The sequence below is a fragment of the Saccopteryx bilineata genome, chromosome 1, assembly GCF_036850765.1.
Source record: "Saccopteryx bilineata isolate mSacBil1 chromosome 1, mSacBil1_pri_phased_curated, whole genome shotgun sequence".
Classification (NCBI taxonomy): domain Eukaryota; kingdom Metazoa; phylum Chordata; class Mammalia; order Chiroptera; family Emballonuridae; genus Saccopteryx; species Saccopteryx bilineata.
This window is the reverse complement of record NC_089490.1, coordinates 306,528,357-306,672,535: the sequence shown is the minus strand read 5'-3', so window position 1 is coordinate 306,672,535 and position 144,179 is coordinate 306,528,357. Positions and strand designations below refer to the sequence as shown.

Here is a 144,179-nt window from a genome sequence, read left to right as displayed (position 1 = left end):
GTTTGATCAATGGATGATTAAACACGTGCATGAAAACTGAATCAACAGCCTCTGGAGTCTAAAATCTTACTTCCAGTTAAGCAAGATGTTCTGGAAACTAAATGAACATAAGCTGTTGCTCCTCCTGATGTTCTGCCTCAGGCAGATAAATTCTTGTCCTCTGGGTAGTGATCTGCTTTTGGTCCTCCAAGGCCCCATCAGGGTGCTAAGGGTTCACCATTGAGGCAGAATTAGGAGAGAGGCCTGGCTTAGCCAGGAGGGCAATCACCCTTTGCTTGATGACTCAGAAACGTTGCCTTTGCCAGGTCTGGAGTGGGGAGGAGAAAGTCACCATACACTGAATCCTATAAACCTGCCCAGTGTGTAGAAAATGGACATTACCCTAGGCTTTATGGCTGTGGGATTTATTGTATTGGATATCGATCTGGGAGGCTGAGTTCTGGTCAGCTGCAAAGAGAGGACTCCTTGGGCTGAGTGGTGAGGAAAGAGTCACTGGGGAGGTGCCTGGGGAGAGGAAAGAAGGAGCCCCAAATTCGCCTCAGTAACTTTCCACGCACCCAATTTCTCCTGTGAGGCGAGCAGTTTGACACACATCAGAGAAGTTCTCAGAACAGCGGCACAAAGCTGAGGGCTCCGTCTGTACTTTGAGGCCAGAGCACCGTGACGAGGCATGTGTGGGTGTGCCCTTGAGAGGAGCTGGCTTGGCTGCTGCCCAGAGGTCACTGAGCTGGAGGAATTTTTGGTGGAAGCAGCGTTGGGAAGCCACAGTCTCTGTAGTCTCTTTCCCTCCAGGTAGGAGGGGGGATCTATGTGAAACCTGTTTTCAAAGGGCCCATCTATTCTCCTCCCCATGCTGGGGTCCCTGATGGGAGTTTCTCACATCCCTGCTGAGAGCAGAGAAAGGGGAAGAGGGTGTTCTTTCACCGCCACAAAACCCAGGACTTTGGGGTATGTCACCTGGAGCCATTTCCTCAGGGAGTGGTGGAGCTCTCTGTCCCCATCTCTCTCCAGCCTCAACATCTGAGTTTAAGAGAAGCAACTGGACCCTGGGCAGGAAAAGAGTTTTGTTGCTTTGGGGAGTCTTTAGTTTACAGAACATACTTTGTTTTCTTTAAGAATTTTTTTTTCTTAAGTGAGAAGTGGGGAGGCAAAGTGACAGACTTCTGCATCTGCCTCGACCAGGATCCACCCCAGCAAGCTCCCTATGGGGCGATGCTCTGCCCATCTGCGACTCTTGTTCCGTTGCTCAGCAACTGAGATATTTTAGCGCCTGAGGCAAGGCCATGGAGCCATCCTCAGTGCCTGGGGCCAACTTGCTGGAACCATTGGGGCCATGGGTGGAGGGGAAGAGAGAGAGAGAGTGAGAGAGAAAGAGAAGGGGAGGCAGAAGGGTGGAGAAGGAGATGGTCAATTCTGTTTGCTCTGACCTGGAACCAAGCTGAGGACATCCACATGCCAGGCCAACACTCTACCATTGAGCCAACTGACCAGGGCCAATAATTTTTAAAAAAAGATTTTATTTATTGATTTTACAGAGAGAAGAAGAGTGTGTGTGTGTGTGGGGGGGGGGGACAGGAAGTAGCTGCTTCACTATAGCTATTCATTGGTTGTTTGTCTTATGTGCCTTGACCAGGCGCTAAAATATCTCTTGATAAAATATGCCTTGACCTTAGCATTCTAGGTCAGCGCTCTATCCACTGTGCCACCACAGGCCACACTAAGGATTTTAAAGTGTTTTTCCTAGCCTTTTTAAAAAAAAGTCTATTTTTAGAATGTAAAAACTCATTATTATTATTATTTGTGTGTGTGACAGAGACAGAGAGGGAGACAGAAAGAGGGTCAGATAGAGACAGACAGGAAGAAGATGAGAAGTATCAGTTCTTTGTTGCGGCATCTTAGTTGTTCATTGATTGCTTTCTCATATGCCTTGACCAGGGGACTACAGCAGAATGAATGATCCCTTGCTCAAGCCAGCGACCTTGAGCTCAGGCCAGTGACCTTGGGCTTAAGCCAGCGACCAAGGGGTCATGTGTATAATCCCACACTCAAGCCAGCAACCCCGCGCTCAAGCTGGTGAGCTCTTTCTCAAGCTGGATGAGCCCGTGCTCAAGCTGGTGACCTCGGGGTTTTGAACCTGGGTCCTCTGAGTCCAGTTCGACACTCTAACCACTGCACCACCACCTGGTCAGGCAAAACTTATTATTTTTGTAAATGATTTAATCATTACCAAAAAACTCTTTAGTCAATACCAATAACATGTTTCTCCCCAGGAATAAACACAGCGGCAAGTCCAATCCCAGATCTCTCCATGCACCATAATAAAAATATGGTATTGTTTTGCTTTTTTTTAAAAAATTTTTTATTTATTTTGTGACAAAGACAGAGAGAGACCTATAGAGACAGACAGACAGGAAGGGAGAGAGATGAGAAGCATCAATTCTTCGTTGCAGCACCTTAGTTGTTGGTTGATTGCTTCCTCATATGTGCCTTGACCCGGGGGCAGGGGCTACAGCAGACCAAGTGACCCATTACTCAAGCCTGAGACCTTGGTCTCAAGCTGGTGAACTTTGCTCAAACCAGATGAGCCGGCACTCAAGCTGGCGACCTCCGGGTTTCAAACCTGGGACCTCCACATCCCAGTCCAAAGCTCTATCCACTGTGCCACTGCCTGGTGAGGAGTTTTGCTTTGTTTTTATATAAAAGATGTCATGTTGTTCATATTTCAAGGAATTAAAATTTTATTTTATTTTATTTATATATTTTTAGACCAGGATCCACTTGCCAACCCCTGTCTGGGGCCGATGCTCAAGTACTCAGCTATTTTTAGCAACTGAGACTAATGCACTCCAACCGAGCTATCCTGAGAGGCCAGGGCCAAGCTTGAAAAACTGAGCAACTGGCTGCAGGAGGGGAAGAGGGAGAGAAAGGGAAGAGGAAGAAGGGGAGAAGTAGATGGTCAGACGGGAATTAAACCCTGGCGTCCATGCGCCAGGCTGAAGCTCTATTCACTGAACAACCGACCAGAGCCTGATTGATTGCTTTTAGAGAGAGAGGAAGAGAGCAGGCGAGACACAGAAACATTGATCTTTTCCTTTATGTGTTCTGACTGGGGATCGAACCAGCAACTTCTGTGCTTTGGGATGATTTTCTAACCAACTGAGCTATTTGGCCAAGGCTAATTTTATTTTTGAATTGGATTTATTGGGTGACATTGGTTAATAAAATCACATAGGTTTCAAGTGTACAATTCTATAACATATCATCTGTACGTCGCACTGTGCTCACCACCCCAGGTCAAGTCTCCTTCCATCCCCATTTATCACCCCTTTACCCTCTCTTAACTCTCTTTACTCTCTTTCCTATTTTATTTTAGAATCAGCATTAAATAGAATTGGAAAATAGCAGGAAAAATTAGTCATAATGTAATGATGAAAAATAATATAAATTTGTGCACCATCTTTTTTTTAATGCACATCTTGCAAATTTGTAATCAAAGTACATGTGTGATTTTGTGGCATGCCTTTTCATATAGCATGATCTCATAAACATTGGGGTTTTTAAAATGAAATGTCAATAACTACAGTTGCTCTTTTTCTGACTCTTACTACTTACAAAATGCAAAAAGAATAATTAGAGTTGATAGATATCCATTAAATTTATTCAGCAATTATTATCAGGAAATCACGATGTGCCAGGTTTTGTTCTAGGCTCTGCGGATATAGCAATGAGCAAAATAGACAAAGACTACTGTCCTCAAGTTTTCATGGAACTTACTTACTAAAGGGGATAAACAGATAATAACCAAAATTAATAATTAAATAGTATATTAGATAAATAGTATATGAAAAGGTTATATGTGCTATTAAAGAAGGTGAAACAAGAAAGGAGGGCTTTAGCTCTCAGGAAAGACCTAACTTTTAGAAAGGGATTTTGGGGTGAAGATGTGAACATGTTAAAAGAGTGAGCCATGAGAATAACTTGGGGTTAAAATGTTCCAGGCAGAGCAGCTAGCAAATAACAGATATTTGGAGGGATGGGAATGTGCAGGAAGGCCAGTCGGACTGGAGTAAAGGAGGGAAAGGATAAAGATGACAACAATGAGATGGTGGGACCAGCTTGTATAAGGTCTCTGGTCAGGCCATTGGCTTTTATTTTAAAACAGGACAGTTTGGGGCAGAGCAGTGTCATAATGTGACCTTTATTTAAATAGGCTCACTCTGGATGCTGCACTAAGAATAGCCTATTGGATAAAGTAAGTGCAAGCACAGAAACCAAGAATCCATTTCCTTAGTAAGAGACGATGGTGACTGGACCATGTGGTTATAGTGGAGGTGATGAGAAGTAATCAGAGTCTAGGTATATTTTAAAAGTAGAGCCAACATAATTTGTTAGTGGATGAATGACTCCAAAGACTTTGGCCTGAGCATCCAGAAGAGGCGTGAACAACAGTTTTGCCCCTGGGCCAGATTAGAAAGAAAACCTTTTTCACGGGCAGGACAAAATATTAAAATTAAAAAATGTTAAATACAAAAACGATTCATTTAAGTAAACAAAATTTTATTATATAATTTGTTTATGAATAAGTGTGAGTGAAAAAATTTAATATACAATATTATTTTAATAAAAATATATTTTAGCCCTGGCCGGTTGGCTCAGCGGTAGAGCGTCGGCCTAGCGTGCGGAGGACCCGGGTTCGATTCCCGGCCAGGGCACACAGGAGAAGCGCCCATTTGCTTCTCCACCCCTCCACTGCGCTTTCCTCTCTGTCTCTCTCTTCCCCTCCCGCAGCCAAGGCTCCATTGGAGCAAAGATGGCCCGGGCGCTGGGGATGGCTCTGTGGCCTCTGCCTCAGGTGCTAGAGTGGCTCTGGTCGCAACATGGGGACGCCCAGGATGGGCAGAGCATCGCCCCCTGGTGGGCAGAGCGTCACCCCTGGTGAGCATGCCGGGTGGATCCCGGTAGGGCGCATGCGGGAGTCGGTCTGACTGTCTCTCCCTGTTTCCAGCTTCAGAAAAATGAAAAAAAAAAAAATATATATATATATTTAATAAAAATATAATTACATACCATATAAATATCCAAACTGTACAGCAATCAATCAAAACAATATTTAATTAATAGAATGAGTTTAAAATAAAACATTTATTTATTTTTATTTTTTTACAGAGACAGAGAGAGAGAGTCAGAGAGAGGGATAGATAGACAGGGACAGACAGACAGGAATGAAGAGATGAGAAGCATCAATCATTAGTTTTTCGTTGCAACACCTGAGTTGTTCATTGATTGCTTTCTCATATGTGCCTTGACCGCGGGCCTTCAGCAGACCGAGTAACCCCTTGCTTGAGCCAGCAACCTTGGACTCAAGCTGGTGAGCTTTTGCTCAAACCAGATGAGCCCGCGCTTAAGCTGGCGACCTCAGGATCTTGAACCTGAGTCTTCCGCATCCCAGTTCGATGCTCTATCCACTGCACCAGCGCCTGGTCAGGCAAAAAACAATTATTTTATTTTACAAACAGCCTGGACACGTTTTTAGTTATCAACTGCAGCTATTGTCTATGCTACAATGCCACTTGATTCAGCACACTTGACCACAAAAATAACAAATTGTTTGACCTTGGGTGCACATTGGCAAACTCCGCCTAAAAGAATGTGGGTTTCCCCTGGCCGGTTGGCTCAGCGGTAGAGCGTCGGCCTAGCGTGCGGAGGACCCGGGTTCGATTCCCGGCCAGGGCACATAGGAGAAGCGCCCATTTGCTTCTCCACCCCTCCGCCGCGCCTTCCTCTCTGTCTCTCTCTTCCCCTCCCGCAGCCAAGGCTCCATTGGAGCAAAGATGGCCTGGGCGCTGGGGATGGCTCTGTGGCCTCTGCCCCAGGCGCTAGAGTGGCTCTGGTCGCAACATGGCGATGCCCAGGAGGGTCGCAACATGGCGACGCCCAGGATGGGCAGAGCATCGCCCCCTGGTGGGCGTGCCGGGTGGATCCCGGTCGGGCGCATGCGGGAGTCTGTCTGACTGTCTCTCCCTGTTTCCAGCTTCAGAAAAAAAATGCAAAAAAAAAAAAAAAAAAAAGAATGTGGGTTTCACATCGCTGCTAAACGTCAAACAGTTCATATTGAGTACAGACGAGTACAAAAGTTGTAAATCTTTATAACAGATTTCTTTTTCCACAGACAGAGAGAGATAGACAGAAATGGAGAGAGATGAGAAGCATTAGTCATCAGTTTTTTGTTGCAACACCTTAGTTGTTCATTGATTGCTTTCTCATATGTGCCTTGACCGTAACCTTCAGCAAACTGAGTAACCCCTTGCTCAAGCCAGTGACCTTGGGTCCAAGCTGGTGAGCTTTGCTCAAACCAGATGAGACCGTGCTCAAGCTGGCAACCTCAGGGTCTCGAACCTGGGTCCTCTGCATCCCAGTCCAAATCTCTATTCACTGCGCCACAGCCTGGTCAGGCTATAATGGAATTTTTTTTTTAAATAAAGAAGTATCGTGAATTCATTCAACCAATTACTGGAAGTTAACCCTAGATTAGTCACACGCAGAATTCTTTTCCGCGTATCACTATCTTCTTTTATTTTTTTAAAATTATTTGTTTATTTATTTATTTTTTACACAGACAGTGAGTCAGAGAGAGGGATAGACAGGGACAGACAGACAGGAACAGAGAGAGATAAGAAGCATCAATCATCTGTTTTTTTCCTTGTGCATTGCAACTCCTTAGTTGTTCATTGACTGCTTTCTCATATGTGCCTTGACCGCGGGCCTTCAGCAGATCGAATAACCCCTTGCTGGAGCCAGTGACCTTGGGTTCAAGCTGGTGGGCTTTTGCTCAAACCAGATGAGCTTGTGCTCAAGCTGGCGACCTCGTGGTCTCGAACCTGGGTCCTCGGCATCCCAATCTGACGCTTTATCCACTGTGCCACCGCCTGGTCAGGCACTATCTTCTTAAATATCTCGATTTCCAATAAAATCAAAGACGCTTCCGCTTCTGAGTAGCTGAGATTTTAAAGTAGTGGAGAATATTAAAAATGTAATCGCGAGCCACATAAACTTATTATGTGGGCCGTATCTGGCCCGAGGGCTGTATGTTGGCCATGCCTGGTCTAGATGGATGAAGTCACCATTAACAGAGATAGGAAAACTGGAAAGAACAGGTTTAGGGATGGAGATGAAGAGTTTTGTTTTGGGTGTGTTAGGCTTCAAATATCTATTAGATGTCTGAGAGGAGTTGTCTGTCAGACACTTGGATATTCAGATATAGCCCTCAGAGTAGAGGTAGGAGCCCAGGATATAAATTTGGAACTAGCTAGATAGTATTTATTTTATTTTATTTTTTATATATATAAATTTTTATTAATGTTAATGGGATGACATTAATAATTCAGGGTACATATATTCAAAGAAAACATGTCTAGGTTATCTTGTCATTGAATTATGTTGCATACCCCTCACCCAGAGTCAGATTGTCCTCCGTCACCCTCTGTCTAGTTTTCTCTGTGCTCTTCCCCCTCCCCCTAACTCTCTCCCTCCCTCCCTCCTGCGTCCTCCCTCCCCCCACCCCTGGTAACCACCACACTCTTGTCCATGTCTCTTAGTCTCGTTTTTATATTCCACCAATGTATGGAATCATGTAGTTCTTGTTTTTTTCTGATTTACTTATTTCACTCCGTATGATGTTATCAAGATCCCACCATTTTGCTGTAAATGATCTGATGTCATCATTTTTTATGGCTGAGTAGTATTCCATAGTGTATATGTGCCACATCTTCTTTATCCAGTCTTCTATTGAAGGGCTTTTTGGTCGTTTCCATGTCTTGGCCACTGTGAACAGTGCTGCAATGAACATGGGGCTACATGTGTTTTTATGTATCAATGATTCTGAGGTTTTGGGGTATATACCCAGTAGAGGGATTGCTGGGTCATAAGGTAGTTCTATTTGTAGTTCTATTTTTTTTTTTTTTAATTTTTTTTTTTTAATTATTTATTCATTTTAGAGAGGAGAGAGAGGGAGTCAGAGAGAGAGAGAGAGAGAGAGAGAGAGACAGGGGGGAGGAGCTGGAAGCATCAACTCCCATATGTGCCTTGACCAGGCAAGCCCAGGGTTTCGAACCGGCGACCTCAGGATTTCCAGGTCGACGCTTTATCCACTGCGCCACCACAGGTCAGGCTGTAGTTCTATTTTTGAGGAACCACCATACTTTCCTCCATAATGGTTGTACTACTTTACATTCCCACCAACAGTGGATGAGGGTTCCTTTTTCTCCACAGCCTTTCCAACATTTGCTATTACCCGTCTTGTTGATAATAGCTAATCTAACAGGGGTGAGGTGGTATCTCATTGTAGTTTTGATTTGCATTTCTCTAATAACTAATGAAGCTGAGCAGCTAGATAGTATTTAAAGCTGAAGAAGTATCGGCAGAAAAGAGATGAAGGACTGTGGCCTAAGGCACACCAAGGTTCAGAAGTTAGGGAAATGTATTCATTGAAGTCTCTCAATAACTCTCTGAGGAAATTACTAGTGTTGTCATCATTTTACAAGCAATGAAACTGAGACATAATAAGATTAAGTAATTTGCCAAAAGTCCCATCACCAATAAGCAGTAGGAGTAGAATTTGAACCAACCAGTCTGGCTCCAAGTATCACATGCTTAGCCTCTGGGTTATATGACTGGGTTTTGTTAATGCCTACATTTTATAGGTGGGGAAATTGAGTTTTAGGTTAAGTAATTTGTTAATGCTGGTGGCAGAGCTTGGATGTGAACTCTCACTGATTTTGAAAGATCTCTCTGCTTTTTAATCACTCTTAGATTTCGAATTATGGGAGTAAGTAGGTAAAATTTTGAAAAGGAAGTTTGAACAAGGGTGAAAGGTTTCTGTTCCTCTTCTCACAACATGACAGAAAGTAAAAGAGGAATCTCAGCCTAATCAATCTGAACTGCCAGTTACAGCAACAATGAAATTTGAGGAGGCCTATAAGGAGAGCAAAACACCTCTTCCTCCTCCCTTGCCTCCTGAGGAGCCTTCGGATCTCCGCTATCCTCTTCCACCCCTTCCGCCCACCCCCGGACCTGGGAAAAGTCATACTCCTTCCTTACTGGAAAATTGTCTCTGAGAAAGATTAATGTAGGAGACCAAGATAATATTAAAGCTAAGCTTTCCCTGTTATTGCACAATCCTGAATTTTTCTGATTTTCTCTAATGTTTTAGCTACAATCCTCTGAACTATCATTTTGTTTCTTCCTTATTCTTTGCCTGGAAATTAGTCCCAGGCTAGGGGACCCTAGATCAGGGGTTGGGAAACTTTTTGGCTGAGAGAGCCGTGAACGCCACATATTTTAAAATGTAATTCCGTGAAGCTATACAACGACCCGTGTACATTATGCATTATCCAATAAAAGTTTGGTGTTGTCCCAGAGGACAGCTGTGATTGGCTCCAGCCATCTGCAACCATGAATGGATTGTAATACTTGAGAATGTTTTATATTTTTAATGTTTTTTTTTTTTATTATTAAAGATTTGTCTGGAAGCCAGATGCAGCCATCAAAAGAGCCACATCTGGCCTGCAAGCCATAGGCTCCCAACCCCTGCCCTAGAGGATCTGACTACAGTACTTCCCAAGCAGCTGACTAGTGTGTATTTACTCGGGGAGGTTTTGCTAGTTCCATCCTCCAGTGCCCCATCATAAAACGCCCTGACTGAGATCGGGCAGGCATCTTTCTGGTTTGGTTGTGCACTGCAATCCCGGGTTTCTCTCTGGTTTGTCTAATTCTGGTTTCTGTTCAGTTTTTGTCAGGTATTGTAACAGGATGGGTAAACCCTGTCCATTCCTAAGGATAGTCCTCCTAGGGTGAATTCTGACTAACTGGTCGATCTATGCTTATAAAATAATATTAACTGAAAGTAGCCAAAATGTGACTCTTTCGAGGCCTGAATTAATTCTTGCATGCAAAAATTGGAAATGTCAGCTCTAATATTGAACTAAATTAAATAGTTTTATTCCTGCATTGTTGCTTTAAAATTGAAATATGTAAGATGTGGTCATTTAAATTTAAATAGACAGGCATTTTGGATCCTAAGCTTGTTTCTTTAGTTTGTCCTCTGTAAGGTCTTGCTATGCTGATTGCTGTTCTTTGTGTTCATTATCTTCAGAGTTGGGGTTTAAGTAGCAACTCCGATATTAGGATTAACCAGATTTATTTATGTGTCATGCTCGTGTCTCTGTACTGTAATTGTTTTGTTTGTGTGTAAAACTACTCAGGTCTGTGAAACAGGGATAAATAATGGATGGCTCGTTTTTAATTTTGGCCTTTTTCAATTGGAACTACTTAACTGTGAGTCTGAATAAAGGAAACCTTTGCTGGATAAATAAGAGCCTGAACTTCTTCAGCTCCAAAGATAAGGAGCACTTCCTCCCTCCAAGCCCAAATCTCGGGTATTCCTAGGTGACTAAGGATCTCTGTGGAAGTGTCAAGAGGGCATCCCTCATTATGTGTAGGTCACCTGATAGAGACTTCCAAATTCAACTGTAATTTAAAAATTGACTCATCTGGGGATGCGCATATAAAGGCTGATTACCTCATGCTCTGAGTCCTTGCGGCTGTATTATGCAACTAGGGAGAGAAACTGAGACATGTTAAAGATGAGTTGGGAGGTAAAATTCCCCTTGGAGTTCAGCCCACAAGCAGCACACTTGAACCCACTACACAATATCCCTAGAAATTTGTTCAGACTTCGAAGATATACAAAGAATACTAAAATTAACATGAGAAATCATACCTTTAAGGCTGACGAGCCCCGAGGACATCAGCCCCCCATTAATAATCCTGCAGGTTAACTTGCAAGTATCTACTGAGGTAGAAAAATTTCATCTTGAAGAGGCCAAAAGTGGGGACTTTGTGATTCCTCCTAAGTGATTTTTTTCTGTGCACTTAATTAGAAAATGCCAGCTCTAAAGTTTATATTAAATGAGCAGAAGGCAGATGCTGATTGGAAATAGAAGCTTCTGGGAGAAGCACAGAAATTCTTTGGGAAAAAAAATTGTTTTTAGAGACTGTCTCTGAACTAATGAAGGCCTTTGGAATTAATGAATGCTACCCCCCCATTCCTCCCCTTCTACAGCTTCTCCACTATCTGCTATCTAAGCTTCCTTCTCCGGACTCCCTCTCCCCCTCTCTTCTTCCTTTTTCTTCTTTGTCTCCTCTACTACCACACCCTACAGACCTAGGAGAAAATAAGAATAGGAATTCAAACAAGAATAATCCAGGAATTCTAGCAGCTCCCTTTTAAGAAAATCTGGTTTCAGATAGAGAGGAACCACAATTGTGTATGTTTCTTAGAGTAGAATAGAATTAACCTAAATGAAAGATTTTCCTGACTTTATCTGGGACCCTGATTGGTTCACAAAGAAAATTAAAATGTAAATGTTGGAACATTTTATCCTGGCTATTCTGACCTATTCCAAATAATATATTTACTGGTTTCTAGGAGCCAAACAACAGAATTTACTTAGTTCAAACTTTAGGAGCCATGATGACCGGGTCATATTGTTTTAACTGTGGGAAGCCTGGACATATGGCTAAGGATTGTAAAGCACCCAAGTAGGAGTCTTTTTATTGTAAAAAGCCAATTCACCTTAAAAAATTATAGGAAGCTGAAATGGGATTTAAAAAAATATATATGTATTGCCTGACCAGGCGGTGGCACCATAGGTAGAGTGTCAGACTGGGACGCAGAGGACCCAGGTTCGAAACGCCAAGGTCGCTGGCCTGAGCATGGGCTCATTTGGCTTAAGTGTAGGTTCACCAGCTTGAGTGCGGGGTTGCTGGCTTGAGCATGGGATCATAGACGTGACCCCATGGTCGCTGGCTTGAGCCCAAGGTCGCTGGCTTGAGCAAGGAGTCACTTACTCTGCTGTAGCCCCCTAGTCAAGGAACACATGAGAAAGCAATCAATGAACAACTAAGAAGACTAATGGGCCAAACGAAGAATTGATGCTTCTCATCTCTCTCCCTTGCTGTCTGTCGGTCCCTATCTGTCTGTCTCTCTCTCTAATATATATTAAGCTTATAGTTGTGCCAAAGACTATGAGAGGGTATTTCCCTTTCTCCTTATGAACAATTTAGGAGAAATTAAAATTACAATTACAAAGGAAATTGCTAAGGCCCTTGTAAAATACTGGGGGCTACTTTATCTGTTCTTAACCCTACCCAACTAAGTTGCATCCTACTTCAGAGTAAAGCATATACACAAATGGTAGGAATATGTAATCAACCAATGATTTTTGTTAAACAAAACCTGTCCCTTTCCAATCAGGGAATAATAAGGGATGAAATATATTTTATTAATCAAGTTTGTCCCAGTTAACCTAACAGGGTAAACTTTTCTTAAAACTAATGATTGGTCACATATCTTCCAGAGGGTAAAATGTATTTAAAAGTAAATCAAATGCTGCGCCAATTGGGAAAATAATAATTTTAAAGAAATTTCCATGAAAGGAAAATAATCTTGAGACTGAAAGTTTGTTGCAGGACATTCCAATACAACTTTGAGCCTTTCTCAGTACAGATATTGGCAAGATTCACCAATATCCTTTAAGATCTGATGCACTGCCCTGACCGGTTGGCTCAGTGGTAGAGCATTGGCCTGGCGTGCAGAAGTCCCGGGTTCGATTCTGTAAAGCCAGGAGCCAGGGCCGGGGCCACCATCACAGCAGCCTGGCCCATGCAGGTTTGCATTGGATTCGGACAGTCGGTAAAGAAACAACGGAGCCACAAACTGGTGGGCCATAGTCTTTAATTCTAGCTTGCACCCGGCGGGCAAGTAAAAACACATACTGGGCTCCAAAACCCACTCACATTCAGTGCTCACAAAGCCACTGACTTATCCGGGTTTCCTAGAATCAAAGGTTTCTAGCTCACCAGACTTATTCTCCTCAGTTCCCCATCTCCTTCCTTATCCCAGATACAAACACTACACAAACTGGCATCTCACTCAGCACTCCGCCATCTTGGCTGCTTCTCCTGGCCACATGGCCTCTTTCTTCTCTCTGCTCTGCTCCCTCTGCTCTCTCATGCTAATCATCCCAGGAACCAAGAGCGCCAACTCTCGTTCTGCCCCCATTTTATATTGTAGCTTCACAACCTCTAATCCAATATACAAAACAGGGAAGTCTCTAATACAAAGTCACTTCTCTGAGGCATGATTGGATTGTACCACCCCACATCAAAAAGGGTGGGAAAGGCTTAATCCCAAAACCAAGCCCCAGGCTACAAGGATTCTCAACACACATTAATATCACCTGGGTCACGGCCTCATGTGGGCAGCGCTATTTTTAACAAAGTGAGCATAATATATTTTATCTGCCCAACAATCCACCCCTATGCTCACTTTACTACCCACAATCTATACCACCGGCATCCCTGTGCAAGGAAATTAGGACATTACACAAATTACAACAGCAAAAATCATACAGTTTCAACAATTACAAAGGTACACTTCACCAGTCTCTGAACACTTTGCCCAAAGCGCAAGATGTCCTCGGCCTATGGGAAAGGCTTCCCGGGGCAGGGGAGTGCTTCCAGCAAAGCCATCCCCCACCCCCATCAGGGTATTTCACATTGTCCAAGATCCGTAATCCGTAAGTCCATCCAACAAAGGAGCCAATGCCCACTCCGGTTGTAGTCCAGGAAATCAGTCCACACACATGGGGCATCAGTCCACACACATGGGGCGTCAGCCACTCCCCTCATTTCTGCTGTCCTGGCAGGTCTTACACTGTCCCAAAGAGGGGCACATGGCAATGGCAGTCAGCATTTCCATCTCGGTTCTGGAGAGCATGATAGCGTCCATCCTATGTCCCCAAAATCGCAGACCTACCAGGGCTGTAGTAGGTGCTCCTTCCAGCTGGGCTTCCATCTTCTGGAGACTGCAGATCACAACTCCAGTCCGATTCTCCTCATCCTCCAAAGAGGAACTGAAAACACCAGCTCCCGCTGCCAGGCTTAAGCCCCAGGCTGCCACCACCTTCTGCTCCGCAGACGTTGCAACTCCGGACCCAGCCTCATCCTCAGCCCCGGCCTCCTGCCGCTGCTGGCTTTCCGCAACATCCGCTTCTGCTCCGCAAGCTGCACTCATGAACCTCTGAATCCTCCGCCGTTTGCTGCCAGTTTCCAGCAAATCTTGAAACTACCTGGTTGGTGCTCCTTCTCCAGCATTTCCTCCAGCTCCAGGTTCGCATCGGTTTCTCCTGCGTTTGCTCCACTCCTTCCGCTGCTCGGTTGTTTTCAGAGTCCCAGGCATCCTCTTCCACAGAGCTCATCGGTTTCCTCATGCATGGTCTGTAAAAAGTCAGACCAGGACCGAACGATCCCCTAGAGGACAGCCATGGGGAGCCCTAACCCTAGCCAGTCCTCTACTCCACTGCTCAAAGGCTCCTTGCCAATCTGTATCGAATCCTGCCACAGACTACACCAAATGTAAAGCCAGTATCCACGGCCAGGGCCACTATCACAGCAGCCTGGCCCATGCAGGTTCGCATTGGATTCGGACAGTCGGTAAAGAAACAACGGAGCCACAAACTGGTGGGCCATAGTCTTTAATTCTAGCTTGCACCCGGCGGGCAAGTAAAAACACATACTGGGCTCCAAAACCCACTCACATTCAGTGCTCACAAAGCCACTGACTTATCCGGGTTTCCTAGAATCAAAGGTTTCTAGCTCACCAGACTTATTCTCCTCAGTTCCCCATCTCCTTCCTTATCCCAGATACAAACACTACACAAACTGGCATCTCACTCAGCACTCCGCCATCTTGGCTGCTTCTCCTGGCCACATGGCCTCTTTCTTCTCTCTGCTCTGCTCCCTCTGCTCTCTCATGCTAATCATCCCAGGAACCAAGAGCGCCAACTCTCGTTCTGCCCCCATTTTATATTGTAGCTTCACAACCTCTAATCCAATATACAAAACAGGGAAGTCTCTAATACAAAGTCACTTCTCTGAGGCATGATTGGATTGTACCACCCCACATCAAAAAGGGTGGGAAAGGCTTAATCTCAAAACCAAGCCCCAGGCTACAAGGATTCTCAACACACATTAATATCACCTGGGCCACGACCTCACGTGGGCAGCGCTATTTTTTTTTTTTATTTTTTTATTTTTTTTATTTTTTATTTTTCTGAAGCTGGAAACAGGGAGAGACAGTCAGACAGACTCCCGCATGCGCCCAACCGGGATCCACCCGGCACGCCCACCGTGGGGCGACGCTCTGCCCACCAGGGGGCGATGCTCTGCCCATCCTGGGCGTCGCCATGTTGCGACCAGAGCCACTCTAGCGCCTGGGGCAGAGGCCAAGGAGCCATCCCCAGCGCCCGGGCCATCTTTGCTCCAATGGAGCCTCAGCTGCGGGAGGGGAAGAGAGAGACAGAGAGGAAAGCGCGGCGGAGGGGTGGAGAAGCAAATGGGCGCTTCTCCTGTGTGCCCTGGCCGGGAATCGAACCCGGGTCCTCCGCACGCTAGGCCGACGCTCTACCGCTGAGCCAACCGGCCAGGGCCGGCAGCGCTATTTTTAACAAAGTGAGCATAATATATTTTATCTGCCCAACAGATTCCAGGCCAGGGCACACAGGAGAAGCGCCCATTTGCTTCTCCACCCCTCCCCCTCTCCTTCCTCTCTGTCTCTCTCTTCCCCTCCCGCAGCCGAGGCTCCATTGGAACAAAGATGGCCCGGGTGCTGGGGATGGCTCCTTGGCCTATGCCCCAGGCGCTAGAGGGGCTCTGGTCGCAACAGAGCGATGCCCCAGAGGGGCAGAGCATCGCCCCCTGGTGGGCAGAGCATTGCCCCTGGTGGGCGTGCTGGGTGGATCCCGGTCGGGCGCATGCGGGAGTCTGTCTGACTCTCTCTCCCCGTTTCCAGCTTCAGAACAATACAAAAAAAAAAAAAAAAAAAAAAAGATCTGATGCACTTTTAGCTGAAATTAAGACCATTATACTAGATTACTTAAAAAGGCATCTATAATTCTATGTACAAGCCCTTGTAATTCTAGCTTTCCATTAAAATAGATTTATACAAAATCTCACAGCTATAAATAAGATAGTTATTCCCAGACATCCTGTGGTTCCAAATCCACATAATCTATCACCAGCTATTCCTGTGGATTGACTATTTTCCAATGATAATAAAGTCATGTAATGCCTGTTTGAACGTATCTAAAATAAAAGGACAAGAATACTTCTTTGCTTTCACCTTGGAAGGTTACCAGTTTAGTTACACACCAATGCCCCAGGGATATACAGAGAGTCCCATCTATTGTCTTAGATCAGGGGTCGGGAAACTTTTTGGCTGAGAGAGCCATGAACACCACATATTTTAAAATGTAATTCTGTGAGAGCCATAGAACAACCCGTGTACGTTACACATTATCCAATAAAAATTTGGTGTTGTCCTGGAGGACAGCTGTGATTGGCTCCAGCCACCTGCAACCATGAACATGAGCGGTAGGAAATGAATGGATTATAATACATGAGAATGTTTTATATATTTAATGTTATTTTTTTTATTAAAGATTTGTCTGCCATCAAAAGAACCTCATCTGGCTCACGAGCCATAGGTTCCCGACCCCTGTCTTAGATACTAAAAGCTAATTTGAATAGTGATGAATTTTTCAGAGATTTCACTCTTCCAATTTATAGATAAAGTACTTGATGCTCAATCTCTGATTCTCTACCTATAGTGAAATACTTGAGATATTTCACAATTAAAAATTGGCTACTAATTAACCCTGAAAACTAAGAGAAATCTCATCTTTCAAAAACAAAGCAGCTTAAAGGATTTCTGGTTTTGATTGGATATTATCTCAGTTAGGTTCCAAGTTTTTATTACTAAAATCAAGTCTATATAAAGAATATGGAGATCATCAGAGACCTATAAAATGTTACGGTCAGCAACTTGATTTCAGTAGCAAAAGGGCTCCCTCCTTGGATAAGGGCTATCTCTACCACAGCCATGTAATGTAAACAAGCAGAAGAAATAGTTATGGACTCTTCTTTATTGTATAGAGTCCCATTCAGGCACGATTTACGCTACTCCTGCTACCGGGGAAGCAGTATGTCATGCTATTTCTCACCTCTTAGAGTCCATCTCCATTCCTGTATTCCCTGAAGTAATTAAAACAGATAATGGCTGTTGGGCAGATAAAATATATTATGCTCACTTTGTTAAAGATGGCACTGCCCACATGGAAGCCTGGAAGCCCGTTGCCCAGGTGATAATATTAGTATGTTAATGTGTGGAGGCGGGCTGTGGGCAGGCAGGATCCTTGTAGCCTTGGGCTTGGTTTTAGGACTAAGCCTTTCCCACCCTTTTTGATGTGGGGTGGTACAATCCCATTATGTCTCAGATAAGTGACTTTGTATTAGAGACTTCTCTATTTTGTATATTGAATTAAAGGTTTTGATTTCTGCACTATAAAGTGGGGCAGAGTGGGAGTTTGTTCTCTCTCAGTTCCTGAGACTAGCATTAGAGGAGAGAGCAGAAAAGGAGAGCAGAGAAAGGCCACGTGGAGGAGGCCAGGAGAAGCAACCAAGATGGTGGAGTGTTATAGGAGACTAGAAAGCCCGGCGGTCATACGAAATGACTACTGTTCTAGATATTATAAATTGTAATTAAAATGATTTGTGCAAAGGTGTCTGCTAATTAAAACTGAACTACCCAGGGCAGGCGGCGAGGATGCCCCTTTGCTTACTGCCCCACGGGGTTTCCCCCTTCTACTTGCTTAATTGCTTAGAGTACAATGAAGGAAACCACTGGTGGTACATTTCTTAAGAGCCACCGCTAGCTCAATAAATAAAGGTGATTTAAATAATAAAATGTTAATTCACATGTCAAAGATCTCTTTGTACACATTTCTTGTGTAGATCTTTCCATCATTTTTAAGCTCGCCTTGCAGAGGACCATCAATTATTTTTAATTTTACGTCCGTTCTTTCACGAACTCTTGAACAGGCAACATAAAGTTGACCGTGTCCAAATGCAGGCTCAGGTAAAAAACGCTTAAGCGTTTGGCCCTGAGACTTATTGATGGTCATAGCAAAGGCAAGTTTTACAGGAAATTGTCTACGTCTCAATTGAAACAGCAACCCTGTTTGAGATGGAGCCAAATCAATTCTTGGAATGACATGTATTTCACCTTTAGAGGAGCCAAAGACTTAGCTATTATGACATTATTTTTCAATTGGAGAACCTCTAGTCTTGTACCATTTGTAAAGCCAGAAGCTACGGCCAGGGCCACCATCAGAGCAGCCTAGTCCATGCAGGTTCGCATTGGATTCGGACGGTCGGCAAAGAAACAACAGAGCCAAAAGCTGATGGGCCATAGTCTTTAATACTAGCTTGCACTCGGCGGGCAAGTAAAAATACACACTGGGCTCCAAAACCCATTCACAATCAGTGCTCACAAAGCTACTGACTTATCCGAGTTTCCTAGAATCAAAGGTTTCTAGCTCACCAGCCTTATTCTCCTCAGTTCTCCATCTCCTTCCTTATCCCAGATACAAACTCTACACAAACTGGCATCTCACTCAGCACTCCGCCATCTTGGCTGCTTCTCCTGGCCTACTCCACGTGGCCTCCTTCTGCTGCTGGCTCTACTTTCTCTGCTCTCTCATGCTAATCTCAGGAACCAAGAGAGGGCAAGCCCCCGTTCTGCCCCTATTTTATAGTGTAGCTTCACAACCTCCAATCCAATATACAAAATAGGGAAGTCTCCAATACAAAGTCACTTCTCTGAGGCATGATTGGATTGTACCACCCCACATCAAAAAGGGTGGGAAAGGCTTAATCCCAAAACCAAGCCCCAGGCTACAAGGATTCTCAACACACATTAATATCACCTAGGTGACGGCCTCCTCGTGGGCAATGTAATCTTTAACAAAGTGAGCATAATACATTTTATCTGCCCAACACCATTGCAAAGACCCCTTCTGGTGTTAAGATTTCTTAACAGCATAATAATTGCTCCAATCTTTAACCTCAATTTGTGAGGTGGCATGCCAGAAGGCGGGACTATTTGAATGCCGTGGCAACTTCACCCCATTGGCTAGTACAGTTACGCAAGCAACCAATAAGCTACCAGCGACAAACAGACACTTAAGCCTCATATAATAAAGAAGCCAGTTTGTGCAGAGTTTGTGCAGGGAGAAGGAAGGAGATGGGGAACAGAGGTGAATAAGTCTGGTGAGCTAGAAACCTTTGATTCTAGAAAAACTCGGATAAGTCAGTAGCTTTGTGAGCACTGAATGAGTGGATTTTGGAGCCCAGTGTGTGTTTTTACTTGCCCACCGGGTGCAAGCTAGGATTAAAGATGATGGCCCACCAGTTTTTGGCTCCGTTGTTTCATTACCGACTATCCGAATCCAATGCGAACCTACATGGGCCAGGCAGCTGTGATGGTAGCCGCAGCCACTGGCTTTACAATGGCCCTTATTATATTTCTAAGACATTCCAAATAGCTTTACAAAACTGCTATATTAAAAATGTTACAGGTATCCTTTCTAATCCAACAGAACAGTCCTATATTGAACATGCTCACCGCACCTTAAAAACCTACTTTAACAAACAAAAAAGGGAAAGTCAGAAGGAAGAGACTCACCTCACAAGAACAATTGTATAAGGTTTATTTTACTCTTAATTTTTTGAACATTACCTCCTCTGGTCTTACTGCAGCCGAGAGGCATTTATACCAGCCGAGCAATGGCTTAAGCCTCTCATCTTGTACCAGGATATTAGCTGGCCGTGAGTACCAGAATCCAATCAAATTATTAATGTGGGGGCGAGTGTATGTTCCAATTTTGTCATCAACAGGTACTCTTGAATACCAGCAAGGAAAGAGAAACGTGAAGCTTTATCATTGTTGGGCAGATAAAATGTATTATGCTCACTTTGTAAAAGATAACGTTGCCCACGTGGAGGCCGGAGGCCGTTGCCCAGGTGATATTAATGTGTGTTGGGGGCAGGCAAGATTGTTGTAGCCTGGGGCTTGGTTTTGGGATTAAGCCTTTCCTACCCTTTTTGATGTGGGGTGGTACAATCCAATCATGCCTCAGAGAAGTGACTCTACTAGAGACTTCCCTATTTTGTATATTGGATTAGAGCTTGTGAAGCTACAATATGAAACGGGGACGAAGCGGGAGCTTGCGCTTGGTTCCTGAGATTATCATTAGAAGAGAGAGCAGAGGAGAGCAGAGAAAGACCACGTGAAGGAGGCCAGGAGCAGCAGCCAAGATGGTGGAGTGCTGAGTGAGATGCCAGTTTGTGTAGAGTTTGTATCTGGGATAAGGAAGGAGATGGGGAACAGAGGTGAATAAGTCTGGTGAGCTAGAAATCTTTGATTCTAGGAAACTCGGATAAGTCAGTGGCTTTGTGAGCGCTGAATGTGACTGGGTTTTGGAGCCCAGTGTGTATTTTTACTTGCCCGCTGGGTGCAAGCTAGAATTAAAGATGACAGCCCATCAGTTTTTGGCTCCGTTGTTTCTTTACCGACTGTCCGAATCCAATGCGAACCTGCATGGGCTGGAGGGCTGCTGTGATGGTGGCCCTGGCCTTGGCTTCTGGCTTTACAATTATGAATTGGCATCAGCTCCTAGAAAGCAACCCGGTTCCAAAGATCCAGAAGCTGATAATGAATCCATCTCTGAAAATGAACCCAGAAAGGAAGAACACCTAACTCACTCCCAAGCATTCAGGGAGTGCCTGACATCACCTGGGACACTTTGAAACTGTTGGAATCCATGGGAGTCCGAAAGACCAGAGTAACAGGCTTTATTGAAAGGAAGAAAGGAACCCTGCTGGGCACTTCTCCTGGGGGTGAAGAGCACCAGTTACAGACTAGGGGCGAGTTATATAGTGTTTGGGAGAGCCTGAGGGGATACTGAGGCAAAAGTCCTGGTATGTCCGGAATGCTCCTCCTTGGGGGGCTTCGAGCATGTGGGTGTTGAATCAAAAGTCCTGGTGTGTCCGGAGCCCCTCCTTGGGGCGGGTTGTCAACTTTTTGGAATTCCTTTGTCTCAGGGGCGATAGTCCATTAAGGGTGAGGTCTGACAGATAAGCGGAACAGCAAGAGGGCAGTTTGGAATTCACACATCTATCATTTCTCGACTCTGTGGTTACATATAAAAGAAAGGCAGTTTTAATTTTATAATATATGGTGAGGGGTGATGAGGAGAAAGAGGAGAAACAATTGGAAAATTATTTCTTCTTCTGGAGAGAACTCAAGAAGGGAATCTTGCCAAGCCAAGTCCCTCATCCAGTTAAGGAGGTCATCAATTTCCATGCTGTGAGGTTTGAACCAGGTGATGTCTCTGAAAACCTGAGTAAGGAAGTAAAAAAATTTTGCGGGGTAATAATTGTCCATTGCTTGCTGCGAGTGCCAAGTGGACAGAGTGACATGGTGATGCATGGTCTCCTGGATGAGCCTCATGAGACGTGCTGGACTGGTTCCTCTCAAATGAGAGGACATGTGGAGATTTTAAGAGACAGGAAACTTGTTGGTGTAAGTTTTTTAGAAGGATTGAATATGTGTGGTTAAAAAGGAAGAGGGTTTGGAGAACATTCAGGAGGGAACTTCTCGGGCTGAGGGGCGGCTTCTTCCTGCTGTCATCCCTACCTATTTGATATTTCCCTCGTGAAGTTCTCCTTGGGGTACTGGGGAATAGGAGTGTAGGAGCATTTGATTGTAGGTAATCCTAGAGATTTCTCTCATCCTGGCCTGTATGAATTTAATAAAGAAAGAGGCAGGTATTTGGAGATTAGCAATGCAGAGATAAGGAGGGTTGTATAGGGGTGTGTGTGTGAAAGTTCTTCCACGTAAAGTTAGAGATATTTTCTCCTGGCAGACCTGAAGAGAGCAGTTAGCTTGAGTTAAAAGAAATGTTTTATGTCCGTTTGTAGGCTCCAAGAAGACCCAGCGATCTTGTCCTTTTACTATGTGAAGGTAAAAAGACTGAAACGCATTAAGAAGTGAATGCTATTCATTCTCCTAGTTCTTCAGGGATACGGGAGAGCTTTAGGGTTTGGGGACCTGTAGAGGTTGAAAGATAGAATATAGGAGGTTTGCTGATACAGGGTTTCAGATTTTTCTGTTTCATGAGGGCAGGTTTCAGGGTTGATGTGTAGGGTTAGGTAGATTTTTCCAGTTGTCTGATTGGCGAAGGTCTGCATGCAGTTCTGTAAGAAACTAGTGAACAAATGTAAGAGGCAGGGTCTAAAAGTTAGAAAAATAAATAGGAGAGTGAGTGGAGCAATGAAAGGTCATAGTCAAGACGCCCAGTTTGTGTGAAACCACTGATTCCATGTTTACGAATTCACTGGGCTTCAGAGAGAGAGAGAGAGAGAGCGCAAATATAAATAAGACAGGGAAATGTGGCTAGTCCCCTGTCCCTAGATCTACTTTTGTAGAGATTTCTAAAGCAATAAGAAGAGAAATTACCTGTATAGCTTGTTTGGTCCTTACATTGATGGATAGTATATTAGGAACTGGAAGAGGCTCATGGGGTGGGATTAGGTTGATATTTAGGGTGAGATAGATTAGGATACAGGTTTTTGTCTAATTAGTATGGAGACACAGATAGGTGTTGGTCCCACACAAGTAGAAAGTTCCTGATTTGGTGAGGTAGGCTGAGAGGTGAATAGAGAATAGAAGGACAAGAGGTTGGTTTTGTTTCTGTTTCTGAGCTCCAGATGGTCAGGGTGGAGGAAAGAGTCGTCCTAATAAATGGGGAGGGTAGAGGATTGTTAGCTAGGGTGACTGATTAAACATTCTTTGAAAACCAGTTTTCTGACTATACAAACTCTTTTTTTCTCGGTATAAATCTCCTACAACCTGCACAAACCTTCTACAACTTACATAAACCTTTAACTTTCATATCCAGAAATAACTGGCCTTCATAACAACTTGCTTTTCCTTTTTCTTTCAAAAGTATTTCCATACCTTATACCTTCTATTATCAAAAACATACAATTCCTTTCTAGTCAGAACTCTTGATTTAAAAAATTTTAACCTCTAGTGACAATCAAGTTGACTTTCTTTTTATCCTAGTTTCCCGTTTCCCAAAGCCTGATTAAAAGAGTCCTTAGTTTTTTCATATATTTGCCATACGTAAATCAACCAGCTTCAGGTTTGTGATTGGAGTAAGGCATTCCGTTTTTCTATTTTAGCAGCAGTGGGAGTTGTCAGGATCACGGTGTGCGGACCTGTCCATGTGAAAGTCAGTCCTTGGGTGATGTAATGCTGGAAGTGCCTCTTGGACAGTGTTTGAACAGTTTGCTGAGTGACCTATAAAACCTGCAAGTACTTAGGGAAAGGGTGTTACATTTCTACACTTTGCAGTTAGAGTTTAAGTCCTAGTGACCACTGCTTCTAGCTGGAATTACCAGCAGGTCCCAGCCTATAATAGGCATGGGGCATTGAGATAAGAGGAACAAAGGAGATACTAAATGTTAAATAAAGCAATAAAATCAGACTGTCAATACCCACAGTAAAGATCTTTGAGGGATAAATAAAACTTAAATATTCAGGCAAGGCATAGTAGATGGCCCTTGTGTTTACAAGAAAGGAGATCAGTTTATCTGCTACTTGGAAGAAATACCTTAGGCTCGTGAATGATGTCCTTGGGCCTTCAGTGGCAATTCCCAGCACGCTGGGTGTAAGGCCAGGAGGCAGGGCCAGAGCCACTATCACAGCAGCCTGGCCCATGCAGGTTCGCATTGGATTCGGACAGTCGGCAAAGAAACAGCGGAGCCAAAAACTGGTGGGCCATAGTCTTTAATTCTAGCTTTGCACCCGGCGGGCAAATAAAAATACACACTGGGCTCCAAAACCCAGTCACATTCAGTGCTCACAAAGCTACTGACTTATCCGAGTTTCCTAGAATCAAAGGTTTCTAGCTCACCAGACTTATTCACCTCTGTTCCTCATCTCCTTCCTTATCCCAGATACAAACTCTGTACAAACTGGCATCTCACTCAGCACTCCACCATCTTGGCTGCTTTTCCTGGCCTCCTCCACGTGGCCTCCTCCCGCTGCTGGCTCTACTCTCTCCGCTCTCTTATGCTAACCTCAGGAACCAAGAGCCAACTCTCGTTCCGCCCTCATTTTATATTGTAGCTTCACAACCTCTAATCCAATATACAAAGTAGGGAAGTCCCTAATACAAAGTCACTTCTCTGAGGCATGATTGGATTGTACCACCCCACATCAAAAAGGGTGGGAAAGGCTTAATCCCAAAACCAAGCCCCAGGCTACAAGGATTTTCAACACACATTAATATCACCTGGGTGACGGCCTCCTTGTGTTATCTTTAACAAAGTGAGCATAATACACTTTATCCGCCCAACACTGGGCAAGGTCAGGTCACAGGTAGCTGGAACAGGGCTAGGAGAGACTGAACCCTCCCTCCATGGAGAAAGGGGGCAGCTTACCTTCTCGTGTCCCTCTTTCCACAGCACAGGTGTGTCACCGGTGGGGCCAGGAAGCCTGGCAGGCTTCAGTTCAGTGACCTTTCTTTCCACTCTGGAGCAGGGCCCTGGTAGAATGCTGTGAAACCCCTTAGGGCGCTGGAGCCAAAAGTTGGTATTTCCTGACTTCTTTTGGGCCTTATTTGCCTTTTCTGTTACTTCCTTGGTCATTATAGACCTTAAAAGCCATGCTCAGAAGATCTCACTGAGGGGCTTGACTAAGAGCAAAATTGGGAATCCAGTGTTTAAAGAAGCCTAATTAGACTGAGGAAAGAAAAGATTTGATCTGTTGTGGTAGGTGGTTGGAGACTGTGGAGGGTCTGAGTTTGATCTAGGGTGAGACTTCAGGTGGTGGGGGTTAAAGTAATGCCTAGATAGACTAGGGACTGAGAATAAAGTTGAGCCTTAGCAGAGAAGACAGGATAACACTTTATAGTGAGGAAGTTAAGAAGGGTGGTGGTGAGTCTCCTTGAGGCAGGCAGGGAGGGGCTGCAGAGGAGTAGGTTATCTACATATTGTAAGAGAGTACTAGTTTTGAGATTGCATGCTGCTAAATTCTGAGCTAGTGCCTGCCGAAACAGGTGTGGGCTGTTTCTGATTCCCTGGGGTAAGACAATCCAGGTAAATTGCTGGGCTGCATTAGTGTCTGGGTAAAGGCAAACAGAAAGTAAGAGTCAGGGTGTAGAGGAATGGTAAAGAAGGCATTCTTGAGGTCTAGAACCCTGAAGTGAGTGGTGTTTGAGAAAATGTGTGACAGTAACTTGTAGAGATTAGGGACTACTGGATGGAGGTGAATTACTGCCTCATTGATTAGGTATAAGGCTTGTACGAGGTGATAAGCTCCTGAAGGTTTTCGAACAGGAAAGATAGGGATATTGCAGGGAGATTCCGTGGGGATGAGTAAACCTGGTTTATGAGGTGGGTAATTACTGGTTTAAGGCCTTAGAAACAGACACAGTTACACATTAAACAAAGACTAAACATATTATGAATTAAGAAATTTAAATGAGCACGCTTTAGTTGTTTCAATTCACTGGAAATATTTTCTGACAAACAATGAGACAAGACAGATTACTTACATAGCTTAGTATACAATTCTGTTTTTTAAATTTTTCGAGATGGCAGGGAGTTGCCAGCAAAGAGGGGAGGAAGAGAGAAAGCAGACGGATGGACAGTGTGAGCAGCTGGATGGAAAGAAGGAAAGTCAGAATCTGCAGGAGGAGAGAAGGAGGTTAAAGTATTGGTGTGGCGCCATGTAAAGCCAGAAGCCAGGGCCGGGGCCAGTATCAGAGCTGCCTGGCGCATGCAGGTTCGCATTGGATTCGGACAGTCGGTAAAGAAACCATGGAGCCAAAAACTGGTGGGCCATAGTCTTTAATCTAGCTTGCACCCGGCGGGCAAGTAAAAATACACACTGGGCTCCAAAACTCAGTCACATTCAGTGCTCACAAAGCTACTGATTTATCCGAGTTTCCTAGAATCAAAGGTTTCTAGCTCAACAGCCTTATTCTCCTCAGTTCCCCATTTCCTTCCTTATCCCAGATACAAACTCTGTACAAACTGGCATCTCACTCAGTACTCCGCCATCTTGGCTGCTTTTCCTGGCCTCCTCCACGTGGCCTCCTCCCGCTGCTGGTTCTATTCTCTCTGCTCTCTCATGCTAACCTCAGGAACCAAGCGGCCAAGCTCCCACTTCGTCCCCATTTTATAGTGTAGCAATCCAAACTCTTAATCCAATATACAAAACAGGGTAGTCTCTACTACAAAGTCACTTTCCTGAGGCATGATTGGATTGTACCGTCCTACAGCAAAAAGGGTAGGAAAGGCTTAATCCCAAAACCAAGCCCCAGGCTACAACAATTCTCAACACACATTAATATCACCTGGGCAATGGCCTCTTTAACAAAGTGAGCATAATACATTTTATCTGCCCAACACGCCACATGGTCAGAGGAGTCAAAAGGATTTAGAGCTCTGAGGAGAGAGGAGAGGGCAAGGAGGAAAGAGGCACAGTCACAGTTTGTAAGGAAGGAGGAGGGGTCGGAGAGGAGACAGACAGAACTGCAGTTTGTAAGGAGGGAAGAGAGGTCAGAGATGAGACAGGCACAGCTTTTAAGGAGGGGGGAGAGGACGAAGAACACAGTGGAGAAGGGAGAGGCCCCTGGCCAGCAGGGGAGGAGAGAGAGACTGATGAATGAGAAAACAGGATTTAGTGAAGGAAAGAGGCTTTCTGGAGGGAAGAAACTCCAGCAAAAAGATTTGCTGAGAGACTAGAGAGGGGTCCCGAGAGAGGGGTGCCCCGGGGGTTCAGGCAGGAGAAGGAGAGAGTTTGGGAGTCCGCAGAGAAGGAAAGATTAGGAGCAGAGGTTTTAGGTGAGGTTTCTTTGGCCAAAAACAGCCTGCGTGTGGAACAGAAGGTACAGAAATTAAAGACAGGAGAGAAGGGAGAAGAAAGCCTGCACATAAGGAATTTCTGATGCCCTCCCCGTCCGGTGGCAGAAATTGTCAAGACCTATAATATATAGGATATTATAATCGAATGTCCTGTTTTCAGGCCAATGGGAGTCATTGTCTAGTCTGTACTGAGGCCATGCCGTGTGTTGGATTTCTACACTATAAAGTGGGACAGACCAGGAGCTCAGACACACAGTTCCTGCTATCACAATTGCAGGGGCTCCCCTGATCCCTTGCCCTTCATGGGAAGAGCTGGTTTTCTGCTTTTCCCTTGTCTTCTTTTGTGGTTTGCCTGTCTTGGTGAGACACCAATAAATAGGATGGCCCCCCATCCTCTGACTCCGCCATTTCTTTATCGTCTACCCGAATCCAATGGGAACCTGCATGTGAATGGTCACGATGACGGCTCCTGGCCTTACTACTGGCGTAGTCGGCAGGATTCAGAGATTGGTATGGAGCCACCACCCTTGATGGGTGGGATAGAGTACTGGTTGCTGCTCTGGCTCCCCATGGCTGTCCTTTTAGGGGCCATGGGCTACATGTTTTTTACTCAAGAGGAAACTGCAGGAGGTCTTGGGTCCAGTCACCTATGCGACCTTAGAGTCAGGTGCAACTGGGGCTCAGGAGGCAGAACCTGAGGTCAGTCCTTACCAGGAGGGGCAGGTGCCCATCCCCGAAGATGCCTGGTATACTGATGGTTCCAGCAGGGGCCAACCTGCCAAATGGACGGCTATCGCCTTCCATCTGGCCACTGAGACTATTTGGATGGACACGGGTACAGGCCAAAGCAGCCAATGGGCAGAATTAAGAGCTGTTTGGCTAGTTGCCCATAATGAACCTTCACCTCTGGTGATCTGTACTGACAGTTGGGCTGTCTATCGTGGACTGACCCTTTGGATTGCTACTTGGCACATTAACCAGTGGATGGTAATGCACCGTCCATTATGGGGTCAGGCCATGTGGCAGGACTTATGGGAAATAGGACACCAGAAGCAGGTGACAGTATATCATGTCACAGGGCATGCCCCTCTAGCCCATCCTGGGAATGATGAGGCAGATACGTTGGCAAGGGTGCGATGGTTGGAGACTGCACCTGCAGGTGATGTGGCACAGTGGCTCCACCGGCGCCTGCTCCATGCAGGACAGAAAACTATGTGGGCTACGGTTAAGGCTTGGAACTTGCCTGTGTCCTATGCAGAGGTACTTGCAGCCTGTGAGCAATGTGCAGTATGTTCCAAGGAACACCCTCGGAGACCACTGGTGTCACCTGGACAGATCCAGAGGGGTCATGTCCCACTGACACGATGGCAGATAGACATCATTGGACCCTTACCAAAGTCAGAAGGGTACCAGTATGCAGTCACTTGTGTAGATACTGCCACCGGGCTGCTTGCTGCTTACCCCACTCGTAACCCTGACCAGAGGGCAGTCATACAGGCTCTGGACCGCCTGAGTGCTGCATACGGGCGACCGCTGGTCCTTGAAAGTGACAATGGTACCCACTTCACTGGTTCAACAGTGAGGCAATGGGCTCAAAAGCTGGGGGTGGACTGGAAGTACCATGTTCCCTACCACCCCCAGGCTGCTGGTATCATTGAGCGTTATAATGGACTCTTAAAGCAGGGACTGCGACAGGAGGGGGGCACCGGCTCTCTTACTGGATGGACACGCCGCTTATGGACAGTACTCCGGATTTTGAATGAGCGACCTCGACGGGGAAGCCCAGCTCCAGTAGAGGCCCTCCTGCATCGGACAGCTGCCCCTATTCAGTTGCAGATACGCACTAAGGACATTTTACTCAAGCCAGGTTTCGGACAGCAGGGCAACGTGCTCTTGCCTGCTCCAACAGCCCTTCTTAAAGGACTACGGCTTCAATGGACTTGGCCCTGGACTGTACAGGCCCCCCATCTGAGATGGGTGGCCTTGTTGGCACCATGGGGAAAGGGGTTAGAGGTGGACCTCCAGTTAACTCCTTGGGCAACCAGCACCTGGCCACCTAAGGTAGAAGTGTATTATCCCTTGAGTGCTCAAGGGGACAGCATTTTGAAGGGCACCTTTGTAATTTCTTTATGGCCAATAATGAGTTCCCCTATTTTACTACACATAGAACCAGCAGATGCTGGTGTATTGGCCAATAAGGTTTGGTACGCCCGCTCAGGGCGGCCTCTGGTGCCAGCTACAGTGCTGTATGCAGATAAAACTCTGGCCTGTATTCTGCCAGAGGGAAAAGATTTGCCTCTCTTGGTGCCACTGACAGCTCTCTCATTTCGCCCATAGTTTTTGATCTGTTAATCCTATTGCTGTAGTTGGTACTATTTCTGTTTATGCAATGTATCCTACTCTTTGTTCAGTGACCATCATGGAAGATGCCTGTGGTTTAGATTGTAAAGCGAGCAAAAGGGGTGGAATGTTGGTCAAATAAGTTTGTAAATATGATATATATGTTTGCTCGCTTGTGACTTATATTGGGTGTGGGGGACAGGCTATAAGCAGGCCAGGTTGTTGTAGCCTGAGGTTTGGTTTTGGGACTAAGCTTTTCCCCACACCCTTGACTGATCGTATGATCTGGGTGGTGCACTCTCATGAGGAATCCAATTATGCCTTGGATAAGTGACTTTGTATCGGAGACTTCCTTGTTTGTATATTGGATTAAGGGATTTTGGTTTTCTACACTATAAAGTGGGACAGACCAGGAGCTCAGACACACAGTTCCTGCTATCACAATTGCAGGGGCTCCCCTGATCCCTTGCCCTTCATGGGAAGAGCTGGTTTTCTGCTTTTCCCTTGTCTTCTTTTGTGGTTTGCCTGTCTTGGTGAGACACCAATAAATAGGATGGCCCCCCATCCTCTGACTCCGCCATTTCTTTATCGTCTACCCGAATCCAATGGGAACCTGCATGTGAATGGTCACGATGACGGCTCCTGGCCTTACACTTAGTGTTATGGTTCCCCATGGCTGTCCTTTTGGGGACCGTAGGCTGGCTGACTTTTACAACCATGCATGAAGGAACCGAGAGTTCTGTGGAAGAGGCTTCCCAGGACCTGCAAACTGAGCAGTGGAAGGAGCTGGAGCAAACTTGGGAGAAACAGATGCTGACCCTGGAGCTGGAGGAAGCGCTGGAGGAGGAGGCTGGCCAGGTTTGCGAGATTTGCCTGGAAATGGAGCAGCCACTGGAGAAGGAATCACAGGTTCGTGAGTTGCAGATTGCCCTGGACGTTGTGGAGAGCTAGCAGCGGCAGGAGGCCAGGGCTAAGGCTGGGGCTGGGGCTGCAAGGTCTGCAGAGCAGAAGGCTGTGGCAGCCAGGAGCTCAAGCCTGGCAGCGGGAGCTGATGTTTCCAGTTCCTTTTTGGAGGATGAGGAGAATTGGGCTGGAGTTGCAATCCGCAGTCTCCATAAAATGGGAGCCCAGCTGGAAGGAGCACCTACTACAGCCTTGGTAGGTCTGCGATTTTGGGGACATAGGATGAACATTATCATGCCCTCCAGAGCCAAGATGGAAATGCTGACTGCCATTGCCATGTGGCCCTCTTTGGGACAGTGTAAGACCAGCCAGGATGGCAGGAATGAGGGGGGTGGCTGATGCCCCATGTGCGTGGACTGGTTTCCTGGACTACGACCGGAGTGGGCATTGGCTCCTTTGTTGAATGGACTTACGGATTACGGATTTTGGATAATGTAAAATACCCTGATGGGGGTGGGGGGGGGGTGGCTTTGCTGGAAGCACTCCCCTACCCTGGGAAGCTTTTCCCATGGCTAGGAAGAAGGCCGAGGACATTTTGCGCTTTGGGCAAAGTGCTCAGAGACTGGTGAAGTGTACCTTTGTAATTGTTAAAACTGTATAATTTCTGCTTTTGTAATTTGTGTAATGTACCTAATTTCCTTGTACAGGGATGCTGGTGATGTAGATTGTGGGTAGTAAAGTGAGCGTAGGGGTGGATTGTTGGGCAGATAAAATGTATTATGCTCACTTTGTTAAAGATGGCTCCGCTGCCCACGTGAGGCCGTCGCCCAGGTGATATTAATGTGTGTTAAGAATCCTTGTAGCCTGGGGCTTAGTTTTGGGATTAAGCTTTTCCCACCCTTTTTGATGTGGGGTGGTACAATCCAATCATGCCTCAGAGAAGTGACTTTGTAGTAGAGACTTCCCTATTTTGTATATTGGATTAAAGGTTGTGAAGCTACACTATAAAATAGGGGTAGAACAGGAACTTGCCCTCTTGGTTCCTGGGATGATTAGAGGAGAGAGTAGAGCCAGCAGCAGAAGGAGGCCACGTGGAGTAGGCCAGGAGAAGCAGCCAAGATGGCGGAGTGCTGAGTGAGATGCCAGTTTGTGTAGAGTTTGTATCTGGGATAAGGAAGGAGATGGGGAACTGAGGAGAATAAGGCTGGTGAGCTAGAAACCTTTGATTCTAGGAAACTCGGATAAGTCAGTGGCTTTGTGAGCACTGAGTGTGACTGGGTTTTGGAGCCCAGTGTGTATTTTTACTTGCCCGCCAGGTGCAAGCTAGGATTAAAGATGACAGCCCATCTGTTTTTGGCTCCATGGTTTCTTTACCGACTGTCTGAATCCAATGCGAACCTGCATTGGCCGGGCTGCTGGCTTTACACCGTGTTAGAGAAGAAGATTAATTTCTTTGGTTTAAGGTCTGAGAGACCGAATTTGGTGAGGATTTTTATGAGACATCCTAGAGGGGTCTGGTCGGAAGGCTTAGACCCTGAAGAGCCCAGAGTGGAGACAGGTGAGCAAGAGGGGGCGTCCCCGCCTTTTGTCACTGTCTCAAGAGGAGAGAATCTCTGTGTGGAGGAGTTGTCCCTGATAGAGGTCGTCATCACCTGTCAGGGAGCTCCGAGGATGAGAAGTCCGAGAGAGTGGAGAGGTTTGGCTAGGCGCCTAGTCTTCCGTGCAGTCCACTGAGACTGAAAGTCAAACCCCTCAAAACGTGAGGCGTATCAGAGAAAACCGTCCGACCAGAAAGTGATATTTTTAGAGAGAAATTTAGAGGCCAACCGGGGAAGGGGAAGGGAGAAACTCCTTACCTTCTGGTCCAGCAGGGGTTCAGGACAGGGTTAGACTGCCGGCCAATCGACCTACAATTACACGTCCAAACAGAATCAGGGAGTAAGCCCGGGACGAGCTGCCGCTGCCCATTGCTTCCCTGGTTGTAAGTTTGAACAGCAAAGAGGGATCATCCAGGCAGTTAGTACCCTGTCCCGGTTTCGGCACCAAATGTTGGAATCCATGGGAGTCCGAAAGACCAGAGTAACAGGCTTTATTGAAAGGAAGAAAGGAACCCTGCTGGGCACTTCTCCTGGGGGTGAAGAGCACCGGTTACAGACTAGGGGCGAGGTATATAGTGTTTGGGAGAGCCTGAGGGGATACTGAGGCAAAAGTCCTGGTATGTCCGGAATGCTCCTCCTTGGGGGGCTTCGAGCATGTGGGTGTTGAATCAAAAGTCCTGGTGTGTCCGGAGCCCCTCCTTGGGGCGGGTTGTCAACTTTTTGGAATTCCTTTGTCTCAGGGGCGATAGTCCATTAAGGGTGAGGTCTGACAGATAAGCGGAACAGCAAGAGGGCAGTTTGGAATTCACACATCTATCAGAAACATCAAACCAGGTGTGCTAAAGAATTTTTACAAAATACAGAAATGCCCATAAACCCTAAAAACCTGCTTCTCTCTCTATGCTTGCTCTTTACCTTCCACTACAACCACTTAACCATCTTCCTCTCTGTTAATCTTTACTAAAACAAAAAAGAAGGAGATGTAGGGTGTTGGGCAAATAAGTTTGTAAAATGTGTTTTTAAAGTTTGCTCGCTTATATTTTGCATTGGCCTGGGCAGCGCCATGTATATATAGTCTGTGAAAGGCTGCAGTGCTTGCCCTCAGGGTGGCAGATTGCAAATTGCGGATTACCTTCCTGCTTGGGAGGGGCCATTGTATTGCTAATATTTGCTGGAGAAGGGATTTTTTTCCCCTAGCCTGGGTTTTGCAGAAAGAGGAATGTAGATGTGGAACTGGAGCTGAGGGGCTTTGGTAACTCTGCTGAGGCTGGTGGGGGCCTGTGATCCCAGGAGGAACCGGAGAAGACATTCTGGATTGTGGAACCAGAGAATGTGTCAGGGTTTTGGGAACTCTGAATGAGAGGGAAGCGGTCTTCCCTGCCTGTTTGCTCGTCCACTGGTACAAGACTTTAATAAATGGAACAGTCCACCATTTTTTGGCTCCATGTTTCTTTACTGTCTGCTCGAATCCAATGAGAACCTGCATGGCCACCACAGCGGTGGCTACTGGCTATTCACAGGGAATCCCCCATCTAACATTTAACCCTCTATGACTTGGATTGGAAAACTTAAGTTAAAAGCCCTGAGTGAATATCTCTTGGGTGCAAACATCAAGATACTGTGTGAGTGAGTGACCTTTGTTCAGACACAAGGAATGCATGTGAAGGGGATTTAGAAAATTAGCCTAGAGTTCTAGATTTCCCCTTCCTTTGTGCTTGTTAATTAGCAAAGGAAAGAGAATGTACTGACCCAAATTAGCCCTTTCTCCATGTCAGCAAAATGGCCATTAGTCATTCTTTTCCCCTTATCATCTGACCTCCCTCCCTAGAAATCCTGTTCTCTGTTCTGCTTCTGATCAATAAAAGCTAAGGGAGAAGAAAATTCAGGAGGTCTTTTTTGCCTCCCTTGACAAGCCTCCCCCTTTCCTCTTGACATAAGTTTGTGTCTTTAGTAGCTTTCTTCCGTGCAACACTGGTAGTTCCCGGTAGGCTGGAGTACTACAGGTACCACGTTTGAACCTGTATCAGTGTGGTAAACACCACTTGCCCTTACCTGTTGACTCACTGTGAATTACCTTATATAACTTGAGTACTGCCTGAGGCTCTTTCAGTGTCGGAGCCTAACAGGTAGGCAGAGGTGAAGGCAGGGGAAGGTGGATCTTGGGGTGCTTGGGACTTTTGTCAACTTGCCCCTGGGCCCAATGCTGGTAAAAGCTGGTCTTGGTGCACAGCTTGGTTCTTCCCACATGCACCCAGGCCTAGCAGAGACAGCCAAAAACTATGCATCACTTGTAGCTCCAAACAGATTGTCCAGGGCCAGGCACAGGCAATATCTTACAAAAGCCTGCACCAGAGACCCTCCCAAGAGGCCCATAACCAACACACCTAGTGGCCAGCTTCATACAACATCAGAGCAGGATTCAATAAGCTTCTCAAGTAGCATATTCGAAGAGAGATCTTGGCAGGCACCAGACCCTGCTTTGGTGTGGTCAGTACCTGCACAGCAGCTCACATGCCATGATTGGTGTTGAGCCTCACATTCAGCCAGCCTGAGGGTTGATCCCACACATAAATCTGCCAATAGCAATCAAGACTCGATTACAACAAGAAGGCCCACATAACCCACACAAGGCATATTCCTGGAGCACCAGTTCAGGTCATCAAGGAGACTACACCACTGAAACCAACTACATAAGGCCACCTCATAAAGACTGGGAGTCATAGCAGATCTATCTAAAACATAGAAACAGACACAAAGAGGCAGCCAAAATGGAGACACAAAGGAACAGGCCCCAAATGAAAAAAAACAGGATAAATCTCCAGAAAAAAAGCTAAATAAAATAGAGGCAACAATTTATCAGATATAGAGTTCAAAGTAATGTGTTGGGCAGATAAAATGTATTATGCTCACTTTGTTAAAGAGGCCATTGCCCAGGTGATATTAATGTGTGTTGGGGTGGGCTAAAGGCAGGGAGAATCCTTGTAGCCTGGGGCTTGGTTTTGGGATTAAGCCTTTCCTACCCTTTTTGATGTAGGGCGGTACAATCCAATCATGCCTCAGAGAAGTGACTTTGTATTAGAGACTTCCCTGTTTTGTATATTGGATTAAGAGTTTGGATTGCTACACTATAAAATGGGGACGAAGTGGGAGCTTGGGCTCTTGGTTCCTGAGATAATCATTAGAAGAGAGAGCAGAGGAGAGCAGAGAAAGGCCACGTGGAGGAGGCCAAGAGAAGCAGCCTAGATGGTGGAATGCTGAGTGAGAAGCCAATTTGGGCAGAGTTTGTATCTGGGATAAGGAAAGGAGATGGGGAACAGAGGTGAATAAGTCTGGTGAGCTAGAAACCTTTGATTCTAGGAAACTCGGATAAGTCAGTAGCTTTGTGAGCACTGAATGTGACTGGGTTTTGGAGCCCAGTGTGTATTTTTACTTGCCCGCCGGGTGCAAAGCTAGAATTAAAGACTATGGCCCACCAGTTTTTGGCTCCGCTGTTTCTTTGCCGACTGTCCGAATCCAATGCGAACCTGCATGAGCCAGGCAGCTCTGATGCTGGCCATGGCCCTGGCTTCTGGCTTGGCATAATGGTTATAAGGATGTTCAACAGCATGAAAAAGGACATAGAAACTGTAAAGCCAGTATCCACGGCCATCATCACACCAGCCTGGCCCATGCAGGTTCGCATTGGATTTGGACAGTTGGTAAAAAAACAACGGAGCCAAAAACTGGTGGGCCATCATCTTTAATCCTAGCTTGTACCCGGTGGGCAAGTAAAAACACACACTGGGCTCCAAAACCTACTCATTCAGCGCTCACAAAGCTACTGACTTATCTGAGTTTTCCTAGAATCAAAGGTTTCTAGCTCACCAGACTTATTCACCTCTGTTCCCCATCTCCTTCCTTCTCCCTGCACAAACTGCACAAACTGGCTTCTCACTCAGCACTCCACCATCTTGGCTGCTTCTCCTGGCCTCCTCCACATGACCTTTCTCTGCTCTCCTCTCTAATGCTAATCTCAGGAACAGAGAGAGCAAGCTCCTGGTTTGCCCCACTTTATGGTGTAGAAATCAAAACCTTTAATCCAATATACAAAATAGAGAAGTCTCTAATACAAAGTCACTTATCTAAGGCATGATGGGATTGTACCACCCCACATCAAAAAGGGTGGGAAAGGCTTAGTCCTAAAACCAAACCCCAGGCTACAAGGATCCTGCCTGCCCACAGCCCTCCCCCAACACACATTAATATCACTTGGGCGATGGGCTTCCATGGGGGCAGCACCATCTTTAACAAAGTGAGCATAATATATTTTATCTGCCCAACAGAAACCATAAAGAAGGACCAGTCATAAATGAAGACTACATTGGAAGGAATAAACAGTAGGTTGGATGAAGCAGAGGAATGAATCAGTGATTTGGAAGACAAGGTACAAAAAAATGCCCAATCAGACCAGCAAAAACAAAAAAGAATTTAAAAAATGATAGTTTTTGTAGAGCCAGTAGCCACGGCCAGGGCCAGCATCAGAGCAGCCCAGCCCTTGCAGGTTCACATTGGATTCGGACAGTCGGTAAAGAAACAACGGAGCCACAAACTGGTGGGCCATAGTCTTTAATCCTAGCTTGCACTTGGCGGGCAAGTAAAAACACACACTGGGCTCCAAAACCCAATCACATTCAGTGCTCACAAAGCTACTGACTTATCCGAGTTTCCTAGAATCAAAGGTTTCTAGCTCACCAGCCTTATTCTCCTCAGTTCCCCATCTCCTTCCTTATCCCAGATACAAACTCTACACAAACTGGCATCTCACTCAGCACTCCACCATCTTGGCTGCTTCTCATGGCCTACTCCACGTGGCCTCCTTCCACTGCTGGCTCTACTTTCTCTGCTCTCTCATGCTAATCTCAGGAACCAAGAGAGCAAACTCTGGTTTTGCCCCCACTTTATACTGTAGCTTCACAACCTCTAATCCAATATACAAAGTAGGGAAGTCTCTAATACAAAGTCACCTCTGAGGCATGATTGGATTGTACCACCCTACATCAAAAAAGGGTGGGAAAGGCTTAATCCCAAAACCAAGCCCTAGGCTACAATTCTCAACACACATTAATATCACCTGGGCAACGGCCTCTTTAACAAAGTGAGCATAATACATTTTATCTGCCCAACAGTTTTTAAGAAACCTCTGGGACAACATGGATTGTAAAAACATTCACGTAATAAGGGTACCAGATGGATGATAGAGAGAGCAAGGGATCAAGACCTATTTGAAAAAATAATGACTGGAAACTTTCCTAACCTGCTGAAGGAAAAAGACACACAAGTCCAGGAAGCACAGAGAGTCCCAAACCAAGCCACAAGAGAAAGACAGTTAGGTACCTACAAGGGAGCTCCAATAACACTGTCAGCTGATTTCTCAACAGAAATATTTCAGGCCAGAAGTTAGTAAGTGGCAGAGCTAGGTTTTTAATTTATATCTAACTCTAGAGCAGGGGTCCCCAAACTTTTAACACAGGGGGCCAGTTCACTGTCCCTCAGACCATTGGAGGGCCGGACAATAAAAATAACTATGAACAAATCCCTATGCACACTGCACATATCTTATTTTAAAGTAAAAAAAACAAGACGGGAACAAATACAATATTTAAAATAAAGAACAGTAAATTTAATTTTAATTTTTAAATTTATTTATTCATTTTAGAGAGGAGAGAGAGTTAGAATGAGAGAGGGGGGGGAGCAGAAAGCATCAACTCCAATATATGCCTTGATCAGGCAAGCCCAAGGTTTTGAACCGGTGACCTCAGTGTTACAGGTCAATGCTTTATCCACTGTGCCACCACAGGTCAGGCAAGAACAAGTAAATTTAAATCAACAAACTGACCAGTATTTCAATGGGAACTATGGGCCTGCTTTTGGCTAATGAGATGATCAATGTGCTCCTCTCACTGACCACCAATGAAAGAGGTGCCCCTTCCAGAAGTGTGGTGGGGGCCGGATAAACGGCCTCAGGGGCTGCTTGCGGCCCGCGTAGTTTGGGGCTCCTGCTCTAAAGCCTTTTGTATGAACTTCTATCTTCCTCTGGAATTTCCCCCACTCAGTAATGATCCCCTAACATGGAGTGCCCAGACTAGGAGCAGAGCAGGAGAAGCCATCACTGTCTGTGAAATAGGTGTTGTTGGGCAGATAAAATATATTATGCTCACTTTGTTAAAGATGGCGCTACCCATGTGGAAGCCTGTCGCCCAGGTGATTGCTTGGGATGGGCGTGATTGTATTAATGTGTGTTGGGGAAGGGCTTTGTGCCAAAATATTTTATTTTTTATTTTTTGTATTTTTCTGAAGTTGGAAAAAAAGAGGCAGTCAGACAGACTCCCGCATGCGCCCGACTGGGATCCACCCAGCATGCCCACCAGGGGGTGATGCTCTGCCCATCCGGGGAGTTGCTCTGCCGCATCCAGAGCCATTCTAGCGCCTGAGGCAGAGGCCACAGAGCCATTCTCAGCACCTGGGCCAACTTTGCTCCAATGGAGCCTTGGCTGCGGGAGGGGAAGAAAAAGAGAGGAAGGAGAGGGGGAGAGGTGGAGAAGCAGATGGGCGCTTCTCCTGTGTGCCCTGGCTGGGAATCGAACCCGGGACTCCTGCATGCCAGGCCAACGCTCTACTACTGAGCCAACCAGCCAGGGCCACGTGCCAAAAGATTTTAAAAGGAAGAGAGATCACATTGTTCCGAGAGAAGAGTGATTGCGTTCTAGGAGGAGGGCAGAGAGCAGGGAGGAGAGCGGAGTAAGGCCGTGTGGAAGAGAGGAGAGGCAGCCAAGATGGAGGAATGCTGAAGAAGCCAGTTTGTGCAGAGTTTGTGCAGGGAGAAGAAAGGAGATGGGGAACAGAGGTGAATAAGGCTGGTGAGCTAGAAACCTTTGATTCTAGGAAACTCGGATAAGTCAGTAGCTTTGTGAGCTCTGCATGAGTGGGTTTTGGAGCCCAGTGTGTGTTTTTACTTGCCTGCCAGGTGCAAGCTAGGATTAAAGGTGATGGCTCCCCAGTTTTTGGCTCCGTTGTTTCATTACTGTCTGTTCGAATCTAACATAAACCTGCACTGGCCAGGCGGCTGTGATGGTGGCCACGGCTACTGGCTTTACAGGTGTCAATCAGGGTTATTCTTACTGATTTTTGAAGGAACTTGTTTCTTGACTCAGGAGGGAGGGAGTGGAACAGCTTCACAGTAAGGGCATGAAGATGCAACATGCAGGAAGGAGCCAAGACCCTTCCCTGCTTTGGACCAAGCTAGGAAGAGTGGAGCCCCAGGTGACTATGCTAAGTTCAGAGGGAACTTAGATGTTGAGGAAGACTGCGGAGGGGAGCTGAGATTGCCAGAGTGTTTCCAGAAGCATAAAGGCACTGGCCAGAGGAAATCTGAGAACAGACTCCATTGGTAGCTGATGCTACATTCTGGACAAGGCTGCATACTTGGTGCAGACTGGGGGCTGGACACTATGGTGGAGACCTGTGCATCCAGCTCAGAAGGATGTCCTTGCCTTTTTGGCTATGGAAAGCCTGTAAGACTCGAGGAAACTTTTGTTTGTGGATTTAGCTTTAACTTTGCAAACCAGATTGTTAACAGAGAGGAAATACTGCATGTCTCTTATCTACTACCTTGCTGGAGAAAATAAAGTGTAACAACCCAGTTTTCTCCCACTCATCCTCCAAGTAAGCAACCCTGTCTGCCCCAGCTCAGTGGTGACATTTCTACTGATTCTTCTTAACATTATGTTATAAACTGTTGATTCATCTTTAGCTTGTGGTTGACCTAAACTGTCAGATGTTTTTTATATAATTTTCTGTTAGGCCAGTTCTTTCCAGCCTATGCTTCTGGTATACATGCAACTGATTAAAAATAAAGCAAAATGGGCCCTAGCCAGTTGGCTCAGTGGTAGAGTGCTGCCTGTCATGTGGATGTCCTGGGTTTGAGTCCCGATCAGGGCACATAGGAGAAGCAACCATCTGCTTCTCCACCCCCCTTTCTCTCTCTCTTTCTCTCTCTTCCACTTCCACAGCCATGGCTCAATTGGTTTAAGCGTATCTCCCCCAGGTGCTGAGGATGGCTTTGTAGAGGCTCTGCCTCAGGTACTAAAAATAGCTTGGTTGCGGTCATGGCCCCAGATGGGCAGAGCATCGGCTCTAGATGGGGCTTGGTGGGTGGATCCTGGTCATGGCATCTGTGGAAGTCTGTCTCTTTATCTTCCTTTTTCTCACTTGGAAAAGAAAAAAAATAAAATAAAGCAAAATGAAAATGCAGGACATTTCATATTCAATTGTTTTTGATTCTCTGGTCTGCTAAAATAATGTAAATTTTTTATTCTGTTACCTTTTGCAATTATACCTTTCCTAGCTTGCATCATCTGCAAAATTTATGAGCATTAATTACTTTGTAGTGAATGAAAATTATAAAAAATTCATAGTAGTTAATGAAAATGAAAATGTGAAATAGGACCAAACAGTGACATAACATTACAACAGGGCTTCTCCAAGTGTGATTTGGGAATCCTGGAGTTCCCTGAGACCCCTTCAGGTGACTTGTGAGATCAAAACTATTTTCATAATAATGCTAAAATGTCTTTTTTTTTTTTTTTTTTTACAGAGACAGAGAGAGAGTCAGAGAGAGGGGATAGATAGGGACAGACAGACAGGAATGGAGAGAGATGAGAAGCATCAATCATCAGTTTTTCATTGCGACACCTTAGTTGTTCATCGATTGCTTTCTCATATGTGCCTTGACCGCGAGCTACAGCAGACCGAGTAACCCCTTGCTTGAGCCAGAAACCTTGGGTCCAAGCTGGTGAGCTTTGCTCAAACCCGATGAGCCCGTGCTCAAGCTGGCGACCTCGAGGTCTCAAACCTGGGTCCTCTGTATTCCAGTTTGATGCTCTATCCACTGCGCCACTGCCTGGTCAGGCTAAAATGTCTTTTTTTTTTTTAAAGATTTTATTTATTGATTTTACAGAAAGATGTTGTGCTGGGGGGGGTACGAGAAGTTTCAACTCACTGTAGCTTCACTTTAATTGTTCATTGATTGCTTGTCAAATGTGCCTTGACAGGGCAAATCCAGGGTTTGGAACTGGCGACTTCAGCGCTTGAGGTCAAGGCTTTATCCACTGTGCCACCACAGGCCAGGTTAAATATCTTTTTTACTCTGAATCTATCACAAATGAACTATGGGATTATCCAGAGGTTACATGACGTGTATGGTGTCTCAATCAACTAGGCAGAAGCAGTTATGATAACCTAGCTGTCTTCAAAGAGGTAGACATTAAAGAGATTTGCAAAAATATAGAAGAAAGCCATTCTTTCCTCATTTTTTTTCTTGTGGAAAATAGTTATCTATCATAAAATGTCATGTTTATGATAGACAATTAAGAAATAAAACATTTAACATTTTTATTAATTTAATTTTTTTTTTTTTTTTTTTTAAGCTGGAAACTGGGAGAGACAGTCAGACAGACTCTCGCATGCACCCGACCGGGATCCACCCGGCACGCCCACCAGGGGCAACGCTCTGCCCACCAGGGGGCGATGCTCTGCCCTTCCAGGGCGTCGCTTTGCAGCGACCAGAGCCACTCTAGTGCCTGGGGCAGAGGCCAAGGAGCCATCCCCAGCGCCCCGGCCATCTTTGCTCCAATGGAGCCTTGGCTGCGGGAGGGGAAGAGAGAGACAGAGAGGAAGGAGGGGGTGGGGGATGGAGAAGCAAATGGGCGCTTCTCCTATGTGCCCTGGCCAGGAATCGAACCCAGGTCCCCCGCATGCCAGGCCGACGCTCTACCGCTGAGCCAACCGGCCAGGGCCTAATTTAAATTTTAATACAATAAATATTAATATATATAACCTACATTAACAAAAATCTTTGAAGGTCCTCATTAATTTTTAAGAGTCTAAAGGGATCCTGAGACCACAAAATTCAAGAACCACAACATTAAAGATATTCCTCCAGGCTGATACCAAACCTTTTGCCTATGAGTTGTCATAAGTAATGTGAAAATTCTTTTCAGAATTTTTTTTAGCACTTTTCTTCCTTGGTAGAGGCTGCATGGCAGGGCAGACTTTAGAAGTTGAAGAGACCAGAGGTCTAGTTCTGGCTGTCACTAACCAGCTGTGTGATCCAGAGTCTCAGTTTAGAGCGCCTATATTAATACATTCAACCCAATCTAGCCTGACCAGGTGGTGGCGCAGTGGATGGAGCATCGAACTGGGATGCGGAAGGACCCAGGTTCGAGACCCCGAGGTCGCCAGCTTGAGCGCGGGCTCATCTGGCTTGAGCAAAGAGCTCACCAGCTTGGACCCAAGGTTGCTGGCTCCAGCAGGGGGTTACTCGGTCTGCTGGAGGCCCACGGTCAAGGCACATGTGAGAAAGCAATCAATGAACAACTAAGAAGTCGCAACGCGCAACGAGAAACTGATGATTGATGCTTCTCATCTCTCTCCATTCCTGTCTGTCTGTCCCTGTCTATCTCTGCCTCTGTAAGAAAAAAAAAAAAAAAAATACATTCAACCCAATCCAGATTTTATTCTGACCATCATGATCCAACACCTTTTGGATCTATTCTCATAGATATTTTATGGGTTTTTGTTAATATGCATTGACATTTGAGGGGCCTTGAAGAAAGATGTGGGGAAAACAGCTGTGTTAGGCTTGCTCGCTGGTTTCCTGGCTGCAAGCACTTAGCACAATTAGTGCATTAGCACCTGACAGAAAGCCATGTGTATGTCTCTGTGAAAAGCTATGGGTGATTTCCCTCAGGTCAAGTCTCCCCCGCCACTGCGAGCTGCGGTTCCCTGATTCCCTCAGCCTCCATAGTGAGGAGCATGAGAAGCGGTGTTCCTGATTCCTTGCCCTCCTCTGCAAAAAGTGGTTTTCTTTTGTTTATTTGCTCCCCTGTCTGCAAGCCTCCAATAAATGGGAATGGCCCAATGGTTTCCAGTTCCGCAGTTCTTCTACCATCCGCCCAAATTCCATGTCAACCAGCCTAGCCTCAACCACAACCATTATAAAAGGTAAAGAGGGTCAATTGTACTATTCTTGTAACTTTCAGTAAGTTATGACAAAACAATATATGTATTAACTGACAAAGTCTCAGTATTCTTTTGGTTAATGTGGTGCTTCCTCATGGGACACACTGGGGTTATTACTTGATTCTGGTTATAGATCTAAAAAAACTAAAAGGGTTAGGTTCTTAGGATCAGCAGTTCATAGCTACTTGAGGGGAGGCTATTACAGGTTCTTCAAGTAAAAGATTAACATCACTTTTACTGCCAAAGGAGAGTCAGTTGAGTTTAGAGTTTAAAGTCTTTATATTCATTAGAATTTGCCCATATGGGCCCTGGCTGATTGCTCAATGGTAGAGCGTTGGCCCAGTGTGTGGATATCCCGGGCTTGATTCCCAGTCAGGGCACATAGAAGTGACCATCTGCTTCTCCATCCCTTCCTCTCTTGCTTCTCTTTCTCTCTCTCTCCCCCTCCTGCAGCCATGGCTCAACTGGAGTGAGTTGACCCCAAGATGCTGAGGATGACTCCAAGGCCTTCGCCTCAGGCACTAAGAAGAGCTTGGTTACAAAGCAACGCCCCAGATGGGCAAAGCATCACCCCCTAGTGGGCTTGCTGGGTGAATCCTGGTCAGGACACATGCAGGAGTCTGTCTTTCTGCCTCCTCTCCTCTCACTGAATAAAATAATAATAATAATAATAATAATAATAATAATAATAATTTGTCCATATGTTCCTATCCTAAGATTCAGGGTCTAACGCCTTCCCAATCAATGTCTTATTTTTAATATGAGATTGTGCTAGGTAATGAATTCAATTTGTATTGAAATTCAACTCCTGCAAGTAAAAATTTAGGGTTTGGCTGTCAGAAATCTTAATCTTGAGGCTACAAGAAATAAGAGTTCCTTTTCTGGCAGTCACGGAAGTTTTTTGGTCCCTTTCCCAGATCTTGAGCTAGAAATTTAAAGGCCTAAACTCATCCCTCTTTCTCTAAATTCTCCAGCAAACTTAGATGCAACTAACAAAGCTCATTATACTCCTATTTCTACTAAAATATTTTTGTTTGTTTGTTTTTTACAGTGACCGAGAGAGAGAGTCAGAGAGAGGGATAGATAGGGACAAATAGACAGGAACAAAGAGAGATGAGAAGCATCAATCATCAGTTTTTCATTGTGACACCTTAGTTGTTCATTGATTGCTTTCTCATATGTGTCTTGACCTTGGGGCTGCAGCAGACTGAGTAACCCCTTGCTCAAGCCAGCGACCTTGGGTCCAAGCTGGTGAGCTTGGGGTCTCGAACCTGAGTCCTCTGCATCCCAGTCTGATGCTCTATCCATTGTGCCACGGCCCGGTCAGGCTCTACTAAAATGTTTGCTCAAAGGCTTGCCTTCTATAAGCATTTATTATAGGTGACTACAAGTGAGAATTTAAGTGACTGTTTTGCCACCGCATGCCATAAAATACCAATAACTCCTTTACCATTAATAATCATTAATGCTTTTATTTAAACATTTTTTATTGATTGATTGATTTTACAGAGAGAGAGAAAAATGTGGATTTATTGTTCCACTTATTTATGCATTCATTTGTTGATTCTTTTCTTTCATTTATTTTTAGCAAGAGAGAGAGAGAAAGAGGTAGAGAGAGAGAGGTACAGACAGGGACAGACAGGAAGGAAGAGAGGTGAGAAGCATCAACTCATAGTTACAGCACCTTATTTGTTCATTGATTGCTTTCTCATATGTGCTTTGATCAGAAGCTCCAGCCAGGCCAGTGACCCCCTTGTTCAAGCCAGTTACCTTGGGCTTCAAGCCAGTGACCATGGGGTCATGTCAAGCTGGCAACCCCACACTCAAGCTGGTGAGCCTGTGCTCAAGTCGGATGACCCCGTGCTCAAGCTGGCGACCTATGAGTTTTGAGCCTGGGTGCTCAGTGCCCAAGGGTGATGCTCTATCCACTGCTTCACTACTTGGTCAGGCTATTGATTCTTGTATGCGCCTTGAGCAGGATCAAACCCACAACCTTGGCATAGCAAGACAATGCTTCAACCAGCCGAGCTAGTCCGTCAGGGAAATGCTTCTAAATTTAATCAGATTAGAGAACAATTCCAGATTCCTAACATTTTGTTTTTTGTTTTTGTTTTTTTACAGAGACATAGAGAGAGAGTCAGAGAGAGGGATAGATAGGGACAGACAGACAGGAATGGAGAGAGATGAGAAGCATCAATCATTAGTTTTTCATTGCGACACCTTAGTTGTTCATTGATTGCTTTCTCATATGTGCCTTGACCATGGACCTTCAGCAGACTGAGTGACCCCTTGCTCGAGTCAGCGACCTTGGGTCCAAGCTGGTGAGCTTTTGCTCAAACCAGATGAGCCCACGCTCAAGCTGGCGACCTCGGGGTCTTGAACCTGGGTCCTCTGCATCCCAGTCCGACACTCTATCCACTGCGCCACTGCCTGGTCAGGCCCAGATTCCTAACATTTTATTTCCCTGAGACCACAGCCAGCACCAATAAGCATATCAATCCGGAAAGCATATCATCACTATGAATTATGAAATAAGGATTTTACTGTACAAAAGAGATCTTACATAGTTTGAGAAGGAACTGAGGAATCAAAGAACCAGGGAGAAGTCAGAGAGTGAAAAAAAAAAAGGAGCCAGCAATGTGGGAAGTTACATATGCAGTTAACATGGGGCTGTGATGGGAAAGCTCTGGGGTCCAACCACCAAGGGTTTGAAGGTGAGCCTGAGCCATTGTCGGTCAACAGGGTCAAGAATTGGGAAGATTTTCTGAACACTGATCAGAGCAAAGCAAGATAAACTTGAGCTCACCAACACGTCTGTTTCCCACCACATCAACTGCAACGACCTAGAGAGAGTAATACTTGCTGCTTCATTTCTGCCTTCCAAAGCTCATGCACATTTCTCTTTGACCAACTCTAACCTGGAACCATCCAGGGAAGGGGATTTCGGCAAATTAAACCGAGTTCTTATAGTACTGGGCTATGTGTGAAACTAGCCTAGATCTTGGATTGGGAAAAATACAACTCATGGAAGACATTTTGGGGAACTTGAAATAATTTTTTAAAAAGATTTTATTTATTGATTCTTAGAGAGAGGAAAGAGAGAAAGTGAGGAGGAGCAGGAAGCATCAACTTGCCTCTTGTATGTGCCCTGACTGGGCAAGCCTAGAGTTTTTAACCGGTGATGTCAGCATTCCAGGCTGACCTTCTATCTGGTGTGGTACCACACAGGTCAGGTTGAAATGATTTCTATAAACTTTAATTATATGATTAAGGAAATTAATGTTAATTTTTATGCTTGATAATATAACTTTGTATGTCAACTGTAATAGAAAAATAAAAAATTATTTGAAGTAAAAAAAAAGAGTTTAGAATGTATCCCAGAAATATTTCTATGCAATTATAAATACAGACACACACACTACAATTGTGGGTGAGTTACTTTTTTTTTTTTTTTGTATTTTTCTGAAGCTGGAAACGGGGAGAGACAGTCAGACAGACTCCCGACAGACTCCCGCATGCGCCCGACCGGGATCCATCCCGGCACGCCCAACAGGGGCGACGCTCTGCCCACCAGGGGGCGTCGCTCTGCCGCCACCAGAGCCACTCTAGCGCCTGGGGCAGAGGCCAAGGAGCCACCCCCAGCGCCCGGGCCATCCTCGCTCCAATGGAGCCTTGGCTGCCAGAGGGGAAGAGAGAGAGACAGAGAGGAAGGGGGGGGGGGTGGAGAAGCAAATGGGCGCCTCTCCTATGTGCCCTGGCCGGGAATCGAACCCGGGTCCCCCGCACGCCAGGCCGACACTCCACCACTTAGCCAACCGGCCAGGGCCGAGTTACTTTTTTTTTAACCTAATGATATATCATGGAGTTTTCAACAACAGTGTATAAGTAGATCTGTTATTTGTTACATGGGCCAAATAACTCCTTGTCTAGATGTGCCATTTATTTATTTACTTATCATATTTGGGTGAACATGTAGGGACAGGAGCAGTTTTTACATGAAACCAGCAGCTTAGACAAAAAGGGATTTGGCAACTTCAGTAATCAAAGGAGTAAGAATAGCTCAGCCTTGAACTGTGGGTACAAAGTCAGGGTAAACTGGCAAGGAAGGGACTTTACCAATGTCTCAGCTTACAGAAAGACTTGCCCTATTCAAGGGACAAAATAGCATAGAAGAGAGTGACTGAAGCATGAAACCAAATTGAGCCAAGGACAAATGTGAGACTATAAACACCTAATCTGTGTGCACTGACACCTTCCCACCAAATTAATACTGTTGGAGCACCCTGCTGCTGCTATTTGCAGATTACACACAGCTACAACCAGCAGAGAACAAGTGAAAGTGGCAAAGATACAGATCTGGAGAAAGTCCCACAGATTTCCCAGTGACAACAGAAAGTGACCCAAGCAAGTGTTGATAAAATTCTATCAGAAGACTAACGTTCTGAGGGCTCCAGATCTTGTTATTGGCACCTTGAATGTTTTCCCTATCTGTTTCTCATGTACAGAAAGAAGCCTGTTTTACCATGTAGCCAACATCCCTGAGAGCCCTTTCCCACACTAACTATTCAATCCTATTTCTCCTCTAAATTTCTAATGCCTACCTTGTGTTCCACACAGACTGTCACTGTGTCAACAAAAAGATGATGTACTACTGCATTGAAACAGTTAAAACGGGTTGTACTATATATACTTTTAAAATTGATCTAGAAAGAGAGAGACAGACAGGAAGGGAGAGAAAGAGACAGTGAGGAGAGAATGAGAAGCATCAACTTGTAGTTGCTTCACTTTAGTTGTTCATTGATTGCTTTCTCATACATGTGTTAACTTAGCGGTTCAAGCTGAGCCAGTGATCTCTTGCTCAAGCGAGTGACCTTTGGGCTCAAGCCAGTGACCTCAGGGTTTCGAACTGGGGGTTCCAGGATACTCTAACCACAGTGCCACCACTGTTCAGGCTGGGTTGTACTATATTGATGGTGTTTACCTACTCCAAAACACAGTGCAAACCCATCCATGTTAATTTACCTTCACTCGCATGTTATAAGTGTGTGTACATGGCTCTGTCTTCTGCTAACAAGTAGGTTTGCCGATAAAATAAATATTAATAGATTTAGATGCAAAATTTACTTTATAGAAACCCAGTGAGTGGTGACCCAAGAAATAAGCTTTGGAGGCAAATTAAGTCCTTAATTTGGCGATTTCAATTTGGGATTCCGTGTAGTACTAGGAAACCGAACATTCTAATACCACTCAATAATGTTTGTTGAAGTTTTTAGTGTTTGAACATTTGTTGTGGGTTATAGTCATTTGTAAATATTTTAACAGAAGAAATGCAAAGAGAGAAGATGTGAATTTTGTAAACTACACTGACATGAAATAAAAAATGATTTAAAACTGGAATTTGCAAAAGTAATACCAATTTTAATAGTAAAATAAAAAGTAGGGCAAGTAAAGTATTTTCATTGTTAAAAGGGAAATGAACTTGTATAAACAGCAGGTACTCTAATGCCTAATTTATAGATGCTTTTGAATGTAGTTTTAGCAATTTGACTCCAATGAAAATAAAATTTTCTTTTATATCTAGACTATCTGTCATAAAACAAAGATAAAGAGTATTCTACAGGGCAATTAATGCTCTGTGGGCTTAAAATGTTAATTTTAAGCATGCTAACCATTTTCTTTCTTTTTTTTTTTTTTAGTGAAAGAGAGAGACAGAGAGATGAGAAGCATCAACTCATCATTGTAGCACTTTAGTTGTTCATTGATTGCTTTCTCATATGTGCCTTGACTGAAAGGCTCAAGCTGAGCCAGTGATCCCTTGCTCAAACAAGTGACCTTGGGCTCAAGCCAGTGGCCATGGGGTCATGTCTATGATCCCGCACTGAAGCCAGCAACCCCTCACACAAGCTGGTGACTCTGTGCTCAAGTGAGATGAGCCTGCACTCAAGCCGGCAACATGGTACCTCAGTGTCCCAGGTTGACACTCTATCTACTGCACTACCACTAGTCAGGCAAGAATGCTAAATTTTAAATGCTAAATATTGGTAGCAATATCAATTTTTAAAATGGTTTTTATTTGCCATTTCTTTTGTGTTAACTTTTTAAATTGCCTTTTAGTGTTTTCTGTTATCAAATGTTTGTATCAGGTACAGATCATGTTTACAAATTATTAAAATATATAATATCATAATATGTTTTTTCACAATAATAATAAAAGTGCATTTATTATTACATTGCTTTTTTTATAGGAAACCTCAAAACCTTTTAGTATAACCTTATAAAAAATTGGTTCACTGTTTATTATTATCATAACTTATTATTTAAACATGTAAATAAAGTGTTATGAAAAATACAGTATACCTACAATAGCAATAATTCCTGGGAATTTCTGTTTCTTATACCTGAATCCTGACTATTGGCTAACAATTGATACTTTTTGTTTAAAGTGAGAAGAGGGGAGATATAGAGACAGACTCCTGCATGTGCCCCAACTAGGATCGACCCAGCAACCCTCATCTGGGCTGATGTTCTGCCCATCTAGGGCCACTCGCAACCGAGCTATTTTTAGTGCCTGAGGTGGAGGCTCCATGGAGCCATCCTCAGCACCCAGGGCCCACATGCTTTAATCAATTGAGCCATGGCTGTGGAAGGGGGAAAGAGAGAGAGAGAAGGGGAGGAAAAAGAGAAGGAGAAGCAGATGATTGCCTCTCCTGTGTACCCTGACCAGGAATCGAACCTTGAACTTTCACATGCTGGGTCGACACTCCACTACTGCTGAGCCAACTGGCCAGGGCCAATTGATTTTTTTTTTTTTTTTTTTTTTTTTTTACAGAGACAGAGAGAGAGTCAGAGTGAGGGATAGACAGGGACAGACAGACAGGAATGGAGAGATGAGAAGCATCAATCATTAGTTTTTCGTTGCGCATTGCAACACCTTAGTTGTTCATTGACTGCTTTCTCATATGTGCCTTGACCGTGGGCCTTCAGCAGACCGAATAACCCCTTGCTCGAGCCAGCAACCTTGGATCCAAGCTGACGAGCTTTTTGCTCAAGCCAGATGAGCCCATGCTCAAACTGGCAACCTCGGGGTCTTGAACCTGGGTTTTTCGCATCCCAGTCTGACGCTCTATCCACTGCACCACCGCCTGGTCAGGCCTATTGATATTTTTTAAAGCTGGTAAAAGGGCCCTGGATGTTGAGGCAGTGGATAAACTGTCATTCTGTAGCACCTAGGTTGCAGTTTCATCCCAGAGTTGCTGGCTCAACACCCCATCAGGCCACATATGAGAAGCAATTGATGGATGCATGACTAAGTGGAGAAATGAGTTGACTCTTCGATCTCTGTCCTTCTCTCTGTCTCTCTCTTCATTCCTCTCCCTTTCAAAAAAAAAAGAAAAAAAATCTGGTGAAAAGCACATGGGGAGTCATAATACTGTTGTATCTGTTGTCATATATGTTTAAAATTTTCATAATAAAAAGTAAAACAAGATCTGACCTGTGGTGGCGCAGTGGATAAAGCATCAACCTGGAACGCTGAGGTTGCCGGTTCGAAACCCTGGGCTTGCCTCATCAAGGCACATATGGGAGTTGATGCTTCCTGCTACTCTACTCCCCCATTCTCTGTCTCTCCCTCTGTCTTTCTCTCTCTCTTTCTCTTCTCTCTAAAATGAATAAATTTTTTTAAAAAGAGTTAAAAAGTAAAACAAAACTAGATCATGCTACATTCCTGCCTAAACTTCAGTGGCTTTCTAGTGCCAGCAAGAAAAAAGCCACCAGCTTCATTCTGCCTTTTAAAGCTTTTGACCCTTTGACCTCACCATTCCTTACTCATCTCACTTTCCCACTACTTTCCAGCAACACAAGCCTGTTTCTCAGTTCCTCAAACTCACCACTTTCTTGACCCAAGATTTTTGGCCATGATGTTCACTTTGCTTCGAATACTCTTCTTGTTACTATTTCCCTGGCTAACTCCTATGCATCTTTAAACATGAGTTCATCTCAGAGCTTTGCTTGGACCAACTTCCTCCCTAATTCCACCACAAAATCTACATATATATTCGGTCTCCCTGTAATATCCTCACATTATTCTTTCAGAGCATGTAGCACAGTCTGTACTTATATATTCATTATTTATTGATTTAATGACTGTCTCCTTTACTATACGGTAAGCGCAGAGAGTGTGTCTGTTTTTTTCATCCTGTTTTGCCTGCACCTAGTACAGAATAGGCCTTTAGTAAATACTAGTTTAAACCATCCTGAGTGTGCCAAGGAAATAGATACTATAACAGGAAAGAAAGTAAAATTGTTCTTAGTGAATATATGACAGCTATCAGTGATCACCTTTGTATTTTTTTTTCTTTTTTACAGACAGAGAGAGAGTCAGATAGAGGGATAGATAGGGACAGACAGGAACAGAGAGAGATGAGAAGCATCAATCTTCCCTGCAACACCTTAATTGTTCATTGATTGCTTTCTCACATGTGCCTTGACCGTGGGCCTTCAGCAGACCGAGTAACCCCCTGCTGGAGCCAGCGACCTTGAGTCCAAGCTGGTGAGCTGTTTGCTCAAGCCAGATGAGCCCGCGCTCAAGCTGGCGACCTCGGGGTCTTGAACCTGGGTCCTTCTGCATCCCAGTCCGACGCTCTATCCACTGCACCACCATCTGGTCAGGCACAAAGTAGTATATTTTATCCCTTCCTTGTTTGTATGTTTTGAAGTTTTATTATTAATATATCTGAAATTATTATAGATATATATGATTTTATCTTCTGTTCTTTTTACTTAACATTGAAATAAAAGCATTTTCCTGCTGTGAACCAGCACAGCTAGTAATTCCTGGTCCTAAAGGAGAACGATGTGGAATGAGGAAATAAAAGAGAGCGCTGGCCGGTTGGCTCAGCGGTAGAGCGTCGGCCTGGTGTGCAGGAATCCCGGGTTCGATTCCCAGCCAGGGCACACAGAAGTGCCCATCTGCTTCTCCACCCCTCCCCATCTCCTTCCTCTCTGTCTTTCTCTTCCCCTCCCGCAGTCGAAGCTCCATTGGAGCAAAGATAGTCCGGGCGCTGGGGATGGCTCTGTGGGCTCTGCCTCAGGCGCTAGAATGGCTCTGGATACAACATAGCGACGCCCCAGAGGGGTAGAACATCACCCCCTGCTGGGCATGCCGGGTGGATCCCAGTCAAGTGCATGCGGGAGTCTGTCTGACTGCCTCCCTGTTGGGCAGACAAAATGTATTATGCTCATTTTGTTAAAGATTATGCTGCCCACGAGGAGGCCATCGCCCAGGTGATATTAATGTGTGTTGAGAATCCTTGTAGCCTGGGGCTTGGTTTTGGGATTAAGCCTTTCCCACCCTTTTTTTGATGTGGGGTGGTACAATCCAATCATGCCTCAGAAGTGACTTTGTATTAGACTTCCCTATTTTGTATATTGGATTAAGAGTTTGGATTTCTACACTATAAAATGGGGCCGGAGCGGGAGCTTACGCTCTTGGTTCCTGAGATTATCATTAGAAGAGAGATCAGAGAGCAGAGAAAGGCCACGTGGAGGAGGCGAGGAGAAGCAGCCAAGATGGTGGAGTGCTGAGTGAGATGCCAGTTTGTGTAGAGTTTGTATCTGGGATAAGGAAGGAGATGGGGAACAGAGGTGAATAAGTCTGGTGAGCTAGAAACCTTTGATTCTAGGAAACTCGGATAAGTCAGTAGCTTTGTGAGCACTGAATGTGATTGGGTTTTGGAGCCCAGCGTGTATTTTTACTTGCCCGCCGGGTGCAAAGCTAGAATTAAAGACTATGGCCCACCAGTTTTTGGTTCCACTGTTTCTTTACCGACTGTCCGAATCCAATGCGAACCTGCGTGAGCTGGGCTGCTCTGATGGTGGCCCTGGCCGTGCCTACTGGCTTCACACTCCCCTTTTCCAGCTTTGGAAAAATGAAAAAAAAAAAAAAGAAATAAAAGAGAAAAAGGATGGGATTAGGAGGCATCTGCAAGCTGATGGCAAGTCAGAGAGAGCTCCCCACCCCCAACCCTGCTCTATTTATAGGGTAGGGAGAGTCATTAGCAAATCAATGATATCTCTGATCACATTTCCAAGACGACCCAAGAATTCTCCCAAGTGCAGAAAACTCCTACCATACATAATATCTTAACTTCACAAAACAAAGAATAAAAAGGAAACTGCCTCCAGTCTCTCTGAGGGACAGGGAGGACAGGATGAGTACAAACAATCCAGCATCACAGCTAACACGGAGGTGTGGAGAAAAACTTAGCCTTTAGCAATTTAACCAAGCAAGTGAGGTGGGGGTTTGAGCAGACTGTCAGCTTACTGCCAGTCCCCCACACTTCTATCCCCCAAAAATCTAAACTGCAAAGACCGTGTCGGCTTGCAGTCCCCAACATTTTCCCATGTTACCAGAAACTTTACAAAACGTCTTTGCTCATGGCTGCATTAATGTTTTACTGTGAGAATATACTAAATTTTTTTGAACCAGTCTCTTATTTTTTTGACACCTAAGTTTCTATTTTTTCAGTCTTATAAAGGACAGTGCATCTTTATGAATAATTCTGTGTGTATATTTTGCATAATTTTCCTAGGATCACTTAGCAGGAGTATAATTGATAAGCGTCACCACATGATTTCTCCAAACGTGGTGTCAGTTCCTGTCAGCAATAGCAGGAGATGAGAACAGCCATGCACTGCATTCTTGTCAGCATGGGGTATTAATATATATATATATATATATGTTTTTTAACTTCTGCTAATTTGATAGATAAAAAATGATACCTGGTGTTTAAAATTTGCATTTTTTGTTATTAGTGAAGTTCAACATTTCCCACATGTCTTTTAGCCCGATATACTGTATTTCCTCTTTTGTGAACTGTTTGGGTTCATTTATTTTTCCTTTATTTTCTGACTAATCACCCTGGATCTTGGCTTTCTTATCACTAACTGACTCTTAACACACGTGGGTCAAAACACATAGAGAGGGGTTTTCTGAATAAAGGAGATATTAAAGAATATAGAGATTCTGGAAAGGTGATTTCTTAGAAAGTGAAGGGATGAAAAAATAAAACTATCCAATATTACTTTTTTTAAAATTTTTAAATTATTTATTTATTTATTTTAGAGAGGAGAGGGAGAGAGAGAGAGAGAGAGAGAGAGAGAGAGAGGAGAGACAGAGAAAGAGAAGGGAGGAGGAGCTGGAAGCATCAATTCCCATATGTGCCTTGACCAGGCAAGCCCAGGGTTTCGGACCTGCGACCTCGACCTCAGCATTTCCAGCATTTCGACGCTTTATCCACTGCGCCACCACAAGTCAGGCACTATCCAATATTCTGAAAGGAATGTTAGTTCTCTCCGACCAGATCCAATAGCCAGAAAAGTTGACAAATGTATCCTTGGGCAAAGCACTAAGATTTGGGGAATTTCCATATTTAAAATTTTTTTCAGTTAAATTTCCAATTCCTTACATATACCTTTGAACTTAAGTTCCTCAGGACTGTGATAAAGATCTAAGTGGTCTTATATTTGGAAAAGACTTCAGGGGGATGAGGACACTGCGAAAGTGATATGAAGCCATCATCTATTAATGCCCAAGACAGGAAAAGAAAGACTAAACTTAAACTGTCTTTGGACCAGTGTGGGTTAGATATCTATAAGAATAGCCAACTGTGAGAGGTATGAGTCCCTGAAACAGATGAAAAAAAATCTGTACAGGTCTGTTTGGTTACTTTGAGGGGAAAAATAGACAATTCCTTGGTAACTCTTTGTAATAGGCATGTCTTAATAGAGAAAAGGAAGGACCTACTAATTTGGATTCCAGGTGGTTCATGAAAAGTGATGTAAGGTGAAAAAGTATGACCTCAAAGGCCATGACATCACCATATCATCCAGCCAGTTCTGAATTAGACAAGCCCATTGACATGCAGGGATTCTCGGCATGTGTGGGAATCCCACAGAAGTCATACTACAAGGTTGAAGGTAAGGGGGGAATACCAGACCGGAACCTGACATTTCAGACTACTTCCCTGGTGGGACCTTTTCAAAGAAACAAGAACTGAAATGTAGCTTGAACTGGCATGCAAAGCAGGCTGCTATTTCAGTCTGAATCATGAGTAGGGGGGCACAGTAGGTATATCTGAAACTGAAGGGCAAAGAAGACCAAACACCAAGGAATGAACTGCATGTGATAAAAAATTGAAACTGTCCAGGTTACTAGACAGTTCCAAGTGTTAGCTGCTGGACCTTGGCCAGGAAGCAGAATTTTATAGCATTTTTCTCCTGGTTAGAGCCACACACCAGTGATATAGTCCCCCAACCCCACCTCCCCAGGATCCCCGCAGTCCCTTGGCCTTCAGCAGGACAGCAGGATAGCGGGTCTCTGAGCACTGCTTTGCCTCCTACTACAATGTTGCCACGTCACCTGGTGCTTTCCTCCCCCAGCCCAGCCCAGCCCAGCCCAGGGTCAAAGCAGTCTGTGGCATTGTCAAGGAGCTGGCATCACCCAGACCCAAAAGGCAGAATTGTGGCTGAGGCGGCCAGCCACACCATCTGTAACCCAGAGTATTTATGTTTTCTCTGTCCCACAGTGCAAGGATCTGCCAAGCATCCTCAAGTTTACTCTGCTTTCTATGGCCTTCAAAAGTGAATAGCAGTCATGAACACAAAGCAAAGAGAGCTCTGATGGAAAAACTTTTCACGCTTCCTTTGTGGAGTGCCTCTCTGGCCTTTTTCCTGCTAAGTCATCTTACCCCTCCTCATTCTCCTGTGTATCTCCCCTTCTGGAAAGCCTTCCTTAATCCTAGGAGCCACTCACTGAGGCTCCTGCTCATCTCTGCTATGAGCATCAAAAAAGAATTTTTCATTCAAGGCCCAGTTTTCTCCTAACCAGGGAAGTTAAAGCAGTGTTTAGAGAAAGTAAATTATTTTAAATATTGGCTTAAGTTGGCCTGACCTGTGGTGGCGCAGTGGATAAAGCGTTGACCTGGAATGCTGAGGTCGCCGGTTCGAAACCCTGGGCTTGCCTGGTCAAGGCATATATGGAAGTTGATGCTTCCTGCTCCTCCCCCCCTTCTCTTTCTGTCTCTTTCTCTCCTCTCTCTAAAATAAATAAATAAATAAATAAAAATATTGGTTTAAGTTACACATATATCTTCAGTGGATAGTAAGCACCAAATGTATTTTTTTTTTTTTTTGTATTTTTCTGAAGCTGGAAACGGGGAGAGACAGTCAGACAGACTCCCGCATGCGCCCGACCGGGATCCACCCGGCACGCCCACCAGGGGGCGACGCTCTGCCCACCAGGGGGCGATGCTCTGCCCCTCCGGGCATCACTCTGTTGCGACCAGAGCCACTCTAGCGCCTGGGGCAGAGGCCACAGAGCCATCCCCAGCGCCCGGGCCATCTTTGCTCCAATGGAGCCTTGGCTGCGGGAGGGGAAGAGAGAGACAGAGAGGAAAGGAGAGGGGAAGGGGTGGAGAAGCAGATGGGCACTTCTCCTGTGTGCCCTGGCTGAGAATCGAACCCTGGACTTCTGCACGCCAGGCCGACGCTCTACCACTGAGCCAACCGGCCAGGGCCCCACTTCACTTTTATTTATGGCCATGATTAACGTATTTAACTTAACTGAAATCAGATGCAAACACCACATGTACTTGAAAGCAATTTTAAATTAAACAAAAATTGTTTTTAAATTATTTATGCACAAATAATTATTAAAATCTCAGAATCTTGATTTAGACAGATGTAACTATTTTTTTAAGTTGATTTTGAGAGGGAGAGAGAGACAGGAAAGGAAAATGAGAGAGAGAGGGAGGAGAGAGTGAGAAGCATCAACTCGTAGTTGCATCACTTTAGTTGTTCATTGATTGCTTCTATACGTGACTTGACTGGGGGGTTCAAGCTGGGTCAATGACCCCTTGCTCAAGCCAGCGACCATGGGATCATGTTGATGATCCTGCACTCAAACTGGCAAGCCAGCATTCAAGTTGACAAGCCCACGTTCAATCCAGTGACCTCGGGGTTTTGAACCTGCAGCCTCAGCATTTCAGGTCAATGTTCAATCCAGTGCTCTATCACCAGTCAGGTAGAAAGACCTAACTTAAAATCTAGGTTTTACTGCTTTCTATTTGTGACCTTGCATAATTCACTTTACTTCTCTGAGCTGCCTTATCTTACAACATGAAGACCATAATAACATGCCTACTAGGGCTTTTGAGAGGATTAAATGTGATACTCTACACAAATGAGTCCTTTGTTCATACTTATGAACAGTTAAGCAAGAGTTGCATCATTCTGTGTGTATATATTTTTTCATATGTTCTCCCTGTGTGCTTCTGTTCTTTGATGTCAGTGATCTCTACGAGGGCTGTGCCAGAGTTCTCTAGGTGATTGATCCTACATTCATAGTCCCGAGAGAGCTCAGATACAGTCTCATGGTATTTGGGGTAGGCTTGGGAGAAGGGCCTGGATCATTGATTTTGAGAGACAGGATTAATATCTGCATAATGAACTAAGCATGCTACTGTGTATCAGGCTATAATGCATAGTTGTGAAGTTTTAGGAAACTCATTCATTTGTTTATTGGTTTATTCACCCTAATAGATGTTACTGAAGATATGTTATGTCTGAGTTGAAAAACATACCAGGTTTCTTTCCATCTAAGTATGCAGTTTAATTATTTAACTTAAAAGAAATAATGAGGCAATTTAATTAATAGTCATCAGGAAAAAATTCACTTCAACTATAAGGAAACATTGTGCTATATTAAACAGAAGCGGACCCTCTTAAACTTAGCTGTTGAAAGAGATTATCTAGGTAGGAAGAACTAGCAGACCAAATAGTCCTGAATCTGCCAGTTTCCTCTTCCTCAGATTTTCTTAGAAACAGTCTTTACTGTTCCCTTACTAACCTTCTGCAAGCATAGATTTTAAAACTTTTTTTTTAGATGAAATAGATTGGAGGCCCCCAACAAAATATTTTATCAAATAACAAGGGAGAACAAAAGAATATTCTTGAAAGTTATGAAACAATGTTATGACTTTGGAAAATCATTTGTCAGTATCTATTAAAGCTGATCATAATCAACTTTATGTATGTGATGACCCAGTGATTTCATTCTTAGAAATGTAACAATGAGTATATTTTTGTATGCATTTGTTCATGAAAACCATATGCTAAAATGTTAATAGCGGTACTTTGTTAAAGCCAAATACTGGAAACAATCTAAATGTCCATGTGCAGTAGAATGGACAAATTAGGGTATCTTCATCCAATGCAATACTACACAGTGCAATATGAATGAACCACAGCTATATATACAACAAATGAGGGAATCTCACCAACATAATATTTAGCAAGGGAAACCAGTCACAAAAGGGGATATACTTTTTTTTTTTTTTTTTTTTTTTGTGAAAGAGAATGAGAGATAGACAGAAAGGGAGAGACATTAGAAGCATCAGCTCATAGTTGTGGCACCTTAGTTGTTCATTGATTGCTCTCTCATATGTGTCTTGACCAGGAGGGTTCAGCCAACCCAGTGACTCCTTGCTTAATGAGCGACTTTGGGTTCAAGCAAGTAACCTTGGGCTTCAAGCCAGAGACCATGTCTATGATCAAAAGGGGCTTACTCTTTTTTTTTTAATTTTTTAAAATTGTTTTTATTTATTTATTCATTTTAGAGAAGAGAGACAGAGAGAGAAGAGAAGAGGAAAGGAGCAGGAAGCATCAACTTCCATATGTGTCTTGACTGGACAAGCCCAGAGTTTCGAACCTGTGACCTCAGCATTCCAGGTCTATGCATGAGCTGCTGCGCCACCACAGGTCAGACAGGGGCTTATTCTTAAGAATGATTCTGCTTATCTAAAGTTCCAAAACAGGCAAAACTAATCTGTGGTGTTTGAAGTCAAGATAAAGATTGTTATTGAGGCTAGTGACTAAAATGGACACAAGTATGCCTGAGAAGCTGGGAATATTCTGTTTCTTTGATTTGGGTGCTTGTTACATGGGTGAAAACACATGGAGGGTTACACTTATAATTTGTGTACCTTTATATATGTATACTGTACTTCAATAAAACGTTTTTATAGAAAATAGTATAGAACGATCTAATTTCCTGATTATTCCATAGTTAACTCACTCATGAGCTTAGATTGAATGACCTATAACCCACTCTCAGACTAAACAAATGCCGAGCACTTTGCATATGTTCCTGGTTTCCCTGTTCCTTAAACATGCATTGGGAGCTGGTGCAGTCCTATTTCCCACCACACAAGAGCTAATGTGTGGACACTTTTGTCCCCTGGGTGGCTTAGTTTACCATCTCCCTGGATCTGCCACCAGTTCCTGTCTCCCAACCAAGGGATTTTCAGAACCCAGAAGACTGGTAGGACTATGATGAATAATTCAGTGAATAGGTCGATATATCATTTGTATAAGCTCCCAGACTCTGTATCTAAGAGTAGCTATGCCCCTAATATAAACCCAATAATAAAATAATACCTTAACAAACAATAATTACTGTATTCATACCATAAGGTTTCCTCACTTATAAAAAATAAGCTCCATGAGAGAAAAATTTAGTTTTATTCACTGCTCATTGTAAAAATATTTTTAATTATTCAATTATAGTTGATATACAATACTCTATTAGTTTCAGGGATGTAACATTATGCATTGACATATAATATCATATAATAATATAATATAATATAATATAATATAATTAGTTTCAGGTATATAACATAGTGATTAGACATTTATGTAACTTACAAAGCAATCACCCTAATAAATCTAGTAACCATCTAACACTATATATAGTTATCACAATATTATTGATTATATTCCTTATGCTTCAGTTTACATTCTGATGACTTTTTTTTTTTTTTTTCTTTTCATTTTTTCATTTTTCTGAAGCTGGAAACGGGGAGAGACAGACAGACTCCCGCATGCGCCCGACCGGGATCCACCCGGCACGCCCACCAGGGGCGACGCTCTGCCCACCAGGGGGCGATGCTCTGCCCATCCTGGGCGTCGCCATATTGCGACCAGAGCCACTCCAGCGCCTGAGGCAGAGGCCACAGAGCCATCCCCAGCGCCCGGGCCATCTCTGCTCCAATGGAGCCTTAGCTGCGGGAGGGGAAGAGAGAGACAGAGAGGAAAGCGCGGCGGAGGGGTGGAGAAGCAAATGGGCGCTTCTCCTGTGTGCCCTGGCCGGGAATCGAACCCGGGTCCTCCGCACGCTAGGCCGACGCTCCACCGCTGAGCCAACCGGCCAGGGCGACTTTTTTTTTTTTTTTACAGGGACAAAGAGAGAATCAGAGAGAAGGACAGATAGACAGGAACGGAGAGAGATGAGAAGCATCAATCATCAGTTTTTCGTTTTGACACCTTAGTTGTTCATTGATTGCTTTCTCATATGTGCCTTGACTGTGGGCCTTCAGCAGACCGAGTAACCAGCGACCTTGGGTCCAAGCTGGTGAGTTTTTTGCTCAAACCAGATGAATCCGCGCTCAAGCTGGCGACCTTGGAGTCTCGAACCTGGGTCCTTCCGCATCCCAGTCCGACACTCTATCTACTGCACCACCGCCTGGCCAGGGTCTCATGACTTTTGTAATAACCAATTTGTACTTCTTAATCCCTCCCCCGTTTTCACATATTCCTCCAACCCCCCCATTTGGCAACCAGCAAAATGTTCTTTGTATCTGTTTTGTTCATTAATTAATTTATTTATTTTTTTCATTAATTTATTTTTTAAAATAATTCTTACAATTGATTTTTAGAAGAGAGAGAGACAGAAAAGGAGAGAGAAGGAAGAAAGAGTAAGAAGCATCAACTCATAGTGGCTTCACTTTAGTTGTTCATTGATTGCTTCTTTAACGTGCCTTGATGCAGGGTGTGGGGAGGCTCAAGCCAAGACAGTGACCCCTTGTTCAAGCCAGAGAACTTGGGCTTCAAGCCAGTGACATTGAGAGCATGTCAATGATCTTTCATTCAAACTGGCAAGCCCATGCTCAAGCCAGTGACCTTGAGGTTTCGAACCTGAAACCTCAGCATTCCAGGTCGATGCTCTATCCATGGCACCACCACTAATCAGGCCATTTATTTCTTTCTTTTCCACATATAAGTGAAATCATATGGTATTTGTCTTTTTCTGTGTGACTTATTTCACTTAGCTTCTAGGCTCCATTCCTCTAGGCCTCTATATCCTCTAGGTCCCATTCTTTATCGTTGAATAATATTCCATTCTGCATATGTACCACCTCTTCTTTATTCTTTCATCTATTGGTGGACACTTAGGTTGCTTCTGTATCTTGGATATTGTAAATAATACTGCAATGTACATATATATAAATGTATATGGGTTGTTTTTTGTTTTGTTTTGTTTTGTTTTTGTGTGTGTGAGAGAGAGAGACAGGAAGGGAGAGAGATGAGAAGCATCAACTCTTAGTTGCGACACTTTAGTTGTTCATTGATTGCATCTTATATGTGCTTTCACTGGTGGGCTTCAGCCAAGCCAGTGACCCTTTGCTCAAGCCAGCAGCCTTGGACTCAAGCCAGCGACCTTGGAGTCATGTCTATGATCCCACGCTTAAGCCAGCAACCCAGCACTCAAGCTGGATCAGCCTGTATTCGGCCGGTGACCTCAGGGTTTTATGCCTGGGTCCTCAGTGTCCCAGGCAAATGCTCTATCTATTGCCCCATCACCTAGTCAGGCTACCACAGCTTTTTTAATCCACTCGTCCACTGATGGACACTTGGGCTGTTTCCAGATTGTGGCTATTTGTCAACAATGCTTCAATGAACATGGATGTGCATATTTTCTTTTGAATTAGTGTTTTGGGATTCTTAGTATATATTCCTAGAAGTGGGTTAGCTGGGTCATAAGGCAGTTCCATTTTTAATTTTTTGTGGAAACTCCATACTGTTTTCTACAGTAGCTGTAGAGGTCTGTGTTCCCATTAGCAATGCAAGAGGGTTCCCTTTTCTTCACACCCTCACCAGCACTTGTTTGTGGATTTGTTAATGAAAGCCATTCTGGCAGGTGTGAGGTGATATCTCATTATGGTTTTACTTTGCATTTCTCTGATGGTTAGTGAGCTTTTTTTTTTTCATATGCCTATTGGCCATCTGTATGTCCTTTATGGGAAGTGTCTATTCAGGTTTTTTGCCTATTTTTAAATTGGATTGTTTGTCTTCCTGGTGTTAAGTTTTATAAGTTCTTTATAAATTTTGGTTATTAACCCTTATCAGATGTAATGGAGAATATGTTCGCTCATACAGTAGGTTGTCTTTTTATTTTATTAATGATGTCTTTTGCTGTGCAAAAACTTTTTAGTTTGATGTAGTTTCATTTGTTTATTGTGTCCTTTATTTCATTTGCCTGAGGAGATGTATAGGCAAAAATACTGCTACGAGAAATGTCTGATAGCTACTGCCTATGTTTTCTTCTAGGATTTTTATGGTTTCATAACTTACATTTAAATCTTTTATTCATTTTGAATTTATCTTTGTGAATGGTGTAAGTTGGTGGTCTAGTTTCATTTTTTGCATATATTTGTTCAATTTTCTCAACACTATTTATTAAAGAGACTGTCTTTACTCCATTGTATACTCTTAATTCTTTTTTTTTTTTTTTACAGAGAGAGAGTCAGATAGGGACAGACAGACAGGAATGGAGAGAGATGGGAAGCATCAATCATTAGTTTTTCCTTGCGACACCTTAGTTGTTCATTGATTGCTTTCTCATATGTGCCTTGACTGTGGGCCTTCAGCAGACTGAGTAACCCCTTGCTCGAGCCAGTGGCCTTGGGTCCAAGCTGGTGAACTTTTGCTCAAGCGAGATGAGCCTGCACTCAAGCTGGCAACCTCGGGGTCTTGAACCATGAGCCCGAGGTCAAGCTGGCGACCTCCGCATCCCAGTCCAACGCTCTACCCGGGCCACTGCGCCACCACCCGGGCAGGCTCCATTGTATACTCTTGCCTCCTTTGTCAAATATTACTTGACCATAAAGGCATAAGTTTATTTCTGTGTTACCTATTCTCTTCCATTGATCTGTATGCATGTTCTTTTTTTTTTTTTGTAGTTTTCTGAAGCTGGAAACGGGGAGAGACAGTCAGACAGACTCCCGCATGCGCCCGACCGGGATCCACCCGGCACGCCCACCAGGGGGCGACGCTCTGCCCACCAGGGGGCAATGCTCTGCCCCTCTGGGGCGTCGCTCTGTTGCGACCAGAGCCACTCTAGCACCTGGGGCAGAGGCCAAGGAGCCATCCCCAGCACCCGGGCCATCTTTGCTCCAATGGAGCCTTGGCTGCGGGAGGGGAAGAGAGAGACAGAGAGGAAGGGGGGGGGTTGGAGAGCAAATGGGCGCTTCTCCTATGTGCCCTGGCCGGGAATTGAACCTGGGTCCCCCGCACGCCAGGCCGATGCTCTACCGCTGAGCCAACCGGCCAGGGCCAGTATGCATGTTCTTATGCCAATACCAGGCTGTTTTGATTACAATGAGTGTGTAATATAGCTTGATATCAGGTAGTGTGATTCCTCCAATATTGTTCTTCTTTCTCAAGATCACTGTTGCTCTTTAGAGTCTTTTGTGGTTCCATATAAATTTTTGGAATATTTGTTCTAGTTCTGTGAAATATGCCATTGCTATCTTGATTGAGGTTGCATGAAATCTATAGATTGCTTTGGGTAGTATGAACATTTTAATGATGTTAATTCTTTCTATCTATGAACATAGTATGTACTTTCCACATGCAGTATCTTCTTCAATTTCTTTCTTCAGTGTCTTATAATTTTCCTGGTACAGGTCTTTTATTCTTGGTTAAACTTATTCCTAGATATTTTATTCCTTTTTTTTTTTTTGTATTTTTCTTTAGTGAGAAGTGGGGAGACAGAGAGACAGACTACCACATGCACTCTACTGGGATCCACCCCGCAAGCCCAGTAGGGGGCAATGGTCTGCCCATCTGGGGCCATTGCTCTATTACAACTGGAGCCATTTTAGTGCTTGATGCAAGGCCATGGTGCCACTCACTCTAGTGGAGCATTGGCTGTGGGAGTGGAAGAGAGAGACAGAGAGAAGGGAGAAAAGGAAGGGTGGAGAAGCAGATGGTTGCTTCTCCTGTGTGCCCTGACCAGGAATTGAACCTGGGACATCCACATGCAGGCTAATGCTCTAACATTGAGCCAACCAGTCAAGGCCTTTTTATTCCTTTTGAAGCAATTGTGAGTGGGATTGTTTTCCTAGTTTCTTTTTTTGTTTTTGATAGTTCATTATTGATGTATAAAAATGCAACTGATTTTTTTTGTATCCTGTTACTATACTGAATTTTTTTATATCTTTTTTTCTTTTATTTAGATTTTTTTATTTATTCATTTTAGAGAGGAGAGAGAGAGAGAGAGAGAGAGAGAGAGAGAGAGAGAGAGAGAGAAGGGGGATAGAAGCAGGAAGCATCAACTCCCGTATGTATCTTGACCAGGCAAGCCCAGGGTTTCGACCTGGCAACCTCAGTGTTCCAGGTCGATGCTTTATCCACTGTGCCACCACAGGTCAGGCACTATACTGATTTCATTGATCACCTCTAGTAGTTTTTTTGGTAGAATCTTCAGGGTTCTCTATATACAGTATCATGTCATCTGCAAATAATGACAGTTTTACTTCTTCCTTTCTAACTTGGATGCCTTTTATTTATTTCTTTTTGTCTGATTGTTGTACTATGTTGAATAGGAGTAGTGAAAGTGGACATTTCTGTCTTGTTCCCAATTTTAAGGGAAATAATTGTAGTTCTTGCCCATTGAATATGATGCTGGCTGTGGGTTTGTCATATATGGCCTTTATTATGAGGAGGTATATCTCCCTTTATTCCCACTTTGCTGAGAGTTTTTGCAATAAATGGTGCTGAATTTTTAAAAATGCTTTTCTGCATCTATTGATATAATCATGTGATTCTGATCCTTCATTTTATTTATGTGGAGTATCATGTTTATTGATTTGTGAATTTTTTTTTTTAGTTTTATTGTTTTTTGCCAGGTGTTATTTAATATTTTTTCATGAATATTTTATTTTGATTATTTATTTTAAAGATTTTATTTATTCAATTTAGGGGAAAGAGAGAAAGAGAGAGAGAGAGAGAGAGAGAGAGGAGGAGGAGAGGAGCAGGAAGCATCAACTTCCATATGTGCCTTGACCCAGCAAGCCCAGGGTTTCTAACTGGCAACCTCAGCATTCCAGGTTGGCACTTTATCCACTGCACCACCACAGGTCAGGCTTGATTTGTGAATATTGTATGAACCTTGAACCCCTGGAATAAAACCCACTTGATCATGGTGTTTGATCTTTTTAATATATTGCTGGATCTGGTTTGCTAATATTATGTTGAGAATTTTTGCATCTATGCTCAGAATGGATATTGGCCTATAATTTTCTTTCTGTATAGTGTCTTTATTTGCTTTTGAAATAAGGATAATGCTGGTTTCATAAAATGACCTTGGGAGTCTTCTCTCCTCTTAAATTTTTGGGGGTAGTTTGAGAAGGTTATTTCTTTTTTTTTTTTTAATTTTTTATTTATTTTATTTTATTTTATTTTATTTTTCTGAAGCTGGAAACGGGGAGAGACAGTTGGACAGACTCCCACATGCGCCCGACCAGGATCCACCCGGCACGCCCACCAGGGGGCGACGCTCTGCCCACCAGGGGACGATGCTCTGCCCCTCTGGGGCGTTGCTCTGTTGCGACCAGAGCCACTCTAGCGCCTGGGGCAGAGGCCGAGAAGCCATCCCCAGCGCCCGGGCCATCTTTGCTCCAATGGAGCCTCGGCTGCCGGAGGGGAAGAGAGAGACAGAGAGGAAGGAGAGGGGGAGGGGTGGAGAAGCAGATGGGTGCTTCTCCTGTGTGCCCTGGCCAGGAATCGAACCCGGGACTTCTGCACACCAGGCCGACGCTCTACCACTGAGCCAACCGGCCAGGGCTGGTTATTTCTTCTTTGAATGTTCGGTAAAATGTATCTGTGAAACCATCTGGTCCAGGACGTTTGTTTGTTGGGAGTTTTTTAAAATTAGTTTCAGTTTCACTAATTGTAATCTCCCTATTTAGATTCTCTGATTTTTCCTGATTTAGTTTTGGAAGATTGTATGTTTCTAGAAATTTGTCCATTTCATCCTGATTGTCCAATTCTTGGCATATACTTTTTCATAATATTTTCTTACAATTCTTTGTGTTTCTTTGGTGTCAGTTGTTACTTCTCCAGTTTTATTTCTGATTTTATTTATTTGAATCCTCTTTTTTCTTTTTTGTTTTTTACATGAGAGGAGGGGAGATCATGAGTCAGACTTTCACATGTGCCCTAACTGGGATCTACCAAGCAAAACCCATCTGGGGATGATGCTTGAATCAACCAAGCTATTTTTTAGGCTGATGCCTAGATCAACAGAGCTATTCTCAGTACCTGGGCTGACCCTCAAACCAATTGAACCACTGGCTATGGGAGGAGAAGAGGGAGAGAAGGGGGAGAGGGAAGAGGAGAGAAGCAGATGGTCATTTCTCTTGTGTACCCTAACCAGAAATCAAAACTGTGACATCCATACGCCAGGCTGGTACTCTATCCACTGAGCAAACTGGCCAGGGCTTCTCTTTTTTGTTTGATGAGTCAGTTAAGGGTTTGTCAATCTTGTTTATCTTTTCAAAGAACCAGCTCCTAGTTTTATTGATCTTTTGTGTTGTTGTTTTTTTTAGCTTGTATTTTATTTATTTCTGCTCTGATCTTTATTATATCCTTTCTTCCATTCACTTTGGCCTTTGTTTGTTGTTCTTTTTCAGGTTTCTTGAAATGTAAAGTTAGATTGTTTATTTGTTATTTTTTTTGTTTCCTGAGCTAGACCTGTAATGCTATGAATTTTCCTCTTAGGACTGCTTTCACTGTGTCCCATAGACTTTGGATTGTGTGTTCTCATTTTCATTTGTTTCAAGGTATCTTTTGATTATTTTCTTGATCTTATTGTTAACCCATTCATTGTTTTAGTAACATATTATATAGCTTCCATGTCTTTTGTGTGTGTTTCAGGTTTTTTTGTGGGATTGACTTCTAGTTTTATACCATTGTGATAAGAGAAGATGATTGATATGATTTTGAGCTTCTTAAATTTATTGAGACTTATTTTGTGTTCTATCATGAGGCTTATCCTAGAAAATGCACCATGTATACTTGAAAAGAACAGATATTCTTCTGCTTTGAGGTTAAAAGATCTGAAGATATCAATTAAATCCATCTAACCTAGTGTGCTATTTAAGGCCTCCATACCTTGTTGATTTTCTGTGTGGAAGATCTACCCATTGATGTCAATGGACTGTTAAAATCTTCTACTATGACTGTACTAAACAGTTTATTTTCTTGACTATGGTGGTGGTTCTACAAATCCACATAGCTTAAACTTTCATTGAACTACACATACATGAATTAATGCATACAAAAAGGGGAATAAACAGGATAAGACCTTCAGTCTGTCTAAAAATATTGTTCCAATGTCAATTTCTTTGTTTTCATGTTATAGCACCATTATATATGATGTCACCATTAGGGGAAGCTGGGTGAAAGACAACTAGGACTCTATGTACTATTGTTTCAGCTTTCCATGAATATATATTTATTCCAAAATAAAAGGTTTTAAAAATGTAAATCATTTCTCACAACACATGATATAAAGTATTTACATATTAAGCATTATTCTCTTTCTAATTATTGTTGTCATTATTATTATAAAAGGGAATTACTCATTCATACCCTTTGTCCGGCATAGAGTAAGCAATCAAGTATTTATTGAATGAATGAATGATGTATGGGGACAAGATGGAAGAGTGAAGATTTTAAAATTTGGTCACATAGGAACCTGCCTTCGTAAAACTTACATTTTTTTTTTGTATTTTTCTGAAGCTGGAAACAGGGAGAGACAGTCAGACAGACTCCCACATGCGCCCGACCAGGATCCACCCAGCACGCCCACCAGGGGTGACGCTCTGCCCACCAGGGGCGATGCTCTGCCCCTCCGGGGCGTCGCTCTGCCGCGACCAGAGCCACTCTAGCGCCTGGGGCAGAGGCCAAGGAGCCATCCCCAGCGCCCGGGCCATCTCCGCTCCAATGGAGGAAACAAACATGTAAACAACTAAACATAAGGCCTCATAGAAGTACTGGCTTTGAGCTGAGGCTCTGAGGATAAGTCTCTGATGTGGATAGACATTTTCGAAGAAATGAATACTGACTTGTTACAAAGGAAAATAAAAAAGATAATCAAGTATATTCTAGGCATTCTCCATTTTTAAAAAACTTGTTCATTCATTTATTTAGACTTTTTAAAAAATTTAAGTAACAGCCTGACCAAGCGGTGGCGCAGTGGATAGAGCATTGGACTGGGATGCAGAGGACCCAGGTTTGAGACCCCAAGGTTGCCAGCTTGAGCGCGGGCTCATCTGGTTTGAGCAAGGCTCACCAGCTTGGACCCAAGGTCGTTGGCTTGAGCAAGGGGTTACTCGGTCTGCTGAAGGCCCAAGGTCAAGGCACATATGAGAAAGCAATCAATGAACAACTAAGGTGTTGCAACAAAAAACTGATGATTGATGCTTCTCATCTCTCTCCATTCCTGTCTGTCTGTCCCTATCTATCCCTCTCTCTGCCTCTCTGTCTCTGAAAAAAAAAAAAAGAAAAAGAAAAGAAAAAATTTAGGTAACATTGGTTAATAAGATTATACAAGTTTAAGTATATAACATTATAATTTGATATCTGTATACTCTATTGCATGCTTACCACCAAAAGTCTAGTTTCCTTCCGTTACTGTATAGCTGACCCCTTTTATCCACTTTGCCATCCTCCTACTTTCCTTCCCCTCCCCTCTCCCCCACATAAGCACCATTCTAATGTTTGTATCTATTGTTTTGTTTTGTTAGTTCATTTGTTACTTTTTGTTTTATATTTCACATCATGGTTTTTGTCCTTTCCTTTTCTGTCTGACTTATTCCATTTAGCATAATATATCCTCAAGATCTATCCACATTGTTACAAATGACCATCTTTCCTTTTTTATGGCTGGGCAGTATTCCAGTGTGTGTGTGTATGTGTGTGTGTGTGTGTGTGTGTGTGTGTTTGTGTGTGTGTACCACATCTTCTGTATCCTTTCATCTGTCAGTCTTCATATCTTGGCTCTTATAAATAATACTGCAATGAATATGGGAGTTCATATATCTTTTTAAATTAGTGTTTTGGATTTCTTCAGATAAATACCCAGAAGAGGAAAGGATGGATCATATGGTAGTTCTAGTGTTAATTTTTTTAAGAACTCCCATACTGTTTCCCACCAGTCTGCATTCCCACCAGCAGTGCATGAGTGTTCCCTTTTCTCCACATTCACACCAACACTTTTTGTTTGCCTTTTTGACAATACCTATTCTGATAGGTTTGAGGCGATATCTCACTGTGGTTTTTTGTTTTTTTGTTTTTGTTTTTATTATTTATTCATTATAGAGAGGAGAGAGAGAGAGAGAAGGGGGGAGGAGCAGGAAGCATCAACTCCCATATATGCCTTGACTAGGCAAGCCCAGGGTTTTGAACCAGCAACCTCAGTGTTTCCAGGTTGACGCTTTATCCACTGTGCCACCACAGGTCAGGCTCACTGTGGTTTTGATACAGGTTTCCCTAATTAGTGATGTTAATCATGTTTTCATACAGGCATCTCTATTTAGAGATATATTTATTTTCTAGAATTTTAAGACTGGGTGGAAATGAAGTCACAGTACAGGCCCTTCTGACAAACAGATGGCTTGCAAGAAAAAAAAGTAAAATATCAAATTTAAAAAGAAGTGATTTCTATGAAGCTAATTAAAAAAAACCTGCAACCAGCTCTCCTCAGATTTACTTAAATATGTTGTAATTTGGGGATTTACACTTCAGTGTTCTACCTGGCCTATTTCCTGTTTCTAAGGTACTGTGGTCACCATGGCAACATAAACAAACACAATTAATTTTCTCTAGTAGGGCTTTTGAATTCTACCCTTAGTTCTACCTCACTAGTTTCTCTCTCATAACCAGTTCCCATTACAACTCGGTTTTTGCCTTTTTCCATAACCTACCTACTCCTTCCACCAACAACTTTCTCCCCAATCTCCCTATCCTGGTGTGGTTGCACATTTGAATGTGTTGGTAGCTATGGGAATTAGTACCTCAAACTTAGAAATTCTGTGTGCAAACTAACCTCCCATGAGTGGAACTTACTCTTGAAAAGACTCAATTTTCCCCCTTTTTATTGAATTTATTGGGATGGCTACATTTTTTTATGGAGTTGTACTAATTGAAAATAGAAATTCAGAACACCTTGGGTATTGACATATTATTTTCTATTAAATTACTATATGAGGAAATAGTCATAAATTTTTACAAGTAGAAATATAAACAGTACAGAGCATCAAGGCAGTAGTGAGGTATATACAAGTTGGTACAAAATATTGATCCAAAACAATGAATGACCGAGATAAAATTAAGAATTAGTATATCACCTGACCAGGCAGTGGCACAGTGGATAGAGCATCGGACTGGGAAATGAAGGACCTAGGTTCAAAACCCCAAGGTTGCTGGCTTGATTATGGGCTTACCAGACTGAGCATGGAATCACTGGCTTGAGCATGGGATCATAGACATTACCCCATGGTCGCTGGCTTGAGCCCAAAGAGTTGCTGGCTTGAAGCCCAAGGTGATTGGCTTGAGCAAGGGGTCACTTGCTCTGCTGTAGCCCCCTGGTCAAGGCAATATGAGAAAGCAATCAATGAACAAATAAGATGTATCACTGCAAGAGGCAGATTGTGGTCAATTGAGGCCCCAGGTGCAGAAGAAAATATTGGGCCTCTTAAAAAAAAAGACAGGGAAAATAAAAACACACGTTAACCATATTTTTAAATAAATAAAAAATATTATGTACTATTAATGTTAAAATTGCACATATGAAACCAAATTTGGTGTCATTAGAAAAAGTGTAAAGTTGGGGTTTTGTGGGGCCCTTCAAAAGTCTGGGCCCGGGTATGAGCCCAGTGTGCCCGCTGTTAAATCCGCCTCTGGTGGCAATGAAGAATTGATGCTTCTCATCTCTCTCCTTTCCAGCCTGTCTGTCCCTATCTGTCCCTCTCTCTGACTCTCTATCACTGTCAAAAAAACAAAACAAAACAAAACAAAACAAAAAAAAGAATGTTGTTTCCTTTGCAGCCAAAATACAAAATAAATGAACTGGGAGAGTCAATGAAAGCTGGAAAAGTTTATAAATGGATTTTCTCTTTCTCCTTCCTTCTCCTTTTCATTCTTTTCTTCTTCCTAATGCAGTTTTAACTTGGAATAAGATGATCATATACACTTCTTAAAGTATGGTGACATTTCTAATGCAATGCTGTACATCTCAGTTGGGGAGATTTGACTCTCTGAACAGAAGGTCCTGGAAAGTCCTGAAGCAACAGCTGGCTTTAATGTTAAAGTTGTTTGTGAGGTGGTTAAATGGGTGAAACGTTTCATCCTCTGTGATAAAACACCGTCAGCATCAAAATCCGAGTGGTAAACACTGCCTTGGGCTTTGTGCTTCCCGAGCAAGTTCCACCAAAACATGTCCTACTAGTGAGGAAACTGCAAAAGAGAACTTAAAAGATTAAACACAGAACTACAGTAAGAGATTTGTTTACATCCTATATGTGGGTTGAGTGAGTGTATTTTTAGGATGGCAAGTTCTGGCCAAACAAGCTTAACATGAAAATATAAATGTTGTCCAACTTCAGTAGAACCACCCAATTCAATATTCTGTCTTTGAGAGTGGAACTGAAACCTTAATTATTATGCAAAGTATATTGTATAAATGAATATTTTAGTTCTCATTATATTAATACCTTGAATTGTACTAAATCAATACCATTCCCTGTTAAATCACAATCTGGGAGCTTTGAGAAATGTCATTCTGGATAGACAAGTTTAAACACATAGGTAAGCACCAAGTTTTTTCTAAAGTGGTAACATTGGGGTATAGTCAGTTCTGTACCCAAATTTGTCTCAGAATCCTGTACTTCTAAAGTTTTTATCTAGGATGTTTATAGTTTTTTCTGTTACTTTCCCTGTTATTGGCTCCTACTTCTTTTTGCTCTTAGAGTAGAGCTTACTTATTATTGATCCTCTTCCCCTCTAATACAGTTTCTAATTTGTTATGGGCAGATAATAATTGTTACTTACATTTGCATCACATTTCACCAATTATAAAGTACTCAGCTGAACTTTATAGTTGACATGCCTGTCTGTCAGTCATAGCCGTACAAGGGCCTGGTCTGGCCAATCAGAATATTCCATGTCCTTTACCAGTTCAGGGATGAGCGTAAGATCCAAGCTGGTCCTATCAGAATCTGCCAGAGTGACCAGGAAAGGGTTCTGCTGAAGTTTATTTTAATGCTATTTTAAAAAGAGAAAAAACCAGGTAAAACTGGAGCTTCCCAAGTCCATCTTACCACTACCTGTAAAGTCTAACACACAGGGACAGTTGAAAGCTATAGAGACAGATCCAACAATATCATTTAAATATCTGAATCCTGGACTTTTCAGCTTACATGAGCCCATGCACCAACACATCAATTTTTTGTTTATATTTCTGTTGCATTTAAACTAGTTTGAGTTGGGTTTCTCTCATTTGTAACAAAACATTTTTTTTATTCCTTTATAGAGGGAAGAGAATGAGAGAGAGAAAGAGAAAGGGTGGAGGAGCAGGAAGCATCAACTCCCATATGTGCCTTGACCAGGCAAACCCAGGGTTTCGAACCAGCAACTTCAGCATTCCAGGTCGATGTTTTATCTACTGTGCCACCACAGGTCAGGCCCAAAACAATTTTAACAAATACAAACTTCACATCAGTACTTTGAGATAAGGATATTATTATTGGTTTTACAGATTGAGAACTAATGACTTACTCCATAAATAAATACTTTATTGTAATAGAGAAAGAACTTTCACCTTATATAACATTGCTTCTTAAATAAGCAAATGTGTTTAAATTGCATATAAAGTAAGAGAATGTATGTTCTATGAAAGGAACCACAGGTAAGACATCATGGGATGTAAACATTCAATGCTACATAGCCCTGGGGAACAGATTTGCTGAGACCAGAGTCCATTGTCTGTATCACATAGCATGCCAGAAACTGCTAGATTCCAGTCAGTTGGAACCCCAGAACAGCTTGATGTCTTTTATAACAAGGACATCAAAATAAGTTTCCAACAGAGTTTCAGGTTGAACATTTTTCACAATGAGTAGTGATTTGCTTTTCTTTTTCTCTTTTTTAGCGAGAGGGACAGGAACAGACAGGGACAGACAGGCAGGAAGGGAGAGAGATAAGAAGTATCAGTTCTTTGGTGAGGCATCTTAGTTGTTCATTGACTACTTTCTCATATGTGCCTTAACCGGGGGCTACAGCAGAGCCAGTGACCCTTGAGCGCAAGTCAGTGAGCAATCCTGTGCTCAAGCTGGCAATCTTAGGGTCGCAAACCTGGGTCCACTGCGTGCCAGGCTGATGCTCTATCCACTGTGACACCGCCTGGTCAGGCGACATTTGCTTTTCTTCCTCCCTCTCTGCTTCCCTCCCTTTTTTCTTCCTACTTCCTCCCTCCCTCCCTCCCTTCTTTCCTTCTTTCCTTCTTTCCTTCCTTCCTTTTCAATGTTTAAAGAGTCTACAAGACTACTAGTAATTAAAAAACATAAATAGTAGACTCTTGTTCCCTTTACCTCACTTTTCTTACTCAATTTCTATTTTAACTTATTCCTTTGTATTTTCCAGCATATTTGAATAACATAGTTATACTGCTACTTTCTGGTTTATCTGTTCTAAATATTATCTATTAGCTTTCACATGATAGAAAATGAAGAATTATCTTTCTTTCACACCCACACCCACCACCACCACAACCACCACCATCACCACAACCACCATTATCACTGCCACTACCACCCCCCACCACCACTGTGACCCCCACAGCCATCATCACCACCACTACTACCAGCACCACCACCACCATCCTCAGCCTCATTGCCATCACCACCACCATCATCACACCCACCTCCACCACCATTACTACCACTGCTACTACCATCATCACATCCACCACCATGACCACCAACACCACCACCACCATCACATGTTTATTGTCCCATCCCTTATTCCTCAATATAATTATACCATAATTTTGGTTTTTTAGTCTCATTAAGATTATTAAGCCATTAAAACTATGTAATTGCTGCTCACAAGTGAGTCATATAGTATACTATTGATATTTATACTTTTCCTTTCTTACAAAACTTTTGCTTCCTGGCCCTGGCCGGTTGGCTCAGCAGTGGAGCGTCACCCTGGCGTTCAGGAGTCCCGGGTTTGATTCCCGGCCGGGGCACACAGGGGAGGCACCCATCTGCTTCTCTGCCCCTCCCCCTCTTCTTCCTCCCGCAGCCAGGGCTCCACTGGAGCAAGGTTGGCCCGGGCGCTGAGGATGGCTCTATGGCCTCTGCCTCAGGCATTAGAATGGCTCTGGTCGCAACAGAGCGACGCCCCAGATGGGCAGAGCATCGCCCCCTGGTGGGTATGCCGGGTGGATCCTGGTTGGGCGCATGTGGGAGTCTGTCTGACTGCCTCCCCATTTCCAACTTCGGAGAGATACAAAGAAAAAGAAAAAAAAAAAACCAAAAAACTTTTGCTTCCTGGAAGTAAATAATTATTATTTTTGTTTCTGTAAATGCTTAGTTTTCTATGTACTTGTTAATTTAGCCTGAAACTTTCTTCCACGTGTGAAATTCTCACTCAGTACATTAAGTACTTTGGGTGGTCTATAGCTTTCATTCTGGAAACATCTCTCCAGGGCCCATTTGGCCCACTCCAATCTATACCGGTTGCTATGACCTCTGGCACACAGCTGTCTTCTTGGGATCTCCTTTCATCATCCCGAGGTTTCCTTTACCTTCCTCTGTGTTGCTTCTCCTCATGCAGTTTTCCTCCTTGGTTTAGCTCATTTTGGCGAAGTATGTCCCTCAGTAGCTTCCTGAATAAAGCATGGAGGGAAAATAAACTTTTGGAGACCTCACATGCTTGAAAATACTTCTTTTTTTTGGGGGGGGGGTTGCATTTTTCTGAAGCTGGAAACAGGGAGAGACAGTCAGACAGACTCCTGCATGCGCACGACCAGGATCCACCCGACACACCCACCAGGGAGCGATGCTCTGCCCACCAGGGGGCGATGCTCTGCCCATCCTGGGCATCGCCATGTTGCGACCAGAGCCACTCTAGCGCCTGAGGCAGAGGCCACAGAGCCATCCTCAGCACCGGGGCCATCTTTGCTCCGATGGAGCCTTGGCTGTGGGAGGGGAAGAGAGAGACAAAGAGGAAAGCATAGCGGAGGGGTGGAGAAGCAAATGGGCGCTTCTCCTGTGTGCCCTGGCCGGGAATTGAACCCGGGTCCTCCGCTTGCTAGGCCGATGCTCTAGCACTGAGCCAACCGGCCAGGGCCCAAAAATACTTCTGCTTTCATATTTCATTTATAGTTTGGTTATATTTTGGATTCTAGATTGTAAATAATTTTCTCTCAGAATGTTAAAAGATGTCCCTTCATCACTTTCTAGCTTCCAGTGTGGTTGCTAATAGGTCTGAAGTCATTTTGATTTCTAAGCCTTTCTATGTAACCTATTTTTGATTAGTTTTGTTTTTCTTTTCTGGGACCTCTTCTTCTCTATATCCCTGACTGTCTGATATACCTGTATGATGTACCTTGTTGTGGGTCTGTCTTCATTCACTGCACTGGCATTGGATGGGACATTTCAGTTCTAGGGAATGTTCTTTAGTTACTCAGTGGGTGATTACCTCTCCTCTGATTTCTCTGTTCTCTTTCTCTTGAGCAGCCATGACTTAGATGTTGGGTCTCCTGGTCTGATCTAATTATCTTAGAGCCTTTTTTTTTTTCCGGCCTTCCCTCTATTTCTTACTTTGCTTTTTTCCCCTCTCTGTAATATTTCCTCAACTTTACCTTGCAAAATCTCTGTTAAATATTTTAAAATTTTATTCATTTAGCCTGACCTGTGGTGGTGCAGTGGGATAAAGCGTCGACCTGGAATGCTGAGGTTGCCAGTTCGAAACCTTGGGCTTGCCTGGTCAAGGCACATATGGGAGTTGATGCTTCCTGCTCCTCCCTTTCTCTCTCTCTCTCTCTTTCTCTCTCTCCTTCTCCCCCCCTCTAAAAATCAATAAATTAAAAAAAATTATTCATTTATTTATTTATGTCAATTTTTTTTTTAAGTGAGAGGAGAGTAGATAGTAAGACAGACTCCTGCATGCACTCTGACCAGGGATCCACCGGCAACCTCCTCTGGAGTACTGCTATTAAAATTTGAATTTGAATGCTTTCAGGAAACAACCATTCTGTCCTTCCCGAACTGAGAGCTGGCCTGCCCCAGACACTTGCTCTCTCATCGTCCCCTTTCATGTCCACTGTGCATGAGACCTGGAGGTTAAACTGGGTTCTATGGCATCCCACAGCTTCTCCCAGGTAGGGTGTCAGGTTAGCAGATAAATATACAAGAAGCCCAGTTAAATTTTAATGTTAGGTAAACAACGAAGTATTGTTACTTTTGTGTAAATGTGTCCCAATGCAATGTTTGAGACATATTTATATTAAACGATTTGTCTTTGTTTTTCAGAAATTCTATTTTAACTACATATTTTATCCAGCAACCTTGCACCATTGCCCTTCCAATTTCTCTCAAAGCCCCTCTACTTTCAAACAATTCTATTCACTGTCATCTGTTGATTTTTTTTTTTGACAGAGACAGAGAGAGTCAGAGATAGAGACTGATAGGGATAGAGGAAGGGAGAGAGATGAAAAGTATCAATTCTTCGTTGCTGCACCTTAGTTGTTCATTGATTGCTTTCTCATATGTGCCTTGACCGTGGGGCTACAGCAGACTGAGTGACCCTTTGCTCAAGCCAGTGACTTTGAACTCAAGCCAGAGACCATGGGATCATGTCTATGATCCCACACTCAAGTCAGCAACCCTGCAGCCCAAGTTAGTGTGCCCGTGCTCAAGCTGGATGAGCCTGCGCTCAAGCCAGGACCTCGGGGTTTCAAATCTGGGTCCTCCATGTCCCAGGCCACTGCACCACCACCTGGTCAGGCTGTCATCTGTTGATTGATTTATTTGTTCAATACATATGGTACTGGAAAGCCAGGTACTAAGTGATGTGCTGTGCTACAACACATTCTCTACAGGGTATGCAGAGAAGTCATTTCCTTATAAGCATCCAATTCTCTTATTATTATATTTAATACATACCACTGGAGCACATAACCCTGCTCCAGCCTTCCTTTAAAATAATTGTCTTTTTAAAATTATTTATTTATTTATTTTTTGTATTTTTCTGAAGTTGGAAATGGGGAGGCAGTCAGACAGACTCCTGCATGTGCCCACTGGGATCCACCTGGCATGCCCACAAGGGGGCAATGCTCTGCCCATCTGGGGCGTCGCTCTGTTGCAACCAGAGCCATCCTCAGCGCCCGGGCCAACTTTGCTCCAATGGAGCCTCAGCTGCGGGAGGGGAAGAGAGAGACAGAGAGGAAGGAGAGGGGGAGGGGCGGAGAAGCAGATGGGCGCTTCTCCTGTGTGCCCTGGCCGGGAATCAAACCTGGGACTCCTGCACGCCAGGCCGACGCTCCACCACTGAGCCAAACAGCCAGGGCCTAAAATAATTGTCAATCCACCCAAGCCACAAGAATCAGACAAGAAAAAGAAATAAAAGGCATCCAAATTGGAAAAGAAGAAGTAAAATTGTCATTATTTTCAGATGACATTATATATACAGAGAACTCTAATAAGTTCACACACATACACACACACACACACACACAAAACCCGTACTAGAACTGATGGGAGAATTCAGTAAAGCAGGAGGATACAAAATTAATATTCAGAAGTTCGTGGCTTTTTATATACCAATAAGTAACTATCAGAAAGAAAAATTTAGAAAACAATCTCATTTACAATTGCATTTAAAAAAATACCTAGGAATAAATTTAACCAAGGAGGTAAAAGACTTGCACTCAGAAAATAATAATACAGCCTGACCTTTGGTGGGTCAGTGGATAAAATGTCGACCTGGAACACTGAGGTCACTGGTTTGAGACCCCAGGCTTACCTGGTCAAGGCACATATAAGAGTTGATGCTTCCTGTTTCTCCCCCTTCTCTCTCTCTCCTTTCTCTCTCTAAAATAAATGAATAAATAAAATCTATAAAAAATGAAAATGATAACAATAAAAGAGAGAAATCAAAGAAGATACAAATAAATTGAGGCATATACCACGTTCATAGATAGGAGGAATTAACACCATTAAAATGTTCATACTACCCAAAATAATCTATAGATTCAATGTAATTCCTATCAAAATATCAATGGCATTTTTCACAGAACTAGAACAAATAACCCTAAAATTTACATGGAAACACAGAAGACCCTAAATAGCTAAACCTATATTGAAAAAGAAGGACAAAGTTGGAGGTATCACACTACGTGATATCAAACTACACTACAAAGCTATAGTAATAAAATAGTATGGTACTGGCATAAAATGAGACACATAGGTCAATGGAACAAAATAGAGAGCACAGAAATAAACCCATATCTGTATGGTCAATTAATTTATGACAAAGAAGCAAGAATATACAATGGGGTAAAAACAGTCACTTCATAAATGATGTTGAGAAAATTAGACAGATACATGCAAAAACTGAAATCAGACCACTTTCTTACAACATATACAAAAGTAAACTCAAACTGAATTAAATATGTAAATGTAAGATCTGAAACCATATAACTCCTAGAAGAAAACATAGGCAGCAAACTCTTTGACATTGCTCTTAGTAATATTTTTTGGTTATAACTCCTCAGGCAAGGGAAACAAAAGAAAAAATAAGCAAATGGGACTACATCAAACTTGAAAGGAAACCATCAACAAAATGAAAAGACAACATACCAAGTGGGAGAAGATATTGGCTCAAGATACATTCAATAAGGGGTTAATATACAAAATTTATAAAAAAAACTTATACAACTTAACACCAAATAAGCAAACAAACAAATAATTTGATTAAAACATGAGCAGAGGACTTGAATAGACATTTTCTGAAGAGGACATATGGCCAATAAATATGAAAAGATGCTTAATATCACTAATCATCAGAGGAATGCAGATTAAAACAATAAAATATCACCTGTCCAAATGACTATCATCAGTAAATGAGCAATTAAGCATTGGCAAGAATGTGGAGAAAAGGGAACACTTGTGCATTTTTGGAAGAATTGCTAATTGGTGCAGCCACTATAAGGACAGTATGGAGGTTCTTTAAAAAGTTAAAAATATAACTACTTTATGACCCAGCAATTCCATTTCTGGAGATATATATATATATATATATTTTTTTTTTTTTTTTTTTTTTTTTTTTTTTTTGTATTTCTCTGAAGTTGGAAACGGGGAGGCAGTCAGACAGACTCCCGCATGCGACCGACCAGGATCCACCCGGCATGCCCACCAGGGGGCAATGTTCTGCCCATCTTGGGGCTTCACTCTGCCGCAATCAGAGCCATTCTAGCGCCTGAGGCAGAGGCCATAGAGCCCTCCTCAGCACCTGGGCAAAGGCTGCTCCAATGGAGCCTTGGCTATGGGAGGGGAAGAGAGAGACAGAGAGGAAGGAGAGGGGGAGGGGTGGAGAAGCAGATGGGCACTTCTCCTGTGTGCCCTGGCTGGGAATCGAACCTGGGACTCCTGCACGCCAGGCCGACGCGCTACCACTGAGCCAACCGGACAGGGCCCATTTCTGGATATTTAACTGAAGAAAACCAAAACACTAATTTGAAAAGATATATGCATCCCTATGTTCGCTGAGCCAAGTTATGGAAGCAACCTAAGTGCCCATCATAGACAAGTGGATAAAAAAGATTTGGAACATATTTACAATGGAATATAACTGAGTCATAAAAAAGAATGAAATCTTACTACTTACGACAACATGAATTGACCTAAAGAGCATTATGTTACCTGAAGTAAATCAGACATAGAAAGACAAATACCATATGGTTTCACTTACATGTGGAATCTAAAGAACAAAATAAATGAACGAAGAAAACAGAAACACTCGTAGATACAGAGAACAAACTGATGGTTGCCAAAGGGGAACGGGGTTTGGGGCTGGGTGCAAAAGATGAGGAGATTAAGAAGTACAAATTTAAGGCCCTGGCCGGTTGACTCAGCGGTAGAGCGTCGGCCTAGCGTGCGGAGGACCCGGGTTCAATTCCCGGCCAGGGCACATAGGAGAAGCGCCCATTTGCTTCTCCACCCCTCCGCTGCACCTTCCTCTCTGTCTCTCTCTTCCCCTCCCGCAGCCAAGGCTTCATTGGAGCAAAGATGGCCAGGGCACTGGGGATGGCTCCTTGGCCTCTGCCCCAGGCGCTAGAGTGGCTCTGGTCACAACATGGCGATGCCCAGGATGGGCAGAGCATCGCCCCCTGGTGGGCAGAGCGTCGCCCCATGGTGGGCGTGCTGGGTGGATCCCGGTCGGGCGCATGGGGGAGTCTGTCTGACTGTCTCTTCCTGTTTCCAGCTTCAGAAAAATGAAAAAAAAAAAAAAAAAAAGAAGTACAAATTTAGATGCAAAATAGTCATGGGGATGTAAAGTACAGCATGGGGAAAATAGGCAATAATATTGTAATAACTGTGTATGATAACAGGTGGGTACTAAACTTAGAGGGGCATCACTTTTTTTCTTTTTCTTTTTTTTTTTTTTTTACAGAAGCAGAGATAGACAGGAACAGACAGACAGGAACGGAGAGAGATGAGAAGCATCAATCATCAGTTTCTCGTTGCGTGTTGCGACTTCTTAGTTGTTCATTGATTGCTTTCTCACATGTTCCTTGACCGTGGGCCTTCAGCAGATTGAGTAACCCCCTGCTGGAGCCAGCGACCTTGGGTCCAAGCTGGTGAGCTCTTTGCTCAAGCCAGATGAGCCCGCGCTCAAGCTGGCGACCTCGGGGTCTCGAACCTGGGTCCTTCCACATATCAGTCCGACGCTCTATCCACTGCACCATCACCTGGTCAGGTGGGCATCACTTTTTAAATTATATAAATGTCTAACCACTGTGCTATACACCTGAAACTAATATAACATTGTATGTCAACTGTAATTGAAAAATAAAAAAGGAACAAATTATTTCTTACAAAAAAATAAAATAGTCAATCCTATTCTTCCTTCTCAGAATCAATCTACTGTTTCCTGCTACCCAGCCAAAATTCTTTTTGTGTGTGTGTGTGTGACAGAGACATAGAGAGAGACAGAGAGAAGAACAGATAGGGACAGACTGACAGGAAGGGAGAAAGATGAGAAGGATCAATTCTTCGTTGCAGCACTTTAGTTATTCATTGGTTGCTTTCTCATATGTGTCTTGATGGGGGGGGGGCTACAGCAGAGCAAGTGACCCCTTGCTAAAGCCAGTGTCCTTGGGCTCAAGACAGCAACCTTTGGGCTCAAAGCCAGCAACCTTTGGGCTCAAGCCAGCGGCCATGGGTTCATGTCTATGATCCCAGGCTCAAGCCAGTGACCCTGTACTCAAACCGGTGACCTCGGGGTTTCGAACCTGAGTCATCTGCGTCCCAGTCTGATGCTCTATCCACTGCACCACCGCCTATTCAGGCTCAGCCAAGATTCTTTTTTTTTTTTTTTTTTTTACAGAGACAGAGAGTCAGATAGGGACAGACAGACAGGAATGGAGAGAGATGAGAAGCATCAATCACTAGTTTTTTTTTGTTGCGACACCTTAGTTGTTCATTGATTGCTTTCTCATATGTGCCTTGACCGTGGGCCTCCAGCAGACTGAGTAACCCCTTGCTTGACCCAGCGACCTTGTGTCTAAGCTGGTGAGCTTTGCTCAAATCAGATGAGCCTGTGCTCAAGCTGGGGACTTTGGGGTCTCGAACCTGGGTCCTCCTCATCCCAGTCCGACACTCTATCCACTGCGCCACCGCCTGGTCAGGCTCAGCCAAGATTCTTTTTTTTTTTTTTTTTTTTAAATTTTTATTTTATTTATTCATTTTTAAAGAGGAAAGAGAGAGGAGAGAGAGACAGAGAAGGGGAGAGGAGCTGGAAGCATCAACTCCCATATGTGCTTTGACCAGGCAAGCCCAGGGTTTCGAACCGGCGACCTCAGCATTTCCAGGTCGACACTTTATCCACTGCGCCACCACAGGTCAGGCTCAGCCAAGATTCTTAAAAGAGTACTGTATGCCTGCACTCCCTCACCTTCCATTCATTTGAAAGATAGGATAAAGAACAGTGATTAAAAGGCCCTGGCTGGTGGCTCAGAAGATAAAGTGTCCTCCTGGCATGCCAGAGGTTGGAGGTTTAACAGCTGGTCAGTGCACTTATGAAAAGCAATCAAGTTGATGCTTCTTTCTTCCTTCCTCTCTCTTTCTCAAATTAATGGAAAAAAATTTTAAATAGTGATTAAGAGTGTGGATTTTGTTATCACACATACATGGGTTTACATCCAAATTGACTCTTGCTATTAGTAACCCAAATTACTTGATCTCTTTAAGCAACAATTTCCTTGCCTGAAAAAAACAAAAAACAAAAAACAAAAAACAAAACTGTGACTGCCTCACTTCAGAGGGTTGCTATGAGTATTAAATCAGATCATTCATATAAAAACACTTAGCACATGTCTGGCACATAATAAGCATCTCAATAAACTTTAAATTATCCCAGTAAAATCTATAGTCTTCCTAGCACTTTACTGAAAATGCTCTGGCCAAGGTTATCAATGACCTTGTAGTTGCCTGAAAACAGCCAAGGGTAGTTTTCAGTCCTGATGTTACTGGACTCCTGTGACAGTTGACATAACTTTTCCTTGCAGTTTTCTTCCCCTTTGGCCACTGGATCCCCACTTTCTCCTCTGTCATCCTCGGCCTGTCTTTTCCTTCTTGGTCTCCTTTGCCACATTCTTGTTCTCTGCCTGACTTCCGCAGGTGCTCTTTCTTGAGTTCATCCTTTCTCCTCCTGCCTCGGTTCCACACACCTTTCTAGGAGATCATGTCTACTCCTATCATTTTATTTTATTTTTTATTTTTACAGAGTCAGAGAGAGAGTCAGAGGGATAGACAGGGACAGACAGGAATGGAGACAGATGAGAAGCATCAATCATTAGTTTCTCATTGTGTGTTGCGACTTCTTAGTTGTTCATTGATTGCTTTCTCATACGTGCCTTGACTGCGGGCCTTCAGCAGACCGAGTAACCCCTTGCTGGACCCAGCGACCCTGGGTCTAAGCTGGTGAGTTTTTGCTCAAGCCAGATGAGCCCATGCTCAAGCTGGAGACCTCAAGGTCTTGAACCTGGGTCCTTCAACATCCCAGTCCAATGCTCTATCCACTGCGCCGCCGCCTGGTCAGGCTACTCCTGTCATTTTAACTGTCATATCTACGAATAAGGCATCTTTGACATCTTCACTTCTGCCTTCTCCCCTAACTAATAGTCCTCCTAAATCTCCAGATGGCTCTGGTATCTACACAATCCTAAATCTCCAGCCCTGGCTTTGGTATCTACACAATTTTAATCTTTTTCTATGAGTTTGATACCCACTTAATGTTTATTAAAAGGTACTAACATTCTGTACCATAAAAGAGGGAGGAAGAGAGGATATTGAGAGAGAGGGAAGGCAGGAGCTAAGGTTGAACAGATTGGGAGAAGGCACCTTGTATACCAATCTCTGACGCTTGGATTTTATCCTGTGGAAAACTGGAAACAGCAGGGTCTTCAAACTGAGGAGTGATATGAACAAATTTGTTTATTTATTTATTTATTTATTTATTCATTTTTTAGAAAGGAGGGAGAGAGGGGGAGAGAGAGAAAAGAGAGAGAGAAGGGGGGAGGAGCAGGAAGCATCAACTCCCATATGTGCCTTGACCAGGCAAGCCCAGGGTTTCAAACCGGCGACCTCAGCATTTCCAGGTTGACGCTTTATCCACTGTGCCACTACAGGTCAGTGAACAAATTTGTTTTAAGAAGCCAGTTGTAATAGCAGTGTGAAGGGTAGACTGGAATGGGGAGAAGACTGATGCATGAACAACATTCTGGTGGCTATTGCAGTAATGCAGGAAATAGATTTTAAAAATGTGTACATCAAGAAAATGGCAGTGGGTATAGACAAAAGAGCTAAGTTGTAAATATTATTTCTGAAATAGTTGATCAATTTAATTTGGATGGGTAAGGTAATGAGAGGAATCAAGGCTAATGCCTCTTGGTTTCTGTCTTAGGTGCCTGATGATACCACTAACCAGGATACACAATACAGAAAGGAAAGAGAGGTTAGGAGACCAAGTTGGACACAGTCAGAATGAAGAGCTAATGAGACAACCAGAATAGATACACATAGTCACTAGATGGTGACATTGGCCTGGGGGCTACATGACTTGGTGGTTGTCAACACACTAATGGCAAGTGACCCCATGATTATGGGTGAGATCATCTTCAAAGGAAGAAAGAGAACAAGAAAAAGTGAAGCCTTGGAAGCCAAGGAAGGAAAATACAGAGAAACAGTGAGTACTCAACAGCATAAATGCTGAGAGTAAATGTCTTAATGTGTGTTTTATAAAATTCCTCAGGGTGTTTGGTGGCATTCTACAGATGCAGCCATTCTAGGTGTCTGTGAAACCCAAAGAGTCCAAGACCCACTGTGGGTTCTTGGCTTAATACAGGAAAGAATTAAACTTGAGTCTGCATAGAGTTTAAAGTGAAAGGGAGTTGATTAGTGAAGCAGTGAAAGACAGAGAATGGGCTACTCCATAGATAGAGCAGCCCCCTGTTAGTGGAATTAGCTTCCTTTATTGAGGTTCATTTAATCAGGGGGTAGGGTATCATTCAGGGGGAGGAATATTTTGGATCTTTCTGGGAAAGGGTTGTAGATTTCTCAGAGGAGCTCCCTTGGCTATTTTGTGTCCTAATATATAGGCTTTCCATTTCTAATCACGGGGCATGGGGTGTGTCATTTAATATGCTAATACATTACAGTGAGCATATGATGAGGCTAGGGCTTGCCCTTAGGTGAAATTAGTTGCCATCTTGCATCCGGTCTCCGTTGGTTTTAAGCCATAAATCCTGTAAGGGGTTACTGCCTTCCTGACAGTTCCTGTAGCTTTTATCAACTGCAGCGGTTTCACCACATACCCTCTCTCACTATTGGGAGTGCGAGAGAACAAAGAGAGTAGCTATAGTTTAGAAAACACTGTGCTAAACAAATTTGAACAAATTTCTTTCCTGTACAGATTTTACTTTAATATAGTCACACTGTGAATTTCCCAGAGGAAACAAATATTAATTATCTTTCGTGTGCTAGAATTATGGGACTCTTCAGTAACAAAACAGACAGGGTTCCTGCCCTCAAGAGTTTACATTTCTCAGGAAAGTCAGCTGTTAGCTACTTAAACAAATGAGTTAACTGCAATTGAGTTAAATGCTACAGAGTTGAAGCACAGGGTATCACCGAAGTATCTAATGGGAGAAACATGAACATAGTTCTTCACCAGAGCAACTCAAGGGACTAGTGTTATGCAGGACAAAATTGAGGAAGAACAAAATTGAGGAAATGTGGTTGTGGGAAAGTCAAGTAGGCTAAAAATTGGAGCATGTATCCTAGGGTTTACCAATAAAGAGGCCGTTGATGATGCTAGTGAGAGCTGTTTCACAGAGTTGGAGAGTTGATGGAGTCTAGACAGACAATCTACTCCTTGCTAGTGTAGAGGAGGAAGAAAAAGGGCAGCAGCTGCAGGGGGTAGATAAAATCTAGGGAAGGCTGTCTTTCACCTGGGGAGTCGTCTACCTGTTTACAAGTTAAAAGAAAAAATCAGAAAAGCTAGACAGCTTGCAACTAAAGACAGGGTGCTCATATTTACTTGTAAACATTTGTTTGGTGTATTCTTTGCGTTAGTAACTGTACGAGGCACTTGCGATACAACAGGGAACACAATATACATGGTCCCTGCTCTCCTGACGTTTATATTCTAATGGGAGACAAACAATAAACAAATAAGCAAATGAAGAAATAAAATAATTAGCTATGATTATGAAGGAAATAAACCAGATACTGTGATAGAGGACAGGGGATGTGAGTGTGTGTGGGGGGGTGGTCTTTTGAGGAATGATATTTACTTGGAGACATGAAAAAATAAGAAGGCACCAGCTGTGTAAGGAGAGGGTAGGAGTGCTAAGTGCAAGGCCCTGAGATGGGAAAGTAGCTGATTCCAGAATTCCAAGGGCCACTGTGGCTGTGGTAGAGTGAGCAACTAGAACAGTGGCATCAGCTAAAGTAGGAGGTTTAGGCAGGACTCAGACCATGTAGGTCCTTGTAGACCAGGGCAGGGAATTAGGAGTATATTCATAGCTTGTGGGGAAACTATATGAAAATGGAGGGTAGTGATGCTCTCATTTACATGAAAAATAATATCAATGCCTGACCAGGTGGTGATGCAGTGAATAGAGCATCGGACTGGGACGTGGAAGACCCAGGTTTGAAACCCCAAGGTCGCCAGCTTGAGTGCGGGCTCATCTGGTTTGAGCAAAGCTCACAGCTTGAGCCCAAGGTCGCTGGCTTGAGCAAGGGGTCACTCAGTCTGCTGTAGCCCTCAGGTCAAGGCACATATGAGAAAGCAATCAGTGAACAACAAAGGTGCCACAATGAAAAATTGATGCTTCTCATCTCTCTCCTTTCCTGTCTGTCTGTCCCTATCTGTCCCTCTCTCTGTCTCTCTCTGTCTCTGTCACACACACAAATAATAATAATAATAATATCACTGAGGCTGTGTGGAAAATAGATCGGGATAAGGCAAAAGGGAGGAAATAGAGAGCCCAAGTTAGGACACCACAGCAGTAAATAGGCCAATGAAAGACAACTCTGTCTGGACGAGCGTGGAGGAAATGGGGTAATGAGAGTGGACAGATTCAGGAAATATTTTACAGAGGTTGAACCCACAGGACTCAGTGATGGATTAGATATGGGAGATGAGGAAAATATCTAGTATGAAGGAGCAGAGATTTAGATAATGTGTGGGTCTTTTGGAAGGATTATTATTATTTCTTACTGTTCATATTTTTCATCTTTATTTTTTCTTCTGGAAGGATTACTTTTGAAGAGGAGAGTAAAGGGAAAATACAGGTGACTGACTCAGAACCCATCTGATAAACATTTACTGAGCACCTACCAGATGGCACACCGTGTGTTAGGTGGTGAACATACAGAGAAGAATAAAGCATAGATAGCTCCAGTCTTTGTGGAAGGCAAACCTACAGCCACATTAACTCTGATACTGAGTGATTTGCCCAGTAATAGAAATTTACCCAGCGGTGGCACACAGGTAAGAGTGCTTCATTCTGCCTGCGGTACTGGAGGGAAGAGATGTCAGGGAAGGAGGTAAGGCTAGATTCTTTGGAAGATGAGTCCAGAAGTGGAGAAGGGAAATTGAGGAACACTGAGCTTTATAAACTTGATTTTTCCCCATGAAGCATGAGGCAGTCATCTGTTGCAAGTGGGTAACAGGTTAGAAGACTTGAAAAAATGCTATAAATATATTCTTGGCTGCATTCCTCGTAGGTGAAGTGACTGGATTTGTACCTTCAGAACCCAGCATGATATTATGGCCATAGTCACAGGAGCTTTTATGCTCATCCAGAGATAGCACTGAGGGCAGAGCTCCCCAAAAGTCTTAATTTTCCCCAGGTTAGTTATTATTACTCTATTATTTATTCAACAATATTTAATAAACATTTATTGTGTGCCTGACATAGAATAAATGAATGAGAGAACAAAAGAATAAATTGTTAAGTGAATGAAAAAGTAAAAAATTATATATATATTTATAGCTTGTCATTGAAACTAAAAACAATATAAAAAATTTTAACTAAAAATTTGATAACAATATTTTAAGCTACCCCATCTTTTTTTGTGTGTGTATTTTTCCGAAGTGAGTAGTGGGGGGCTGCAGACAGACTCCTGCATGCGCCCAACCTGGATCCAGCAGCATGCCCACCAGGGGGTGATGCTCAGCCCATCTGGGGCATTGCTCCGCTGCAACCAGAGCAATTCTAGTGCCTGAGATGGAGGCCATGGAGCCATCCTCAGAGCCGGGGGCCATCTTTGCTCCAGTGGAGCCTTGGCTGCAGGAGGGGAAGAGAAAGAGAGAAAGGAGAGGGGGAAGGGTGGAGAAGCAGATGGGCGCTTCTCCTGTGTGCCCTGGCAGGAATTTGAATCCGGTACTTCCACATGCCAGGCTGATGCTCTACCTTTGAGCCAACCCGCCAGGGCTAAGCTACCCCACTTTTAACATTGAAACAGCCATTGAACCTGCCTAGACTGCCCATCGCAAAAATAGTTAGTGTTTATTAAGGTCTGTAATAGATCAGATTCTATGTCAAGCATTTTTTTTTTTTTGATAGAGACAGAGAGAGTCAGAGAGAGGGATAGGGACAGACAGACAGGAAGGGAGAGAGATGAGAAGCATCAATTCTTTATTGCAGCACCTTAGTTGTTCATTGATTGCTTTCTCATATATGCCTTGACTGGGGGGGGGGGCTACAGCAGAGTGAGTGACCCCTTGCTCAAGCCAGCGACCTTGGGCTTCAAACCAGCTACCTTTGGTCTTCAAGCCAGTGACCATGGGGTCACCTCTATGATCCCACACTAAAGACAGCTGGTGAGCCAGCGCTCAAGCCGGTGACCTTGGGGTTTCTAACCTGGTCCTCTGCATTCCAGTCCAATGCTCTATCCATTGTGCCACCGCCTGGTCATGCCTCTGCCAAGCATTTTACATATATTTCTTATTTATTATTTTTACAGTCACCCCAGAGACAGATGTCTCATCCTGATTTTATAGGTAGCTTAGAAATCCATCCCAGGTCTTATTCTAAAGTCAGACCTCAACACTGCAGAGTTTTTATTATTCTCATACTTCCAAAATATACTACGCTTTTGCATAAACATTACTTGATCATTTGAACCTGTATCTTTTTTGTTACTGAAAATGTTAGGAATGAAGATATATAAAGCTCCTATTTTTGCTGGCTGGAAAAACATGGAGGCATGCATCTGCAAAGAGGGAAGGTAATCTTTGACCTCCTGCAACTGTGTATGGGTCCCTAGACAATGGTTTCCTACTATTGTCATCATTTCTCTGTTTCCTGCAAATTAATCACACAATAAGTATTGGGTATTGGGCATCTCAACATTAACCAATTTATAAATTTGAACCAATTCTGCTATGTGGAATGGAGAATTATAAGATAGGATATTTGCCTTCAAAGAGTTTCCAATTAGTAGAAGATATAAGACCACAAAAAGCGCAATAAAAGCAAATTAGCCAGTATATACTTGGGTACTAAATTGTTTGGCACAGTTTATTTAAAAAAAAAAAAGAAGCTTAGGAGACATGACATTTAGAGTTATCTGGGGCAAGGGAAAGTAACGTTTATTGAACTTTTAAAAAAACCTAAGACATTATGTATAAAACCTAAGACATTATGTATTAGATATTGTGTTAGTCTCTTCAGATATATTATTTTAATGTATCGCCCAATCTTGTTCAACAAAATTTCTATATTTATACAAAATACCTTACTAGGTTTTATTGGTGAAAGAAATTCTTTTCGTGTGTGTGTGTGTGTGTGTGTGTGTGTGTGTGAGAGAGAGAGAGAGAGAGAGAGAGAGAGAGAGAGAGAGGGAGAGAGACAGGAAGGAGAGAGATGAGAAGCATTAACTCATAGTTGCGGCAACTTAATTGTTCATTGATTGCTTTCTCATATGTGCTTTGACCAGGGGGCTCCAACTGAGCCAGTGACCCTTTGCTCAAGCCAGCAACCTTAGGCTCAAGCCAGCGACATTGGGCTTCAAGCCAGAGACCATAGGTTATGTCTATGATCTCACACTTTAGGCAGTGACCCCACACTCAAGCTGGTGAGCCTGTTCTCAAGCCGGTGACCTCGGGGTTTCAAATATGAGTCCTCTGCATCCCAGGCCAATGCTCTTTCCACTGCACCACCAACTCATCAGGCAATAAGGAGTAATCTTTAAAATTCATCAAACAGATGAAGAGTTAGAAAAGTCACTAAAGAGATCTCTGTACTGCAATACATTTTTTCCCTTTTGTTGTCTCTCTTGTCCTGGTAACTACAGATGTTACTTAATTCAACCATGACACTCAGGACTGAAGAGAATGCTTACTTTTTAACTGTAAACTGCCTTCCCAGAGCTCATACCTAAGATCACAGTTCTATTTTCAGGGACCAAAGTCTCTGCAGATTAACTGGTGACAGGAAACCAGAGCTGGGTGTTTTTTCACGATTGTTGTTATCTCTGTAAAAAAGGTTATTTAGAAACATAATCTTGTTACAAAGCCCTGGACAGAGGAGGCAGGGTATACATAGCAAACCCTGACAATTCCACAAGACTGTCATTGACCTCCATCAGTGTTACCTGTCAGCAACCACCCCTGAACCAACTCAGATAGTACCCAAGCAGACCAAGGCATCATAGATAGGGACAGCAGCAGTTCTTTCTTGATCTAAGTAGATTAAATTAAATTTATACTTAACTAGTTTCCAGATTCCAGTATCTTCCCAGCTATATACTCTTTTCAAATTAATGAATACATTGGCCCTGGCCGGTTGGCTCAGTGGTAGAGCATCGGCCTGGCGTGCAGAAGTCCCGGGTTCGATTCCCAGCCAGGGCACACAGGAGAAGCACCCATCTGCTTCTCCACACCTCCCCCTCTCCTTCCTCTCTGTCTCTCTCTTCCCCTCCCGCAGCGAGGCTCCATTGGAGCAAAGATGGCCCGGGCGCTGGTGATGGCTCCTTGGCCTCTGCCCCAGGCGCTAGAGTGGCTCTGGTCGCAGCAGAGCGACGCCCCGGAGGGGCAGAGCACACACACCCCCCCACCCCACCCCCGGTGGGCAGAGCGTCGCCCCCTGGTGGGTGTGCCGGGTGGATCCCGGTCCGGCACATGCGGGAGTCTGTCTGACTGTCTCTCCCCGTTTCCAGCTTCAGAAAAAATACAAAAATACAAAAAAAATTAATGAATACATTAAAAAAAATTTTATTTTTTTTTATTTTTAGAGACAGAGGAAGGGGGAGAGAAAGAGAAAGAAGCATTCATTGGCTGTTTGATTTAGTTATGTATTCATTGGCTGCTTCCTGCATGTGCCCTGACCAGGGATTGAATATGCAACTTTGGTGTTTTAGGATGACACTCTGAGCTAACGGGTCAGGGCCTGAATTAGTTTTAATTGCTGGTGAACAGTAATTTTAGGAAAACTAAAGAGGCAAAATGAATTGCTAGAATTTCTCTGGGTGATGACCAGAACACTGCTGGGATCTGATGAGGCCAAAAGAGACCTGGAGAGCTGAGCTGGTTGTGGTGCTCTGGGGGTGGGGCAATGTTATCTGTCAAAAGGAATATAAATCTGCAAACTAAACCAGGTAGTTTGGGGGAAATGTGTTTATTCCATTTTAACTCTCCCCGTTTGTAATATCGCTTTTCTACTTTTCAACTTGAATTTACTACAGAACTGGAACATTTATTCCAACAAAATGTGCCTGGTGTTATCCTTCAGTGATTAATAACATCTGCTTAGTATGCAGTAACTTCAGTGCAGTACTTGTACCATTCTGAGGATATCTTTACTTTCTTTAGGTGAATATATTGAAGAGGCAATTTTTTTTTTACCTACTATGAAGTCCAAAGGAAAATGGTACTTGGCTTCTTGGGCTTATTAGCCTTTAAACTTAGTGACTACCAGATGTTACTAAAACATATTTGGAAAATAACTTTATCTGTTGAAACTTATTTTAGAAACCAGAATATTATACTGTAAGTCATGAAAGAGGAAAAATGTTGAACTATAAAGTATAGCCAAGTGTGATATAATCATTTTATTGAGGATATGGTATGGGCAAATCTTTTTTCTTACATATTGCAGACCAGTAGTTTTATTGCTAGCTTTACCCAGTGGCCAGATAAGTTTCTACTGAATGAGCACAAAAAATGTTTTACATAAATGTTAAAGTCACGCTTTAAAATTAAATACTGGCCCGGGCCGGTTGGCTCAGTGGTAGAGCGTCGGCCTGGCGTGCGGAAGTCCTGGGTTCGATTCCCGACCAGGGCACACAGGAGAAGCGCCCATCTGCTTCTCCACCCCTCCCCCTCTCCTTTCTCTCTGTCTCTCTCTTCTCCTCCCGCAGCTGAGACTCCATTGGAGCAAAAGATAGCCCAGGCACTGGGGATGGCTCCTTGGCCTCTGCCCCAGGTGCTAGAGTGGCTCTGGTTGCAACCGAGTGACACCCCGATGGGCAGAGCATCGCCCCCTGGTGGGCGTGCTGGGTGGATCCCGGTGGGGCGCATGCGGGAGTCTGTCTGACTGCCTCCCCGTTTCCAGCTTCAGAAAAATACAAAAATAAATAAATAAATAAAATTAAATTAAATATCCATTGCATTTTGAAGTAATTTATTACATGTTCTTACAAGCTAATATCTTTTAAAGTTATGATACTTTGTAAAATAAGCCTTAGAACAGAAAACATAAGAATTCTGGTGACCTGTCCAGCAATGTGGTAAGTAATGAACACATTTGGTTTGAATTTGAAAAAAAAAGCTATTATGTTTCCTTTTAAAAAAAACTTACACAAAGTTGCCATGGCCAGGTAGCTCTGTTGATTAGAGCAGGGGTCCCCAAACTTTTTACACAGGGGGCCAGTTCACTGTCCTTCAGACTGTTGGAGGGCAGACTATAAAAAATTACGAACAAATCCCTATGCACACTGCACATATCTTATTTTAAAGTAAAAAAACAAAACAGGAACAAATACAATATTTAAAATAAAGAACAAGTAAATTTAAATCAACAAACTGACTAGTATTTCAATGGGAACTATGCTCCTCTCACTGACCACCAATAAAAAAGGTGCCTCTTCTGGAAGTGCAGTGGGGGCCGGATAAATGGCCTCAGGGGGCCGCATGCGGCCCGCGGGCCGTAGTTTGGGGACCCCTGGATTAGAACATCTTCCTGAAGTGCAGAGGTTGTCAGTTTGATCCCTGGTCAGGGCACATACAGGAACAGACCAATGTTCCTGTCTCTCTCTTTCCCTTCCTGTCTCGCTAAAATCAGTAATAAATTGAAAAAAAAAAACCAACAAAAAACTTATATAGAGTGTTAAATGTGTGAAATCCACTTTAGCATGTTAAAAAAATTTGGGTTTAAGATAATATCACAGATGTGCCTGACTGGTCGTGGCGCAGTGGATACAGCGTTGACCTGGGACACTGAGGTCCCAAGTTTGAAACCCTGAGAAACTTGAGCGCAGGCTCACCAGCTTGTACATGCAGTCGCTGACTTGAGCATGGAATCAGACATGATCCCACGGTCACTGGTTTGAAGCCCAAGCCTGAGTAAGGGAATCACTGGCTTGCCCTCCACAACCCCGCCCTCCCCAAGACACGTATGAGAAGCAATCAATGAACAATTAAAGTGTTGCAACTATGAGTTAATGCTTCTCATCTCTCAGTAAAAAAAAATTTTTTTAATGCATAGGGAGCATGACTGGTGGTGGTGCAGTGGGTGAAACATCGTCCTGGGATGCTGAAGACCCAGGTTTCAAACCCCGAGAGGCTTGAGTGCGGTTCATTCTGCTTGAGCACAGGATATCAGCTTGAGCGCAAGATCATCAACATGATCACATTGTTGCTGGCTTGGAGCCCAAGGTCACTGGCTTGAGTATGGGGTCACTGGACACACAACCCCCCACCCCCCATCAAGGGATGTATGAAAAGCAATCAATGAACAACTTAAGTGCTACTACTACAAGTTGATGCTTCTCATCTGTCTCCCTTCCTCCCTCTCCTCACTAGAAAAAAAAAAAAGTATCACAGATGTAAATATATACAACTTCAAATTATTTGGAATTCTAGATTCTAAATATTTTATTTTATTTTTTATTATTTTTTTATTTTTTTCTGTACTTTTCTGAAGCTGGAAACAGGGAGAGACAGCCAGACAGACTCCCACATGCGCCCGACCAGGATCCACCCTGCACGCCCACCAGGGGCGACGCTCTGCCCACCAGGGGGTGATGCTCTGCCCCTCCGGGGCGTCGCTCTGCCACAACCAGAGCCACTCTAGCGCCTGGGGCAGAGGCCAAGGAGCCATCCCCAGCGCCCGGGCCATCCTTGCTCCAATGGAGCCTCGCTGCTGGAAGGGAAGAGAGAGATAGAGAGGAAGGAGAGGGGGAGGGGTGGAGAAGCAGACGGGAGCCTCCCCTGTGTGCCCTGGCCCAGAATCGAACCCGGGACCTCTGCACGCCAGGCTGACGTTCCACCACTGAGCCACCCGGCCAGGGCCAATATTTTATTTTTTTACAGAGAGAGTCAGAGAGAGGGATAGATAGGGACAGACAGGAACGGAGAGAGATGAGAAGCATCAATAATCAGTTTTTTGGGGGTTTTTTTATTTTATTTTTCTGAAGCTGGAAACGGGGAGAGACAGTCACAGACTCCTGCATGCGCCGACTAGGATCCACCTGGCACGCTCACCAGGGGCGATGCTTTGCCCCTCCGGGGCGTCGGTCTGCCTCGACCAGAGCCACTCTAGCGCCTGAGGCAGAGGCCAAGGAGCCATCCCCAGTGCCTGGGCCATCTTTGCTCCAATGGAGCCTTGGCTGCGGGAGGGGAAGAGAGAGACAGAGAGGAAGGAGGGAGGGGGTGGAGAAGCAAATGGGCGCTTCTCCTATGTGCCCTGGCCGGGAATCGAACCCGGGTCCCCCCGCACACCAGGCCGACGTTCTACCACTGAGCCAACCGTCCAGGGCCAATCATCAGTTTTTGTTGCGACACCTTAGTTGTTCATTGCTTGCTTTCTCATATGTGCCTTGACCGTGGGCCTTCAGCCAACTGAGTAACCCCTTGCTCAAGCCAGCAAACTTGGGTCCAAGCTGGTGAGCTTTTGTTCAAACCAGATGAGCCCGCATTCAAGCTAGTAACCTCAGGGTCTCAAACCAGGGACTTCCGCATCCCAGTCCAACACTTTATCCACTGCACCACCGCCCGGTCAGGCTAGATTCTAAATATTTTAAATTGAAGTTAAAATGAAATCAAGTGTAAATTAACCTATGATTTGTTTTTCCTTCTGGTTATTTTTAGTAAAATAGGATGTGAGACTGGCAAATAATTTGCTAGGAGGACCCATTCTTGTGATTGAATTCCAAGTAGTATTTTTTAGTTCATCTCATTCTTTCAAAAAAACAAATCCTGCCCTGGCCGGTTGGCTCAGCGGTAGAGCATCGGCCTAGCGTGCGGAGGACCCGGGTTCGATTCCCGGCCAGGGCACACAGGGGAAGCGCCCATTTGCTTCTCCACCCCTCTGCCGCGCCTTCCTCTCTGTCTCTCTCTTCCCCTCCCGCAGCCAAGGCTCCATTGGAGCAAAGATGGCCCGGGCGCTGGGGATGGCTCCTTTGCCTCTGCCCCAGGCGCTAGAGTGGCTCTGGTCGCAACATGGTGACACCCAGGATGGGCAGAGCGTCGCCCCTGGTGGGCGTGCGGGGTGGATCCGGTGGGGCGCATGCGGGAGTCTGTCTGACTGTCTCTCCCTGTTTCCAGCTTCAGAAAAATGCAAAAAAAAAAAAAAAATCCTATTGTGTTCTAAACAGAGATCATAAACATCTCAATTCTATTTTTCAATCCTTTTCTTTTTTAAAATACCTTTTCTATGCACTTTAGCTAACAGCTTCATAGTTCAAATTTCAAAAGTAGGGTAGGAGGGAAGTGAGAGTGATTAAAAACCAAATAAAAATGGCCCACACATCTTATGAAGCACTTTATTACAATAAATAGTTGACTTCACTGGGTATAGCACACCTTCCAGAAACCGTATTTACCACAGATCACCCAAACAATTATGTTCAGTATTAACTAAAAGGCCAAAGGATTGGATTTATGCAGTGTTTTTTAAAAATACATTTTATATTAAGGATATTATGTGCATTATCAAATAGTTCATTGCTTGCTTGAACTATTAAAACTGAAGATTGATGCTTCTCATCTCTCTCTGTTCCTATCTGTCTGTCCCTATCTATCCCTCTCTCTCTCTGTAAAAAAATAAAATAAAATATTTAGGTCATTCTGTATTTCTGAAGTGTCATTTTTTCTGATTCTCATTTATCTATTTGAACTAGGGAGAAAGTACTGAGATAGTTGTATTGGACCTATCAACTACTTATTTTGAACCCTGAAGATCCAAGGGGTTCATAGCTTAAATTTATATGGTCTAGCGTCTCATCAGAAAACAGGGGAAAAAAAGGCTGATGTAAATAAGTTATAAGGATATCTGACTACCTTATAAGAACATTATGCAGAATCATTAAAAGCTATAACCCTGGCAAGATTCCTAAGTGAAAAGGGGTAGCTACTTCATATCTTATTTCTGGTTACCTCTACACTTTTGTTTTTCATCAGGTCTTCAACCAGACCCCTTTGGAAGGTAACAGTTTATGAATGCAAACCCCTTTCCTTTGCCTGGTCTTATTTTTTGAGTGGTGCAGGGAGAGACCCCACCAGACAGTGGCCTGTTTTAAATCATTAGGCTTCTCTCCCCTTAACATTCATGCTACTTGGGAAGGCAGTAAGGCAAACAAGACCTCGCATTTTAACATTTTATTAAGGGACCATTTAGCCACCTCTCTCTAGGATGGACACAAGGTATAGGGTTATTCCCTTACATGAGTGTTTTAAAATTAGGGTGGGAGATGACATGCTAAAAAGCATTTAAGAAACTGTAAGGGGAATCTTCTTTTTAATCCCAAGAACAGCCTTTATATACATATATATATACACATTTTTTTTTTTTGATTTTTTTATTTATCCATTTTTAGAGAGAGAGAAGGGAAGAGGAGCAGGGAGCATCAACTCCCATATGTACCTTGACCAGACAAGGTTTTGAACCAGTGACCTCAGCACTACAGTTTGAGGATTTATCCACTGCGCCACCACAGGTCAGGCAGAACAGCCTTTTCACACTTCTCTATCATCTTTCCACTGTGTAGAAACGAAGACCAAAAAATGAGAATCAGTGGAGGGTGTTGGCATGGAGAGCTATTAATTTTGTGTGACTGATTTGGAGGACATATCTGACTTTCTCTGATTGGTCCCAGTTAAAAGCAGGGGTAAAAATTAGGGAGGCTGGCAGTCAAAGACCACTCTTGCCCATTCTGGGCTGGTAACTGCAGGGGCTGCGGTTTGACTTCCCTGGCTGGTCGCTGCAGATGTTGAGGGTCAGAGTTCTGTGTCACATGGTCTGGCCATTGTCTTACATATTTAGTCTCTCAGCTGGGTGAGATCCAGGATTTTCTTTTCCCTAGACGTAGCTAGCTTTTTAGCTTCAAATTTTTGTTTCACCTGGAACAACCTAACTTTCCTGTTATTTCTCTGTTAAGAATAAACAGAGACGTTAGGATATGAGAAATATTTACGGGGACAAATACATGCCTATCTTTCTGGTGAGGGTCAGGCCGCATAATTACCCTCGGCCTGCCGGTTCTCCTGTCCGTATAGAACTCTTATTTCCACTGCGACTGAGTGCTCGGCGGCTTCTCAACACCGGGAGGCCGGGCCCACCACCCCTTTCTTTGAGGCCAGCCTTTGGGGTGGGCAGCAAGGTCGCGGCCCCGGGCGCCCCCCAGGCGGCGCAACCCCCGCCCGCCCCCCACGGAGAGCCCGCAGGTCCCGCCGGCCCCCCTTCCGGCCCCCTCCCCCAACCGCGCGCCGCCGTCTCCCGGCCACTGGCTCCGCGCGTTCCTGGACGGACGAGGCTCCCCCGGTCCTGCAGCAGCGTCCCGGGCCGCGGGAGATGGCAGGTCAGCTCTCCCGACTCCACGCCGTAGCCCGGAGAGGCCATGGTCGGAGCGCATCCTGGGTCAGGAATAAGCAGATCCTCTCTGGCCACAACCCCCGATTTCCACTTTTTCTGCGGGGGGCGCGAAGGCAGGGCGGACTCCACGTAGCCGCCAGTCCCCAGTCGTCCTCAGCTGTGGGAAAGCAGCCTTCCTTTCCCTTCTGAGAGGAGCCGTGTCTCCCCTTCAGCTTCTCCCCAGCGCGGGCGTCCGCGGGCCCTCGTCGGTGTGCGAGCGCGGCCCTACCTTTCCTCTTCGGGGCGCTACTCGGGCCTGCGTTCCCTGCGCCAAGGCCGGGGAGGCGGTGACGCCGCGGCGGGCGCAGCAGCGACGGCCGAGCGCTCGCCATCTTGCGTGGAGGAGGAGCCGCGGCCGCGGCCATGCGGAGAGGCCGGCAGCGAGGCGGGGGTGGGGGAGCGGCGGTCGAGGGAGGGGCAGAGGAGCCGACTCAGCCTGGGCAGCGACTTCGGTGGCGCCATGAGAGCGGGCAGCGGCGGAGGTAGGGCCGGCCGAGCCGGGCAGCGGCGGCCGCGGGCTGGTGGGCCGCGGGCCGAGAGCGGAGGTGGGTGGGGCGGGGTGGGCGGAGGCGTCTGAGCCGCCGCGAGGGGCCCGGTGGGGGCGGGCGGAGATTTCCGAGGAGGAAGAAGCGCCGCCATTTTGGGAGCTTCGAATCAACAATAAAGGACCGGGGGTGCCGAGCGGGAGTGGCCTCGGTGGTAGGACTCAGCCCGAGCCGCGGGGAGTTGGGTGAGGCTGTGGGGCGCGGGTCGAGGTCCGCTGTGCGGTGCGGGCTGCGGGAGCCCCTCGGCCGGTGTGAGGGGCGCTCTGAGGCGGAGGCCTAAGGCCTGGATGGGCCTCGGGGAGGAAAGCCGGCGCAGCCTTGGGTCGGGGACGCAGGGGAAAAGACCAGTATGGGGATGTCGTACGCGGCGGGGTCCGTAGAAGGAGAGGCCGAGGACCCGGAGGAGCTTTATAGGAGTGAGGGACCACGGGGGCGCCAAGGACTTGGGCGGTGGTGGAGGTTACAGGGTGCGAGGCAGCCCAATAGGGGGCGGCAGGGATGTGCAGTAGTGGGGGGGGGGGGCGCTCGATTTAGAAGGGGACCAGCAGCTGCTGGATGGAAATAAGGCCTTGTAGGTCGATAACAAGAGGCTGCTGCTGGAGCCCCCAAATCGTGGAGGAAAGAAGAGCTTTTTTTGGTTAAGAGTTTCTCTTTGGGGCTTTCTAGGGAGAGTCCATATTGTTTCCTACCCACGGAGCTGGTTCTTGTTGCGCAGATACGATTTGCAGGGCCCCAACCCTTTTGTGTTGATGGTCACAGGGAGTTGGCTTGAAGTGTGGGTGTTTCTTTGGGGAGGGGGACAGGGACAGCAAGAAAATTGTCTTACAGTTATGGGACTCGAATCATTGGCTTTTTTCCCCTAGTGCTTACTTCCTTTTCTCTCCCACAGTCCCCGCCTCCCTTCGCAATAAGACAAGTCACTCCAACTTGCAGGCCCACCGTGGAGAAACTGCACTGGAGATGACGATGACTGTTGTAAAACTATTCCTTGTTAACTAGAATCTGGAAAGTAATTTAAGAAACGCAGCGTGGGGTCCCTCCCAGCTAGCTAGTCTACGTTTCGTTCGTATTTCTGGAAAATGTGAAAATATAAGTTGCAAATCTAAATTGGGAAGGGGTAGGAGGAGTATTCCTTCTCTGAGACAGTGCTGCAATGGAGATTTCAGTTTTAATTAAAAAGGGAGCAGTTATCACATTTTGGATTTTGGGAGATACATGAGGTCTTACATGTATGATGGACAGTAACGATATCAATTTAGTCTTTGGAGGTTACCGTCTTCATCCTTGGTACTTTGCAAACAAATTTTCTGTCTGATGTGAACTCTACTGATAGAGTGTCAATCGTAAAAAAAACCTGTCAATACAGATACATTTACTGCCTTGAACTGAAATTTGGTGGCCGTTAACTACGATCTGCTTAAGAAGTATTTCAGATTCTGGGAGACTTCGAAATGCTTCTTTGTGTGTGTGATAATCAGGATTGCTAGTGAGCAACTTTATTTTCAATTTTTAAAAAACAAATTTTATAAAATTTTTATTGTTTGAGAAGACTTGGTGTGTGACAAAAATAACACATAAACAAACCCAACAGAGTAGGTCTTTATATTCTGGCCTTTGTAAATTAATTCTTTCATTTACTACGTTCTAAAATAAGGATTCGGTTTGGGAATAATTAAAAATGGAAGAGGTTAACCAGTTCTTTTTAAAAAACAATACTCTGGGTTTCTTGGAAAGTTTGTTTCAAGTTACTAGTGTGTTCAGCTTTTCACAGTTTTTATTTTTTAACAAGGTAATTTCTTTTTTTGTTTTTATAACTTTTAAAATACTGTTTTAATTTAGGCTATACTTTTAATATTCAAGTTTTATTAAAATTGCTACAGGAGTTTTGACATGTAGACAATGTTCCCTCTTCCGTATTGTTTTAAAGAGCAAAACTTAAGGGAAAAAAGAAAATGCATTTTTTTTTGTAAAGTTTAACTTCTGTAGTTGAAATTTGTAAGGACACAAATGGGTTTTTCATTTCTGAAAGCATAGGTAAGGTTAAGTCAGAAGCTTACATAACTCTTTGAGGACTCAGTTGCTGTCAGAAATGGAAAAATATTGTCTTGTACATATGTAGACTTACTTTAGTTGTGAGATACTTAATTGAGTTGTAATGCAATTAAGTGTAATGAGTCACTGACATTTAGAAAATTCATCAGGGAGGAAATTGAAAGGAAGATATTTGACAATTAATGCTAAATTAATCACAGTATCCATCTACCTATATTCTCTGGGTTGCTTTGAACTGACCTGTGTGTGTGTGTGTGTGTGTGTGTGTGTGTGGCAGAGACAGAGTCAGAGGAACAGATAGGGACAGACAGACAGGAAAGAAAAGAGAGACATCGATTCTTCGTTGCTGTTCCTTAGTTGTTAATTGATTGATTTCTCATATGTGCCTTGACCGGGGCGCTACAGCAGACCGAGTGACTCCTTGCTTGAGCCAGCGACCTTGGGCTCAAGCTGGTGAGCTTTGCTCAAACCAGATGAGCCTGCACTCAGGCTGGCAACCTCAGGGTCTTGAACCTGGGTCTTCCACATCCCAGTCCGACTCTCTATCCACTGTGCCACTGCCTGGTCAGGCTGACCTGACAGTTTAAAATGTTTGAGATTGGTCTCTGTGGGTTTGGTATTTGAGACTGTTCATCTCTTTGTGTTTCCTAGCCTTGTTATGATTTGGTCTAAGTGCAGCAGTATTCTTAATTCTTTTAATTTAAAAGAGAAGAAAACAAAGTTTTTTTCTAACCTTTCTGTGTTTGCTAACTTAACTTTTTCTCTGTTTCAGATTGAAGTGAGTGAATTCAAATATATAACTCAACTTTGCTAGAGAGCTTTTTTAAAAATAAAAAGTTGATTCGGTGCATGAGAGCAAGTTACTGCTGCTTACCGTTCAGAGACTTACAGGTGCTTGCCTGCATTGCAATAAAGGACTCAATATTGAGCAAGACTTATATTTATCTCTTCGTTTTGGAGAGCCTAATAAACTGTATTACAGTTTTCTCTACTGACTTTCAAAAGTTTTGAAGTTTGGAAGAGACATCTTTGCATTTAATACAGCATGAGCACGGCCAGAACAGAGAACCCTGTTATAATGGGTCTATCCAGTCAAAATGGTCAGCTGAGGGGCCCTGTGAAGCCCAGTGGTGGCCCTGGAGGAGGGGGCACACAGACACAACAGATGAACCAGCTAAAAACCACCAATGCAATCAATAACGGCACTCAGCAGCAAGCACAGAGTGTGACCACCACTATTAAGTAAGTGTTAGAATAAATAATACTAAACATACTTGGGGCCAAGGAAACTTTTTAATTACTTTGTTGTTTTTTTTACTTTGTTTTTTTTACTTTGTTGTCTCTGTATACTTGAATTTAACCATTTTGATTGCAAATAGAGGACAGATGACTTTTGTGTCCAGCAGGTATTTGCGGTAGAATAATGTATTTCTGTCGTAATAAATTAAGGTTTATTAAGTCGTGAATGTAGGGACAGATGATATATGTTAATTTTGTATAGATTGTATTTTGAAGCATTGGTGGCTTTCATAGTTAGCTCAGATTCATCTTGTTTATGCCGGTCTGGCTTTTTCCTAGTATAAGAACTGCACGTTACCCTAGTTTAAATGACATTTAAAAAAAAAAGATTTTATTTATTGATTTTAGAGAGAGAGAAAGGTGGGGGGAGAAGTGGGAAGCATCAACTCATAGCTGCTTCTCGTGTGCCTTGACCAGGCAAGCCTGGACTTTCAGACCAAGACCTCGACATTCCAGGTCAACACTTTATTCTCTGTGCCACTACAGGTCAGACTTAAATGTCATTTAAAGCCAGTTTCAAGTTTTAAATTTAAGGACTTCTGAACTTCAGACATATTCATGGAAAATTTATCCATAACTTTTTGTTTTAGTTTATACAACTTTGCTGTTGTAGTTCTTTTTCTTAATAAGTGTTCTCTTCCTCTTTCACACAATAGCAAGCAGGTAAATATCATAGAAACTCAAGATTTTTAACTCTTAGAAACAAACATCTATGAATAGTCCCAACCCCCCTTGATTATACTATAAACCTAAGAGCTTTATCTTGCTACAGAATGTGCTGTGTGTGTGAGAGAGAGAGAGAGGGACAGACAGGAAGGAAGGGAGATGAAAAGCATCAGTTCTTTGTTGGGGCAGCTTAGTAGTTCATTTATTGCTTTCTCACATGTGCCTTGATGGGGGGGCGCTACAGCAGACTGAGTAACCCCTTGCTCAAGCCAGGGACCTTGGGCTCAAGCTGGTGAGCCTTGCTCGAACCAGATGAGCCCGCGCTCAAGCTGGCGACCTCAGGGCCTCGAACCTGAGTCGTCTGCATCCCTCTGCATCCCAGTCCGAGGCTCTGTCCACTGCTCCACCGCCTGGTCAAACAGAAGGTGCTTTCTTTTAAACCTGGAACGTAGGCTGTCATCTTTTAAGTGTTTATTATAAATTATTTGAATAGCAATTATTACTCTACAGATTTAATTAATAGAAAATTAAGACTCGACTCATTTGAGATTTTGCTTTGTTATTAAGACTCTAGCCATAAAATTAATAAAACCTCTAGAAATCTAAAATGATTAAACTGATTTTACTGATCTAAAGTTTGTGGTGGTGTTTTTTTAATACAACCTAGATCTTTTCCATGCTTAAGAAGGACTTCCTAAAGAAAAATAGCCTTTATAAGTTACCAGGATATCATATAGATCAGTGGTCCCCAACCCCCGGGCCACGGGCCATTTGGTACTGGTCCGCAGAGAAAGAATAAATAACTTACATTATTTGTATTTTATTTATATTTAAGTCTGAACGATGTTTTATTTTTTTTAAATGACCAGATTCCCTCTGTTACATCCGTCTAAGACTCATTCTTGATGCTTGTCTCGGTCACATGATACATTTATCTGTCCGGTCCATGAAAATATTTTCTGACATTAAACTGGTCCGTGGCCCAAAAAAGGTTGGGGACCACTGATATAGATGATTAGTGTTATGTGGTTCACTAGTGGCCTATAAGAATTTCCAATAGGGCCCTGGCCGGTTGGCTCGGCGGTAGAGCATCGGCCTGGCGTGCGGGGGGACCCGGGTTCGATTCCGGCCAGGACACACAGGGGAGGCGCCCATCTGCTTCTCCACCCCTCCTCCTCTCCTTCCTCTCTGTCTCTCTCTTCCCCTCCCGCAGCCGGGGCTCCGTTGGAGCAGGGATGGCCCGGGCGCTGGGGATGGCTCCTTGGCCTCTGCCCCAGGCGCTAGAGTGGCTCTGGAGGGGCAGAGCATCACCCCCCCCCTCCCCGTGGGCGTGCCGGGTGGATCCCGGTCGGGCGCATGCGGGAGTCTGTCTGACTCTCTCTCCCCTTTTCCAGCTTCAATAAATTAAAAATAATAATAATAATAAAAAAAAGAATTTCCAATAGAATTGGTTTGGTCATTGGGAGAATTGCCATTAATACATAGTATTTTTAAGGTGAATGCTTTAATTAGTGAGAATATTTTCTAAACTGGAGTTTTTGTCTTGTGACTGAAACAGAGAGGGACAGATAGGAACAGACAGAAACAAACAGGAAGGGAGAGAGATCAGAAGCATCAGTTCTTCTTTGCAGCACCGTAGTAGTTCATTGATTGCTCTCTCGTGCCTTGATGGGGGGGGGGGGCACTTCAGCGAGTAACCCTTTGCTCAAGCCAGTGACCCTGCACTCAAGCTGGTGAGCCAGTGCTCAAGCTGAATGAGGCCATGCTCAAGCCAGTAACCTTGGGGTTTCGAACTTGGGTCCTCCGCGTCTCAGTCTGAGGCTCTATTCATTGCTCTATTCATTGCGCCACCACCTGGTCAGGCATGTAGTTTGTCTTAAACTATGAATGGGCTGGCAAAATGTAGGCCTTTTTTTTTTTTCTTTTTTCTATTTTCTTTTTTTTTCCTTAGCAAGAGAGGAGACAAGAAGAGAGCTGGGAAGCATCAACTCATAGTTAGGGCACCTTAGTTATTAATTGGTTGCTTTCTCATATGTGCCTTGATGCGAGGGAGGCTCCAGCTGAGCCAGTGACCCCTTGCTCAAGCCAGTGATGATGGGGTCATGCCTAAGATCCCATGCTCAAGGTGGCAATTCCACGTTCAAGTCAGCGACCTTAGTGTTTCAAACCTGGGTCCTCAACATCCCAGGTCTCCGCTCTATCCACTGCACCACTGCCTGATCAGGCAGCTATTTTTAATCCCTAAAATAGAAACATTAAAAGCTGTGTTATTTCATCATGAGAATACTTTTACTTTCTTGCTTTTCCCAGAATTAATGGTTTCTTTTCAATTTGTGGCTTCTTTATACTTAATCTTAGCCAAATGGCTGAGAAGTGATCTGTGGCTTTTTAAAATTTTAGTTGTAATCTCCTTCAAGAAAGCTTCTAGATTCCATCAACTATTTACAACTCTTCTAATATTTATCTCTTACTACTTATTTTTCCATTTATTTTTTCATTTTAAATAGTTTGGTTTATAAATTTCTTGTGGGCAGATTTTGCATTGTATTCTCTATTTTTATTCACTATTGAATCTGACAAGGAGGTAGGCTGGCCCTCGTTCAGCTAACATTTTTTTGCTCAGAAACTTTGCTGTGGTACAGGGAGGGGTAGAAGGCCTTTGGAATTGGTAGCAAACAGTTTCCTGTGAAAGAGTGTCTTAATTATGTGGGACCTAGCTCTAAGTAAAAACCTGCCCTGGCCGGTTGGCTCAATGGTAGCGCGTCGGCCTGGCGTGCAGGAGTCCCGTGTTGGATTCCCAGCCAGGGCACACAGGAGAGGCGCCCATCTGCTTCTCCACCCCTCCCCCTCTCCTTCCTCTCTTTCTCTCTCTTCCCCTCCCGCAGCCGAGGCTCCATTGGAGCAAAGTTGGCCTGGGCGCTGGGGGTGGCTCCATGGCCTCTGCCTCAGGCGCTAGACTGGCTCTGGTCGCAACAGAGCAACGCCCCAGATGGGCAGAGCATCGCCCCCTGGTGCTGGGTGGATCCCGGTTGGGTGCTTGCGGGAGTCTGACTGCCTCCCCGTTTCCAACTTCAGAAAAATACAAAAAAAAAAAATAGTGTTTATCTTTCTAAATCAAGACTTGAAATGTTTTGGGAGCTCTGATTATGAGTGGCTATGATGAACTCAGTAGATATTTTAAAGACAACACAGTTGAAAAGCCATTTGCTTTATTGTCTTTTTAAATAGTTTTCTTTGTTTTTACTTATTTTTAATTTTTTTATTTATAGATTGATTTAAGAGAGAGAGAAACATGGATTTGTTGGTCCACTTATTCATGCATTCAGTGGTTGATTCTTATATGTGCCCTGACTGGGAATTGAACCCGTAACCTTGACCAATTGGGATGATGCTCTAACCAGCTGAACAGTCTGGCCAAGGCTATTGTCATTTTTCTTTTTTCCTATTAGATGCTTTGGGTATTGTAATTATAGTAGAAGTTTTTCCTGACTTAAGAGAGATTTTATATTTTCCTAGTTTTTATTCTCTTTCATAGTTTTTAAGCATTCCTGATTTAAACAAAAAAGGTTGAGTTGTTCATTAACAGCTAATATTGAGTTCTTATTTCGCCCGACACTGTGCTGAGTGCTTTATGTAAGTTATTTGATATAATTCTTAATCTGTTTTATATGTGGAGAAATGAAAACTTGGAGAAGTAACTGCTGCAGGATCACAAAAGTATGATAGTAAGTGGCAGAGTCAGGGCTTGAACTCGGGTCTGAAACTTTAGAGTTTTAGTTTTAACTGGTCACGAGAAGTTACCAACTCAGGTGCCTGTGCCAAAATGAGAGGGTACTTTTCTTACTCAAAGAGGTCAGCTGCATGATTTTAAATGCTAGTTACTAAGCTCTGTCACCTGTTGCCGTGCAGAAATTTGGAACTAATGTTTCCAGTTTTTCAGGAAAAGCCAGAATTGAGACTTCTACACAAAATCTTCTGGGTTTTTTTAATGTTGGTAACTAAATTAAATTAAAACACACATGATATGTAGGTCAAACAAAACACATAGGTTCCCAGTTGTGACAGTAGTTGTTCTATTGTCACACTATACTGATTCTCTTAAAATGATTACTTTATTCCCTTCTACTCTTGGTTTTTTAAAAATTCTCCCTCAATTCTTCTTTGAAAGAAGAGCAGTATTTTTAAAATTTTATTACCTGTCAATTATAGTCTTAAGTAAATGGCAATATGTTGTTTACTGTGCTTTTTATAACATAATTGAGGTGAATTATGTTTATATTAGAATAGGGATGCTATGAATTCTGATACTTAAGTTTTGCTGTATTCTCTCTAGACCTGGTGATGACTGGAAGAAGACTTTAAAACTCCCTCCAAAGGATCTAAGAATCAAAACTTCAGTAAGTTGTTTGTAAAATTTAACTTAAAATGGTATGGAAACTCTAGAAGTGAAGTAGTTAATAACAATAAGCATTATGTGTTTACTCTTGAGTTGAAGTGATTGAAATTGTGTAGATCATAAGATGAAATGCCATTTTCACTATTTGGAGGAATTATATTAATATAGCTACATATTAATATTTATATATAAAGCAGGATATTTCAAAATGGATATGAAGCGATAAAATATCCCCTAATTTTCATGAGAAGTGTATGTGTATATCTTACCTGATTTATGGAGTAATGGTTTTCAAGGCATATTCTCTTGGTCAGTAAGATTGAAGCCATGTATTACCCATTTTGTGAATAAAAGTTGGAAATTGGTGGGTTAGTTTTCTTAGCCCAGTATTTTAAACCAGAAGTGTTTATTCTCCCTGAGGGGTGTTTAACAATAGCTAGAAACAGTTTTGGTTATCACAGCTGGGGAAATGCCTCAGGACAGCCCCTTACAACAGTGAATTTTCAGGCCCACATGTCAATATTGCTGAGCTTGAGAAACCTGATTTTGACTCGGATATTTGTAGGCAGTGAGTGGTGGAGCTCGGGTTTGACTTACTGTCTTGTGATGTGTATTTCACAGCATTGTTAACAGGGATCCACCTGTCTTAGAAGAATATAACAGGGTGGCCTTTCAAGAGTTTTTAAATGGCTTGTGTGTTTTAGTGAGTGGTTATTCTTCGGGACTATATAGTTGAAATGTAGATCAGAGTTAATGTACATATATTTATATTTTAAATGGGATATCTAAAGAATTAATCTTTCAAACAGACTTAGTTAAGCATGGTAACTACCAAAAGAACATAGTTGTACTTGATTCTTTTATTGTTACTGTTTTTTTGTTTGGTTGACTAGGATGTAACCTCCACAAAAGGAAATGAGTTTGAAGATTACTGTTTGAAACGGGAGTTACTGATGGGAATTTTTGAAATGGGCTGGGAAAAGCCATCTCCTATTCAGGTATGTTTCCTCTTTTTATCAGATGTATAGTGTTAAGAGTAAAGCATTATGTACTTTTTTTTGGTCTGTGGATCTGATAAAATGAACCAATATTTTCTTGTGTGTGTATACAACCACACATATATATGTGCACATACACATTTTTTCTGACCCCCCCCCCCCCATTTTTAAAGATTTTAGAGGAGAGAGAAGGGGGTGTGGAGGAGCTGGAAATATCAACTCATGGTAGTTGCTTCTTGTATGTGCCTTGACCTGGCAAGCCTGGAGTTTCAAACCAGTGATCTCAGCATTTCAGAGCAATGTTCCATCCACTGCACCACCACAGGTCAGGTTTCTTTGAACCTTTTAAGGCTAAGTTACAAAATTATTGCCCATTATTACCTCTAAATATTTCAGTGTATTTCCTAATATTAGATATATTCTCTTGTATAACCATAGTATAGTTATCTGCAGTCAAATTAACATTAATATGGCACTTATCTCATCTGTCATTTGTATTATTTTTAATTGACTCCAAGATGTCTTTGATTATTTTTTTTCCCTTTTCTGAGACTTGTTTGGAGGTTCTAGCAGGGGAGTGCAGCTACTCGTATTCCCTTGACCAAAGAATGGTCCTCTCTATCGGGGAAGGTCATCCTCTTCGACCAAGTGCACAACTTTGGGAGGGACGCACATGGAGTGGTGAGGGAGGAAGGGGACACCCACCTAGCCAGCCAGATCAGCCGAATCAACCCTGGCGATCAATGGGGTGACAGATGTCACAGCCAGATCACCCTCTCATTATTTTTTCTTCTTCTGTACAGCTGTATTGTGTATAGCTATGTCTCTGTAACCTCCTTTATTTTTTATTTATTTTTTTCTGAAGTAAGAAGGGGGAGGCAGAGAAACAGACTCTCACATGCGCCTGACCGGGATTCCCCCAGCATGTCCATTATGGAGTGATGCTCTGCCCATCTGGACCGTTGTTCCATTGCAACTGGAGCCATTCTAGCACCCAAGGTGGAGGTTGTGGTGCCATCCTCAGCACCCAGGCCAACTTTGCTCCAATGGAGCCTTGGCTGCCGGAGGGGAAGAGAGAGAGAGAGAGAAAGGAGAGAGGGGGAAGGGTGGAGAAGCAGATGGGTGCTTCTCCTGTGTGCCCTGGCTGGGAATCAAACCCAGGACTTCTGCACTTTGGCCGACATTCTACCACTGAGCCAACCGGCCAGGGCCTCTGTTACCTCCTTTAATAATGAGCATTTCCCTAGTCTGTTATGGTTTTCTAAATGTTAAAAGTATAGTCCCTTTTATTTCTTTAAATGTAACATTCTTCATTTTGGGTTTGTCATATGTTTCCACATAATTAAAGTTATACATTCTCAGTCAAAATACTGTAGAAGTCATGTTACGACCTTCTTAGGGTATCACATTTGGAGGTTTACACAGTGTCTTACTTATTTATTTTTGTTTTTTTGACAGGGACAGATAGGGACAGACAGACAGGAAGGAGGAGAGATGAGAAGCATCAAGTTCTTGTTGCGGCACCTTAGTTGTTTATTGATCTCATATGTGCCTTTATGGGGGGGGGGCTACAGCAGAGCAAGTGACCCCTTAAGCCAACGACCATGGATGAGCCCATGCTCAAGTCGGTGACCTCAGGGTCTCGAACCTGGCCCTTGGCATCCCAGTCTGACTATCCACTGCACCACCGCCTGGTCAGGCCATTAAGTACTTTTTAATTGAGCAAATATTGAGTGACCTAGAAAGTGTTAGACATAGATGTTGTGATGAACAAGGCAGAGAGGATTCTTGTCTTCACAGTCTGGACAGCTAAGTGTACATATAATTTCAATGTAATTATACTTTCTGGTTGAAATTTCATATATATGTAGCCATTAGAGGAAGATGAAACAACCTGGAAGAAGAATTGATTGATGTTCTAAACATAGTACACAGCTAGGATGGTTGGTGATTGCCTAGTGTTGAAAGTATACCTTTGTGGACAAACTGAAAGAAGGTTATTATGGCTGGAGAAAATATCAAGATAAGGTTATACATCATCAGATATGCAAAGTGAATGTAGTTATTTAAAATATTTAGGAACTACTTTTCTATAATGTAGTTAATATACATTAACTATCCCTATCTGTAGGAATAAAAAGTCTTATGAGAGCTCTTCTGTAGGGTCTGTATTGTTTAACTTCCTATTTCTGATACTTAAGGTGCAATGCAGGAAATAGGTCCTCAGATGTTCGCTTGATTTTAGAATGCTTTGATTAAATTGTCATTAACATACGTCAGCAGATGAACTTGATCTAGAACAGTGTTTTTCAACCACCTATCTGCCAGATATTTTGTGCCAGTCCACAAAAGAGTTAACCAGCCTGATATAGATTCTGTAATCTTCCTACAACATTGGGTTGGTTAACTCTTTCGCAGACTGGTGGTCAAAAATCATTGGTCTAGAAAACTGTTTAAGAGCGCTAGATTTGCACTCAGACTGCCCAGGTTGAATCCCAGCTCCACTTCAAGGTGATTATTTGAAATATCTTTCTAAGCTTTGGTTTGCTGACCTATAAAACTTTTTTTTTTTTTTGTATTTTTCTGAAGCTGGAAACAGGGAGAGACAGACAGACTCCCGCATGCACCCGACCGGGATCCACCCGGCACCCACCAGGGACGATGCTCTGCCCACCAGGGGGCGATGCTCTGCCCCTCCGGGGCGTCGCTCTGCCGCGACCAGAGCCACTCTAGCGCCTGGGGCAGAGACCGAGGAGCCATCCCCAGCCCCCGGGCCATCTTTGCTCCAATGGAGCCTTGGCTGCAGGAGGGGAAGAGAGAGACAGAAAGGAGGGGGGGGTGGGGGTGGAGAAGCAAATGGGCGCTTCTCCTATGTGCCCTGGCCAGGAATCGAACCCGGGTCCCCCGCACGCCAGGCCGACGCTCTACCGCTGAGCCAACCGGCCAGGGCCCTATAAAACTCTTAATACTGTATGTACCATAGGGCTATTGTGAAGATAAGAAAGATTGTTAGTATGCTTAACACAGTTCCTAGTACATGATAAATGCTTAAGAAATGTTATGGGTTATTATTCCATATAGTAGTTTATTTAGCAGATCCTTTCTGGCTTCTGTTTCCCACCTTTGTATTAAACTTTAAAATTGTTATTTGTGCTTTCAGTGTTGGTATAGCAGCATATAGGCAATTAGTTAATCTTCAGCCACTTATCCAAGGTATTAGATAACTGAGACTACCATTTACATTGCCTTTTTCTCTACTATTGTTTTACGTAAGAATTTGTGAAAAACAAAATAATGTGTTTATTAGAATTATTCAGTATAGCAAACGCATAAACATTAGGATTTTAGAATCAAAAAGAAATTTAGAAATCCTCTAGTAAAATCCAATCTCGGAACTGGATGCCTTCTACCACCTTTTCTTTTTACGTGCTTTCCTCTTTTGTTTTTCTCCTTTAAGATGTATCTGTTATCTTCTGTCATACTTAGTTTTACCAGACATATTTTTCCAAATATAAAAGCCTTGATCATCAGATGTATGTCATCTGCATATGAATCATTTTTAAGAGACAAGAGAAAGGGCAGCAGAGGGAGGGGGAAGAGAAATAGATGGTTACTTCTCATATATGCCCTGACTGGGAATCGAACCTGGGTGGTCTGCATGCTGGGCCAACATTCTATCCACTGAGTCAGCTGGCCAGAGCCGAAATGATATCCTCTTAAAAGAGTTTGCACTAACAGGCTGGAACCAGATATACTCCAGATTGCTCCCACACATCTTTCTTTGGTGCTACCATCTGTGACTTAGTTCTCTTTGCCCAGCAACATAACTATGCCATTGTAAAGACATATAGCTTTATAAAAACACAGACTTGTTTGGAGGGCATGAAAACTTGCTATTTCATTCTGCTTACCATTGTGAAACTTTATATTAACTCTGAGATGAATGAGAAATGATAGTTCTTGCTGCTTGTAGACCCTAGGCACAACTCATGAAAAATTTTTAGATAAGATGGTGATGAAATGGCAGGTAGTCCATTATTGGGACAAACATGAAAGTTCCTTACTTTTGACATCATAGTTTCATATTGGGCTGGGAATCTCAAATTATTTGGAAAAGTTATTTTGGCAGCTGAATCTAATAAGGATTAAGTTTATTATTTATAGTTAGGAATTTATTCTTAATCCTTTTCTGAATCATTCTTCCTGCTAACATGGATTTATATGGCTGCAAGAATTGCTTTTCTGAAGACTTTAAATGCATTTCCCCATTTATAACTGTGGTAAAATTGGGGTGTGTCCCTTAAGTTAGAGACTTTATTTTTATTTATTTATTTTTTTTGTATTTTTCTGAAGTTGGAAATGGGGAGGCAGTCAGACAGACTCCTGCATGCCCACCAGGGGGCGATGCTCTGCCCATCTGGGGCGTTGCTCTGTTGCATCCAGAGCCATTCTAGCACCTGAGGCAGAGGCCATAGAGCCATCCTCAGTGCCCTGGCCAGCTTTGCTCCAATGGAGCCCTGGCTGTGGGAGAGGAAGAGAGAGAGAGAGAGAGAGAGAGAGAGAGAGAGAGGAAGGAGAGGGGGAGGGGTGGAGAAGCAGATGGGTGCTTTTCCTGTGTGCCCTGGCCGGGAATCGAACCCAGGACTTCTGCACGCCAGGCTTGGCACTACCACTGAGCCAACCGGCCAGGGCTAGAGACCTTATTTTTGAAATTATCTTCCATTCCTTCTCCCTAGGTAGCAGTGGGTATCTGTGACAACCATTGCTGCCTCTTCTACAGTACATTTTTTTTTTCTTCTTGAAATTTAGGTTTGTAAGCTCACCTGGCCCTAGGAAGTAAAAAGCAGTAGCTACTGTAAAGCAGCTGGTTGGACAATTTTAAATTGTTTTCTTTTTATGTCCTACTTTTGTAAAATGCCCCTCAGTACTAGGAAATTGGGAAGTATGCCATTCTTGTAGGCAACAGAAACTAACACGGGCTAACTTAAGCAAAACACAATTTATTGGAAGAATATCGAGAATTTACAAGGTTAAGGAGAAGTCTGGAGAAGCACACTCAGAATTAATTTGCCAAAAACTGAGGAAGCTCTGAAGGGCTTAGGAAGCTTTAAGTTTTTTTATTTTTGTTTTTTAGTATTTTTTTATTGATTGATTCTATGGAGAGAGGAAGGGAGAGAGACAGGAACATAGATCTGTTTCCTGTATATGCCCCAACCAGGGATTGTACTGGCAACCTCTGCGCCCTGGGATGATGCTCCAACCACCTGAGCTATCTGGCCAGGGCAGGAAGCTGACTTGATACCTTCGGGTGAAGGAACTGTAATTCCTCAGAAGGAAGTTAGGGTGTTAACTAAGAAAGAGAGATGGATACTAAGGTAACCAAAACACAACACATAAGTATATTGGACCAGTCCCAAGACCTTATAGCAGAACATGGAATTGGAGAGCTAAGAAGGCATGATTCTGCCACCATTAGACAGTCGTAAAGTTGTAGGGCTGTTGTGTTATATGAGTCACATATCATACAATTCACACATTTAAAGTATACAAGTCAGTGGGTTTTAGTGTATTAACAATGTGCAACCATTACTACAATTAATTTTAGACCATTTTCATCACTCCAAAAAAGAAACTTCATTAGCAGTCACTCCTCAGTTTCCCCCGGCTCTAAGCCGCCACTAATCTATTTCTGTCTCTCTGGATTTGCCTATTCTGGACATTTCATATAAATAAAAGTATTCAATATATGGTTTCTTGTGGCTAGCTTCTTTGACTTAGCATGTTTTTTAGGGGCCATCATGTTGTGACATGTATCAGTACTTCATTCCTTTTTATTGTTGAATAGTCCTTTGTATGGCTATGCCACATTTGGTTTATCCATTCATCAATTGTTTCCACTGTTAGTTAGCTATTACAGATAATGCTGCTATGAACTTTCCTGTACAAGCTTTGTGTGATGTTTTCATTTGGGGGGGTATATCTAGGAATAAAATTGCTGGTTCATATGGTAACACTGTTTAACCTTTTGAGGAGTTGCCAGACTTTTTTCCAAAGTGGCTCTACATTCCCACTAGTCGTGTATGAGGGTTCCGATTTCTTCACATCTCATGTTATTACTTGCAGACCTGAGTTCAAGACCTGGTCTTAGCATTTCTTGCTTTGTGATCTTGGCCAAAACAATCCCTGAGGATACATTTTGTCAATTGTAAAACAAAAAGTACCTAACTTGAAACAATATAAATAACATAAGGTGCCTAGCCCACAGTAAGTGTTTAAATTATACTTTTTAGCTTCCTTTCTCCTCCTCTTCTCCTTGGCAGCTTCCCATGATTTGCTCTTGGGTTTCAGAGCTGACTTGAATTTTCTTGCTTCATATTACCTAATCTTCCTAGGAAATAGCGAAGAGACTACTATGCATGTGCTGAATTACGAGACTAATCATAATGGCCATCGTACCAGTGCCTCTTAACTCACAGACTAGCTTATATATATAATTTGTGAAAGGCTTATCCTTAATTTCTGGAGGAATAAGCTCTGTAAAAGAGCAGAGGAACAGAACTCAGTGGCTCAACCTAAGTCAGAAGACATACCCAAAATGTGAATTAGGATTCCTTCCAGTTTAATTCTAGAACCCTGCCTCACTTAATTGAAAAGTTTTATAGTTTTAAAGGACCTTACTCAGAAAATCATGGGAAGAACCTTGGAGACCGTCGAGCCTTTTTAAAATTATTTTTATTTTTCTGTAGAACTGAGTAGTGTGCAGGTAGCCTGTTTAAAGGCCATAGAAGAAAATGAACCAGTGAGGGTAACAGAGTAATGGGTTTCTAGAACAATTGAAGATTAACAGAGTCGATTCAAAATTGGAGGGATGAAATTAAGACCAAAAATGATCAAAGCCAAGGTTTTCTTCTTTGACCTGCTTTTCCATAATAAGCAGACTCTTTAATACTGGTTAAAGGAACAAGATAACAGTATTGTCCCTGGACCATTTTCACAGTTTTGGCTGCTATGGTAGTTATTCTGTGGTACCCATCTGACCCCTGTGATTGGAGTTCTAGGTAGAGTGTCATGGTGGGAAATAGAAGTCATTATGCTTATGACTTAGATATTTCTACAATAAAATTTTTAAAGTGTTAGATTTCTTTTGGTCATTAGCTTAGGCATAGAAAAAACTGATTATTACAGTGATTATGAATTTCTTCCCTAAAGAAAAAAAAATTTATTTTTCTAATTTTTTAGTTTCAGAAATTAAAATTAAAATTTTTTATTTTAGAAACAGGAATGTTCTGCTTCCTCCCTGCTTATATTTGTTCTACCTTTTTAGTTTCTCTTTATATTTGTGTATTTAATTTTCAGTAATTATTGAGACTCCTTTTATATTGTCTGGGAAATTTGTCCTGAGTTAATGGAAGTAATTGTTGTCTTCTGTACACCAGACAGTAACTTAAATATGGAAATGTGTCACTCTTAGTGATGTGACCATGGATTAAGATAACTAGAATAGAATTGAGTTTTCATTTAAGCACATTTCAGGACAGAGTAGTTGGCTGTGAGACAGATTGGAGGTTTGTGTGATAAATATCAAATAGGACCTGAGGTTAAACTTTTCCAGCCTGTTCCTGCTTTGTGCAGGTTACAATTTTTCGTTGTAAAATTGGCTTATTAGTCTTAAAATATCATGTGTAGCCTATGCTTTGAATTTTTTGTGTCATTTTTATCTCCAGTTTTTAATTGTGAAATACATTTTGCTTTTTTTCTCTACTTGTTAGCTCACGTTCCTACTTTCTTTGTTCTTTGTTTTCAATACTCAACTTCCTTTGATAATGATGGTGATGTTGACTGGGTCCTGCTAATTTACTTGGTCTCTACTTATTCTTGTAAAGTGCAAATTAAGACACTTTAAAGCACTACCGAAGAGGTATACCTTCAGTGTATTTTAGGGAAGAATTTGCTTCTGTGCTGTTTTTATTCATGAGTAATTTGCATTGTTTTTTCTCTTTTAGGAGGAGAGCATTCCCATTGCTTTATCTGGTAGGGATATTTTAGCTAGAGCAAAAAATGGAACGGGCAAGAGTGGTGCCTACCTCATTCCCTTACTTGAACGGCTAGACCTGAAGAAGGACAATATACAAGGTTAGTTGTTTGTTTAAACTAGAAAATGGCAGTTTAAGCCTTGGAGCTATGTAGAAGATACTATTTTATTTAGAATTTACATAATCTAGAATTAGTATTTGCCCTGTTCAGAGTTCTTTAAAGAGATCTGTAGTTTTCAAAGTATTTTTACATGTGACACAATTTTGACAACATTCCAGTGAGACAGGCAAAGTAAGTTATTACCTTATGGATAGGAAAACTAAGGTCATGAGAAGTTAAATGATCTGATGTTACTACTTAACAACTATGGAATTATGGTTTCACTTATATATGTAATCTAATGAACAAAATAAAATAGAAAAAATACGGAATTGATTTTTTTTCTGTGGCAGGTGCGTGTCTTCAAGTTTCTTGTAAAAACATGTACTTTTTCTTTTTAAAGCCATGTGATTTTGGAATTTTAAGAGCTTAAGCAGCCCTGGCCGGTTGGCTCAGTGGTAGAGTGTCGGCCTGGCATGCGGGAGTCCCGGGTTCAATTCCCGGCCAGGGCACACAGGAGAGGCGCCCATCTGCTTCTCCACCCCTCCCCCTCTCCTTCCTCTCTTTATCTCTTCCCCTCCCGCAGCCAAGGCTCCATTGGAGCAAAGTTGGCCTGGGCGCTGAGGATGGCTCTGTGGCCTCTGCCTCAGGTGCTAGAATGGCTCTGGTTGCAACAGAGCGGTGCCCCAGATAGGCGGAGCAACGCCCCCTGGTGGGCATGCCAGGTGGATCCCGGCTGGGCGCATGCGGGAGTCTGTCTGACTGCCTCCCTGTTTCCAACTTCGGAAAAATACAACCTCCCCCCCCAAAAAACAAACAAACAGCTAAGAGCATAATACCTTCCCCCATAAAAAAGAAAAAGGAAAAAAAAAGAGCTTAAGCAGTAGAGATGAAACAAATTTACTTAATTATATCTACAGTAAGCTAATTGAGTTACATTTTTACTTTTATTTTTTTATTATTTTTAAATTTTATTTATTTTTTACAGAGACAGTGAGTCAGAGAGAGGGACAGACACAGGAACGGAGAGAGATGAGAAGCATCAATCATTAGTTTTTCATTGCGTGTTGCAATGAAAAACTAATAGTAGTTGTTCATTGATTGCCTTCTTATATGTGCCTTGACCGCGGGCCTTCACCAGACCGAGTAACCCCCTGCTCGAGCCAGCAGCCTTGGGTTCAAGCTGGTGGGCTTTTGCTCAAACCGGATGAGCCCGCGCTCAAGCTGGCGACCTCGAGGTCTTGAACCTGGGTCTTCTGCATCCCAGTCCGACGCTTTATCCACTGTGCCACCACCTGGTCAGGCCATTTTTACTTTTAAATAGTTTTCTTATATTTTTAACTTTCATGATCTATGATTTTCATTTCTTCCATTTTCCCTTTATTTACCCACTTTCATATGATGTAAATGAAGCTGGGAGCAGGATTTTCCTATCTGAGTGTTTAGTGAGTCTCTTGCTGAAATATTAAACCTGGAGTTATTGGTTGCCAACTAAAATAGTATAAGACTTAGCAACATTGTTGAGGAAAAGTTTACATGTAGAAAGAACTACTATAATTTTAAAGCAGATTTATTCATTTGATGTTTCAGAATTAATTAGGCTTATGATTTAACTTTTTAATATGTCAGTATCTAGATTGAAACTAGTATTTCTATAGTTTCTTAAACTATTTCAAAGTGTGTGTGTGTGTGTATTTAAAATTTTTTTTCTCATTTGCTTGATATTTTCCAGCAATGGTGATTGTTCCTACAAGAGAACTTGCTCTACAGGTCAGTCAAATTTGCATCCAGGTCAGCAAACACATGGGAGGGGCCAAAGTGATGGCAACCACAGGAGGAACCAATTTACGGGATGACATAATGAGGCTTGATGATACAGGTAGGAAATGCCTGCTGTAAGGTGTCCTAGTAATTTCACACAGAGCTGTTTCAATAATTTATTAAAAATTCTTTCTAAGAAGTAATAAGGAACAGAAATATTGCAGTAGAAAAATAAAGGAAATCTCATCAAGAAAAAGACAAAATAACAGTAATTGAGAAGATATTCAACCTTACTAGTCATTTTTAAAAATAAATAAAAACAGCAAATTGATATTGTGTTTTTCTGATGGGCAAGACCAAAAAACATTACTAACCAATAATGTGAGTTTGGCAAAATAGGCTGTCTTGCACCCTGGCTCAGTGACTCACTTGGTTAGAGTGTCAACCGGACATGCCAAGGTTGCAGTTTGGTCTCTAGTCAGGGCACATACAAGAACCGACCAATGAGTTGCATAAATGAGTGGAACAACAAATTGATGTTTCTCCCTTCCTCCCTCCCTCTCTTCTTTCCCTTTCCCTCTGTAAAAATTCATAAATAAAATTTTTTAAAAATAGAGTGTCTTGCAACATAAGGGTATAAATTGATGCAAACTCTGTGGTTGGGTAAATTGGCATTATATTTCAAAATTATAAATGTATATTTTCAAGAATCTTTCCTGAAGAAATAATTGGGCAAATGCAGGGCTGTTTACTACAGTATGGTTTTCTGGTACTGAAAATTGGAACAACCTAAAACATCAGAAGATAGTCTGAATGGAATTCCAGAGCCATTAAAGAATGAAGCTAATGGGTGTTCATTTTTATTAAGACTTTTCCCTGATACATAATTGTATGAAAAAAGATAAATTAGCAAGAATGATATCTACTTACATAAATAAAATTATACATAGAATTTTAGTCAGCATTTCACATGATTATCATTAGATTAATTACTATATTCATACTGCTCAGTTGTCTAAAACAAGTTGATGCTTCTCTTTCTCAAATCAATGGGAAATTTTAAAAAATTATAATAAATAAATAAAATGATTAGCTTATTTGATCCTTACAACAATCTTCTGAAGACCAACGCTCTAGCTAGGTGAGAGGTAGTCTTTATCAAAAGCCTGTTATGACTTTTGTTATTTGTGGGTATTGTCCTAAGACAAAGAAATACATGCCTTATTTCAAGTTGGTGATTTAGGAAACTAGCCCACCCATGTAGAGATGAAACACAGTATTTTCTTAGCCAACCTAGGATGAAATAGCAACCCATTTCCTAAAACACATCTTTCTTTGCCTCTTTGTACTACTGTAATCCCTTACCTGCCAGGGATATGCTAAGACACCACCCCCAGGGGGTGATGCCTGAAATTAGATACCAAACCTTATGTATACTATGCTTTTTTCCTGTACACACACACACCCTCTACCTATTGTAAAGGTTCATTTATAAATTATGTAGGCACAGTAAGAGATTAACAACAGTAATTAATGAAATGGAGCAGCTCTAGATAATATACAGTAATAAAAGCTATGTTAATGTGGCCGCTCTCTGTTCACATCTACAACCCACAAATTTAATGCCTTTTTTATCTAAACTAAGCACTTACATACACTGGCCGCAACATTTTTTTTTTTTTTTTGAAACAGACAGGGAAGGGACAGATAGGGACAGACAGGCAGGAAGGGAGAGAAATGAAAAGCATCGGTTCTCTGTTGCAGCATCTTAGTTGTTCATTGACTGCATTCTCATATGAGCCTTGACCAAAGGGCTACAGCAGAGGTAGTGATCCCTTGCTTAAGCCAGCGACCATATGGTCATGTCTGTGATCCCACGCTCAAGCTGGTGACCTTGGGTTTTCGAACCTGGGTCTTGTGCGTCCCAGTCCTCCACTCTGTCCACTGTGACACTGCCTGGTCTGGTCTCTGGCCATAACTTATAGTTTTGAGATGCAACAGCAAAACTAGCACAATTTTTTTTTTTAAGATTTTACTGATTTTGAGAGAGAGAGAAAGGTGGGGGCGGTGGCAGCAGCAACTCAGTTGTTTCATGTAAGCCTAGATTTTTGAACCAATGACCTCAGCATTCCAAGTCAACATTTTGTCCACTGCACCACCACAGGTCAGGGTCAGGCCACACAAATTTTTATTTACAATTTCATGGGTAGAAGGCTGATTCTCATATCCTAGATCTTAGCAAACAGCATGCATTTTTTTTATGTTCAAAACTTCATCTTTTCGCTTAAAGGAAGCAATTTTCAGCTTCTTTTTGGCTTCAGCATTCTGTGCTATAGGCCATTTAAGTAAAATAAATGTTACTTGAACACAGCACTGAGATGCAATAACCTGACAACCTAGATGGCTGTTACTAAGTGTTTAACAGGTGGGTAGCTTAGATAGTGTAGATACACTACAAAAGGATGATTTACATCCTGGGCAGAAGGGTGTGGAAAAGTGTGAGTTTTCATCATGCTGCTCAATGGCATGCTATTTAAAGATCATGAATTGTTTGTTTCTGGAATTTCCCACTTAATATTTTCAGACTGCATTTGACGATGGAAAGCAAAACAATGGATAAAAGAGGGACTGCTGAATTCCTACCTCTGCAGTAGTATTACTGATAAAATATATATATATTTAAAGGTTTATAAGATTAATAAAAATATGTTTTCTAATCTTGTGTAGTGCACGTGGTAATAGCTACCCCTGGGAGAATCCTGGATCTTATCAAGAAAGGAGTAGCAAAGGTTGATCATGTCCAGATGATAGTATTGGATGAGGTAATGTCTCTTCATTTGGAAAGATGCTGTTCTGTTTCTGATACTGTTATTCTGAGCTTTGTTTATAACTGTAAGTGAATGAAGCAGTTCTTTATGTTTTAGGACCTTCTAATAAACATACGACTTCGTCAGTTTAAACTAATTTGCTTATAGAACATGGTTTGCTCTTTAAAGGTGATAGATAGGCATTTGTAGGAATTGTTCAGCCTTGTCTTAGTTTGGGATTTATTTTTATTTTTCAAGAAGAGAAGTTGTTGAATAACCTCGAACCAAGTTCATTCTAAATCTCTTTCCATTACATCTGAAAAAGCATGTAATATATCGACCCCCCTCACTTAGTATATAATACTTTGTATTGTTTGGTTTTCATCTCTGTCACAGGTAATGAGTACCTTTTAAGCACTTCCTCAACTCTGTTCTTTGGCTCTATTGGTGTTTTATACATATAGCATAGCAGTGTTAATATTTTGAAATAAAGTTATTTCCCTAGTTAGTCTGCATTTTAAATAGCTAGATCAGGTTGAACATGGTCTAGTTCAGATGATTGTTATTTTTGAGTAGTGAGAGAGAATATTTATTGATTACCATGTGCTAACACTGAAGTGCTTTACCTGTTTTTTTCCCATGTAATTTTTTCAACAACCCTGTAATATAGATGTCCTATATAAAGCAATACTACAGTAGTATACATTCTAATTTTAAAATTGTGGAATATGACATTTTGATTGGTTAAGTAACCTCCCAACAAAGCTAGTAAGTGAAGGGAATAAAATTACATCTAGGTAAAGAGTCAAACTGGACTTTTAACCACTATACCATACTGCTTCTTTAATGGAAATCCCATTAAAGTTCTCTTGTGGGAACAAGGGTTGTATCTCTCTAGGATTTCCCCGCTTAGCCCCCTGAAGATGAGTATTATAGACCTTTCCCCCTTCTGAATCACTGGGCATGTGTCTTGATGCTAGTGGATTATGCGGTGTTATAGAGAGCTTAATGTTTACAGCCAGGAACATTTTATGAATGCTCTTGTTAGATGATGCCTTTTTAATTAAAGACTTTGACACTATTTGTTTGTTTTTAAAATTGTCTTCTCTTTGTACTACAGGCAGATAAGTTGCTGTCACAGGATTTTGTGCAGATAATGGAGGATATTATTCTCACGCTACCTAAAAACAGACAGATTTTATTATATTCTGCAACTTTCCCTCTTAGTGTACAGAAGTTCATGGTGAGTACAAAACAGATGTACTTGAAAGCAGTGCCATCCTGTTGCCCATGAATAGACCTTTATCCATAATTACATCTTAGTATCAATCTATACTTTGGGCTGATTATTTCAAGTTTTTCTCCAGCTGATCAGTTAAGATTTGTTGTGCATAAACAAACTGATTTTTTTCTTTTTTAAAAAAAGCTGTAGCTACATATCAGAATTTTAGATCTCCCATTTAACCCTTTGATTAGTGAGTTTTTCATGCTCGCTGACCCCTGGGAGTGGGTCTTTTTTTTCCAAAATATGAAATTAGTTCTAGTTCCAGTTTTATCAACTTAAAATCGTGTTTGTTTGATAACCAATTTATGGAAACAAGAACATACATTTGCCTTTTTTTAATGTTGCCTTACACATTTTGAAAATAAATCAATCAAACTCTGGATGGTCAGGAAGCATGAGGACATACATGAATGTTCATACTACTTAAAGGGTTAATTACAACTTACTTCTTCCATGATAGATTATATATACTTATTTTGAAGAGAGCTGCATCCCTTAAGGCAGGACTTTATCAGAAAGATGATTAGGATACATTTGGAAATAGACTGCTCTCACTTAAGAATAAGATTTTTTTCCCCCCAGAATTCCCATTTGCAGAAACCCTATGAGATTAACCTGATGGAGGAACTAACTTTGAAGGGAGTAACCCAGTACTACGCATACGTAACTGAGCGCCAAAAAGTGCACTGCCTCAACACACTCTTCTCCAGGGTGAGTAACAGGCTTCAGCTGCTGGCTCCTTTAAATGTTATTTTAAAAACCATCCTTAGCTTTTCCCAAAAGGCAGTTTCAGTTGCTCTCAAGTTGAAAGAGTGTAATTGACAAGTCACAGACACTTTTAATTTAATTCTATAGTAGTTTGACCTTAATTACAGTTGATCCTCATTACTTGCAGTAATTATAGTTGATCTTCATTATTTTTAGATTCTGTATTTGCAAATTTGCTTACTTGCCAAAATTTATTTGTAACCACAAAATCAATACTTTTGTGCTTTTAAGGTCCTTTGGGGACATGCATAACACCGAAAATTTTAAGTCATTGTACATTTCCCAGTTGAGGTCAAATAAAGCAACATTGCTTTCTTATTTCAGCTCTCATGCCGTATACCAATGTTCTTTTCATGGCCTATTTAATACCACTTTTTTTTTTTCCTTAGCAAGAGAGAGAGAGGCAGGGGGAAAGAGATGAGAAGTATCAACTCATAGTTGCGTCACTTTGGTTGTTCATTGATTGCTTCTCATACGTGCCTTGACCGGGGTGGAGAGGAAGGGCTCAAGCCAAGCCAGTGACCCTTTACTCAAGCCAGTGACCTTGCTTCAAGCCAGCAACTTTGGGATCATGTCTGTGATCCTGTACTCAAGCTGGATGAGCCTGTACTCAAGCCGGCGACCTTAGGGTTTTGAACCTGGGTCCTCAGCATTTCAGATCTATGCCCTTTCCACTGCACCACCACAATTCAGGTCATTTCCCCCTCACCCCCACATTTTTGTGCCTTTTTTGGTTGATACCATTGTTTAAAAGGGCCTCGAAGCATAGTGCTAAAGTGCTATCTAATGCACCTAAGTACAGTACAAGAAAACTAATGTGCCTTGCAGAGAAAATGTGTATTAGATAAACTTTGTACAGGCATGAGTTATAGTGCTGTTGGTCAGGTGTCTTTTAATGTGTAGTAATATACATAAAACAAGCTTTTCTTTTGATTCACTGAAAAACTTAGGACAGAGAGGCTCACAGGAACTAACCTGTATTTCTTCTAGGAGAAATGGTTCTATATTTACTAACTCATTATTTGTAGCAACTTTATAGAATATAACTATCACAAATGATGAAACTTGGCTGAACTTTACTCTTGCTGACAATCATATGCCCTTATGAAATAGTCTTCCACAATAAAACTTATAAATTATTATCTGCAACTATTAAGTAGATACATAATATTTACAAGTCTTACAGTTTTGCATCTTTTGCATTGTTATATTCTAAGTCATAAACTATGGTTTTAACATTTGTCAGTGTTTTCAAGATGTGCAAAGTAAATATATTGTTTTTCCTCATGTCTTTTTTTCCTTCCCCCTGTGCTCAGCTTCAGATAAACCAGTCAATCATTTTCTGTAACTCTTCTCAGCGAGTTGAATTGCTAGCCAAGAAGATTTCTCAACTGGGTTATTCTTGCTTCTATATCCATGCTAAAATGAGGCAGGTGAGTATAAAACTAGAACTTGTACAAATATTCTAAAAATCTTTTTCTAAGTATTTCTTGGATTTTCTTTTAATGCTCCTCCAAATGCCCTGAGTTTTAGAAAAAATTATTCTTTAGTAGGTAAAGGACCCTTCATTTTAACCTCTCAGAGGTTGTTTTCTAACTATGAAGTAGGGGTGTTATAAATACTTTTCTCTCACAAGGGAACTTGAGGTAATTTTTTGTAATATTTATAAACTGTCAAGCATGATACAAATAGGAGACTTTATACTTTATTCCCTTCTTTCTCAGGTAATCTATATTACACTATTTAATACAATAACTTCTAGTCACGTGTGGCAATTTAAATGAGTTAAGTAAAATTTAGTTTCTCACTAACACTGACCACATTTCAGGTGCCACATTATATGTCACTAGAAGCTACAGTTTAGGGCAGTACAGAACAGGACATTTTCATTATTGCAAAAGGTTCTTTTGGTCTGAATGGTGGTGGCGCAGTGGATAAGAACATTGACCTGGGACGCTGAGGTCCCATGTTCGAAACCATGGGGTCTCCAGCTTGAGCATGGGGTCATCGACATGATCCCATGGTCACTGGCTTGAGCAAGAAGTCACTGGTTCAGCTGGAAACCCCACCCCCTCCCTGTCAAGGCACGTATGAGAAGCAATCAGTGAACAGCTAAAGTGCCGTAACTACAAGTTGGTGCTTCTCATCTCTCTTCCTGTCTTCTTCCCTTCCTCTGCCCCCCCCCCCAAAAAAAGGGGTTTTTTGGACAGCACTGCTCTGTGTTTTTAATGTATTCATATATCTCCTCAACCCAAATATGTTTTCTTTACTATTTGCCTTAAGAGAAGAATGGAATCTCTAAATTCTTAAACTTGATTTAACAGAGAATACATTCAAAACTGTAACAAGACATTTGTGTTCGTATGTGTGTGTACTAACTATAACTGAAATTTCATGGAAATAAAGCAGTTTCTGTAGACTTAACAGGTTAGAATTTAAATTAGTCAACTCACATTTGGTTTCCAAAGAAGTTGAATTTCATGGATCAGATACCACTATGTAGGCACCTAATAATTACAAATTATCACAGGAAGTGAATGTATTTTTAAATGCAAGAATGTTGTGTTGAAAAGATCAGCCAGTTGGCCAGGTGCTAGGTTTATCACTTTTCCTAAAGTCATTGTGTATGTTTTCATTTTTGTTTTTTAATTGGAAGGTAGTTACAGTATTTTTAGCTTTTGTATATAAATAATTACTAAAAAGGTAAATAGTAGATGTTTTGGTCAATCCACACTTTTTTTTTTAAGCGAGAGGGAGAAACAGAGGGACAGACAGGGATAGATAGCCAGAGAGATGAGAAGCATCAACTCATAGTTGTGGCTCTTTAGTTATTCATTGATTGCTTTCTCATAAGTGCCTTGATGGGGGGGGGGGGGAGGCTCCAGTCAAGACTGTGAGCCTCAAACCAATGACCTGACCTTTGAGCTCAAGCCAGCGACCACGGAGGTTGTGTCTATGATCCCACACTCAAGGTGGTGAGCCTGCCACTCAAGCCAGCAACCTTGGGGTTTTGAACCTGGGTCCTCAGCATCCCAGGCCAACTATCCATTGTGCTACCGCCTGGTCAGGCTCAAGCCATACTTTTGACATCTTGTGTTTGAAACATTTTTAAAGTGTATATATACAAAAACATGGTAAAAATGGTCACTTTAAAAATCTAGTCCAGCAAAAAGTATACCTATATAGGATTAAAATAAAGGCTACATACAGGTATGTATTAGTTGCTTATTAATTCCCATTGGAAATCAATCTATGGTGTTTTTCTAACTTCTTGTTTTTAATTTATGTGTATTGAATTGGCTCATCTCATTTGTGTAAACAAATTTTGTATAGGAGAAATAATGGGAAATTTGGGGCTATGCATGTATGAGTAGTATTTTTAATTTAGTGTGTTGATATGATTTCAAGTTGTGTGTATGAATTTTAAATGGATTGCTGTGTTTCTAGGAACATCGAAATCGTGTTTTTCATGATTTCCGAAATGGTTTATGCCGCAATCTTGTTTGCACTGGTAAGTCTTTTCTATTTCCTTTACCCATGGCTTTTTTCCCCAGTTCTGCTCTGCTTTCTCTGTTCTGTATTATGTTCTGAGCTTGTGACATAGACTAGCTCACCCTACTACTACTTCTAGAATTTTTGAAGTTGAGAATGAGCTGTCGTTAACTCCTGAAATTAGGTTCCATGCCTGAAACTGCAGAGGACTTGTGGTAGCACTCATACCTTACCTACCTTTTAACCCAATTTTGAAATTTGTGTGTTTTCTGAATAGTTTCAGCATACAGGAGTGAGTTGTATATATAGCATATGTAAAATGAATTATATTATGAAACCATGTGTTTTAGAAATTATTTATTGTTGCCTTTTAATTTTTTTGCCAGACACAGGCTTAATCTGAATTTTGTTTACTACATGGAGAAAAACACTGTGGAGGCCAATGGAGAATCAGATTAGACAAAGCAGATAGATTCAGTAACCTCCCATCTTTACATTGGGAATATAATCTTAGATTAATAATCTAGGTAGAGGGCCCTGGCTAGTTGGCTCAGTGGATAGAGTGCTGGTGTGTGGATGTCTTGGGTTCGATTCCTAGTCAGGGCACACAAGAGAAGCGACCATCTGCTTCTCTCCCCTTTCCCTACCCCTTCCTTCTCTCTTCCCTCCCTCTTCTCCTCCTTTAGCCAGTGGCCTGATTGGTCCTAGCTTTGGCCTCAGGCACTAAAAGTAGTTTAGTTGACCTGAGCATCAGCCCAGACGGGTTTCAGGTAGATCCCAGTTGGGATTCATGCAGGAGTCTGTCTCACTATCTCCCCTCCTCTCACTTAAAAAATTTGAATTTAGGTAGAGAGAAGAACATAGAATTTAAAAATATTGAGGTATACACACATAGATAAATAAATTATAAGTATATTATTTGAATTTTTACATGTATATATAGTCATATAACCAGCATCCAGATCAAGATTTAAAACATTTCAAAATTTTTATTTTATTTATTTATTTTTGATGGAGGCAGAGAGACAGATGGACAGGAAAGGAGAGAGATGAGAAGCATCAATTTTTTGTCGTAGACCTTGGTTATTCATTTATTGTTTTCTCATATGTGCCTTTACCGGGGTGGCTCCAGCAGAGCCAGTGACCCCACGCTCAAGCCGGTGACCCTGGGGTTTTGAAACTGGATCCTCCGTGTCCCAGTCTGATGTTCTATCCATTGCGCCACTGCCTAGTCAGGCCAAAATTTTTATTTTTAAAAATGCTGTTGAAGAAATAACCCCCAAATTTCTCTAGCAGAATATTAAATTTTTTAATTTACAAGATCTTAAAAAGGACTGTCAAATATTTTGCATACCTTCCCATTTATTTTGGGTTTTTTTTTGTTTTGTTTTGTATTTTTCTGGCAGGTCAAGGCAGTTTTGTATTTTTCTGAAGCTGGAAACAGGGAGGCAGTCAGACAGACTCCCGCATGCGCCCAACCGGGATCCACCCGGCACGCCCACCAGGGGGTGATGCTCTGCTCATCTGAGGCGTCACTCTGTTGCAACCAGAGCCATTCTAGTGCCTGAGGCAGAGGCCACAGAGCCATCCTCAGTGCCCGGGCCAGCCCTGCTCCAATGGAGCCTCGGCTGCGGGAGGGGAAGAGAGAGACAGAGAGGAAGGAGAGGGGGAGGGGTGGAGAAGCAGATGGACGCTTCTCCTGTGTGCCCTGGCCAGGAATCAAACCCGGGACTCCTGTTCGCCAGGCCGATGCTCTACCACTGAGCCAACCGGCCAGGGCCAAATTCAGAATGTAGATGCAAACATAAGGTGTCATTTGCCATTAAGCATTTCTCTCTTTGAATGAGAAATATTTTTTCCAAAAAACTGTTGTACTTGTACTTATACACTGATAGGAATTATTGAAGTTATTAGGTTTTACTTTTAATAATTACTTGCAAGATTGCCCTCGAATAGGTTTCTGAAGTGCCAGTGCTTGCTCTCTTCTTTCTGATTTTTTAGAACAATGTAGTATGTCATTAAATAAATACTGAATAACATGTATAAAATGTTTAAATAAATACATGCAAAATACCACCCCTTTCTTTGACAAGCAGTGGTTTAATCAGTGATAATAAAAAGATAACAGAATAATCTAAGGCAGGGCCTACATACTTTTTCTGTAAATAGTGGCAAATAGTAAATATTTTATTTTTTAAATTTTTTATGACAGAGACAGAGGGACAGATAGGGACAGGCAGACAGGAAGGGAGAGAGATGAGAAGCGTAAGTTCTTCATTGCAGCTCCTTTGTTGTTCATTGATTGCTTTCACATACATGCCTTGACGGGATAGGGGGCTACAACAGAGCGAGTGACTCCTTGCTCAAGCCAGCGACCTTTGGGCTCAACCCAGTGGCCATGGGATCCCACACTCAAGCTGGTGAGCCCACACTCAAGCCAGCCACCTCAGGATTTCGAACCTGGGTCCTCCACGTCTCAGTTAGGTGCTCTATCCACTGTGCCACCACCTGGTCAGGCACAAATAGTAAATATTTTAGACTTTGCATACCATGTTGTCTGTTACGAGTTATTCAGCTCTGCCATTCTAATTCAATAGCTCCCTTAGTATTATAAACAAATGGGCATGGCTGAGGGGCAGTAAAACTTTGTTTACAGGCCTTGGACTGGCTCTATAAGGGACTAAAAGTAGTTTGCAAATGTGAGATATAGACACACACCGTTGACCCTTGAACATCAGGGATTTCAACTGCATGGATTTACTTATAACATTATTTTTCAGTGAATACAGTCAGTATATTTATTGAAATTTTCTGTAAAGCTAATAATGTTTTTGACCCATGTATGCCAGAGGTTGAAATTTTTGAAATTCAGTTCCTAAAAAAATTTTCTGAGAATTCACATCACCTTTTGACAAGCTCCCAGCATGCCAGTATCAACAGCAGTGACCAAATCTGTGCATCATGCAATAACATGTACCCTCAGGAGGCAGACTTGTGTGAAAAATTAGACCTCAGCGATGACCTTGAGCAGTAGGATATAAATGACTCCCACGTCACTACCATTCCAATAATGGAACATGAGGCATAAATGGGTTAAGAAGGTGGTAAGGAAAATTACTATAAGAACCCAGTATATAAAACATATAACATAAGGCCCTGGCCGGTTGGCTCAGCGGTAGAGCGTCGGCCTAGCGTGCGGAGGACCCGGGTTCGATTCCCGGCCAGGGCACACAGGAGAAGCGCCCATTTGCTTCTCCACCCCTCCGCCGCGCTTTCCTCTCTGTCTCTCTCTTCCCCTCCCGCAGCCAAGGCTCCATTGGAGCAAAGATGGCCCGGGCGCTGGGGATGGCTCTGTGGCCTCTGCCTCAGGCGCTAGAGTGGCTCTGGTCGCAATATGGCGACGCCCAGGATGGGCAGAGCATCGCCCCCTGGTGGGCAGAGCATCGCCCCCTGGTGGGCAGAGTGTCGCCCCTGGTGGGCGTGCCGGGTGGATCCCGGTCGGGCGCATGCGGGAGTCTGTCTGACTGTCTCTCCCTGTTTCCAGCTTCAGAAAAAAAAAAATAAAAAAAAAAATAAAACATATAACATAAAATATGTTAATCAGCTATGTTATTGGTAGGGCTTCCTTTCAGTTAATAGTAAGGTATGTTAGTAGTTGAATTTTGGGGAGTCAGGTTATACGCAGATTTTCAACTGCAGAGGTAGGCGCCCTTGACCCCTGCATTGTTCAAGGGTCCACTGTAGTAAGTAATCCTAAATTTTCATAGGGGAGGGAAGTACTAGCTGAGGTTATCTAAGAACAGATGGAATTTTAACTGGCTTTATAAGCTAGGTACGTTTAAGTTAGGGGACTGGTATAAAAAGTGATCCACAGAGGGCAAAGAAGGTATGTTCAAGGAAGGATAAGTGGATGAGTTTGGTAGAGAGAAAAGTTTGAGGAGATGTTAGAGAACTATGTTAAGACCAAAACAGAAGAAGACCTTGAAGATCAATTTTAAATTTTACGTGGTAGCTTTTTGAAGCAGTGAGTTACAAATTCAAAGAATTTAAAAAATTGGTTTTTGTTTAGTTACTGATTTTAGAGAGAGAAAAACATCAATTTGTTGTTCCACTTATTTATTCATTGATTGGTTGATTTGTGCCCCGACTGGGGATTGAACCCACAACATTGCATTTTGGGAATGATGCTCTAACCAGCTGAGCTGTTGGCCAGGGCTCAAAGTAGTATTTTAGAAATACTATTCTGATATCATGGATTATTTTTTTGGAGTTTGGAGCTGCTGATAGTAGCAGGAAAACTTGGTTATTAGCCTGTTGTTTCTATTTATATTTTCCAGAGCCTGAATTAGCGTAGTAATTGTGGGACTAGAAAAAAGTAGAAAGAATGGCCTTGCATGTTAGCTTACCTCAGATTTATTATTAAAAATTTGACAGAATGGGATGATTGAATTCTGAACAGAACATAATTACTGCTAGTGTAATCCATGTTTTTTTTTTTGAAGTATTCTAAGTTACACAACAAACTTTTATAAAATAATTTACTGTTTAGTCTTTTTTATTCAGTGAGAAGAGGGGAGGCAGAGACAGATTCCTGCATGTGCCCCAACTAGGATCCTCCTTCACCCTTTGTAAGCCCACTAGGGGGCAATGCTCTCCCCCATATGGGGCATTGCTCAGCATCCAAGCTCTTCTTAGTGCCTGAGGCAGAGGCCATGGAGCCATCCTCAGCACTTGGGGCCAACTTGCTTAAACCATTGGAGCCATGACTGCAGGAGGGGGGAGTGGAGAGAGAGAAGTGAGGGGGAGAGTGGAGAAGCAGGTGGGCGCTTCTCCTGTGTGCCCTGACTGGGAATTGAACCCAGGACTTCACACGCCAGGCCAACGCTTTATTACTGATCATCTGGCCAGGGCCCTGTTTAATCTTAAATACCAGAAAACAGACTAAAGAAAATAAATTACTTTAGACTATTTTCTAAAACTTCCTTATAGAACTGGGCAAAGGTATCTTGTGAGCAGAAAGTTATATATGATAATGTGTATGAAAGGTTAATTCTAGTATTTTGTAAATGCATTTGAATTTCTAAATGAAGTGAATAAGTTTAGGTTAATACTAGAAATAAATGCTAAATAGCATGGTACCAAGATGCATGTTTTAATGCTTAAAATTGCTTAAATGCTTAAAAAAATGAAAGATATAAGGGACTTTTTTGTTTATTTTGTTTTTAAGATTTGTTTACTCGAGGTATTGATATACAAGCTGTGAATGTGGTGATAAACTTCGACTTTCCAAAGCTGGCAGAGACCTATCTCCATCGTATTGGAAGATCAGGTGAGGAAAAGAAAGATGTTCTTCATGGAATTTTTTTTTGAGAAGTTAAATCACTGTGTGTGTGTGTGTGTGTGTGTGTGTAATAGAGTGTGGCAGCAATGAGAACAGTGAATTAAAACTAATTTCTAGTTCTTCTAGAACACTTACTAGAAAAGTTAACTATCATATGCTTAATTTGAGGTAAAATTCACAAAGGAGAACCTCACTTTTCTCATTAGCTGGTACAGTCTGTAACTCCTGTTTACTATGTATGTTTTGGCATCTTTTGACAAAAGCATCCATTTTGTCATTTGGAAAACAGTACTATAGGCTATAAAATCTATACTAATTTGAATATCTGAGACTAGCTAGGAAAAGTGGTTTGGTGTACCCAGAATGGCACTGAACAAAAACATTAATCTTCTGTGTTTTTTTATTTACATTGATTCTATTTAACTAATATTTTTTTTATTAAAAATTTTTTTGTTAGGTCGCTTTGGTCATCTTGGCTTAGCCATCAACTTGATCACATATGATGATCGCTTCAACCTGAAAAGTATTGAGGAGCAGCTGGGAACAGAAATTAAACCTATCCCAAGCAACATTGACAAGAGCCTATATGTGGCAGAATACCACAGTGAGCCTGTAGAAGATGATAAACCATAACAAGCATGTGCGTACCTTAGAGAACAGCTAAGTGAGCATAATGTTTGCAGAAAGGAAAGAAATGAACATCTTCTGGGGGGAAATTTGATGTTCCACCATATGTAATACCATTATTAAGTAAAACACTTGGTGGAATAAATGACAGTAAAACAAATATTTCTTGGGTGAAGTTGTGGTCTGTCTCATTAGTACAATAAATACTGTTCTTGAATGCACTCTTCCTAAGGAATGTGTTTATGTAAGCAATACAAAGACAAATACATAGTTCAGAATTTGAAAACAAGATTCTTTTTCAGCAATTTTGAATGTAAAAATACTTTTTATTCTTTATCATTCAGTCATCTTTGTTGGAATTCACTTTTAATTTCTAATGGGGAACATTGGTAAATCAGGTTAAATTACTTATAACACCTTATTGCCAAATGTGTAGTCAGGTTATGAGAGAATAACTGTCACCTTTAAAATGCCCATTCTGGCCCTGGCCGGTTGGCTCAGTGGTAGAGCGTCGGCCTGGCGTGCAGGGGTCCCGGGTTCGATTCCCGGCCAGGGCACACAGGAGAAGCACCCATCTGCTTCTCCACCCCTCCCTCTCTCCTTCTTCTCTCCCTCTTCCCTCCCGCAGCCAAGGCTCCATTGGAGCAAAGATGGCCCGGGCGCAGGGGATGGCTCCTTGGCCTCTGCCCCAGGCACTAGAGTGGCTCTGGTTGCAACAGAGCGACGCCCCAGAGGGGCAGAGCATCGCCCCCTGGTGGGCGTGCCAGTGGATCCCGGTCGGGCGCATGCGGGAGTCTGTCTGACTGTCTCTCCCCATTTCCAGCTTCAGAAAAATACAAAAAAAAAAAAAATGCCCATTCTAATTTACTGCACCACCCTCTCATGTCATCTTTTGGTGACTGTTGGGCTGTGGTAGAAAAGCTCCAAACAAGGATTAACATTAAGGAAAGGAGACTATTTTGGATTTATTTTCTAAGGAAAATCCGATTTAATTTGAGAGATGATGGTTTCCAAATTAGCAATGAACATTGTACCTTTTCTTTTTTTTCTTTTTTTTTTTTTTTCTCATTTTTCTGAAGCTGGAAACAGGGAGAGACAGTCAGACAGACTCCTGCATGCGCCCGACCGGGATCCACCCGGCACGCCCACCAGGGGCGATGCTCTGCCCACCAGGGGGCGATAATCTGCCCATCCTGGGCGTCGCCATGTTGCGACCAGAGCCACTCTAGCGCCTGGGGCAGAGGCCACAGAGCCATCCCCAGCACCCGGGCCATCTTTGCTCCAATGGAGCCTTGGCTGCGCTAGGGGAAGAGAGAGACAGAGAGGAAAGCGCGGCGGAGGGGTGGAGAAGCAAATGGGCGCTTCTCCTGTGTGCCCTGGCCGGGAATCAAACCCGGGTCCTCCGCACGCTAGGCCGACGCTCTACCGCTGAGCCAACCGGCCAGGGCCGTACCTTTTCTTAAAATTATTTTATTTTTGTTTTCAAATTATTTTCACTCCATCCCACCCCCAGTTGAGAGCAGGGGAGGGAGACAGAGAGATAGACTCCCACATGCAGACAGGATCCACCTAGCAAGCCCCCTGTGGGGCGATGCTCTTCCCATCAGGGTGTTGCTCCATTGCTTAGCAATGAGCTATTTTTAGTGCCTGAGGCAGAAGCTACAGAGCCAACTCACTGGAGCCTATTGAGCCATGGCTGTGTGGGGGTTGGGGGGAAAGCAAATAGTTGCTTCTCCTGTGTGCCCTGACCAGGAATTGAACCTGAGGCATCCACACTCTTTTTCCTTTTTAAGAAATGTCAAACAAAATCCTCAAACATAAAACTAGAACCAGTGTTTGCTAGTATGTTTGCAGAGTATTTGTCAAGTTTCTATAAGGTTTGTTATTTTAAGTTGATTTAAGTATTTTGAGTGACTAGTAGCTCTTACCAGAATTTTCAGGCTCTCATTCTTTCTCTAGAGTACCTAGCAGAAATGCCTTAATCCCGTGTGGATTCTACAGTAGGCAAAAACCTCATTAGAAGTGATCACTAGAAGATCTCGTTAGAAGAGAGCACTTGGGATGGGGATTATAGAAACCTGTATACCCTAGTTCATATTACTTTCACAAGTACTCATTTTAGATTTCTTCTTTCTCTAGGCAACAAACTAAAGAAGGCTTGTTCGGATCTGTGACACATCATTTTGGGGGGATGCTCTTCTCTTTGTGGGTTTTTCATCTTTTATTTTGGAACTATGAAGACTTAAAGAGCTCAGACATTTTTTTTTCTTTTTTTTATCTGGTAAAGAGAAAAAAGCTGAAAAGGAATTTGCCTTTTTTGTTCCACTTGTTTGCACTGTGTGCTGACTGAACATTAGTTGCACTAACTGCTGGTTTTTTAAAAATGTTTTCTGGAGAAGGGGGACAAGGAAGGAGGAGAAGGAAGAGAAGGGGAGAAACCCTAAAAAAGAGAACAATCCTGATGAACACACAGCTTGTCTACAATTTCAGAATTCTCCCAACAGCTGACTCTTGAGTGCATTTCAACTTCTCCCTGATTACTCATCCGTTTTTTAAGCCTGAAGAGCTTATTACTTATTTGTGCGAAGTGCCTTATGCTATGAGACCATTCAGAATATCATCTTTTAGACACAGCCCAAGGAATCAACAGTTGTAATTCTTTCTTTCCTTTTTTTCTTTTTAAAATTTTTTCTTTCATTTTGGTTTCAAGTTGAAGTCTCTCCCCTTTCTACTCAAGCCCAGGGCTGGAAGAGGAAACGTAATAGTCACGTTAAACACCATTTTCTTTTTCTTTAAGTGGAGGAGTTGATATGCAACTGCAGTTCATCCGCACTGTAAATACATGTATTTAAAAAAAAACAATCCCAAGTAAAAATTTCTTCTGGGCTGAGTAGATGAAACAACGTCGCTCCCAAAGGAAAGAGCAGTCTATATCATTGCAGGAGCCATATGATAAGCCTTTGTGCTCTATAGCAGAACACTAAAGACTGGTTTACATACACCTCCATTAGCAATTATGGCACTTGATGTGTAGACATGTCAGCCTTGACCCTCTTTCCTCTGTGGCAAAGCGTGTCCCATAGAAATTGGGTGTGTATACTTGTATAAACTTTGTAAATATGTTTTTTTCCTGGGTTCATATATATATGTGTGTGTGTGTATGTGTGTATATATACACATACACACACACACACATATATATATATATATGTATTTTTTTTTGGATGGAGGTTGCTGGGATTTAAGGGGATTAGAGTGATTATGGGAGCAGCTAACGATGAGAGGGGCTCAGTTTTCCGCAACACTAAATTCCAAAAAGTACTTTGGCCTCTTAATGTGGGGATCCTAAGTTAGCAAAGGGCCCCAGAAGTGTTCACTGTTTGTTGCCACACTATCTCATCTGGTACCTTTAGAGGAGGCCTGCCAGAAGGAGCAAGGAAGCTTCAGAACCTGTAACTCATGCTGTTATTTTTGAGAAGCTCTCTCTGACTTTGCTTCTTCTCCCTTTTTACAAGTTTGAGAAACTTTCAAGCTTGGCAGAAGGGGACAAAGATTAATGTGCATTGCAGTGTGGGAACTCAGTTGAGTGGCAGTGTCTGCACAGTCTGTATAAAGTGGGGATTTGCATTTCACAATAATAGTATCATCTTTGGTAAGGTTAGCAGTTCTGGGGCTTAACTTCTGTGGGTGGCCTCCTGTACTGTGTTGCCCTTTGCACACCTTGATACGTAAATTTGCAGGAACAGGCAACCCCTGAGAACTGTTAACTTTTATGCTTCAGAAAGCTGCTTGCCATACTCTAGCTTTGTGACAAGAATTACCTGTCATTTTGCATTGTAAATTGCTGGCAAATGCTTTGCAGTAAATAGTGTTGCATTAAATTGTGCCCCTCCCAACATGCTTGGTGTTCGGCCTGATCTCCAGGCAAAAGGAGTGAGATGAATCCAAAACCAGTGAACTTTTTTTTTTAATGTTTTTAATTCCCTTTTAACCCAGTGTACTATGTCAATCAGGAGGCATCTAGGGTTTAAAAAATATAAAAATATTTAAAAATTAGATTTTCATATTCCACTTTACAAGTCCTGCATATGCTTCCATGCTAAACTCATCTGGATAAAGAAATCAATTACTCAGAGTTGCTTTTTTGACTTTTTTTTTAAACAAAAACTATTTGTGACTCACCCAGAATTCCTTGAAAATCAGAATCCTACAGATGCCTCCTGATCAGACATTGCCCTGACTCCTTAAAACCTGTACCAAGAGCTGCACAGTACAAACCCAAAAAAGAATAAGCTCATTTATTTGGTATCCAAGCCACATAGGGTCTAATATCCAGCCAATGTTGGCTGCTAGATACAAGCTCTAATTAAGGAAGTAACTTTTTTCCAGGGAGGGGTGGGAAGGAATTGAAAAGGATTAACTTTTGACCCCCGATAAAACCCCCTGCCCTTGTACTGATGCAGCATTCTTATTCTCCCCGCCTCTAGCAAGATAAAGGATCATTATAGAAGAAAAGCAAGTATAGCTCATAAATGCAATTTTGTATCTCTCTAGAGAGCGTGGGTGACTATAAACAGCACAGTCCTCTTTGCCATTCTCAGACTGTGTCTGCGTGGTGCCACATGCCTGTTGGCCCCTCTTAAAGCACAGACTTTAAATGAAAGTATCGCTGAGGTACAGCCTCTGATGAGGAGTGGCACTTAAACTGTCTGGGACACCAATATTGGGCACACAGTCTTACATACAGCTGTCTAGTTTTGGTGCCTGACTCTTGAAAAGGAATAAAGTGGAAAGATGCTCTAAGGACTAGGTTAAAGCCTAGTCTCTCTTTTTAAATCCCCCTCACAAGAAGGAGCATTGGTTACTCTTGGAAACTATTTCCATGTTCTTCCTTATTGGGTGTTTATTTTCAATAATGGTAGTATTTTTCCAGTTCATCTGGATGAAAACTGTTCCCTAGTGTTACTATTTAACGTCCAGCCTATGGTTTAGCCTGTGGTTGTATCGCTGTGTAATGGGTTATAGACTGTTACACACCTTGCTGCCTCTGGACCAATTTTGTCTCTCTTCCTATACATGCTGTTAAGAAAAACTTTTCTTGCCTTTCTCTTAGAAATGGAATAAATTCCAAAATGATATTTTATGGGAAGAAGTAAGGGAGAGGAAAACCCAAATATATCTAAATTATTTTTCAAACTGGCCCTGCATCATAATAAGGGTTGGTCCCAAAGGCTGGGGGAGGGCAACTGGTTATCAATATCTGTTTTCAGAATGAGATGGGAGCATCTTTCCTTTGCCATGTGCTTTGTGTTTGATACTATCATGCTTGGGTTAGACAAAGCATGATAGTATCAAACACAAAGCCTTGAGTGTAAATTGTTGGAATCAAAACATCTCATTCTGATCACTTGGTTTAATTTTTTTTTTTTAATAGGGGTGGGAGGGAGGTAACTGTGCCCCAAAGGGGAGGGTGTCTGCACTAAGGATTTAGAAACACTGAAAACTCAGCCTCATAAGAAACAACCTTTAGCCACACTCCTGACCTTATAGGCGAGTAACAAAAAGATGAAATTCTTGGGAATTAAGCCCTGTTGTTTTAATTTGCTTATTTTTCCAGCGTTGTATGTATCTTAAAAATTGTTATAGTTTAATCATTTTCTGGCAAGATATCTTTGTCAAAATTACTGGCCTCATGGGAGCTGAAGATGGTTAACTATTTGGTGAATTTAAGTGGACCTTTGTGAGCTTGTAGTTATGCTATATACCCTTAAAGATAGTTTTGGGTTCATTTTTTTTTAATTCCCAAAGAAAATTCACTCTCCAGATCTAAAAACTCATCTTTGGGGTAGAGTTAAGAGTCTAAAGGTTATAGTTAATGAGGTCAGAGGGAGCTAGCCTGGCACCTGGACTCTGCCCCTTCACAGCTGACAGGTTCCAACAGGAAGTGTATTTAAATTCTCTGGTAGACAGTACTGGGCAGGGGAGAGGATAGGGTTGGGTTATTAAAATACAGACTACTGTATTTTAACCAGCGGTTGTGGGGGAGGGGTACCTGGAGAAAACAATGTCACTGTTCCCTTTTTTGAAACAAAACTAAAACCTGAAAAAAAATTTTCAGTAAAAATGGGGTAGAATTTAATTGTCCCTAGTCACAAGGGACCAGTTCCACTGAGAAGTGAACAGTAGGGACTCAAAATTTTGAAAATATTTGGGGAAAGGGAAAATTGGCTTTCTTTGAATTGGCAAATGTTCCAGTGGGACTTTGTTTTTGTTGGGATGTGTTATGTTGTATGTGCGTTCATGGACCAGAGTCTCTGCTGAGTTTATAAAGTTCAGAGAAGATGATTGATAAAATCTTGATTTTTGTTAATTTATCTCAATAAAAACCCACTGGAACTCCAAATGTGTGTGGTGTGTTCTTAAGCAGCAGGCTGTGCTATCTAAACTAACTCATACTAAGTTGAAGCAGTAAGGCTACTCTACTGTGAGCCCAGTTGATAAAAATCTGCGAGCATCTTCATCCAGCCCATCTAGACATTGCCCAAGATATCTACGTTTCACTTAGTTTTCATATCCTAAATAAAAATTATTTGGAAAGAGGTGTTGGTCCACAAGGTGTCCAGGGGTATTACTAATAGTCATGGTTTCCCAGAGAATTTTTTTTTTTTTTTACAGAGGTAGAGATAGACAGGAACGGAGAGATGAGAAGCATCAATCATTAGTTATTCATTGCACGTTGTGACTTCTTAGTTCATTGATTGCTTTCTCATATGTGCCTTGACCACGGGCCTTCAGCAGACCGAGTAACCCCTTGCTGGAGCCAGTGACCTTGGGTCCAAACTGGTGAGCTTTTTGCTCAAGCCAGATGAGCCCATGCTCAAGCTGGCGACCTCGGGGTCTCAAACCTGGGTCCTTCCGCATCCCAGTCCGACGCTCTATCCACTGTGCCACCACCTGGTCAGGCCCAGAGAATTTTTTAGATGTTTCAGAAAAAACATGCCCACAAAACTTACTTGGGACTTAATGTAGCAATATGAATGGCTTTTGTATGCCAAGAACTACAAAACACTGAGGAAAGAAAAGACGAATGATTCAGACACAGCTAAATGCAATGCCTCAACTTCTAAAAAGAAACAGGTATAACTACAGGGTGGGGCAAAAGCAGGTTTACAGTTCATATGTAAAATATGCAAGAATAAGTTTTCATGTACTCGCAACTGTAAACTTTTGCCCCACCCTGTATGTGCAAGCTTATTCCTCTTAATTACAGAAAGTGTGCTGGGTATTCTGCCTCAAGATCCAATTCCCCTCAGCTCATTTAAGTTTCCCTACATCTGTACCTTTGTACATAGGGCAAATGTACACTGCTTACGAAAATTAGGGGTTATTTTATCACTTCATTTTTAAAATACCCCTAATTTTTGTGAGCAGTATATATAAACAGCCTTCAAATTTCCTCCTATTAAAAGTGCCCTCTTGTTGGGGCCCAGAGAGTAGATGAAATCAACGATAGCTATAGGGGTTTGTGAAGGGTAGGCAGGGGATGGGACATGTGTAACCCATGGCATAGTGTCGTAATTTAAATTTCTGCTGGTGGTGCCATGGGATGAATTGCAAGTAAAGGAAAGCAAGGCATGGGGAAAGCAAGGGGCTGTGACAGCAAGAATAGGCCTTCAAATGTATAGGTAAGAAAAAAAATTAAAATTTTGGGCCTGACTAGGCGGTGGTACAATGAATAGAGCATTGGACTGGGACGCAGAGGACCCAGGTTTGAAACTGCGAGGTCACCGGGTTGAGTGTGGGATCATAGACATGACCCCATGGTCACTCGCTTGAGCCCATAGGTCACTGGCTTGAACAAGGGGTCACTCACTCTGCCATAGCACCCCCAACCCCCATCAAGGCACCTATGAGAAAGCAATCAATGAATAGCTAAAGTGCTGCAACAAGAATTGATGCTTTTCTTTTCTCTCCCTTCTTGTCTGTCCCTATCTGTCTCTGTCTCTGTCACAAAAATATAAAATAAAAATTTTTTTTGATATCCAATTAACATGTAAGGAGAAGGCCTCTGGCAGATTTGAAGAGGAACCCTTATCTGTAGATACCTTTGTTTTTAGCTAATTGACTACAGTGTCCCTAGAACTGAATAGATGACAGCCTTCTAATGTTTGATTTGATTTGTATGCACAGAAAAGCCCAAATCTGATGAACAGAATTCTGACTTGAGCCAGTGTGTTGAACATTACTGAAGTTGTCAGGCTTGAGCCAGTTCACTGACAGCTGTTCAAATAGGGAAGCTGGGTCACCTTCTATCCTTCCTCAAAAGGACTTGTGACTATTTACTGGGTTGACTAGTAAATTTGGGAAAAAGGAAATACACTTTTTTTTTTTTTTTTTTTTTTTTACAGAGGCAGAGATAGGGACAAACAGGAACGGAGAGAGATGAGAAGCATCAATCATCAGTTTCTTGTTGCGCGTTGTGACTTCTTAGTTGTTCATTGATTGCTTTCTCACATGTGCCTTGACCGTGGGCCTTCAGCAGACCGAGTAACCCCCTGCTGGAGCCAGCGACCTTGGGTCTAAGCTGGTGAGCTCTTTGCTCAAGCCAGATGAGCCCGCGCTCAAGCTGGCGACCTCAGGGTCTCGAACCTGGGTCCTTCCACATCCCAGTCCGACGCTCTATCCACTGTGCCACCACCTGGTCAGGCAAGATTTCATTCTTATCACTGAATAATATTCCCTTTATCCATGGACCTAGGTTGCTTCTGTGTCTTGATTATTTCCAGTAATGATGCAATGGATATAGGAGTGCATATATCTTTTTCAATTAATGTTTTAGATTTCTTCAGATAAATACCCAGAAGTGGCCCTGGCCAGTTGCTCAGTGGTAAGAGTGACAGCCCAGTGTGTGGATGTCCCAGGTTCAATTCCGGTCAGGGCACACAGGAGAAGCGACCATGTCCTCCACCCCTCCCCCTCCTCTTCTTCTTCTCTCTCTCTCTCCCTTTCCTTCTCACAGCCATGGCTTGATTGTTTCAAGGGACTTGGCCTTGGGCCCTAAGGATAGCTCCTGGCCTCAGCCTCAGCTGCTAAAAATAGCTTAGTTGCCCAGCAACCAAGGGGGGTGCAGATGGGCTGAGCATAACCTCATAGGGCGCTGCACCTGGCCTGGGTGCATGTGGGAGTCTGTCTCTCTGCCTCCCCTCCTCTCAATTAATTAAAAAAAAAAACCCACCCAGAAGTGGAATTGCTGGACTGTATGGCAGCTCTATTTTTAATTTTTTGAGGAATCTCCATACTATTTCCCATAGTGTCTGCACTAATTTACAAACCTATCAACAGTGTGTGAAGGTTCCCTTTTCTCCACATTTTTGCCAGCACATGGTATTTGTTGATTTATTGATGATAGTCATTCTGACAGGTATGAGGTGATATCTCATTGTAGTTTTAATTTGCATTTCTCTGACAGTGATGTTGAGCATCTTTTCATATATCTATTGGTCATCTGTATGTGCTTTTTAGAGAAGTGTCTTTTCAGGACCTTAGCCCATTTTGAAATCAGATTGGGATGTTTTTAGTGTTAAGTTGTATGAGTTCCATATATATTTTGGATATTAATCCCTTATCAGACATATCATTAAGCGATGATCTTCCATTCAGTAGGTTGTCTTTTCGGGGTTTTTTGTTTGTTTGTTTTTTCTGAAGCTGGAAACGGGGAGGTAGTCAGACAGACTCCCGCATGCGCCCGACCGGGATCCACCCGGCACGCCCACCAGGGGGCGATGCTCTGCCCATCCAGGGCATCGCTCTGTCGCGACCAGAGCCACTCTAGCGCCTGGGGCAGAGGCCAAGGAGCCATCCCCAGCTCCTGGGCCATCTTTTGCTCCAATGGAGCCTCGCTGCAGGAGGGGAAGAGAGAAACAGAGAGGAAAGGAGAGGGGGAGGGGTGGAGAAGCAGATGGGCACCTCTCCTGTGTGCCCTGGCCGTGAATCGAACCCAGAACTTCCGAACGCCAGGCTGACGCTCTACCACTGAGCCAACAGGCCAGGGCCTGTCTTTTCGTTTTGTTAATGGTTTCCTTTGCGGTGCAATAACATTTTAGTTTGATGTACTCCTGTTTATGTTCTTTGTTGTTTTTCCTTGCTCAAAGAGTTATATCCAAAAAGATAATGCTAAGAGCGATGTCCAAGAGTTTACTGCGTATGTTTTCTTCTAGGAATTGTTTCTTTTTGATGTGTTGATCATAAATAGGTGCTGGATTTTATCAAATGATTTTCTGCATCTAGTGATATGGTCATGTGATTTTTATCCTTCATTTTATTTATGTGACAAATAATGTTAATTGATTCGTGAATATTGTACCAGCCTTGCTTTCCTGGAATAAATCCCACTTGATCATGATGTATGATGTTTTTAATGTATTGCTGGATCCAGTTTGCTAATTATTTTGTTGTGAATTTTAGCATCTATGTTCATCAGGGACATGGCCCTATAGTTTTCTTTCTATGTAGTGTCTTTACTTGGTTTTGGAATTAGGATAATGCTGGCGTTGTAAAAGGAGCTTGGAAGTCTCCCCTCTTGAATTTTTTTGAATAGCTTGAGAAGGATAGGTGTTAGTTCTTTGAATGTTTGTTAACATTTGTCTAAGAAGCCATCTGGTCCAGGACTTTTGTTTGCTGGGAGTTTTTTATAATTGTTTCAATTTCATTTGTTGTAATTGGTCTTCTGATTTTTCCAAATTTAGTTTTGGAAAGTTGTATGTTTCTAGGAATTTATCCATTTTTCCCAGGTTGTCCAATTTGTTGGAATATAGTTTTTCATTATATTTTCTTACAATCTCTTGTATTTCTGTGATATCAGTTGTTACTTCTTTCATTCTTAATTTTATTTATTTGGGTCCTCTCTCTTTTTTTCTTGATGAGTCTGATTAAAGATTTATCAATTTTATTTACCTTTTCAAAAAAAACGGCTCTTGGTTTCATTGATCTTTTGTAAATTATTACTTTCTTTAGCCTCTATGTCATTTACTTCTGCTCTGATCTTTATTATTTCCTTCCTTCTGCTTCCTCTGGGCTTTGTGTGTGGTTCCTTTTCCAGTTCTTTCAGGCGCAGGTTAGGTTGTTTGTTTGAAACTTTTCTTCTTAAGATGTGTCTGTCATGCTATGAACTTTCCTCTCAGGACTGCTTTAGTTGTGTTCCATAAATTTTTGGTCATTGTATGTTCATTTTTGTTTGTTTCAAGGAAAGTTTTGATTTCTTTCTTAGTCTCATTGTTAACCCATTAATTATTTAAGCAAATGCTATTTAGCTTCCAAGTGTTTGAGTGTTTTTCAGTTTTCCTATTATAATTGATTTCTAGTCTCATGCCATTGTGGTCAGAGAAGACGATATGATTTCAGTCTTCTTTACTTTATTGAGATTTGTTTTGTGTTCTAATATGTGGTCTATCCTAGAAAATATACCATGAGCACTTGAAACAAACTGTATATTCTGCTTTTTGGGGGTGAAATATTTTGGAGATATCAATTAAATCCAGTTGACCTAGTATGACATTTAATGCCACTGTTTCTTTGTTGATTTTCTGTCTGGAATGTCTATCCATTGACATCACTAAGGTATTAAAATCTGCTACTATTATTATATTGCTGTCAATCTCTCCATTTTTGTTCATCCAAATCTGCTTTATATATTTAGGTGCTCCTATATTGGGCGCATCTCTTCTAGTCTCTGGTGCTCTAGGCTGGGGTGCCCAGCCTGGGGCTTAGGATCCACATCTCTCAGGAAAAATTTCTGAGGGAAAACTCCTCCACACTGAGCATCTGTTTGGACCCTCAGCTCCGCTTGCTCCTAGGAGCCTGGCAGCCCTTTTCATGTCTCTGCCCTTCCTACCAGGTCTCAATTTGGCTTCTTCTGTTACTTTAGTTATAGACTCTTCTTCAGCTAGTCCTAAATTGGTTTTTCAGGATGATTGTTCTTAAATTTAGTTATAACTTCAGTTTGTCCTGGGAGGTGATCCTGCAGGAGGCTAACCTCTGTTGCCATCTTGGAATCTCCTCACTGGACTGTATGTATTAGATTAGCCTCCTGCAGGATCACCTTCATCGAGTCTTTCCATTCACTTCTTTATGGATACTTAGGTTGCTTCCATATCTTGGCT

At 42.7% G+C, this 144,179-nt stretch overlaps 1 protein-coding gene across 4 annotated transcripts; it reads left to right on the top strand.

Annotated features, from left to right (window-relative positions):
- The first annotated feature begins 97,691 nt into the window (after positions 1–97,691).
- On the top strand, positions 97,692–138,424 carry DDX6 (DEAD-box helicase 6). 4 transcript variants are annotated; one of them, XM_066246163.1, is made up of 14 exons: positions 97,692–98,333; positions 101,221–101,690; positions 106,747–106,810; positions 107,703–107,807; positions 115,811–115,940; positions 117,673–117,819; positions 120,429–120,523; positions 121,629–121,751; positions 122,376–122,504; positions 123,878–123,994; positions 126,009–126,072; positions 131,281–131,382; positions 131,852–132,034; positions 134,161–138,424. In XM_066246163.1, exons 2-13 carry the CDS (start codon positions 101,494–101,496, stop codon positions 132,025–132,027), a joined length of 1,449 nt encoding a protein of 482 aa, XP_066102260.1. In that variant the 5' UTR covers positions 97,692–98,333; positions 101,221–101,493; the 3' UTR covers positions 132,028–132,034; positions 134,161–138,424. The 4 variants fall into 4 exon arrangements, with proteins under 4 accessions (XP_066102260.1, XP_066102284.1, XP_066102275.1 ...); XM_066246187.1 differs by having other exon boundaries at positions 97,700–97,798; XM_066246178.1 differs by lacking the exon at positions 97,692–98,333 and adding an exon at positions 98,450–98,550.
- The last annotated feature ends 5,755 nt before the right edge of the window (positions 138,425–144,179 follow it).

Bases quoted from the DNA above. Each gene is read 5' to 3' on its own strand.
- DDX6 (XM_066246163.1), top strand. From the start codon at position 101,494: ATGAGCACGGCCAGAACAGAGAACCCTGTTATAATGGGTCTATCCAGT. The intron at 106,811-107,702 runs GTAAGTTGTTTG...TTGGTTGACTAG, and splicing joins ATCTAAGAATCAAAACTTCA to GATGTAACCTCCACAAAAGG. The intron at 123,995-126,008 runs GTGAGTATAAAA...CTGTGTTTCTAG, and splicing joins TCCATGCTAAAATGAGGCAG to GAACATCGAAATCGTGTTTT.